This window comes from Artibeus jamaicensis, unplaced genomic scaffold, assembly GCF_021234435.1.
Source record: "Artibeus jamaicensis isolate MK-2021 breed Jamaican fruit bat unplaced genomic scaffold, CSHL_Jam_final scaffold_1964, whole genome shotgun sequence".
NCBI lineage: Eukaryota > Metazoa > Chordata > Mammalia > Chiroptera > Phyllostomidae > Artibeus > Artibeus jamaicensis.
Window position 1 is genome coordinate 22,805,236 of NW_026522030.1, and position 110,823 is coordinate 22,916,058.

At 45.4% G+C, this 110,823-nt stretch overlaps 2 protein-coding genes, 1 long non-coding RNA gene and 1 pseudogene across 6 annotated transcripts; 2 read left to right on the plus strand and 2 right to left on the minus strand.

Annotated features, from left to right (window-relative positions):
* Window positions 1-2,434: 2,434 nt before the first annotated feature.
* LOC119053840 (uncharacterized) lies at window positions 2,435-15,308 on the minus strand. Its single transcript, XR_008389927.1, has 5 exons — window positions 15,255-15,308; window positions 13,894-14,014; window positions 8,891-9,038; window positions 5,001-5,051; window positions 2,435-3,367 (listed from the first exon to the last, which is right to left on the minus strand). It is a non-coding gene; the product is annotated as an uncharacterized LOC119053840 (long non-coding RNA).
* AQP7 (aquaporin 7) lies at window positions 13,529-29,666 on the plus strand. Of its 3 annotated transcripts, XM_037151631.2 has the most exons (8): window positions 13,530-13,694; window positions 14,776-14,824; window positions 19,268-19,385; window positions 27,538-27,661; window positions 28,054-28,191; window positions 28,401-28,519; window positions 28,722-28,939; window positions 29,306-29,666. In XM_037151631.2, the coding sequence occupies exons 2-8, from the start codon at window positions 14,799-14,801 to the stop codon at window positions 29,610-29,612; spliced, it is 1,050 nt and encodes a 349-aa protein (XP_037007526.2). In that variant the 5' UTR covers window positions 13,530-13,694; window positions 14,776-14,798; the 3' UTR covers window positions 29,613-29,666. The 3 variants fall into 3 exon arrangements, with proteins under 3 accessions (XP_037007527.2, XP_037007526.2, XP_053512387.1); XM_037151632.2 differs by lacking the exons at window positions 14,776-14,824; window positions 19,268-19,385 and having other exon boundaries at window positions 13,529-13,694; XM_053656412.1 differs by lacking the exons at window positions 13,530-13,694; window positions 19,268-19,385 and having other exon boundaries at window positions 14,799-14,824.
* Window positions 29,667-38,895: 9,229 nt separating this feature from the next.
* Window positions 38,896-106,139, minus strand: NFX1 (nuclear transcription factor, X-box binding 1). 2 transcript variants are annotated; one of them, XM_037151606.2, is made up of 24 exons: window positions 106,030-106,139; window positions 100,321-101,316; window positions 93,530-93,688; window positions 92,128-92,205; window positions 87,761-87,866; window positions 84,506-84,577; window positions 82,678-82,817; window positions 73,426-73,525; window positions 73,123-73,340; window positions 67,820-67,917; window positions 64,542-64,572; window positions 62,817-62,896; window positions 61,839-61,947; window positions 59,347-59,466; window positions 54,964-55,043; window positions 51,651-51,878; window positions 50,827-50,900; window positions 49,722-49,823; window positions 49,130-49,171; window positions 43,515-43,613; window positions 42,874-42,940; window positions 41,583-41,728; window positions 40,798-40,902; window positions 38,896-39,634 (listed from the first exon to the last, which is right to left on the minus strand). In XM_037151606.2, exons 1-24 carry the CDS (start codon window positions 106,052-106,054, stop codon window positions 39,562-39,564), a joined length of 3,348 nt encoding a protein of 1,115 aa, XP_037007501.2. In that variant the 5' UTR covers window positions 106,055-106,139; the 3' UTR covers window positions 38,896-39,561. The 2 variants fall into 2 exon arrangements, with proteins under 2 accessions (XP_037007501.2, XP_037007499.2); XM_037151604.2 differs by lacking the exon at window positions 106,030-106,139 and adding an exon at window positions 102,275-102,372.
* Window positions 75,477-75,853, plus strand: LOC119053828 (protein LLP homolog; annotated as a pseudogene).
* Window positions 106,140-110,823: the final 4,684 nt, after the last annotated feature.

Consider the following 110,823-nt stretch of genomic DNA (forward strand, 5'->3'; position numbering starts at 1 on the left):
CCTCCATAAACCTTCCCTTATTTCCTTCCTGAAATATTTCTGGAGTGCCTTCCATCTGCCAGGTATTTTCTAAGGGAGGGGAAGGTGGAGATGGATTAGGGAGGATGCAGAGGTAAACAAGATTGTTGGCCCTTGTGTTTTCTCCCTGAGGGACAACAGGCAAGAAAATAAGTGTGGCAGCTTCACCTGTACTGGCTCTGAAAGAGACAAGCCCAAATAGCTGTGGACACAGAGAAGGTACCACGTCCAGCCCAGGGAAGGACAGGGCAGAGGTAGCATGGACCCTGAGTCTGTAAGGGCCAGTTGACCTGGGCCAGGAGGCCATGGGAGGTGGCGAAGGTTTTGGAGCCACCCACCAGGCTCACAAGAATTAATTAAGTTCTCAAAAATTTTGTAAACTGCTTCTTAAACACAGCCATTCTTGAAAATTAAATTATATAAATGTATCATTACATAAATTATTGTTTTAAATAATTTATTTATTGAATAATCAAACTCATCACTTCCTAATTGTTATTACATTTTACTGTTATCTGTGCTTTTGAAATTACTTACACCTACTGAATCTCTAAGGTGGAGACACTATTTAAGGGTGTGCTGTTACTCATTGTTTCCCAACTCCTTGTTCAGCGACATCACGTTGCTAGTTTGAAATTGGCCATGTGACAGTATTTACATCGTTGACGTGGACTAACACTACAAGTCAGGGCTCACTTCATTGTTTGGATTGATTGCACGGAACAGATGTTGACAAACTACATAGCCTGCAGGCCAAATCCAGCCTGTGAGTGAGAATGGTTTGTTTGTTTGTTTGTCTGTTTGTTTGTTTGAGGGAGAAAGAGGAAGGGAAGGAGGGAGAAAGAGGAAGAGAAGGAGAGAGAGAGAGAAACATAGAGAAACAGAGAAACATGGATTTGTTGTTCTACTTATTTATGCATTCGTTAGTTGATTCTTGTATGTGCCCTGACAGGGGATCAGACCTGCAACCTTGGTGTATTCGGATGATGCTCTAACCAGCTGAGCTACCCTGCCAGGGCTATATCAGTAAAATTTACAATGTATGTATTTATACAGATACATACATTTTTTCCCCAGAGACCTAGTTGTTAAGCATTTACCAGCACACCATGGGATGGACGGTTCCAGGCAGAGAGGGTTGAGGGGAGTCCAGATGTGGAAGGCAAAGCGGGAGGGGACGTGTTGAGGTTCGAGCCCTGGGACAGATGCGACAGCACTGTGAGCAGAGCGGGGAGGCCAGACGCCATCCTGAGGGCCGTGCGGAACCACAGAAGGATTCTGAGTGCTGGAGACACCCAGTCAGATTTATGTTTGGAAGATTATGTTGACAGCTGTGTGGAGATTGGATTGTTAGGGACAGATTGAATTGGTGGAGGAAAGAAGAGCAATAGCAAATTCTTAGGAGTGCTTACTACAGGCCAAGCCGGCTCCTAAACCCTCCATGAGTCTTATTAGCTCACTTTATTCACAGCAACTGAGTGCAGTAGATAGATATTCTTATCTCCTTTTTACAGATGAGGAAACTGAGGTACAAAAAAAATTAAATAATACATAAGCAGTGGAGCTGGGATTTGAACCCTAGAGTCTGGCACCAGAGGCCACACTCTTAACCACTATATGTTATGTTTTTAGACTAGAAGGATAGTGAGGTTTGGAGTGAAGTTTCTTAATGATAATGCATGTACAAAGTTGACCATGTACAGACAGTTATGACTCAAATATAGCAGAAGCTTGAGGGCGTTCTTCAGACCCAGCAGGTCTTGACTCGGTGATAATGGGGCCGGAGGGGCCAGGTAGGGGGGTCTTACTAGCTTCCCTCACCTGCTGGATAACACTGTCACCGGCCACTTTGGTCTCCCATTCCTCTGTCCATGTTTGTAGACTGTCTCTGTCTTCAGGGAGGGCCCAGTCTGGAGGACGAAATCCTGAGCAGGCATACACAGGCGGGAGAGGGCAAGAGGGGACAAAGCCTGTTTGGCCCTGAATGGGCCCTTGACTCAAGTGTGTGTAAGTTAAGAGGGCCGAGAGGTGTGGATTGTCATTGACAAGAGGGCTCGCACGGAGGAGGCGCAGATGGGAGGCTTGGGGTTTGGACAGGGATGAGGACAGGTGCATTCTGCTGCCATCCTGGTTTCCCCTAGGGCATCTGTACTAATAGCAAAAGTTGGATGGTGGCCCTCAAGGTACAGTGACAGGTGACAGCTCCACTGCAGATACCTGGGTAGGAATATAATCACACATATGAATTTGAAAGGAATAGAGGTGCCTTTTTTTTACTATACGGGGGCTTTAACCAACTAAGCTACAGCGCCTTTTTTCTTTTTAAAGATTTTATTCACTTTAGGGAGAGAGGAAGGGAGGGAGAAAGAGAGGGAGAGAAACGCCAATGTGTGGTTGGCTCTCACGTGGGCCTGCAACCCAGGCATGTGCTCTGACTGGGAATCGAACCGGCAACCCTTTGGCCCACAGCCTGTGCTCAGTCCACTGAGCCACACCAGCCAGGGCAGAGGTGCCTTTCTGTCATGAGTCCTGGCTGAGGGCATGGGCAGGAGGTAATAAGGTAAAAGTAGAGGGTTGGAGGTGCTGGAGGCTGGTGGCAGGGCGGGCTCCACTTGGGGTGTTGGTCCCCCGAGGCCATATTTGTCAGCTCGGGGCTTCCCATGCAGCTGGCTCAGCAGATCCCACGGTTTAGCAGGTGACTCACCCTTCACCCTCACATGGCCCTGGTTCAGGAAGGGGCAGGTGTGTGTATGCAATGGAGCACCTATGTGTTCATCTCCATGGGACACGTGCTATGTTACATGCCTGAGTTTGTGTGTGTGCCCATGTTTGACGGTGCATACAGGACAGAAAGTCCCCGTGCACATAGGCCGTGTGGGCCGTGCAAAGATGTGGGCCACAGGTGTGGAGGGTGCACGTGGCATGAGGTGGAGGGCTACAGTGGACACACGGCTCTTCCCAAAGCACTTGTGCGTGGGTGCTGGTGTCTCCCTGAAAGATCGATGCAGCTTTGGAGCCTGGCAAACAATCAGAAAAGGAGGCCCGGGTGGCGGGCGGGTGAGAAGTCTCCTGATGACAGCTTATCCTCTTCAAGGAGGGCTTGGCTGGGCCAGCTAGCAGAGCTGGGCGCTCTAAGCCCATGGTGACAGGAGCGGTTTCTCTAGGCTTATCCCTTAAGCCTCTGGCTGCAGGCCAGGGCGGCTCCCTCATCCTAACCCTGAGAGGGCATGCGCACTCCGCAGGCCACACAGGCAGGTCAGGAGTGTGGCAGACAGGCAGGTGTGGAGCCAGAGCTTTCTCTTACTTTCTCTCAGGCTGGAAGGACATAAGGGTCCAGGTGGTGCCTGGTCTACGGGAGATAGGAGAGAAGCATGTTAGCCTTAGGTTGCCTGCGCCCCTGCTCTGTGTGCATTCGGTGCACTGGTACCCCATGTGCTTACATACCCACATCTGGGTGTCCTGGCCCCTACCACGGCTCCAGCGCCCTGCTGCCGCCTTCCCATCATGCTCCATGATCTGAGAGAGGCTTGAAGTTGGGCAAAGAGCCTGGGCTAGGAGCCAGGAAACCTGGGTCCTACTCCAAGATGTTCCTTTACTTTTTCTGGGACTCAGTTTTCCCACTGTGAAATGTGGAGGGACAATAATCCCCATGGGGCCCCCTCGAAAGGCTGTTGGTGACAGATTTTCATGGAGGTTTTTGGAGAGCCAGGATGGCTTGGTCTTGGGGGCCTCGGGTGGGGAATGGCGGCATTCCCTGGGCTGTTCAGGGGAAGGATGAGGGGTTGAAAGCAGATAAGAATCTCTAAGAACTTGCCTTCTGGGCTCCAAAGGGTATCCAAATCTCTTAGAGAAGCGAGACATTTAGTGTTCTGGGGCTAAGCTTCAAAACAAATTAAAGTCACAGGCCAAGACAAGCCCGAGGTGAGGCTGGGAAAGTCTGTCCACCCCTCCCCGGCCCCCCCAACATTGCTGGCCTGCTGGGGGTGAGCGGCAGCATCCCCCAGACTGAGGTTGGGAACCGCCTCACAGCTCTCCCAGCCTCTCATCCCTCCCCACCCAGCAGGTCCCCACTCCGCACCCACACCCCCAGCTTGCTGTCTCTCAGGCTCACACTTCCCCCAGTTCAGAGTTTTCATCCTGGGGCCGTAGGCTTAGCCAAAGCAAACAGACAGCACCAAAGTCAACAAAACAAGACAGGAGGCAGCATAAGTGATGTGAAAAAGAAAACTTGGAAGCCGCAATGAAGGCATGTGGGCTGGGCTGGCGTCTCCCCTCAGAGCAGGACCCTGGGGCTAAGGGTGATCCTGCCATCATCCCTTATGGGGAGAAGGATGGGACTCATGGCCAAAGGAGTCAGGTTAGACCGCCAACAGGGGGCGCTAGTGCCCAGTCTTACGGGTGCCATTAAAAAGCGTGTGGTTGAAAGGGGGAGTATTTCGACCCCCCACCCCACTGAAGCCCTAGTCTAGGTTGCCTCAGCTGCTGCAGGAAACAAGTGAGAGTATAACTGGGGGTCAGGGCTGTGTGTGGGAGCAGTCAGGGCACGAGCAAACAGGCTGGAACAAGAGCAGGAGTGAGGAGCTCCCGGCTCTCTGCCCTGCCCAGGCTGTTCGCCCCAGGGCTCAGGGTCTCTGAGCCACGCATGCCAAAACCCCCACTCCATCGCACCCACAGGCATAGTCACTTGACCTGACAACCTAGCTCTCCCCCACTCAGGGCAGGGGGAGCTCGGTTTTCTCATCATACATTTATTGTGCATCTGCTATGCACAATATGCTCTACAGGCCAGGTCATCACCGGGAGGCTGCCCGCCAAAGACCTTGTCCTGCCTGAATCTCCCAGCCACTGGGTGAGGTTGTTGATTGAGCTGGTGATTGTAGGTCTGTGTTCGCCCCCAGATCCAGGAGGCACCAGGGAGTCAAGGTCAGTGAGCTGAGTGGCCAGTCTGGAATGGCAAAGCCTGGGAGACCAGATGCACCCACCTGGAGCAGCTGGAGATCTGGGTGGAAGTCCATGGGCTTTGATCTTGCTGCCTGTGGAATGAGCATAGGAATATTCCACCCGCAGCCCTTCTACCTGGCCCTGGGGTCAGGCACGGCAGGGGGTGTTAGGGCAGGGCCCCCTTCCTCAAACAGGCATCCTCTCTACCACAGAGTGTCAGTTCTCCAGCAGGCACTTGCCACACCTCTTATCAACTTGATCTACTCTCCCAACAACCCTGAGAGGTAAGGATTAGTATCTCTATTTTACAGATGAAGACACCCAGTTAAATACCTTGCTCAAAGTTACCCAAGCCAATTAAGAGGCTGAACTGTTTTCAAGCTCAGATTGCCTGGCTATAAAGCCTGAGCTATGAACCACAGCTCACCATCTGGGTGGGGGAGCCCCACCTTCCCACTCTTGATAGCCAAACTGTGAACCAGACCCAGACTCAGGTGCCTGGCCAGCAGGTCCCTGGGTTTCCCATTGCTCCTTCTGCCACCATTTCACTCTTTCAATATTCTTGCAAAGTCTCTCTGATCCTGACTCCCCTCTTTGCTCTGACTAATCGGGTACTAGAGACTCCACTATTATTAGACCTTTCTTTTCTGTGGGTTAAGAAATTGCTGTCCAGAGCTTCTTTAAAATGCTTTAGTGTGAAAGAATTTTGGAATTGATTAAGGCAAAAATCAAAGGATGAAACTGGGAGGTGAACAGCTGATGGGGAAACTTGACAGTGGGAGGGTCAGGCTCCCACCCCCTGAAGCCACTGACTGGCCTGCACCACCGAGCAGGGAGCTAGACATCCTGTGCCTCCGCGTGGGATGCAAGAGGAGGCGCGCAGCACTGTTCACAAGGGACTCCCCCTGCCCCCCAGTCTGAACCTAAATAAAATCACACCATTAGAGCTAACTTGCTGTATATTCTGAGAAATACAGGAGATGAAGAAAAAGTTAGATGACACCACAAGGAAGCAAACAGACCAATCTAGAAAATGGACTTTCTATAGAACCATATTTATTCCACAAGTCAGTGACATGAACAAATAATAGGATGAAAGGGGAACTGCTCATGTTTGAGAGAGCACTTAACCTGCCCTGGCTGGTGTGGCTCCATTGGTTGAAGTGTTGTCCTATAAACTGAAAGGTCATGGGTTGATTCTCGGTCAGGGCACATGCCTAGGTTTTGGGTTTGGTCCCGGTCAGGGTGCATAGAGGAGGCAACTGATCATCTTAAGGTTTCTCTCCCTCATTTTCTCCCTCCCTTATCTTCTCTTTAAAATCAACAAGCATGTCCTCAGGTGAAGATGAAAAAAAAAGAAAAAGAAGAGCACTTAACCCTAGTAATGTGTGATTTTGTTTGGATCCTGGCCCAAACTAACAAACTAATTAAAAAAGGCATTTTGAAACAGCCGTGGGTACTTGATAATTCCATGAATTATTCATTTTGTCAGGTATGGCATTGCGATTATGTAAGAAAACGTTCATTTTAGAGATGAATATTGAAGAATGCAGAAGTGAAATGACATAATGGCTGGGATTTGTTATAAAATGCTTCATAAAAACAGAAAAAACTAGAGCAAACAGTTTGGGAGCAGTTTAGATACGGCTGGGTTGGAGCAGGTGGAGGCAGACAGTCCGCTTAGACGTAAGGGAGAGAGGGCTGTGGGTCATTTGCCGCAGTGGGCTGAGGCCTGCGCTGGGGAGAGCACCCGGGGGATGGCGCTTTGGGGAGGCCGGAAGGGGCGGGGACGTGCAGGCCACGTTCTCCGGGCACGGTGCCTGCGAAGATGTTCTTTTTAAAAGCCCATAAAAATTGTCTTCTTTTAAATTAAGAAAAAAAAAATGAACTTGTAGGTTGAAAAAATCTTTCAATATGCAACATTAATATATTCATCTTTATCTCAGCACAGTTGTAAGATACCGTTCAAAGCAATGTTCATTTACTGATTTGAAAGAGAGAGAAACATCAGTGAGTTGCTCCGCTCATGCATTCACTGGTCGATACTTGTATGTGCTTTGACCAGGGGTAGAACCCACCTGCAACCTTGGCATATCAGGGTGACACTCTCACCAAGTGAGCTACCCGGCCAGGGTATAAAATATGTTCTTTATTTCATCTTTTTAAGGAGGAGGGTGCCCACAAGGCAAAAGTGGCAAGAGCTATGAAAGTCAGAAGTGGCCCTAGGGTGGAGAGGTGCCTGCTCAGAGATGGACCATGAGCATGCAGGAAGCCACTAAGCCTGCACTTTGGGGGACAGTCCCACAGGGGTCATGGTTCTCCCTTCATTCTGCATTCTATTCAACACAGATGCATTAGGGTATCCTCTCCCTGGGCCAGGAGCCAGGACATCTGGGTTTGACTCACTCTGCATCCTGGGCTGTGCCCAGAGCAGAAGAGACTGTACCTGCCTGCCTAGCCCAGTCTGGCCCAGCCTGCACCCCAGGGACCAGTGCGAGCGTGGGAGGATCCTCTACTGATGCTGGGAGGGGCCCAGAAACTGGCAAGGCTACACCCTCCTTGGGGTCCCAGTGTTCCACTGAGCCTTCCTGGCTGAGATGCAATGCCTGTAGGTGCCCTGCTCCCTGCCTGCACAGACCTCTCTGCACAGGCCCTTGGTGTAATCACTATGTTCTTGAAAAGCTGTAAATAAAATCCCACAGGATGGCATGCTTTCCTGCTGAAGAGAGATAACCTGTGATTGTTTCCTCTAGGTCTCTACTCCCTGTTTGTCCTCAGTGGAATGCCTGTGTTTGGAGAGGCCTTGGGATTTGGACAAGAATAGGGGAGTGAGGAGGTAATGAAGGGAGTCACTGGCCTGGCCCATTTGTAGGGAAGAAGGGAGGGTGCCCAACTTGGGGAGACCTCAGTGTAAGTGGGGAGGTAGGGCAGTCACATCGCATCAGGGCTGCCAGGCCACCGGGCCTGCCCACTTTCTCAGGCTGAGCAGGAGAGGGTAGAAAGAGTAGCTTACCCTGGGGTGGCTGAGATGGGCTTTGTGCCCACCTCAAGCCCCCTGTTCCAGGCCCATAGCTCCCGGCCAGATCAGATAGGGCACGTTCCTGCAGTGAGCTGCCCACTGACTGGGACTGTGCTGACGCAGGCAGGAAAATATTAACCCAGTGGAATAGGTTCACAGTCATGTGTGCAGGACTCTGTGAGTATGTGCGTGTGTGTGTGTATGAGAGAGAGACACACACACACACACAGAAACACAGAGACTCAGAGAAAGCAAATATAGAGCAATTTTCACATGTAAGACCAGAGATATGCACGTGCACACATACACCTGCCCATTCACACACTTGTTCACACATATACAAAGATGCAAATACTTTCTTTTTATATGTGCAAATTCCTTCAGTGTCATCTCCCAACTTTGTTGATGAGACCCCCTCCTCCAGGAAGCCTTCCATGAAATCTCCAGCTCATACTAGAATGTAACAGGCCTAAGCTCTCTGCCTGGTTTCCAATGCCAAATTAGGCAGTCTGACAGGAGCTGTAGAGTGCAGCAGGACTGGGTTTGAGTTCTGGGTCTTTGCCCTTGGCAAGTGACTGTGCCTTCTGGCTCTGCTCTAGTCTTTGTTCACTCTGTCCTGGAGGCCCAGGCACGACTCTGAGAAGGGAGGATAAGAACTGGGGCTGGGGGCCTGGTTATTGCAGAGGGTCAGGGTTAAAGGTCACCCTGGGTCCTGTCTGTGCTCTTCCCCCTCAGTCCTGCCCCAGACCAGCCCCTCAACCCCCGGTTCTGTCTGGGAGGACCCTGGCCTGCTGGGGCAGGGGCAGGGCCCTGACTGGATGTTCTGGCTCTGGGTGATCTTGGGCAAAGTTGCTATCTTGTACTGAATCTCATTTTCCTCCCTAAAAAATGAGTTTGAAAGGGGACACTCACCTGGGTGAGACTTAAGTGTCTTCTCTCTTTTTGAGCAGAATGAGAATCTCATGAACTTCAGGTGATTTCAGAGACCAGGGCTCCTTTCCTGCTGATTGAGACCATGGACTCCTCAGTTACACAATGGGTTCCTGGGGCTCAAGAGGCTCTGGAAAACCCCAAGTCTAAAGTAAGTTGATGGAAAGCAGTTTGCATGATGAGGAAGTTAGTCAAGTGGCAGGTTGGTTGAAACAAATTATTAACTAAAATGATTAGCTTTTTACATATCAGCCCTTTGAGGGGCATTTTGGGGAAGTTCAGAAAATTTTTAGCATCTTTGGGTATTTTCATCTAATTTTTGAAAATTTCTATTTGTGTGCACACTCCTTACCAGGTTTCAGTGAGCTGTGTCTGTCCCATGCTATTTATAGTAAAGGAAGAGGTGGGCACGTTAAAAATTCTGTGTGCACAGTCCCACGTGTGATGTGGACGTGGACCTTTTGACACCCAAAGTTCTTTTGAACAAATGTTTGAATGAAGAAAGTGCGGTACAAAAACCTGGTATAAATTTCATTCTACTTATTGTTGACAACGTGGGGAGGGGAGGTTTACACGTGTGCTCGTGAAAAAGGGTGAGAAGGACACTTGCCAAACCGTCAGCAGGAGTTTTCGTGGAGTTAGGAGTTGTCATGTCTTTTAAGGTTCTCTCGGTTTATTTATATTATAGGTAATAAAAGAATAAAAGGATCTGAGATTTAAAAATCTGTTTTCTATTTAAAAAAATTTTCCACTCCAAGGAGAGACAACTGTATCTGCTTGACTTGCTTGACTGTGTGGTCATAGGTATTCAAGTGTTCAGTTAGGTCAAGCACTGACAGTCCCCATTTGCCAGTTCGAGTGGTAAGATTTTTAGTGTCATGAATGAGAAATGGGAGATTGATGAGCATGGGGTTATTCTAACCTTTTGCTAGTAAAAGCAATGAATTGCAGGCAAAATTAGAATGAGAAAACTGAACAATTTCTGAAAGAGTACTAAATGCCTAAAGAAATACCAGAGTTTGCAAAATACCAATTCATTATCAACCAATTTAGTTTTTCAGTTGAATTCATTGGGGTGACACTGGTTAATAAAATTATATCGTTTTCAAGTACACAATTCTACAGCAGATCATCTGTTCACTGTATCGTGTGCTCACCACCCCAAGTCAAGTCTCCTTCCATCACCTTTTATCCCCCCTTTACCCTCTTCAACCAAATTAGTTTTTTAAAAAGATTTTATTTATTTTTAGAGAAAGGGGAAGGGAAGGAGAACGAGAGGGAAAGAAACATCAATGTGTGGTTGCTTCTCAAGTGCCCCCTACTGGGGACCTGGCCTGCATCCCAGGCGTGTGCCCTGATGAGGGCTCGAACCAGCAACCCTTTGGTTTGCAGACTGGCGCTCAATCCACTGAGCCACACCAGCCAGGGCCAACCAAATTAGTTTTGACTTAATGGTCTATTGCTGACTTCATAAACATTTTCCTGGGGCCCATCTGGATGCCAAAGTGGCTAGGTGGGAGAACCATGTATCTGCCAACCCCATTTCACAGATGAGAAAGCAGAGGCCCAGCGGCAGGGACTGAGCCAAAGTTGTGCAGTGAATTTAATGCCCAGTTAGGACTTAAACCCAGGTCAGTGTGCAAAGCATCTGGAAGGGACTTCACTGCAGCTCACAGCTAGGACACCCAGTTAAATTTGAGTTTCAGAGGAACAATGGATAGTGTTTTAGTATAAATAGGTCCCAAATATTGCAAATACTGTTTTTCTAAAATTTGAATTTCGCTGAACATCTTGCATTTTTCCTAAAGATTTCATTTGTTTATTTATTTTTAGAGCAAGGGGAAGGGAGGGAGAAAGAGAGGGAGAGAAACATTGATATGCAAGAGATACACACCCCCATCTGGGGACCTGGCCCACAATCCAGTCATGTGCCCTCACTGGGAATTGAACCAGTGACCTTTCAGTTTGCAGGCTGGCACTCAATCCACCGAGCCACATCAGCCAGGAAAAGTGTCTTGCATTTTATCTGGTGGCCCTACTCAGAGTCTACCCTGTGAAGGTAGGACCCCAGGTGTCTCCTCTCGGCCTCCCACACATACCCATTGGCCCCAGAGGTCACTCCAGGTTCTATACCCAACTGTGACCCAAATGCCCAAACTCCTGGCCCCTTTAGCCGCCTCTCTTCTCTCCACAATTGGACTTCCTGCCTCCTCAGCCATCACTTCTTCGGCGCTGTGGCCACCCTCTCTGTCCCCCCAGCTGATCAGGACGGCCCCCTGTCGCACCCAACTCTGCGGCCTCTGACCTCCCGAGCACCTGGTAGCCTGTTGGCAGCCCGGTGCGTGGGTTTCCGTCTCCTCCTTACCTGCTCCTTCTCAGTCACCCTCCTGTCCCCAGAATCCCGCCCCTGTCCCTTGCTCCACGACCTCACACCTTCGGGCAATCCCATCAACCCCCATAGTGAATGCCCAGGTGCTGATAACTTTTGTTCTCTTTTCTTTCTCCAGCTGGACCCTCTCGCAAGCTCGGGCCCAGCCGTGCCTCTGTATGCTGGATGTTCAAGGGCCTCAAGGGCCTCCGGTTGGCTCCTTTGCTCTTCTCTTTGCTTAGAACTCTTCAGTGGCTCCCCAGGCCCTTGGGATAAAGTCTGATCTCGTGTCCTTCAAGGTTTGCCCCTGCCCACTTCTCCATCCCTCCTTCTGCAAGCCACTCACCTCTTCCAGAAGACATTAAGTTTTCTCAGAATCCCACTGGGCTTCAAATGGCTTCAAATCATCACCCCATCTCACCCTCCCCATCGCCTGGGTGGACTCGGCTCCCATGTCATCTCTTCTGGAAGATTCTTGACCCCCTTCAGGTTGGCTGGCTTAGCTACTGCCTGTATTCTCTCCACCTTATCACAGTGTATCCTAAGTCATCTGCCATTTCTCTCTCTCTCTCTCCCAAGAGACAAATGGGACAGTGTTTTCTCCACCGCTGGTCCCCAGCACCCAGCCTAGTAAATGAGCTTAACCTCTGACTCCAGCATGGGTCTCAGTCCCCTCCCTCACCAACCTGACCCCAGCCCAATCCAACTTTGCCCGAACTCTAACCTCATTCTAGACCTCAGCTCCACTTTTATTTTTTCAAAGATTTTATTTATTTATTTTCAGAGAAAGAGGGAAAGGGAGGAGAAAGAGAGGGAAAGAAACATCATTGTGTGAGAGAAACGTCAGTTGGTTGCCTCTTGCACACCCACAAATTGGGACGCAGCCGGTACCCCAGACACGTGTCCTGACTGGTAATTGAACTACTGTAGAACCACACCAGCCGAGGCCTCAGCTCTATTTGTGACCCTTACCCTATCCTCATATCAATAGCACACACAAGAAAGGAATAAAGACATGTGTCCCCTGGGGTAGATCCTCCTGTCCTGAAGGACGGACTTCGCATTCTGAAGCCACTTGAGTCCGCAGAGGTGAAGGGTGTAGCCTCAGCATGAGGGCAGTGGGAGAGTTCATTCCTTAAGGATGAGTTCTGACTTGGAGAACTGAGGCTGACCCCTGCCTCTCCCTGAAGAGTGACCTGCAGGGCAAGTTGGGGTGGGGACCTGGGCAACCCGGGCTCCAGACCTGGCCCAGTCTACTGGCACCCTCTAGAGGACGGTTCTATTACCAGAGCTGGCTTTGAGCAACCAACTCTTACTCACACAGCCTTCCCACGGGAGAGGCTGCCCGGCCTCAGAAGCTCCCTGGACTATCCTGCGCACCAACAACCATTGTTCTGCTTTGCCACCGGTCACCCACTGAAATCCCACATTCCTCCTCCACGGAGGCCCCAACGTACCCCAGCTCCAGAAGTCCTCTCAGAAGGCAGCGGGTCCCTGGGCTTGCTCCTGACCCCGCCGTAGTCACTGAGCTCCTGTGCCCCAGGTCAGAGCCCCATACTCTGGTTGCCTTCGGTTCCTTCCCAGGGGCCTCGCTTGCCATTCCCAACGGAAGCATTTTCAAGGACAGAGCCTACATTTCCCCCTCCCCTGCTCAGGCGGGGGCTCCCAGAGAATGAGACCCAGGCTTCTCCTCCCATACCCCAGACTAGAGACCCCCAGGGGTCTAGGCTTGGCTTTCTACCTCCCCTCTCAGACGGGGGTTTCCCTGCAAAAATGGCTATGCGCCCTCCTTTCCCTCACACTGGGGAAGTCCAGGGCCTGAATCCCCCTTGCTCTTTCAGAATGGGGGCTCTCTGAGAACTGACCCAGGTTCTCCTCCCCTGCTCTTCCACCTTGCTGCTGATCTCTAGAACTTTCCAATCCACGTTCTGGGCCGCTCTCCCCACAGCCAGACACTCGGGAGCCTTTGGAGCCTCCCATGGGTCTGGGGCCTGGGAGGGCTTCCTCTGGCTTTGGGCTGGACCCTTGGCTTGGAGGATAGGCCCTTCCTCTGAGACCATGAGGCCGAGCGCCCACCCGGAACACCACCTCTGACCACACAAGCGTTGTCTCAGAACCCGGTTTCCGTGGCACCGCTGGCGGGAGAAGGGATGCTATTTTGGGCAGTTCATCTGGACTTGGCTCAAGTGACACGGGCCAAACCCCTGCCCCACTGACCTCTCCCCTGGAGGAGCAGAGCAGAGCAGCACTTGGAGCCGCTCCCGAGGAGGGCTGAGAGGCGGGTCCTAGACTGGGGACACAAGGACAGCAGAGCCCCAGCTCAGAGCCTGGGACGGTCATGGGGGAACAAGACCAAGACCGGCTGTAACTGAGAGGCCCCCAAGGTGGACACCGAGAAGCAGAAGGCACTTCAGCAGAGTGAGTCTGCTCTGGGCGTGGCTGGCAGCCTCCCTGGCGGCCCAGGCTTTGGGATGACACTCCCTGGGGACTATTTGGGGACACGACCATGGGACTGTCTGGGGAAGGAGCCTCAGCTGGGAGGTGAAAGCCTGGGTGTCTATTCTGGTGTAGTCCTGGGTTGCTGCAGGACACTCTCTCTGGGCTTTGGTTTCCTTACCTGTAAATTGAATGTCGGAGGATCAGCAGTGGAGCCAAGATTGGGAGGGTGTGTTCCACTGGGCTGTCAGCAGGGCATGGGGTGGGGGATGTGGACCAGGGGAGTGTGGAGACCAGCTAGACTGAAGCAGAAGGGATGCAGATCAGAAAGATGATTTGATTTCAGCTTCCAGGTCCCTCCCCTGGAGTCCTCCTTTGAGAGACTGGGGCTGGGGCTTAACGGTTTCTGCAGTCAGGGCTAGGGTCGTGACCGTATTGCAGCCGAAGGAAATTGGGCTGGAGAACAGCGGGGACAGACAGGATAGGGAAACCCAAGGATTTGCAAGGAAAATGGGAATACAAGGAATTTCCAGGAATAGTGAGAAAAAAACTTTGCTCTGAAGTAGGGGTATGGACTAAATGAATTTTTAAGACCGCATCCTTGTGTGTGTGTGTGTGTGTGTGTGTGTGTGTGTGTGTGCAAAGAAGAAGCCCTAGAAAGTCAAGTTTAAGTCAGCAGCAAGAGAGCTTGAGGTTAGACTAATTAGAGGCAATTATAGTGGCAGCTCTGAGGGAGGAGCCACTGAGGGGAGTCGGTGGGCATCTCCACTGTCAGAAGTGGACTTGTTGCAGATACGGGAAGGAGCTCTGAAGGGCCTGGTCCGGAGGTCAGGGGTCCTAAAGCCAGCGTGGGTAGAGGGGGTGGGACTCCAGGGCCTCATCCCATTGGCTGAAGCACATCCAACCCACCTCTACTCCCTGCCAGGTTGGCTGGGTTGAGGGGTTGGAACTGGCAGCGGCTGGCCCCGTGGCTTCTGCCCCTGGAACCTGAGGTCTGATGAGAATGCGGAGCCAGATTCTGTGCCCCCCCCCCAGCCCTAGTGACCGCTCTTTGGTTCCACAGCATCTAAAAATCTCTGACAGAATATGACTCAAGCAAACAGGAAGAAGCGGTAAGCACCCACTCCCCCCCTACACCAGCCTCCCGTCTCCCACCCAGCCCACCCAGTGCCCTCTCTGCTCCACCCTCAGCTTCTCCCTCATGTCAGTTGATGCCCTCAGTAGCTCAAGGGGCCCAGAAGGGCCTCTCCCACCGGCACCCATAGCCAAGCACAGGCTGGGCCCTGGGGTGAGGGGAGGCCCAGAAAGACCCGGTTATGGGTTACTGGGTTGTCAGTGAGTTCCAAGTCCCTGTATGGAGGTGATGCTCCACCGAACTGAACTCACTTCCTCTCATCCTCTCAGGTTCAGGTTTTTGGGGGTGAAATAAAAGCCAACATCCTTGCTATGGCCGAGCCCCTACCCACTTAGTTTCCTCTCTGACCTCCCCCTCCCCCAACCCCCACTCTCCCCACTCCGGTCACACTGACCCCCCTTCCTTACCTCCAAACATGCTGAGTCCCTCAGTGACCGTTCCTTCTTCCCGAAACACTCTTCCCGCAGTCAGTCACAGGCTCACTCCCTCACCTCCTTCATGTCCTTGCTCAAGCGCCACCTTCTCCATGAGGCTTACCTTGACCGCCCTATTTGAAGTCACACCCCACTCCTTTTCCTTGCTCTGTCTTTCCCTGTAGACATACTACTTTCTAACACACAAATGTACTTGCTTATTACATTTCACTGCTGCCTGTCAGCTGCCCATGAGCAGCGATGTTTGTGTGTGCACAGTCCTGGGTGGGGAGAACGGGCGCGTCCCCCTCTGTGCTCACGACACCGCTGCCTGCAGCCGAGGGCCCTCCCGGGGCTTTCAGACCCTGTTTCCAAAGACCCGCTGGCGTCCTGCCTGCAACTCAGCCCCAGTTGGAAACAGATTCCTCCGCTCCCGCCAGCCCGCTCCTCTCCTCCGGTCCCAACTCAGTCTAAGGTCCCCTTCTCCTTTGCTGCTCAAGCCAGAAACCAAGACTTTGTCTTTGACACTCTGTCTCCTCCAGGCCGCACGTCTAGTCACCGGTTTCCTAAAACACGTAAAACCTGCTCACCCTCACCATTCTTCCTACCACCACCCTATTCCCCCACAGCCACTTCAGGCCATCCTCTGCCTATTTGTAAAAAAAAATAAATTTATTGAGGCGACACTGGTTAATAAGATCATACAGGTTTCAAGTGTACATTTCTGTGATATATGATCTGTCTGGTGCGCTGTGTGCCTGCCACCCAAAGTCACCAGGTATTTGACCCTCTTTACCCTTCACTCCCCTATTCCCTCTCCCCTCTGGTAACCACCACGCTGTCGTGTGTGTCTCTGAGTTTTTGTTTGTTTTCCTTGTTTGCTCATTTGTTGTCTTTAGTTTTATATTCCACATATGATTGCGATCATATGGTTTTTTTCCTGTCTGACTTATCTCGCTTACCATGATAGTCTGAAGATTCATCCATGTTGTCGCAAATGGCGATGTGTCACCTTTTCCTGTGGCCGAGTAAGTGCTCCTTGTGTGTATGAACCCGGCCTTCTTCACCCAATCACGCCCATTCTTCAAAGGGCTCAGGCCACGCCTCCTGGCTGGGGCTTCTCACCTGCGACGGGGCTGCCATGGCCCACCTCGCTCACTGCACAGAGCGTTCCCAGGGTGGAGCCTGAGTTTTTACTTTGTATCTCTGCGGCCTGACTCACTAGTAGATGTTCAATAAACATTTGTTGAATGAATAACTGTTAGTTAGCAGGTTGGATGGTCGGCTTGGGGTGAGTTGGATAGTTTACTGTTGGTTGGTTGATTAGATAATTAAATGAATGAGTTAGCAGGAGAGTTGGTTGGTTGGTTACGTTGCCAGATTGATTAATCAGCCGAAGGACTGGTAGGTGAGTTGTCAGCTATTTAGTGCCTTGGTGAGCACGTACGACTTAGGTAATTATTTGGTTGGCTTTTCGTGTCTTTGTAGGTCAGTTTTCTTAGATGTCATTTTCTCATTCTCTGCCCTTGAGCTATTTCATAAATGTCCATGGGTCAAGTGACCTCCAAGTGTGTAGCTCTAAACGAGACCACGTGACCTGCTGCCTGTTTATAGGTCATCTTCACCTACATGCTTAGTGGGCTCCCCGAACTCTGTGCACCCAGAAGAGAACTTCCCATTCTCCTACCTAGGCCTGCTGCTTCTCTCCTGGGCCTCACCTGCCCTTCTGCTGCTCCGGACAGAGGCTGGGGCCGCCACTGCCTCATTCCTCTCCATTCTCCTCTCTGACCAACACCAAGGCCTGTCAGAATGACTGTCTCCTAGCCATCTTCATAACACCTTGGCGCAGGTTGCCATTGCCTCTCAGCCTGCCTGTGGCAGAAGCTTCCAGATGGCTCACCGTGGCCCCCCACCTGCTCCCTCACCCCAGCCTTCATAGAGGGGGCAGCCCCTCCTGTTTAAATCCTCCGCCGGGCCCCATGGCTCTCTGGGCCAGGTTCAGATTCCCTAACAGGGGCCATGAGGCCTTTTGCCATCCGGCCCTGTGTTCCTCTCTGCCCATCTCACGCTGTGTTCACTCCTCTCCCTAGCCAGCCCCTCCTTACAGAACTCCTCGACACCTCGCACCCTGTCTTAGCTGCGAGCCTTTGCCCATGCCACTCCAATGCCCAGGACTTGGCCAGCCTTCTATTCTTGACCTAAATTTTCCACCTTATGGGAAAGCCTCCTGCCCCCTCCTCTAGGTCTTTGGCTTCTTCCCTGCAATCTCAGGGCTCACACTTCACCTGTGGCAACACTCCTCACACTTCATAGTAGTTGCATAATCATTTGTTTTTCTTATTGAGAGCAGGGATCATGCCACACGTAGGAGGCATAGTAGGAATTGAACAAATCTTGGTTCGGTGGCTGGTTGGTGGTTATTTGCCACTTACTGTATCCTGCCTACTGTGTGGTGAGGAGGAAGGGGCCAGGATTCCAGACTGTCTCGTGTCCTTGACTTCCTGCTCTGTCCACCTCTCCTCTGCTTCTGTGGCACTGTCCCAGCACTGTTCTTGGGTTCCTGCCTGCCTCAGGCTGCTTGGAGGCTCTTCTTTGGGCTGAGGGGGTCAGCCATGAGGGCAAGGGGACCCTACATGGTGACGCACGGGAGCTGGATTTGAATGGGAGAGAAGGGATCACTCAGGCAACTCCACATCCTCCATATGCTCAGCCCGGGGTTTGTTTTCCCGGAATAAGGACAGAGCAAGGACTAGGGTGGGTAGCAAGGACTAGGGTGGGTAATCTACGAACATGGAGGCTCAGCCAGAAAAGTGAAAGGTGTTTTATCCATGGCTGGTTTGTATTTCTCACTCCCTCTGTTTACTCTTTGCTGCTGTGAGGCTGGGGAAATTAGGAAAGCTGAGGCAGGGTGAGGGGCGGGGTTGCTATCGGGAGGAGGTAGTGGGTGCCAGGTGTCAGCCTCAGGCTGTCAACAGGGAGGATCACCAGTCTTCACAAGCACGAAAGGCCACACTCAGAGTTACCGGCATCTCTCCCCTCCTTCTCCTCTTTAGCCTCCACACCCCATCTCCAAATTCAAGCTCTACCCCACCCCACCCCTTAACAGATGATGGCAACTATAACACCTTTTCCTCTATCCATCCAATCATGGGTTTATTAAATAAATACTTATCAAGCATCTACCTAAAGTGTAGAAGGTGCTGGGGATCTAGTGGAAAGGTAGATAGATGAACTCCCCAGTGTTCGTTCATACCACAGTGTGTACTGAATACCCGCTCTGTGTCTGGCACTGTGCTACACACTGAGAATACGCCAGAGAGTGAGATCCAGTCCCTCCTTTTCTCTCTCCTTCTCTCTCATTTGTTCATTCATTCATTTGTTAATTCACTCACACGCTCAATCGTAAACATGTTTGTGTTGACCTGGTTACAGAGCCTGATGCACTTGGCAGACAGTTCTCTTCATCTCTGGCAGAACTTGGTGCATATTTCAGGCCTCAGTGCTGTTTATAGAGGCTGGAAGCAGAATTTGCCCCACCCTCTGCTGTTTCCAGAGCCATTTGTGGCTGTCAGATCCTGCCTGATGTCTTGTCTGCATCCTCAGAGATCTGGTTCCTGCAGCTAGGCAGGCAGACAGATAGACAGCTGAGCTCCACCTTCCTGCCTGCTCAGTCCCATTTGCTTCTCCCCCAAGGCTCACTGACACCCCAGATGGCATTCATCAGATCCCCAAATGCCCGCTCTGCAAAGTGGTCTTGCTGACGTGCCCTTCCCAGCAGTCTAGTCCCCACCAGAAGGGAGAAGGGGCACGACCTGGCTGAGTCCCTCTCCATGTCCCTGTGACACTCGGTTGTCTCTGATCTCAGCTGTCCCAGTAGCCCTGGGCAACAGAAGGTGTGTGTAGACAGGCTGCTGGGTTACACATTAACAGCCGTGAGTGGAAGGGCTGATGGGTAGCAAGTGCACTTGAGTCTCACGGCTGCCCATGGGCCGCGGCTGCTGCTTCAGGTCCTCCCGCAGCCCCAAGATGATCTCGCCGCCCATGGTGATGAAGATGCAAAAAGTACTGCAGAAGGAGGTGGTGCGAGAGTTCCTGGCTGAGCTCATGAGCACATACGTCATGATGGTGAGTGGGTGGGCTCTGAGGAAGGGGCATGAGCCCCAGGACTTCAAAAAGGTGAGGCTCAGTAAGGTCAACCCACGACCCCCTCCCTCTGCGGGCCCCCTGGGTCCCATTGTCCATGCCTCAGTCTCTGAGCTGGGAAGCTGAGGGTAAAGCATAGGAAAGTAACAAAAGAGCTCTGTCTGTCTCACCAAGTCTTTCTGGCACATTAAGGGCTTATAATATTTGGGGGCAGAACAAAATTATGGGCTGGGGGGGTGTCAGGAGGTGTGGCTGGAAACCAAGGGAGATGGGAAACCGAGAGGAGAGTGGAGGGAGGGTTTAGTGCCAGGTGTTGAGAATCAATCCTGAGACACTGAAAGTTTACACGCAGTGGAAGGAGGTGGTCAGATTTGGCTTTTAGAAGAAAATTCTGGCTGTTGTGCAGAGTCTCAGCAGAATGGGCAAGGTCAGAGGCAGGGGAACAAGTTAAGAGACTTGCAAAAACCTAGGATAGAGAGAGGGTGGCGAATGGTCCGGAGATGGAGAAGAAACCACACATTCGAGGCAGGTATACAAGATGGAATGAAGATTTGATAAGCCATAAAGTACCAAGTAGGGTAGGTACCCTACTGAAAGTAGGGTAAGTACCAAGGGGGACATTCTGAGCCCAGGGTCCAGAGCAGGGTGAGAGGTGAGGTCAGTTTGGACGTGATCAGGTGCGGCGCCAGGGAAGAAATCCCAGAGGTGGTTCGATACGGCGGTCTCAAGCTCCCGAGAGTGGCTTGGGCTGGAAGTACAGAGTTTGCCAGGGTATGGATGGTGGTTATCAAAGCCGTTCAGTGAGAGTATATAGGGAAGGAGAGTCAGTTGAGAACAGAGCCCTGGAGAGGCACACAAAGTGGCCTGAGAAGTGTTGGCCAGAGATGTGGGTGGAGACCAGGCCACAGAAGGGGGGTGGGGATTCACAGGAGGAGGGAGTGGTCAGTGGCATGGGGGGCTTCAGCCAGCCAGAAAAGGTGAGAAGTGACAAAGGTCTGTAGGGGTTGATGAAATGGAAGACACTGGGGACTTGGCAAGGGTTCCTTTAGTGGACGATGGGAAAGAAGATCGCAAGCAGGAGGCAGTGTCTTAGGAACTCCCTCTCTTCAACTGCTTCAGCCCAGCCACCCTCGCCAGCCGGGCCCCTAAGCGGTGCCATGCTTGTTTGCACCTTATGGAGGATCCAGGTCGCTGAGAGAAAGGAGCAGCCTCTGGGAGGAGAAGTAAAGGCAGTCAGGAGCACGCCAGAGGAAGTGGGGAGAGAGGCAGTGTGTGTGGTTGTGTGTGTGTGTGTGTGTGTTGAGCCACAGGGTAGGAGATGATGGGACCCACCGAGCCCAAGGGACTCTGAATATGTGGGTTCTTATCCTGATCCTGCCACCGAGTCACCAGCTGGTGCTGGTCAGATCTCTCCGCGGCTCAGAGCCTATCTTCTCAGTTATAAAACGCGTTAAATGGGGCCTGTGTGGGCTTTGAAGCTGGGTTTGAATGCTGGCTCTGCTATCACGTACCTGTGTGATCTTCTGTAAGCATCTCAACTGTTCAGAAGTTTAGCTTTCTCACTAGTGAACATGGCACTAACATCGAGCTGGCAGGCTTGTGTGAAGAAGGCCAAGAGGCCGACACCCAGTTCACAAGCAGGGCACATGTGTTGGTCTCTGGTCACTATGACAAGGGCTCTCAGCTGCCCTCCCCTCCCTGCCTCCCACCCTTTCCTCAACCCCCACTACTCACCCTGCTGCTTGGCTCCCGAGCTATGAAGGAGCTATGACAACACTCGATTCTGCTGTGTCTTAATCCAGAGCAAAGTAATTCATTACATTCCTGCTCCATGAGGGCTGTTAAACCTTGGAACCGAGGAGGCAGGAGGGTGCCTCCTTGAAGAGCTCTTAGGGAAAACAGGCACCACCCGCGTCCATTGATGCCTGCCCGTGTCTGCGTTTCTCTTCATTTTATCAAGATTATTATTGAGCACCTACTGCATACCTGGTGCTGATGCTAAACCAAGCCCCTTACATGCAGCATCTTCCCAAACCCTCACAACAGTCCTGTGAATGTCTATTATTATTCCCATTTCTCGGATGGGGAAACTGAGTCTCCACGAGACTGTTAGTTGCCCAAGGTCATATGTTAAGTTACGATTAAATCCAGTGCAGTCTAATATCACAGTCTTGATTCTTAATCTCTATGCTGTGTCCCTTAGCCTAGCTCAGGCACAATTTCTAGCACCCTGGCTGTGAACTGTCTCCTGGCTGAGGTAATGCCCTCGCCATAGGTCATCCATGACCTCACCCTGGGCCTGGTTTTCCCACCTACAGAGTGGAGCACAAACATTTGCCATTCAGATTTGCTGTGAGAATTAAAAAGAAGTAACACATGGTACTGGCCAGGCAGCTCAGTGGGTTAGAGCTTTGTCCTGATACGCTGGGTGTGTAGGTTTGATCCCCGGTCAGGGCACATAGAAGGAGCAACTAAGGAGTGCATGGATGGGTGGAACAGCAAGTCAGCGTTTCTCTCTCTCTCTCCTCTTTCCTTTCTCTCTTAAAAAAAAAAAAGGTAACACATGTAAAAGAACTTTGGAAAGTTTAAGCTCATATAGGACATTGTATTGTTATTTTTAGTTGCTGGGCCTGTGCCAAGTTGATCAGGAAGGACACTCAGTGAGTCATCAGGGTGAAGGTTTTCCTAGAAAAGCAAGTGTGACCTTGGGCTCCCTTTACTGCAGCCAGGTCGAGGGAAATGGATTGTTCTACTCAATTCCACTCTGCAGCTCTGGGGGTATTGTCCCTGGGGCTGGCCTTGTGGCTGCTGGAGGGACTCAGCAGGCTGGGCCACATTCACTGGCCAGGGAGGGGAGGAGCTGGGCCATCAGGGCTCTGAAAAATCAGCTGTAGAAGGGAACCAAACCGTAGGGCAGGGGTTGCAAACTCGCAGGCGCCAGAGGCCAGAGCAGCAGTGCAGAGTGGTGAGGCCCGTGGTTAACACTGCGGGCCTGTGCGAGGACGCAGCCGCCCCAGTCCCAACTGTTGCCGTGCAGGCCAGCATGCAAGGCCAGCGTTACCTGGGCTTCTGATTTCTCAGGAGAAGCTGAAACTGATGATCAAAACCAAGTTATCCAGCTCTGACTATTGCGTCTCAGTGGGTTGAGCAACAGACTGTGAAACGAAAGGTCGTCGGTCTGATGCCCAGTCAGGGCGCATCCCTGGATGGCGGGCCAGGGCATGTGAGAGCAACTGATCGATGTCTCTCTCACACATTGATGTTTCTCTTCCTTCCTTTCTCCTCCTCTCTCGAAAAATAAATAAATAAATAAATAAATAAATAAATAAACACGCCCAAGTTATCCAAACAAAACATGTGTGCTGGATGAATTGGGCCTCTGAACTGCCGATTGGCAGCCATGGCCACAGGAGATCATGTGGGATTTATTCACTCATTCATTATTTTTAGCAAATGGTTCTGAGCTCCTACTTGGAAATAAGGACTCTCGTTCTTCAGATCCTCTATGCTGGCTCCACTCCCTGTACGCCCTGACACCCCCTCAACCTGTCAGCCTGTCCTGGCCTCACTCCCCGCTCTCACACCCCACCTGTTCTGTCCTCTCCTGCCTCATCCTACCCTTGACCCTAAGCTGGCCTGCCTCTGGGCCCCTCTGCACCTGTCCTGGGGCTCTTGGGGAACCCGGTGGGCCCCCTCCTCTCCTGGGCTGTTTCACGTTTCCTCAGACTCCCCCAGAGCTGCTCTGTTCTCTGCCTGCCCTTTAATCAGCAGGCGGCTTCCTTGCCAGCTTGACAGGGAAAACCATCAGGCGGGCTTCCTCTCTCTGGCCGTCTGGCTCCTCACCCACCAGGCCCCTTCACCACCAGACACACCTGCCTGTGCGTGCTCCAATCAGGGCAGGGCCCCTCCCTCGGTCCTGGAGGGTCCTGCACTCCCGGGCCCGTCCCACCCCGTACTCTACTGGGGTACTTTGCTCCGTCCTTTTCTCTCTCTCCAGCTTCTCCCTCTCTTAACTTTTTTCCTAACCCTCACCTAAGGATATGTTTATTTTATTTATTTATTTCAAATATTTTATTTATTTACTTTTAGAGAGAGGGGAAGGGAGGGAGAAAGAGAAGGAGAGAAACATTGATGTGAGAGACACATGCCCCCAACCAGTGACCTGGCCCATAACCCAGGCATGTGTCCTGACTGGGAATTGAACCAGTGACTTTTTGGTTTGCAGGATGGTGCTCACCCAGTACCAGTCAGTGATGTTTATTGATTTTAGAGAGAGAGAAAGAGAAAAAGAGTGAAAAACAAACATCAATTGGTTGCCTCCCAGATGCACCCAGACCAGGGATTGAACCCACAATCTAAGTATGTGCCCTGACTGGGGATCATGCAACCCTTTGGTGCATGGGACAATGCTCCAACCAGCTGAGCCACCTGGCCAGGACACTCTTACCCTTAACTTACCAGAGTCGCTCTGCTTAAAACAGCACAACGCAGAACAAAACATCCCTCCCTTCATCCCATGAGCCCCTTCGTTTTTCACAACCTCGCTCCCTCCCTTCTCAGGCAGGTTCATGAAGGGAGGTCTACAACGGAACCCTTCAACCCTTCCTCACTGCCTCCTCACTTCTCAGTCTCTCGAACCTGATTCTGTCCCCATGGCCTGATGACACAGTGCTCGCCACATTACTAGTGACGGCTGGATTGTCACATCCAAAGGGATGCTTTCTAGGCCTTCGTGCATTAAACCCAAAGGCTGCACATGACTGATGACACCGCCCTCGGGAAACTCCGTTCCTCCCTGGTGTCCAGGACGCTTTCTCTCTTTGTTCTCCCTCATTTCAACACCCACTCCAGCTGGGGCTTCTGACACCTGCCCCTGCGGGCAGAGGTGCTGCCTCGGTTTGGCTCTCAGCACCTTTCCACCCTGCGTCCTCCCACTGGCCTGCGTCCTCCGTGACAGCTTGAGAGGTGGCCCTCATGCCACAGTTCTCCAAGTTTTCTTCTTCAAAAACTTTAGATAAGAACTGCCCAAGGGGCCCTGGCTGGTGTAGCTCAGTGGATTGAGCATGGGCCTGTGAACCAAAGGATTGCAGTTCAATTCCCAGTCAGGGCACATGCCTGGGTTGCAGGCCAGTTCCCAGCAGGGGACGCACGAGAGGCAACCATACATTGATATTTCTCTCCCTCTCTCCTTCCCTTCCCCTCTAAAGGTAAATAAATACAAATCTAAAAAAAAAGAACTGTCCAAGGGGAAAACAATATGAGCTACATATATAATTTAAAATGCTCTAGTAGCCACATTAAAAAGGTAAAAAGTGATAGGTGAAGCTAATTTTAATAATTGTTATATTTAACCTACCTTGCCAAAATATTACCAGTTCAACATGCAGTAAATATATAATTATTAATAAGATTCTACATTCTCCTTTTCCTACTAAGTCTTTTTTTGGTAAAAATTGATTTGCTTTAAAAAGAGAGAAATATTGATTTGTTGTTCCATTTAGTTATGATTCATTAGTTGATTTTTTTATGTGCTCTGATTGGAGATTGAACCCACAACCTTGGCATATGGGGATGACACTCTAACCCACTGAGCTACCCGGCCCCACTAAGGTTTTGAAATCCGGTTTGAAGTCCTTACACTTCCAGCAGATCTTGCCCTGGCTGTGTGGCTCAGTTGCTTAGAGCACTGTCCTGTAAACCGAAAGGCTGTGGGTTTGATGCCTGGTCAGGGCACATGCCTAGTTTACAGGTTAGGTCTCCTGTCAGGGTGCATTCAAGAGGCAGCCAATAGATGTTTCTTTCCATTCCTTCTCCTTTCTCTAAAAACTCAGGGAGCATGTCCTCAGGGGAGGCTAAAGAAAAAGTGCAGATCTTACTCAGGACTAGCCACCTTCCAAGTGCATAGTGGCCACATGGGGCTAGTGGCCATCATATTGGATGATACGAATCTAGACTCTGGTTTCCAACAGTCTGGAGACCTAGAGGCCCCTCAGAGTCGATGTGTCCAAAACAAACAGACTTTTCAAAGGAGGTGCCATCTGAGCGTGGCCTTGGAGTATCACATTTCCGGGATCTAGGGTCAGGTACTCCAGACAGGCAAGACACAGGTGCGTGAAGAAACAGGGCACGCGGGGGCGGGGCGGTTGTTTGGCCCGAGGCTGTCTGGCAGGCCGACTGCCTGGGCTCAGATCCCCGCGCACCACGTGCGGCCGCGCCGCTCCACTGAACCGGCCACTCCGCTTCTCTAAGCCTCGGACTGCACACGTGTTAAGTGGGGAGATTACAAATACCTGATGCACATGTTGGTGCAGGGGTTAAAGGAAGTGACAGATGCAACTTTTACCAGTGCCTACCACACAGTAAGTTCTCCGTAAATTGTCGTTATTATTGAGAAGTAATACTATTGCTGAATATAGAGAACACTGGAGCAGATATCAAACTGAGAGGCAGAAATGACCCAGGGTCTTGAATGGTGGCCTCCTGAATTTGGACTTGATCCTAGAAATGAAGGGGAGCCAGTGAAGGTTGGAATGAGGGGTAGACATGGTCAGATCTCTGTGTTAGAAAAGGTCGCTCTTGCTACGAGGAGGAGGCTGAGCAAGATCTGGGCAGAATGTGAGCAGAACTGACTGGGTGTGAGGTGGAGGGACAGAAAGCTCTCATCTGTGACTTCCAGTGACTTCCAAGTTTTCGGTTTGGCCGATGGGAATGAGAACATAGGACAAGGATCACATTTTCTGAGATGGTGAGCTTTCAACATAGAGCCTGAGATGCCTGTGGAACACCCATACTTCCAGTGGGTTCTGGACACAGGGATCTGGCTCCCAGGTGCAGGTTTGGGGAATTTTAGCGCAGTAGACTTATCTGAAGCTGCAGGCCTGGTAAGAAGACCCAGGAAGAGTGTCTGCAGTGAGATGTGAAAGGGGCCAGGGATGGAGCCCTGGGATCATCCACATTTATGAGGCAGATGAGGGAAAAAGATGTGGGAAGGAGCTGTAGAGAGGGAGAGGCTACAGAGGTGAGAGGAAAACCAGGAGAGAGAGGTGCCGTGGAAGCCAAGAGGAGGGACTCTCCGGGAGCAGAGTGGTTAAGGGGGTCAAAGTCAGCAGAGTCAAGTAAGACGATGTGTGAAGGGACCTTTGGGAAATCAGAAGGGTGAACCCCCAGAGAGCTCTGTTGGTGAGATGTGGAAGAAGAAGCCAGGTCGAGGAGGGGGAGCAAGGGAAGGGATAAAGGAACCGATGGGTGGGTTCTTTCCTGGAGCCTGGCTGACACTGAGGGCGTGTCCCAGACTCCGCAGGTGGACTAGGAGGCTGGGCTGAGGTGGGAAGATTTACTTTTAGGAAGACAGAGACCTGAGTCTGTGGGAGCCAGTCAAGGGGAGCATGGAAGATACAGGCAAGAGGGAGGCCTCTGCAGAGGGAGGGAGAGGCTGGGTGCAGGCACAAGAGCCGAGGGACAGTCTGGTGTGGATTCAGGTGGGCAGCTGCAGGGGGCTGGGTGAGGGCCCAGCTTCAGGTCTATAACTGAGGGCCTCTAATCTCCCTGTGAAGGGTGTCACCTGAGGACATCCAAAAGTCAGGGATGGGCAAGGGCTAGAATGACACCCGAGGGCCATGGGAATATTGCTGAGGGCAAGAGCATTAGAATCTTCTGGCTTCCAGGGCTGATGAGTGTGGGGGCAGGGGCCTGTGGATGGGGGCCTTGGCGTGAAGTCTGGGGATGCCCCCGAGCAAACTTCCTTCAGGTTGGGCTGCAGTGTGAGGCGCTCTGAGGGGTTCCATCCACACCAGCCATACCCTCCTTGAAGCCCGGACCCCTCCCCTGAACTCCAGGTGGACTCGGGGTCCAGGACCCTGGATGTGTTTGTAAGAGCCCCCGACTCCACTGCCCCACATCGGCTCCTTTTGCGCCCCCCACCCAGCCCTTGCTGGTCAGGTCTTGGAGGACTTGACGGGCGAGGGGGAGGGTCACGAGGAGGAAGGCCTACGGAGGGAGACTGAATGGCAGAGGGTCTCCGAAGGCAGTCTGGGGAGGCCCAGGGTGCGAGGGTGAGGAGCTCGAGCCGAGCTCTGAGCCCTCTGCTGAGGCTGGGGCTCTGGGCAGGCAGTCCCTCAGCCACCCTCCCTCGCAGGTGTTTGGCCTTGGCTCCGTGGCCCATATGGTTCTAGGGGACAAACTTGGGAGCTACCTCGGTGTCAACTTGGGTTTTGGCTTCGGAGTCACCATGGGAGTGCACGTGGCAGGAAAGGTCTCTGGTGAGTGAGCCTGCGCCCTGCCTGCCCCGCATCCCCTGCAGGTCCCCCCTCCCGCCTCCAGCCAGCCCCTTCTCCCACTCCGCCTGTGCCCTGGCCGCCCAGAGGGAGGGCACCCGAAACCCCCTTCCTCTGTCTTGCCCAGACTCTTCAGGAGCCTCCTTCACCCACCGTTTTTTACGTGGGGTCAACTCAGGCTGTTTGACTTCTCTACTCCTCACTTCCCTTAATGGTCAAATGGAGACGGAGGTCCCTGCCTCGGTGGGTCCTTGTGAGAAATAAAGGAGGATGTGATGCATAAATGCTTGCTTCATTATTATTGTTGCTGCTGTCAGTGTTATTTGTCATTGTTGGTTTCTGCTCTCACTCTGGTGACATGCTCACCCTCCCCGCAGGGGCCCACATGAATGCGGCCGTGACCTTCGCCAGCTGTGCACTAGGCCGCATGGCCTGGAAGAAGTTTCCTGTGTATGTACTGGGTCAGTTCACAGGTTCCTTCCTGGCTGCTGCCACCATCCACTTCCTCTTCTACGGTGAGTGTCCTCCCTGGGTTGTCTGCTGCTGGCCTCAGCCTCCTCCTTAGAAGTGTGGGAAGATGCTGTCTCAGCGTCCCATCCGTGAAAACGCCTGGGAGAGCAGCGCCCTGGAGTTGCTGCCCGTCCCTTCTTCCTACGACCATATTTCTGGGACTCCAGTGGGGCTGAGGTAGGGGCAGGCTGACACTCCATCTGTGCCTCCCCAGGAGCCATTATGGACTACTCGGGCGGACATCTCACAGTGACTGGCCCGATTGCCACTGCTAACATTTTTGCCACGTATCTTCCTGACCACATGACATTATGGAGGGGCTTCCTGGATGAGGTCAGTGGTTCAGGGTGGTTGACCCTCCTCCTGCCCTCCCGATCTCAGGAAGGGACCAGCAGGCAGCCCCTCACCATAGAGAGGAAAAGTACTCTGGTGGGGACTGTACCGAGACACGTCTCTGCCTGTGGGTTTGGACTGGGGGCCCCGCCAAGGCTCTGCTAGGGGCCCTGGGTGGCTGCCATGGCATCTGCTCTCCCAGGTGATAGTTACAGGGATGCTCCAGCTGTGTCTCTTTGCCATCACGGACAATGGGAACAACCCAGCACTGCAAGGGACACAGGCCCTGGTGATCGGCGTCCTCATCGTCACCATTGGAGTGTCCCTGGGCATGAACTCCGGATACGCCATCAACCCGTCGCGGGACCTGCCTCCGCGTTTCTTCACCTTTCTTGCCGGCTGGGGCACACAGGTCTTCAGGTACCGCCCTGCCAAGCACGTTCCGTCAGGTTTTCTATGAGTTCCCGCATGTAGAGGGAGGGGTGATGGGAGGAGCACCACTGGAGAGTCCTGCGCAGCTGCCGGGTGGCCCGGAGTGGGTCCCGCCCTTCCCTGTGACCAGCGTGGATCCTGCTCCTGAGCTGAAGGATCCGCTCTGGCCCCAGATCCGCCCCTGTCCCTGAATCAGGATGAAGCTGACAGGGCCCCAGCCTCAGGGGGCGCTCCAGGGCCCGGGTGCAGCTCACTCACTAGTCTCAGGTCCTACTTCCTGTCTGGGCACGAGGCGGATGCAGGTTTCCTCCCGGACACCGGCCCCCTTACCAGGCCTCTGCCTTTTGCCTGCAGGGCCAGGGACTGGTGGTGGGTGCCAGTGGTGGCACCGCTGCTGGGTGCTTACCTAGGTGGCATCATCTACTTGGTCTTCATCGGCTGCCCCATTCCACGGGAGCCCCAGACACTGGAGAACCACACGGGGAGTGAAGAGCACAGAATACCTGTGTTGCCCAAGGCCATGCCTCACCAAACAGAGGTCTCGTCCCTCGCCTCTGGCTCTGTGTCTCCCCTCACCTCTGTCTCTGTGTCTCCCCACAGCAGACCTTCATTCCCGTCCATCCCCCCCTTAAGTGACTCCATTCGAATACAGCAATTCTAAGTAAGGTCTTTTGTGAATCCATCTCCACCCCAATAAAAAAAGCCTTGTCCCACAGTGGCACCCTCGCTTCCTGGGTGCCTCCTATGGGTGGGCTTCCCTCCTGGATTCTTCTAGGAGCGTTACAGCCCAGAGCTGGAGCATAAAGCCAAGAGGGCCTCCAACTGCCTCCTGTCCTGGGAGCTGGGGCGCCCCCTAGGGGAGCTGTGGAGAAGGGCCAACAGGAAGAACAGGAGATTAGAAAGATGCCAGGCACAGAACAGTGGACTTTCAGGCACATGGTAGGAAAGGAATGGTTTGGGGAAAGGACAACAGCGAGCTGGTGGGGGGTCAGCTCTGGGGACACCCGGAGCTGCCCTGAGATAGGACTCGAGACTCTCCCTCAGTTCTGGCCTTTGCACCAGAATGGACTACGGCCCAGGTCCAAGTGTGTAGATAGGAGGTTTTTTGTTTGTTTGTTTGTTTGTTTTTCATTATTGCCTCACCTGGAAGACTTTTAGATTTTTTAAAAATCGCATAATATTTTAATACCACAGATACACTGTATATTCATTTATATATTTTATGAGTATCTGTGCTTTATACAAAAATAGTAAGATCTTTTTCATTTTCCCCTTCCAAGAATCAATTTTCTCTCCCTTGGGAGCAATAATTGCCCCCACCCTTGACCATGTCAGATGTAGACAGACTGAAAGTATATAAGGGGTTAGACTCTTCTCCTTCCTCCTGGTGCCAGGGCGCTTCCACACTGAGAAATTCCAGGGTTAGAAAGAAAGGTGCAGAGGGAAATCCTTCTAAAAGGTGTAGAGCCAGGAATCAGCCTCATGGGGCTCAGGGGGACAGGCCCCGAGGCTGGGTGGGGGGCGGGCCGCCAGGAATCACCCTGCTTTCTGGGATTCGGAAGCCAGCATCACTTGTGGTAGCTGTCACTGCTTGTGCGTTTATCCTTTCAGCAGTTATCGAGCACCTCCTGTGTATCATAGGCCTTGTCTGGGCATAGGAGTTGCTGCAGTGGATGAGGCTGGGTCCCCACCTTCAAGGAGCACAGTTTAAAGAGACAGGAGGAAAACCTAAGTGGTGGAGAGGGGCCGCATGGAGGCTGTGGGGCTCATACCTTGAAGCCCAGGCCAAGAGGAGACACAGAAGAGTTGGGGCCGGGGTATACTTTCTGGGGCCGGGCGCTGCATTTTACAGTTAGAGCGGCTGAGGGGACCGGAGGCAGAGGAGGCCGGCACTCTTCTGGAGGTGAGAGGAGATTTAGAAAGTCCACCTGAGCTGCTGTGTGCAGGTTGGTGGAAAAGGAGGAGACCGGAGCCTGCACGGAGTGTGGTGGGAGGCAGTCATCCTGCAGGGGCAGCAGGGCACCTAATTAGTTGGTCCTGGTGGGTAGAACCCACAGGACCTGGGCTGGATTGAATGAAGGAGTCGGGGACGACATGGCAGGAGTCAGGCCCAGCTTCCAGTTTCTGGCTCGGGCCTGGGACACTGGAGGCGTCCCCACTGAGAGCAGAGCTTGGGAGAGGAACGGGTTTGGAAAGGGAGATCATACGTTGTAATGCGGGCATATTGAACTTGAGTTGCGTGTCGGACATGGAGGCCAAGAGGTGTGTAGTCTTGGGCAAGTTACTCAGCCTCTCTGGGCCTCCTTTTTCTCTTTTGTAAAATTTCCTACCATTTGTGTTGCTGTGAATATTCAATGAAATAAAACACATACATTGCTGAGAACAGTGCTTGGCACAGATAAGTGCTCATGAAACAAGTTGCCTGTAGAGTCTGTGGTGCAGGGAAGGGCCGGGGTGGAGACTGAAGAGCTGTGGCTCTGGGGCTGGGGCCACGGAACAGTGAAGGGGGGACAGTGCGGGGGTCAGCGAGCAGGGCCCTGGGTGCGCAGCTGGGAGGTGGCGCCGAGGGGTGGAGTAGGCACCCCAAGAGGTTTGGCGAAGGAGGGGGCGCTGGAACGACCCGTGTCCAGCCACGTGGGAATACAGTAAGGCACCGCAGCCACCCGCCACAGCACAGATAAAGCCTGGAGGCATAAAAAGCAACGCAGGAGACTGTATACAGTAAGACACTGGGTACGCTGTTGACAAACAAGCAGAGAGGTAACATATTCTTCAGGCAAACAGATGTGATAAAACTACGTAGAAATAAATAAAGAAGGGCACACTCCCCCCCCCCCCCGGAGCTGCGTCTTCCCCTTCCCCCCTCCCCCACAGTGATCCCGGGAGCCGATACTTGCAACCAGGGGAGCAGAGGGCAGCAGCAGCGCGTCCCGGGCTGACCCCCGAGCCTGTCCCCAAGGCCCCCTTTTCTCTGACTTCGCAGTGAGCTGACAGCAGCGCCGCCTCGGCCCACTGCTTTTCATGACGTTTCTAGGCAGCCAAGGCGGCCCTGCCTGACGTCTCTCCAGTTGCCACTCTGGGCCTCGGTCCTTCCTTGTTTCACTGTCCCCAGCTTTAATGAACGTACTCTCGAAAAAGTCCTTTTTTCTTTTGAAGAGGGCAAATTATATTTATTGTTTACTGAATCCTTGTGTGAAAGGGTATCAAATGTGTAAACTGCTACCACTGTATTTATGATTTATAAACCTCATTAGTATTTGTAGAAGTGAGAATATGAACATGACTACCTGTTTAAAGGAAGAAAAGAAGAGATGATTCTTCCAGGGATATGAGGTCACAGAAATGGGAGATGAGATGGGGAGGAGCATGGGCGTGGTGCAAGCTATTCATAATCTTCCAGTTTTGGAGTTGGGGGAAAATTTACGGGTTTGTTATATGATTGCGCTTTATAACATATAACTGTGATATATACTTGCATGTATCATATATTTTAAAAGGTGAAGAAGAAATAGCTGTAGCATGAGAACAGGGGTGGGAAGATGGAGGGTTGGAACCTGCTGAGATTACGGGGTCTGGGGAGAGGGGAGAGGGTTGAGCCTGAATTCTGTGCTGGGGGAGCTCGGCCAGGGAACCAGGCCCGGGAGTGACCAGGGAAGGGCCCACGGCTGGAGGTCCCAGCAGCTGCGTTTCTCTGTGACCCCGGACAAGCCCGTCTTGTCCTCTTTCTCAGCCTCGGTGGCTCTGTGAACACGAAGAGGGCGTCCTTTCTAATTCCTGGTGTTTCAGAACAGCACAGTCATAGGAGGACCGTGCTGTTCACAGTGCTCAGTCACAGGTGGGGGAGGCAGGTATGGGCTCCAGGGCTGCGCCCCTCTGTCCTCACTGACTACTTCGCCCTCTGCCATCCTCATGTCTCTGGAAGGTGGCCTTGGTGCCCTGGCAGCCAGCAGGTCACTCCAGAAGCCCTGCCTGCAGGCCACTGTGCCGTCACAGACCTGCACTAGGCCCGTTACCCATAACACCCTGCAGGCTACACGAGCCCTGACCCCGGTCACAGAGCATATCTACACGCAGAACACAGACCCCTTCCACTGTCTTCACAGACACTGGCTGAAAGCCGACAACACGCCAGACACCATCCCAGTGCCGAGGGTTCAGACACAGAGAAGACACACGAAAGGCCTTGTTCTCACGGAGCTGACATTCTGGGCGAAACATGTGGTGTGTTAGTGATACGTGCTAAGGAGGAAAAGCAGGGAAGAGGGATGGTAAGTGTGTGGGGTGTGAAGACAGAGGCCTCACTGAGAGGTGACTGTGAGTAAAGACCCGCAGGGGGTGAGGGAGTGAGTCATGTGGGTGCCTGGGGGGGAAGCACAGCAGGCTGAGGAAGCGGCCAGTGCTAAGGTCCTGAGTGGGAACACGGAGGAGCCGTCGCTGGAACAGAAGGACGGAGGGGACAGTGGGAGAAGGCGGGTTCGGACAGTGGAAGGGTAGGGCGAACTGAGACCAGGCATGCGGAGAGGTGAGATCAAGGCTTGGGGCAGAGGGTGAGGGGGTCTCTGCGGGGGGGAGGCAGGTCTCACTACAGGAAGGGGGGAGGGAGGGAGGCAAAAGGAAGGGGCTGGAGGCTCAGCGGTGGGGTCAGAGGCTGAGAGGAGACTCACAGCTCACAGCCAGGCCTACTCTGGCCCACAGATGATGCCAATAAACCTAGGGTTGCACGTTTGAGTCCTCCGGACACCCAACCACACCCCTGCTGACCCATAAGGAGGATTCCTCAGATGAAAGCTACAACAGGTCTCTAGGACAGCCCTGCCAAGGCCAGCAAAAATGTTTCTGCCCTCCCCTGGTCCCACATTCCCCTACCTGTGTCCTGGCTTCTGGTCCCAGGTTAAGGGGTATTAGAGAGAAAATTATCTGAGGGGGGCCCAATGGTAGGACTAGGGAGACCGGATAGGTGTGGACCCACCAGGAAACACCTTGGAGGTTGGACATGCTGAATCGTAGCTACTTGTGGGATACCCAGGGAAAGACATGGGCCTGGGCTAGAGAGATTTTAAGCCCAGGGTGGCATTCGAAGGAGCACCCATGTTTCAGGGATAGTTAAAGGGGAGGAGGCAGCCAAGTTCCATCATCTCCCCAGGCCCTAGAGTCTGAATATTCTGGGGCCTCAGGACGTTCAGATGGCTCAGGGCAGGTAAGAGAAGCCCACACTCTCCTAGGACACCTGGAGGAAAAATCCAGAGACCACCCCACGACTCCCTGCAGCTTCAGCCCCCAGCGCTGGCTTGGGAAGCTTGGACTCCTGGCCTGTGCTCAGCTCCCTGCCCTCCAGATGATAGAGAGCCCAGGATACAGTCCTTGGACCTTTTCTCTTCCACCACCTACAGCCCAACATGGTTTCACCAGCCACCAAATACCACTCTATTCCAACAGCTCCCCAAACTAGATTTCCATCCCAATTCTGTTTCTGGACTTTGGACTCCCGCGTACAACCACCTGGACAGATTTTCACCCCCCACCAAGCCTGCTCTTCCCACACTCCTGTCTCAGCGAATGGCCAATTCATCTTCCCATTGCTCAGGCCAAAAACTCTGTAGTCATCATCCCTGACTCCTCTCTCTCTCACACCCTACACTGCAGCTATCAGCAAATCCTATAGGTGTTAACCTGCAAAACGTACCTGGAACCCAACCACTTCCCACCACGCCGGGTTTGAGTCACTGTCGCCTCTCTCTTGGAGTGTAGCTGTGGTTTGCTGGCTGGTCTCCCAGCCTCTCCCCTCGCTCTGAATCAGCTCTACAGCTGCTGGAGCGATCCTTTCAGAAAGTGAGCCATCACCTAACATTCACTCCTCTGCCTTTCAGCCTTCCAGCAGCCTTGGGGCCCCTGCTACTCTCTCCCTTCCTTTCTCCTGCAGCCTGATGGCTGTTTCTCCTTCATGGTGTGCAGAATGTTTCCTCCATTGAGCCTTTGTCATGGCTGTGCCCTCTGCCTGGACGTTCTTCCTTCGGATACCTGCATGGTTCATGCTCCCCCCATCCCCCATGCTTACACTGTATATCAACTAGTAGAGAAAGTGTTTTAAAAAGTGAAAAGGTGATAGATACATTTAAAAGATAATGGTCATGAACACTTCTAAAAAGTTTTAAATTGAGAGTTTTCCTGCCCTGGCTGGCATAGCTCAATGGATTGAAGATGGGCCTGCGAACAAAACGATCGTGGTTCAATTCTCAGGGCACATGCCTGGGTTGTGGGCCAGTTCCCAGCAGGGGACACATGAGAGGCAACTGTACACTGATATTTCTCTCCCTCTCTCCTTCCCTTCCCCTCTAAAGATAAGTAAATTAAAATCTTTAAAAAAAAAGTTTTCCTGATGCAAAGTATACGCTCCCCGACCCCATCCCTAGGTTTCCTGTTTCAGGATACATACTGCCCCCTTGTGGCCACTCATCTTTGGGGGCTGCTGGTGTTCTCTGATTTGGTAGAGTATGAGCTTTCCTACTTATTTTGACCTCACGGGCCGTGCAATCCCAGGGACTCCAGCGTGAGCTCCGTGAGTCGCTGTTGCTCTGACCGCGTAGTGGAGAACACAGGTTTTGAGTGAGACCTAGTAGGAGTATCAGCTCCCCAATTGTTAACTGAATGATCTCGGGTCGGACCTAACCTCCAACCACCAGCTTCCCCACTAGTGAAGTGGGGCTACTAAGAATAACTGTTTCATGGGGCTTTGAGGAGAAGATGAGCACAGTGCATGGCACGCAGTAAGAGGTCAGGAGAGATACTTGGGAAAGAGTGGGCATGTGGAGACTTCTGACTCCCTCACCCACGTGGCAGGCTCAGGGTGGGTGAGGGTGGAGTATGGGGGTGGTGACTGAAAGCCCCAGCCCCTATCAGAGCAACTCCAGGACAGCTGTTCCTTCCCCCTAAGTGAGCTACCTCCCTCAGAGAGTTCTGGGACAGGCTCCAGAGGCCTGACTGTGCTACCCGCCCCCCCCCAATGGTTCGGGGCAATGCACGAGCAGACACTGTTACCCATTAACAGAGAGGAGAGCAATGGCCAGACACTGGAAGCAAACTGCACGGCCACAGAAAGAGCTGAGGCAGCACTGGGCATATCCTAGCAGCTCAGCTGGGTTCTCTGCACCCAGGACCCAGGAGGCTGTGTGTGCAGCATGAAGCCTGGGGTCAGAGCATCCTGGGCCTTGAGACGGACACCTAGGCAATTCTGTTTGGGGAAGACGGTGCACCTTATCCCGAGGATGCAGGCCTCTCCGGGCCTAGGGCAGCTCTGGGTTGGGAACCCAAGGCCTGGATGCCAGTCCTGGCTTGGCGCACAGGAGTGTGGCTCCTTGGAGCCTTGTTCCTTGTCTGGGCCTTGGTACACTGGGGTTGGATTGGCTTAAGGGAATGCTTTTGGGAATTGTGAGCTCAAAGACCCATGACAGGTATCTGTGCTGAGGCCAGAGGGGAGTTTGGGAGAATTTCCCCGATGCGTGTGACAGAAGGCAGGTCTGAGGTGAAGCTCTGGCCCAGTGTTGGAAGAGGTGGCACAGTGGTAGGTCCTCCCCACACCTAAATCTCAACACCTTCTGTCTGAGCACCTCCCGCCCCTGATACCTGTCCCAGGCCTGTCCAGGACACCATCCAGAGCCGCTTCACACAGACCTGCAATCTGGAGGGCTGCTTTCATTTTCAGCCCTGCACACAGCCCTGCTCCGCACACCAGGCTGGCACCAGTGTTGAGTCAGCCCTGCCTGAGGCAATTCCAGAGGTTAAGAACTTGGTCTCTGGAAAGCTCTGGCCCCACAAACTCCTGCTGAAAAGTGTGGGGCTGGAACACGGAGTGAAGATACCACCTAATACTTGGTGGGCCACAAACTGGAGTCCTGGTGCTCACCGCTCCCTCCGTGTGTGGGGTGGAGGGGGAGGGGTGTCTTTTCCTTTAGTCCACATTCACCCAGAGCTTTGCTCAGGCCACTGCTCGCTGGAGAATGAGACGCAGCTTCCTTTTGCTGAGGGGGGGGTCTGGGGTCCCCTTGGTGCTGAGGGGGTGGCTAGCTCTCTGCTGATCCCTGCACCCTAGCCTACCTCATGATTTCCTGAAATCTCTTCCCTCTTTGCACAACAACTCCCACTACTCTGATCTTCTCCTTTGGGTCTCTCCCAGATCTTGGCTGGGCCTCTTACCTGTTAGTCCCCCAGTCCCTGGGCAACCTAAGTTCACGGCCACATGCAGCCTGCTGTTGTTTTGTACAACCCACATGCTAAGAATAGTTTTCACATTTTTAAAAGGTTTGGCAAAATAAAAAGTTTTTTGTGATGTAAAAATTACATGAAATTCTGAATTCAGTATCTATAAAATTGTTATCAGAACAGAGTTGTGCTCATTCAATTGTGTGTTGTCTGCGGCTGCTTCTACACCACACTGGCAGCTGGCTGCTGCAAGATTCACAAAGCCTGAAATACTACCTGGCTCCTTACAGGAAGGTTTGCTGCCTCCTGCTCTAGATCGTACATCCAGGCCAGCCGCTCTCGGCTTAGGATCCTTCGGCGGCTCCCCATGGCTCTCAAGCTGACCTGTCTACCTCTCCAGCTTCATCCCTTGTCCTTCCAGTTGTCTGTTCATTCTGAAGGCCCCTTCCTTCCTCATACCCACCACAAGCCACACCCCCGGCTTGTCTCACGCCTTGTACCTCCACATGGCAGGCCTCTTGCCTCCCAATAGCAGCCTGCTGTCTCCAGACTCAGCTCAAATGCTTCCTCCTGTTGCCCTTCCCCAAGCACCAGCTAACCCAGTCCTTGTACGCTTGCCTCTTCAGCTTTTAACAGGACCAATGACCTCTTTGTGCTGGTAGGCAACCAGTTCCCTACTGGATCAGGTGTGTGGCCCGTACTGGATCAGTAACTAAAAAGCAGGCCACAACTGCTCCCCACTGCTCGGCCCTAGTACAAGGGTGGTGCTGAGCCTTCACCTGAAGAGGACGGTGTAGCATCCTAACCTTTTACTTGGCTAGTATTATGGAGGAACACGATGCCTGCATATTTTCCAGATATCAAGTATAATTTTTATAAACTTCAATACCTATGATAGATCAGGCACCCCTACGTGTTACCTCATTTAGTCCTTACCACCACCCTGGTGAGGTAGTTTGATAACCTCCATTCCACCAAGTGGCAGGTTGTCACATGGCAGAGCTGGAACCTGAAGTCAAGTTTCCTGCCTCCTGCTGATTCCGAGATGCTCTCAGCATACAGTTCACCCACTGGACCACTGATTGAGGGAAGTAACAGATGCGTGTGGGCCTCTTAACCATTGCCCCTGTGCTGAACGGGCCCAGACAAGGTGGCTTTGTAGTTCATCCGTTCCCTCCAGTTATTTATTCCACTGCCGTACCTGATGCCTTTCAAGGTGGATTGTCTGGGCCAGGACCAAAGGGTGGCCCTACTCTATGAAAATTAAGTGTGGGTTTTGTGAAACAATTTCTTGAATCTCCTGCTACTTCTGGGGCTTGGGGCTTGTTCTGGAGCAGAAGGAAGTTGCTGGAAGTTTGGCCCCCGTGCTAGAGGGCCAAACTAATGTAACTGGTGAGGCACCTGCCTTAAAGAAGCCCGAAGAATGCCTCCAGTGGGTTGCTGAGAGAAGCACCGGGCTGTCCACATACTTTTTTGACTATTCAAACAGAAGCCCAGCACTCGGAGATAGGGCGAGCCCGTGCGGCTGCTGCAGGCCTGGAGAAAGCAACACAGGGAAAGTCCGTTTACCTGAGACTCTCTCTCAACCAGAGAGAAGGTGCTGGGGCTACACTGGTCATACTTAGAGGCCACAGTGTAAACCTGGCACATGGAGCTTGCTCTATGTCCTCTCCCACCATGGCAATGGCTAAAGGTGACTGTCACCTGACAGGCTCCGTGATGTGGCACGAGCTGCTCCATGGACTCCAGAAAACGGAATTCTGTAAGGCCACCCAACCCCTCTGCTAGGTCTAGAACTAACGGTGCTGAGAACCACTGAAGTAAGTTCAGCCAGACAGGTCTATGCGAGTTTTTGGCAAAAGACTCAGGTAAGATAGCTGGGTTCAACGCAACACGTGGGATTCCAGATCTGGTGTACCAATTCGACGTTTGGTATTTCAGACCGAGAGGTTTGCTTGTGCCTTTCCAAAGACTGATCAGTCTGGATGAGGAGAGGGAGGTGTACCTGATGTGGCAGGCATTTTCAGGAGGATGGGTAACTGGGGCAACTGAAGCTATGACCAAGCGCCATAAAGCCAGTTTCGGGCTAAAATTCTGGTTTGTCCAAACCACGTCCAATGTCCCCCTGCAGCCCCAAGCAATCACAGGGAGAGTGTGAGGAGCCTATGCAAACACACGACTGAGTTACCAGTGACCGTGCAGTCAACACCTGGCCACACAGAGACGCGTCGTATAGAGAGGGACTAGAGGACGGGATTTCTGACACACTCATGCCTTGGACACATCGATATAAGTAAGACAGCATGTGAGGCTGTGAGTCCACCAGGAAGTTGGGAACAAGCATGATTTATCTGCTGGCAAACGAGTCTCCACCACACCCAATCATTCTGTCATCTAAGTGCATCCTGAGCTTCTCAGTCCTGGACGTCAAAGTAGTCAATTACAGGCTCCTTGGTTATTTTCTGTAAGTTATTGCTCCCAGGGTTCCTGAAAAGCAAAGAAAGAATGATCTATCTTTTCTTTTTGTGGTAAACAGATTCAGGTCTTTAGAAAGTTCAGGATTGGCTGACTCATCATTGATGAAGCTTTGATAAGGTAGTGGGGTCTGCATGAGCTGAAAACTGCTGAAATTTGGTGATGGGCACACAGGGGTTCATTATATTAACATTATTTTCTTTACTCCAAAAATTTTCCACAATACAGCTTCAAACAAAAATAAAGCAAGCAAAGGAGAAAAAAGACAGCATGGCATAAACAGGCTGATGACTACCCATGGTTATGTCCGGGTGGTTCTGGACACTCCACCCACTTCCCAGACCACTGTCCATGTAGACAGGCAACCTGCACTGACGGGAGTCCAGGCTGCCTGCTTCCCAGGGATGATCAGGGCCGACACCGGGGAGCTAAACGGCCTCGACGCTCCTGCCGGAGCTGTGTCCGGTGGACAACAATGCACTGCTCAATCTGGTCCCAGGGGTTTTGTGTAGGGGGAACTGTCAGGCCTTCCACGTGGAGGGCCACAACAGGAGCAGGGGCCCTGCCATTTCAAGCAGATTTCAGCAGTGCTGCTCCAACACAGTAGGGCAGCCAGCTTCCCTCCTGGCAAGGGAGAGGTGGGGAAGGACGAACGGTGTTCCTGCCCTGCCCCTGCCTGAGAAAACGCCTGGCAAGCGTGCTGCTGCTTGCCAGTGTGGTTTCTCTTCTCTTTAAACCATGAATACCTGTGTTTGTTGTGAAAATGACTCAAATCATATGGAAGTACAGCAAAACATGAAAGTCCCCCTCTTTACTGCCAAATTCGCTTCCAATCCCGCTTTCGCCCAGAATAACTATTGTGAACCACACGAGGCTCCTAAATCAGCTGGTGTGACCAGCTGAACCCACTCCCCAGGGACTCCATCTACACCACGGATACTATGTCCAGGGACTGCTCCCCCCAAGAGTGAGTGAGTGGGCATAACAAGCATCAAACTGGGACCCCACCGGCATGACAAATGTGTCTGACGCCCAGTCAAACCTTATATATTTGAGCACAGTCCCCTAAGGCTCACTGCGGAAGGCCATTAATGGCTGGTGCAGCCCAACAGTTCAGACCTGCCGGCTGTTCTGAACAGACAGGGCCCCTTGGACAGCAGCTGAAGAATCCTTACTTGTCTGACTGTTGTCTGTGATGAGGAATAGGTGGTGGAGGCCGTGACTGCATTTCCTTTTCAAGTACCCCTGTCAGCGTGGTAGGAGGACAAATGGACTTCCCCCTGATGGAAGTTAGAACACAAAACAAAAAAGAGAATTGTTGTGGACACAGGCAGATAGCTGGGTATCTGTCTGCGACTCCAGCGCTATGATGCTACTGAGCCTCACTCTCTTGACATGACCTGTCTCCACTTGGGCGTGGCCCCCTTCATTTAGCCCTCGTCCCTGTCACCCGGCTCTGCTGGGACTGTTACCTGCTTTTTCTCACACATGTGTTTTCTTCGATGAGAAGTTCTTGCTATTCTCTCAGGTTCTGATGGTGATCCTAAGTCCTCCCTGCCCCTCCTGTCTCTCAAGTTACTGTCCCAGTTTCCTCCGAAGGCAAACACTGTTCACAGGGAATGCCTTGACTCACAGTCCGGCATTCTTTCTGTTTCCATCATGCCAGCACGGAAGGGCAAAAGGGACAGGGTCGATGGGCAGGTACCCAACCCAGGCCCTCAGGGTCTGTTCCCTCAGCCCCAGGAATGCTGCCCCCGTGACTGATGTGAATCTGAGCAGAGAGAGGCTGTGCAGTCTGGTGTGGACCTTTCGATCGTCTCAGAATGGCTGCCCCAGAAGCTGACTTTCCAACTAGTTTTCTAGTGGAGGAAGTAGGGAAAGCGAATACTGACAGACTCTGCTACCCAGGTCCAGTGTGCACCACCACGCAGTCCCTCCTGTGATGGCGAGATCAACCCACCTGACTGCAGTGACCACAACGTTGCGCTTCGGTTCACTGTCGTAGCTCACGCTCTCTAGGCCGTACACTTGGGCCAGGTCGTGGATGATCCGGCGGTGGTCTCTGTTCATGGGAGGGAAGCAGTGGCTCTTCTTACTATTCTTTCCCTGGATTAAGGGAAAAGAGAATGATTGATAAAATCACCTTGAAAAGAGCATATGCTTACAAAGGTCCTTCCCCCAACCACAAAAGCCTGGGTCAGGAAGAGGTGACAGTGTTAGAGGCCTCCAGTGAACAGCACTTCACTGACTGACTGCCAAGCAAGCTTAGCGGTTTGGGAGGACGAGGGCTGCTGCACTTCTCCGGCTTGTGAGCCCTGCAGAGGCAGCTGGCCAGGGTTAGGGACAGAGGGTAAATGAACTAAGACTGACACTGACAGTGAGTGGTTCCTCCTGAGAGGGCTGTAAGTGAGAGTCCCAAGAAATGACTAAATTTAAGACTTACAAAACAAGAAAACCTCGCTTCCTATAAAAGCAGGTTCTGCACTAAAAATGAATGTGCAAAATACAGACACACAGGCAGAAAAACACCTTTGCTCAGGTGTCCTAGTTAGGAGAGAAACACTGATTCTGTTTGTTCCTTTGTGTTAGTGTCCTGCTGGGAAATGGGAATGAAGGGAGGAAGGGAAGGGGCAAGAGAGATGGTGGGAAGGAAACCCTTCATTACGTAGGAAGCTGAAGCAGCAGCTCAACCTCACTCGGAGTCCCCGCTGAATGAAGAGGGAGCCACCGTGCGGCTGGCTGCTTCTGACTACAAGGCTTTCTTTTTTGCTTAAAGCTACTCCTCAACAGCACCAGCTGCCTCCAGGGCAGAGGCCCCTCTCTCTTGTTGAGAACGCTGAAGGAGTCTGTGCCACTGCCCTTCAAGTCTAGTCACTGACCTTTTAAACTTTACCCAAGGGCAGTGTGTGCTGTGGTACAACAGCCCTTCAGAGATCTGAGGTCCCAGCATGTCTCCTAATTATTTCACACATTCATTCTGCTATCACTATTGAAACCCTTCACCTGAGTTTCTTCACCCATTCTCAGGCACTGAGCTAGGATTTTTATTTACATGTAATTTGACTATAGATAGCTTTCCCAAACCAGGACAGGGCTTCTGCAGATAGTATTAAGGCTGGGCTTTGGGGAAATATAAGGGTCCTCAAAAAGAACTTTTTCCTACAACTACTCTACACCACCAGTGTTCTGGGAATTGATTTTTTATTAAGCTGGCCTTAGAGACATGTCCAATTGGGTGTTTTGACTTCAACCTTGTTCACAGCTTCCACAAGGGCTTCCATTTCCTTCTCAACGTCACCGACAAACTTCAAGTCCTTCCTGAAATGAAAAATCACTAGTTACCTTCATGTGTTCCTGCTCTTTGAAAATCCCTCCTGCCCCCCACCCCCCGCCCCACCTGAGAAGTGCAGACAGTGGACAATGTGGGCAGAAAACTGAGAGGTCAGGGACTGTCAGGTAACAGAACACTGACCATCCCCAAACAAACAAAGAGAAAACAGTACGAGAAAGGACAAGATGGAAGGAGAAGTAGCCACTGGAGGGCCAGGAGACAGGTGGACGATCAGGGCCGTTACTGCCCAAATGAGGACCCCTGTCACTGAGACCTGGGTGGACAGAGGTGGGATTCGGCCAGAGAATTCAGGCTAGTCCAGCCCCAGGGAGACCCAAACTCCTACCATAGGGGCCCTTTCCCTCCTCCCCCAAGTTCAGTTCTTCATGGGAATAGTTCTGAGAAACTGAGAGAAGAGTTTTTTATTAAACATCATGTAATTTCTTGTAATAGATATATACACTTCAACTGGGTGAATTGTAGAGTACGTATTAGTTACGTCTTAAAAGACTAAACGTGCTTGTAAACTACAATTAGGAAACTAGGTAATAAGTTACATACCTGGCATCTTCTTTCAAACTGTCACTGTATTTTGATGCTGAAGAACGTACATTGAAAGGATCAGAATCATCGCTGATATGAAAGGCCTCTGCTAACCGCCTGAAAGTAAGAGAGAGGTATGTAAATAAAAGGAAACCTATCTTATAATAACAGAGGGCTCACCATGTCCTAAGTTCTCCTTCTTTTTAATCTCCACTCAAGGATATGTTTATTGATTAGAGAGAGAGAGAGAGAGAAAAACATTGATTGGTTGCTTCCCATTTGCACCCCAACTGGGGCTTTAAACTACAACCAAGGTATGTGCCCTGACCGGGAACTGAACCCATAACCTTTCGGTGTACAGGACGACACTCTGACCAACTGAAACACCCAGCCAGGGCATGTCCTAAGTTATTTATACTTAATGACCTCATTTCAGTAAACCTGATTTGGCACTCTAATTATTAAGGAAAGAATAACAACCTGAGACAAGATACGGTATTGTCTTTATGGAAGAAAATAAACAAGACAGGTCTGAGCAAGCCACAGGCTGACACTGGGGACTTGGAGTTTTCGGTGTAGGGCAGGCTGGGGGACTGAGAGCACTGGAAATGGTCAATGAGAAATGACATTCTCTGAGGTGTCTAAACATCAGATACATAAAGTATCTCTGAGGTACCTAAACATCAGATACTTAAAGTAACCCTATAAATATTGAAATTAGGATCACGCCTTGGCTGGGTGGCTCGGTTGGTTGGAGTGCCGTCCCGTACACCAAAAGGGCCGTGGGTTCCATTTCTGGTCAGGGTATACACCTTGGTTTCGGGTCTGACCCCTGGTCACGGTGCACGTGGGAGGCAACAGATCAATGTCTCTCTCTCAAATCAATAAATATGTCCCCAAGTGAGAATTAAAAATATAAGTAAATAAAAATTATACCACATATAGAAAGTCTGAAAAATAAAGAATTTCATGAGCAACATTAAGCAGTTCATTTTAGGACATTTCCTTTCAGATTTCCCCCCTATAAATACACTGTAATCAGAGTATATAAAACTTTCCATCTTCTCCTCCCCTATCATTATATGATTAGCATTTCTCACATTACTACTTGATTTTCACACATACTGTTTTAATAGCTGCATAATCCTCCAATTATGTATATGCCACAATTTACTTGAACATTCCTCATTTAGGTTTCTTTAACAGTTCTCCAGTTTCTCTCTATTATAAGTGACACAATTAATACCTTTGAGCAAAAAGCTTTTAGGATTATTTCTCTGGAAACTGTTTCCAGGTGTGGGATTACCTGGCTAAATGGCATGCAGCACAGACCCTCGGTCATCGCTGTCTAACTGGCCGCCACCGCTGCCCATCTGTGAGCTGACCCACAGTGGATGGATTTTACGGCACTGCACCAACACCCAGTTAATGTCTTACTTTCCTTTTTTAAAGATAGATAAAATTTGGCTTAGCACTTAGTGCAATTTTCATCTGCGCTGGGACAGGGGTCTCTTGCAAGGTTAATGCACTTAACAATCTGTTGACTATTGCTAGACTTTCCAATTTTCCAAGAAAAGCTTAATTTTCAAATTTTCAAGAGAATTCCCAGGGGGAGATTTTTTGATTAGTCAGCCACTAATTCAAATTTAAACACCAATAATATACATCTGCGGGAAAATCTGGCTTGCCAGTTTTTCATCTGCAGTGAAGTATATACTGCAACTTCAGATGGCATTTTTCTTTTAGATTTGCATTCCTTTCTTTCCTCTTAGGTCAGTGGGTATTTAAGAAGGAGTATATAGTGAGAGTCATTATGTCATTGCTCTAAGACTGAGGAGAAATTGAAAAGGCTTTCAGAAAGAGAGAGCCAGTTTTAATCAATAAGTGACAGGTACTGAGCACCTACTGTGTGCTAGGCTTGTGCCAAGAGCTTTCTGTTTCATCCTTAGTTTTAATACTTTAATTCTCACAACTCTGGGAAGTAGGTACTATTATTGTCACCATTTCTATAGTTTTGGGTTTTTTTTAATCTTGCGGGTAGAGGAGATAAGATGGGAAGGAGGGAGGGAGGGAAAGAAAAACACTGACTTGTTGTTCCACTTACTGATGCATTTATTGGTTGCTTCTTGTATGTGCCCTGACTGGGACTGAACCTGCAACTCTGGCATATTGGGACCATGCTCTAAACAACTGAGCTGCTTGGCCAGGCCTCACAACTTTTAAAGAAAATCAAAGCTTAGAGAGAATCTGTGACTTGCCTAAGCTCACAGAGCTACGTTGTGATTTGTGAAGCGAGGCTTCAAATCCAGGCACTCTGACTCTAGAGCTCTGAGGCTCTACCTACGATACAATACTGTCTCTCAAACTACTAAAGGTCATCTCCATGTTTTTGGAGGCCTTCTGTGTTTTCACTACAGCATTTCTGAATACTCAGGACTCTTAGTTCACATTTTGCAGCTGAGAAGACTGTGACTGGTGGTTCTAAAGGGCAAGAGTTTTGAACAGCAGTTATTACAAAGTTACTACAGGGGCCAAACCAAGGGAAATTTGGGCAATGCTATGAACCATCATATTACCTTCTACACACGTAGCCACTTAAAGAGATATTGTTAACAACTGTTGAAAGTTCAACTTCAATGTAAAACAAGATTATACTCTGTCTGCATTTGTTTCTGTTTAACTTTTCATCTTGAAAAATTTTCAAAGTTACAGGAATATTATAATAAACTCCTATATACCCTTCATCTAAATGCCCCAATTATTAACATTTTACAGGGCTATCCTTTTTAATCAATCTTTGTTGGAACCAGAAAGACTGCTAGTCACTGAATAAATGCTGCTTAATCTGATAAGAGGTATCTAGCAAACATATTTATTGGTATTTCATTGGTAGTAAACATATTTAAAGCTTTCCCTATGAGACTGGGGGTAAGTCAGGAATATCGATCATCATCACCTTCCATTCAATATTTTACTGGAGGCCCTAGCCAGTGCAATAAGGCAAGAAAAAAAGTTAAAAATTGGAAAGAAATAAAAGTATAACCATTGTAATAAACTAGTGTTATTAGAAGAGGACATGATTGTATACATGCAAAATCTAAAAGTTATAAACTATTAGAAATAAGTAAATCTATGGGCCTCCTGCACTGATCCCCAACCTTGGATGCTCCCCAGGGCTCCAGCTATACCACCCTAACCCTCCTCCAGTGACCCGGCAGCCTTGGGTTCAGTGGATGTGGGCCCTGTCAGGGAGCTGTGCTTCCACAATGCCACAGGCATGATGGGGCCCCCCATGTCTGAGGGAGAGGAAGCCCCACAACCAGCTCTGGATGTGAGTACCGTGCCTGAAACTGAGGTGCATGTGGAAGCCTGGCTGGGAGCTGATTTTCTGTTGTCCCTGGGCCCACACACTTACATCTCAGTGACTTACAAAGGCAAAGCAAAGGCAGAGCTCTGGGGACCCAGCCACCATGGTGGCATGTGCAGTCTCCAAGACTGGGCTCCCAACTGATGACACCAGCCTTAGTATCTAATGTAAGCTGTCCACCTCACAGGTGATATGTGAGCTGAATCAATGCATAAAGGCTGTCCTTCAATCATAATAAACCCAATTCAAAGTTCAAAAAAAGAACAAAAGAAAGAAGTAAATTTAGTAAGGTTGTGAGTCCAGGGCAACAAACATTAACTATACTTCAAAGTGATCTGTAAATTAAATACCATCTCAATCAAAATCCCAGCAGGTTTTTTGGGGGGTAGATATTAATGAGCTAATTCTAAAATTTAAGTGGAAATGCAAAAGGCCAAGAATAGCTAAGACAATCTTGAAGAAACATGTTTGAAGAGATATACTTAGCAGATATTAAGACTTGTTATATTTGGCCCTGGCTGGTGTGGCTCAGTGGATTGAGTGCCAGCCTGCAAACTGAAAGGTTGCCAGTTTGACTCCTAGTAAAGGCACAGGCCTGAGTTGCAGGCTAGGTGCCCAGTTGGGGGCGTGCAAGAAGCAATTGATGGCTGTAGCTCTCACACATTAATGTTTCCCTTCCTCTCTTCCTCCCTTCCCCTCTCTCTTAAAAAATAGTATTACAGAGCACTGAACAAAGAACATCTTGACAAATGGTACTGGTCAAATGAGGATTTATACGGAAAAACACAGAATCACAAACTGTTCTCATCCTGTGCTCAACAACAACAACAACAACAAAATCAGTCCAGGTCAACTGCAGATCTAAATGTGAAAGGTAAAATAACTGAGCTTCTAGACAATAATGCAGAATGACATCATGACCTCAGAGAGACAAATATTTCTTAAACAGGACATAAAAGGCACTACTCACTAAGGAAAAGATTGATAACCTGGACTACCTTAATATCAGAAATTTCTGTTTATCAAGACATCATGAAGAGAGTGAAAAGTTAAAGGCACAAAGTATGAGAAAATACAATATTTAAAACCAACAAAGGACTCACATCCAAAATATATAAAGAACTCCTACTAATTAGTATGAAAAGAAAAGACAACGCAATTTAAAAATATGCAAAAGATTAAATAGGCACGTCACCAGAGAGACACCCAAACGGCCATTACACATACAAAAAGGGGCTCGACTTCACTGGTCATCAGGTCAATATAAGTTAAAAGCTCACTGACATCTATGAGAATGGACTAAAATGAAAAAGACTGATGTTTCCAAGTGCTAACGAAAGGGCAGAGCAGTGAGAACGATGGCCCTGCTGGTGCGAGTGCAACTCGGTCCAACCATTTTGGACACGGTGTGCAGAACTGACGAAAGCTGAACACATGCATGTCCTACTAATAAGCAATTCTACTCCTAAGTTTATGGCCAATGGAAATGAATACATACGCAGCAAAGCAAATATAAGAATGTTCTTACAGAGCATTATTTGTAATAGCCCAGATTAATTAATGTCTATTAATCACAGAAAAGAGAAACAGATTATGATACATTAAAATACGTGGGAATAAAAATGAACAAGGTGCTGCTAACTTGCCACAACAGGAATGAGCGTCACAAAGGTAAGGAAAGCGGCCAGGCAAAACTAATACAAACTATATGATTTCATCACTTATAGAAAGTTCAAAAACGGGCAATACTAATCTAAAGTGTGAGAAGTCAGGATAGAGGTTATAGCTTTGTGAAGTACAACAGAGGGTTCTGGTAATTTTCCATTTCTTGACCTGGTGGGGCTTATAACAACACTGTATTTACTTTGTGATGACTCACTGATCGGTTTACTTCTGATGTATGTGTATGTCACACTTCAACATAAAAGCTCATTAAAAAATGTTAAGCCTCTTATCTCCAGTGGAATCAGGAAGTCTTAGTCATGAATAAGTATGCTGTGGCATGTGATGTTTAGGCCATGCCCAAACCACATAAGCTCGTGTTTCAGAAATATGTTGAATCATGTTAAGTGGTTTATCCTTAGACACTTCAATTCTTGATGATCACATTTCTCTTATTCTCCAATAGCAGCAAAAGACTCAGAGCAGATGCCGAGTCTGCTCTGCAGAAGACTGCTTTACAAGTGACTGCTTAAAGAGTGGCTCCCTTCCATTAACTTCACAGAGTTCAAGGACAGTTAGATAAACAGCAGCTGACACTACTTACTTTTTCCTTTCCAAGGCTGAACACTCCTCATCACACTCCAGCCTTGAGAAGCAAATGAAAATAAAGTCAGGTCATGGTTCTCACAGTTTCTATTCAGCAATAAGTCTTAGATAGTCAACCTGGAACACAGCAGCCTCTAGGCCAGAGGATGGCTGGATGAGGTCCCTCCCAAGGTGGGCAGGCCTTTGGCCTGTCAAAGTCTAGGAATCCTCAGAAGGGCCTCAGAGTACCCCCTGCCTGCACAGCCCCCCAAATGCTTGCAGTGTCCCTCTAACAGCCCCGCTTCCCCATGCTGACATAGCTACCACTCTGGTTGTTTCCCAGTGGGTCGGGCTGGACACATCTACACCTCTACTTCCTCTGGCTACCGGCTAGAATGAGGCCTGGGAAAGTCTCCTCTAGTTTCAGCTATACCCTGAGTAGGATTCATTGGACTGGATTGGGTGTGACTCAATATCAAATATCTGTTAAACACCTACTCTGTATACAAGGCTTTACAGTGGGAAATTGAAATAAATGAAATGTTCCTGCCCTTTGGAAATTAAGCCTAATAGGAGAAAAAAAAGGCATAATCGCACATTTAAAAAGTTACCTGGCTTGGTGAATTTCCTTCTTGGTAATTAACTTGCTGATCTCCACTGAATCTCCAAGATGCATGTCTGTTATTTTAGAGGCCATGGAAATAGCAGCTCTTCTAAAGTGTTTTTAAAAAAAGGAAGAAAAGGCATTGCAGTTGCTCAAGAACCTCTTCATACTAGGCACACAGAAGACTCCTCTCAAGGCGTATCTACCATTCAACAATTTGTGTGGCTCTGAAAGCCCATCTATTACTATTCACACATTAATGTCACATCCCCTCATTTAGATTCTAGGCAGCCAGCTCCACAGGAAAGGAGGAGGTAACTCACTCCTCAGTGTCTCCTTGCACATCCGGGCCAATGCCTGGCACGCTGGGGTACTCAAACACAGACACTCTAATGTCTGCATACTCCTGAAGTTGTATCTCCATGGCACATCTCACGTACAATCAGATATACACAACCATCCATCCCTAACACCTCCACCTCTGTACTCAGATTCCTGTACGAACACACAGGTCCCAAAATTTCAGGAGGCTGCAAAGCCAGTCGGAGGAGCACAGGACTTGGTCCTATCAGTGTAACCACCACAAGTGGTAAGGCATTAAAGCAATTCATGCAACTTCCGGACACCCTCTGTGTGATCTCATGGTATAATAAGACCAAAAGGGAAAGAGAGAGGAAAGAATAGAAGTAAAGAGGTTACTTTACATATTAAAGTTCAGAAAGGAAAGATACATAGAGCAGTATCATTGCTTTTAACCACTGCATTTAAAAACTAAATTCAGGAAAATTTATTTAAAAAACTTTCCACCCTGCTGGTGTGGCTAAGTGCATTGAGTGCCAGCCTGCAAACCAAAGAGTTACCAGTTTGATTCCCAGTCAGGACACAGGCCTGGGTTGTGGGCCAGGTCCCCAGTAGGGGGTGCACAAGAGGCAATCACACATTGATGTTTCTCTCCCTCTCTTTCTCTATCCCTCCCCCTCTCTCTAAAAATAAATAAATAAAAATCTTTAAAAACTTTCCAACTTTTTCCAAAAGTCGAAAGAATCCTACAATCAACATATATACACCCTTTGCCTAGATTCACCAGTTGTTAACATTTAGGTAGCACTAACCTTTGATAAGTACTGGATGCTTCAGAGCAAATCATGATTTCTTTTCTTCGTCCACATTCACACTGCAGCTCAATCTGAAATAAGATTGACATGGAGCGACTTTTAGCATGTGGAAACCATGTGAATAGACAGCTTTCATTTTAAAAGCGTCTTTCAAATCAACCCTTGGCAGAGAACAGAGAGAGTGGCTGCCCTCCAGGATGAAGTTAACCACATATGTACCCTGACTGCGTAATAGCTGACATGCCCCTTTCTGGGAACTAGTCCAGTCCTTAATCCCACCTGAGAGGACGGGCCTAGAATGGAGGTTTTGCCACGGAACCAGACGTACACATTTGACCCAGGACCAGCCAAGGCCTAACCGACTCTGCCTTATTCCGCTGCTTTCTCCTCCTCAGAGGGCCTTACTTAAGCCTGCAGGGGGCCAGGTTAGTCCCCTCCTCACATACTCTTGTAGCTCCCCCTACAAGGGTCTAATACTCCTTCATGACACCGCTGCCATAATGACCTGAGTAATTAATGAGTATCTGTCCCATCTAATTAAAGGGACCACGTGTCTCCTGTAAACTGGTGTAGCCCCAGCACCCAGCACAACATCTTGCACAAAACAGACCCTCATATATTTAAAAGGCCATCTCAAGCTGGGCTGACAGACCTATTCAATTTATTCCACCTTGCTCTTGTCAACATAACTTGCAGTTAGTTCCCTGCAACCAAAGACCTCTGATTAGGATGCATGCCCAGGCACTGCTGCAGGCAGTTCTGAACTCAGCAGCAGCCCCAGAATCACAGTCAACCTCCCACGTGGAGCCAGGAATACGCACGTTGGCTTTGCAAGCAGTCACAGGGCAGGGTGAGCTGAGGTGGCAGGGTGCCATACACGGGTGGCCACAGTCAGCTCTGGGAGTGGTGCAGGGCTGCTTGCAGGCCTCATCAAGACACTCTCCTTTGTGACAGAGCCTCTGGCACTTGTGCATCCCACACGGTAGTGCAGCATTGCAGGGTAATCCGCAGGAGATATCAACCAGGTGACATGGGATGTTGCTACGCAACTAGGAGAGACAGAGGCAATCAGATTCTCATCTCCATGTAGGACTTGGGGTGAGTGTTAACTTCCTAGCTAAACATTTTTAAACTTTCAAAAAGAACATTTTTTAAAAGTTATTTTTACCTGAAAAAAATTAAGCTGATTTTTAGTCTGAAAGATTAGTTTGAAAATAAATCGAATTTGAACCTTATTTAATGCTTGTTAGGACCCAAAACGATTTGTAGTAACAGCCAAGTGTGACTTGGGACTTAAACCTCCCAAGGTGAGTAACGAGCACATGAAACCACACAACTAATGAGCACCACATTTTTGGACTGTAAGATGCACCGGCCCCCCAATTTGGGAGAAACAATGGTGGCTAATGCTGCTGTTGTTTACATTTACATTGGTGAAATATTATGTTATTTATGTTATTAAATATTTTACCACATTTTTTGCTTCAAAAATTTCCTCCTCATTTTCCTCCTCTAAAACCTAGGTGAGTCTCGTGGCCCGAAATACACAATATTTAAAAATGCCAAGACCACCCTGGCTGGTGTGGCTCAGTGGATTGAGCACCAGCCTGAGAACCAGAAGGTCAGGGGTTAAAATCCCAGTCAGGGCATGTGCCTGGGTTGTGGGCCAGGTCTCCAGTTGGGGCACTGCAAGAGGCAACTGATGGCTGTTTCTCTCCCTTTCTTTATCCCTCCCTTTCCCTCTCTAAAAATAAATAAAGATAATCTGAAATCCTCAGACAATGTTTCCCATCCTTTGCAAACAGCTAGGGCAGAGTTGACAGACAACCCCCTAGAATGGGGGCACCGATGGCCCATGGTTTCAAAACTGCTTGCAGGACTCTTATGTAATTAAATACTCAACTTCCCTCATATCTCCTAGCTCACAGTCTCCACAGCTTTAGACAGTTCTGTTATATAAAACATTAAGAGTCAATAGGCCATGTAACTCCAAACTCATTTTTTTCTTAGAAATTGCCTCCTTCCAGGATTCCTCACTCCAGGAAAAAGATGCTGGAATTTTATTCCTGTGGAACCAAAGGTTACTTTTATATAATCACTCAAATTCTTTCAAGAACCCTCAAAACAGAGTCATATACTCTGACTCTAGTGACACATAACTTCTTTTTTTTTTTTAAAGATTTTATTCATTTATTTTTAGAGGGGAAGGGAAGGAGAGAAGGAGAGAAACATCAATGTATGGTTGCTTTTTTGGTGCATCCCCTGCTGGGAACTGGCCCCAGCTGGGAACTGGCCTGCAACCCAGGCATGTGCCCTGACGGGGAATCGAACTGCGATCGTCTACGTCGCAGGCCCGCGCTCAATCCACTGAGCTACACCAGCCAGGGCTCATAACTTCTACTTTTGCAGAGACCTCCAAAGTCTAGGATGTACATGCTCGTAATGCTTTGGAACCAGTATTTTAGTGGACTGTAGGTCCCAACCATTAAACACCTACTCTACCACCAGAGTGCTGGGGATAATTTTTGCATGTGCCCTCTGTTGTCCCCTCCCCACATGAGTTGGCTATATTCTCACTATCCTTTAGGCTGTTACTTTCTCTACAAATATCGTCATCCCTGGGAAGAGGCCCCTTGTATCCCCTTCAGTACTTTGTACTTACATTCCACAGGGCAGGGAACACAACTGTCTTGTTCATTTCTGAATCACCTGAACCTAATCTTTACCTAACCAATAGTAGGCATGCAATAAATATTTGTTGACTAAAGTGTGAATAAGCCATCAACACAAAGATAAGACATGAATGTCTTAAGAGTGGTCACTGTTAGAGGAAGTAAGATTTATAAAAGAAGCCGTGGCTGGTGTGACTCAGTGGATTGAGTGCCGGTCTGTGGACTGAAGGGTCGCTGGTTCAATTCCCAGTAGTCAGGGCACATGCTTGGGTTAGGGAACAGGTCCCTGGTTGGGGGCATGCAGGAGGCAACCAAATGATGTTTCTCTTGTGCATCAATGAGGATTTGTCCCCCTTCCCCTTCCCCCTTCTCTCTCTGAAAATAAATAAGTGAAATCTTATAAAAGGTTTATAAAAGAAGAATAAATACTAAGGACTATGACTTCATAACTACTCGCAGGAAATAAACGAAAAAAATATGTCTATCAAGATAAGAATACTGAAAGTATGTTGTCATAAATGTCAAACATCAAGAGTTTCAAGAAATGCTGGCCAAGGTGTTATGAAATAAGAAGAGCAGGTTACAAAACAGTGTAATCTTCAGAGTAGGAGAAAATGTGTATCACAAATGACTGGTAATCTACACACTGGAATGTCAAGACTATTTCCTTCTGAGTAGCAGAACTCTACCATGAATATGCCTGTTTAAAAATAAACTTGTAAAGTGTTCCAAGGGTCTATAGTCAACAGCTTCAAATAAAGTTTAGAGGCGAAGAACAAGGATGCCTGTCCTCCATGACAGTGGCAATGTGGAGGTGCAGTGAGGCTGGAGGAGGCGTTTGGGCCCAGCAGTCAGGAGGGAAGCTGCGTAGGGCGTACAGAGAAGAAACGGCGGCTGCTGGAGGGGAGCCCACCCCAACTCCTGGGATGCTCTCACTGTAACACTTTTTCCCAGGCTGGTAACCTCTCCCCTTGCTGGTTAACCTAGAAATTGTCTCGGAAAACAACCCGAGTTCTCAAGGCCAACTGGCTAAATTTTACTTTTTGTAATCAAAATGCTAATGACTGTATGATTTCATTTGTGTGACATTCTGGAAAAGGCAAAACTAATAGGGCAGACAACAGATCACTGGTTGTCAGGGACTAGAAGTGCAGGGGAGAATAACTGCAGAGGGGCACGAATGTTTTTTGGGGGGTGAATGAAGGGTTCTACATCTTGATTGTGGTGGTGGTTACACGGATGGATGAACAGTACTGTCAAAACTCAGACCTGTACACTAACAAGGTAAATTTTATTTTATGCAAACTATACCTTAATTAAAAAAGAACAAGAAAAAAAGTGCCAATAGCAAGCCTGTGCTTCTTGACAGTGTTAACTTTGAGAAACAGTAAGACTAACAACAAAATAATTCAATAAAAATAAATCCCTGGCTGGAATAGTAAACACAAGAGAGAAAACTCACCTCATGTTTGCCCATGCACCATTTCTGAGTTAGGAAAGTACAAGGGGGACACTTCTCTTCGCTATGACAAGAATGATATACTGTACAAAGAGAAAGGTAAAATTAGAAATAGTGTTTAAATAAAGCCACATTAACTAGTACACATGTCATAATGGCATATGACAGGGAACTTTTAAACTTAGAGCACTTTAAAAATGGTCATAGGAAAGTAAAAAGTGGCTGGCTTTATGTCAAGTGTTGAGGATAACCATGAGTGAGAGAAGAAACCCAACTGAGGCGGACAGACACACCAGGCCCAGAAGCAGAGAGGGAGGCAGCTTTCCTGCCCCACTTCCTGCGGCACAGCCCCACGGTCTGCCCACTCCACTCAGTCATTCTTCTGGCCCTGCCCCACACAGCAGCTGCTCACTTCTGCTCAGAGACTGTTGTTACTCATCCATCTGACATGCTTTCGCTGACTCCTTTCAGTTTCCTCGCTGCCAGTATGAGGTAGTTCATCCCAACTCCTGTTCTACAACAAAGCCTTCTTAGCCGACCACGCCCTGCCCTGAGCTCTCTCACACTGGCTGATGTCTCAGCTCTTACGCAGATGGTTGCTGCCCTGTTATCCAGCCCATCTTCATGCAATGGTTGGTTGTGTCAGGTGCACTTAATTACCATCCTTCTCCTCTCAAGGAGAACATATGAACCTCAAGATAATGGGCTCTTTTTTCATCTTTTCTAAACCTCCCTTCATGGTTGACACCATGCTGGGTATACAACAAATACTCAAGAAAAGTTAAATGAATGCTGAACAAAAAAGGCTAAAAAATAAAACTCACAAATGGTTTTAAGTTCATACTATGGACATTAACCAGCCGGATTTGGACTTCATTTGTAACATCTGCAAAAGGGTGCAAAGGAGGGAGTGGGTGAGTACTGGTTTGGGCGTTTAATTTATGCCAGTGTGAACGCCACAGCAGGGGCTTGCAGACTGAGCCGGGAGGGCCATCCTAAGGTCCCCACGGAAGGAACTTTTCACTTCATAAAGAATTTACTTCACTCTGGTTTGCTCTATTAACTTAAAAATTGGGAAGTAGTGGCCTAGTCAGTCTGAATCGGATGGCCAAACTTCTGTAAGTATCAAATCTGGTGACTTGGGTAATTTCAGGTTTGCCTCGGGGACTTGGTAAATGAACGATGGGCCGGATATGGTTCTAGGCAGGGGTGTCCAACCTTTTGGCGTCTCTGCGCCACACTGGAAGAGTTGTTTTGGGCCACATATTAAATACATTGTGACACATAACCACAAAAAACCTCATAATGTTTTAAGTAAATTTACAATTTTGGGTTGAGCAGCGTGCACGGCCATCCTGGGCTGCATGCGGCCCGCAGGTTGCAGGTTGAACACCCTCGTAAAGCCAGTGACTAGACTGGACAGATATGAAAAAATGGGTGATAATATGTAGCAGAGGCCTAAGTAGCAGACTATCGGAGAAAAACTGGAAACGACTTAAACATCCAGCAACATGAGACTGAATAAGGTATGGTCCATGTATGAACCAGAACACTCCACTGCCACTGAAAAATCTACTTATAATAAACATTCACTGATAAGGAGAGAGGCTTAAATTATAGGAAGAAAGAAAAATGCTAGTTGAAAAGAGTAAATTCAGTAGAATCCCACTTTTATTTTAGAAAGAAAAAAAGCAAAGGTATATTTTGCCCATGAACAAAGGTCCCCAAAATATAAACTAAGTTAAATCTCTAAAAGATGACGTAAATGATATTTCAATCCTTTGACTTATCTTTTATTTCTTTTTATAAAATAAACATATAAGTTCTGAATTGGAAAGCATTATGCTGAGTGAAATAAGCCAGGCGGTGAAAGACAAATACCATATGATCTCACCTTTAACAGGAACCTAAACAACAAAACAAACAAGCAAGAAGAATATAATCAAAGACACTGAAATAGAGAACAGGCTGACAGGGACCAGAGGGGAGAGGGGAGGGAATTTCAGGGGAAAAGGGAAGGATTTACAGGAACTAGTATAAAGGACACATGGACAACAACTAAGGGGGATGGAAATGGGAGGGAGGCGGGGAGCACTGGGGGGATGGGAATAAAAGACAGAAAACTGTACTTGGACAACAATTAAACAAACTTTTTTAAAAGGGGGAAAAAAAGACAGAAAACTGTACTTGAACAATAATCAAATAAATAAATAAAGAGAGAGGGGAAAAAAAAGTTCTGGCCAAAACAAGGTGTAGCTAGATGTACTTTGCCTCCTCACACCAACCAAGGGAAGGAAACCACCAATTAAAAAATAAATAACAACCAGAACTAACAGAAAATCGAACTGTATGGAAGTCTAACACCAAGGAGTTAAAGAAGAAACATTCATCCAGACCAGTAGGAGGGGCGGAGACAGGCAGCTGGGGCAGAGAGGACATGTGGCTGGCAGACTAGGCGGTCCCATATTTATGTGTGGATAAACTGGGAGGAACAAATGCAGAGTGAGGACTATGCAACCCAAGGCTCCAGTGTAGGCAAAATAAAGCCTCAGATCTTCTGGCTGTAAAAACCTGTGGGGTTGTGGTAGCAGGAGAAAGTGCCAGTATCTTGAAAGCAGGGCATGAGTTGGGCAAGTGGCATTGTTCCCTCTTTGACCCCTCCCCCCCAGACGGAGCCACAATGCAGTGAAGTGGGTTGCTCTGCCCTGGTGCATACTTAAGGCTCTGCTTCTTACAATATAACAGGTGTCCCGAGACATAGAAATATAGCCCAAATGAAAGAACAGATCAAAACTCAAAAGAAAAAAAGCACTAAGTAACAAGGAGATAGCCAACCTACTAGATGCAGAGTTCAAAACACTGGTAATTAGGATGCTCAGAGAAATGACTGAGTATGGACACAAAATAAAGGAATACGCAAAGGCTATATAAAGTGAAATAAAGAAAAATATACAGGAACCAACAGTGAAGAGAAGGAAACAGGGACTCAAATCAATGATTTGGAACAAAAGGAAGAAATAAACATCCAATTAGAAAAAGAAAGAAGAAACAAAAATTCAAAAAAATGAGGAAAGGCTTAGGAATTTCTGGGACAACACTAAAGGTTCTGACATCCAACATGAGGGTGCCAGACAGAGGAGGAAGAAATGAAAAACTTACTTGAAAAAATAATGAAAGAAAACTCCCCCAATCTGGCAAAGGAAACAGACTTCCAGGAAGTCCAGGAAGCTCAGAGAATCCCAAACAAGCTGGGCCCAAAGAGAAACACACCAAGACATATCATAATTAAAATTTGATTATGTCTTGACATAAGATTAAAGACAAGGACAGAATCTTAAAAGCAGCAAGAGAAAGGAAGAAATTTACCTACAAAGGAGTTCCCAAAGACTATCAGCTGATTTCTCAAAAGAAACCTTACAGGCAAGAAGGGGATATAAAGAAGTATCCAAAGTCATGAAAGGTAAGGACCTACATCCAAGATTGTCCTATCCAGCAAAGCTCTCATTTAGAATGGAAAAGCAGATAAAGTGCTTCCCAGATAAGGTCATGTTAAAGAAGTTGATCATCACCAGTCTTTATTGTAAGAAATGTTAAAGGGACTTATCTAAAAAAAAAAAGATAAAAACTGAACAGTAAAATGACAACAAACTCACAACTATCAACAACTGAACCTAAAAAAAACCCCAAAACAAACTAAGCAAACAACTAGAACAGGAACAGAATGGCAGAAATGGAGATCATATGGAGGGTTATCAGCAGGGAATGGGAAGCAGGGAGTGGGGGAGTATGGGGGAAAAGGTACAGGGAATAAGAAGCAAAATCAGTAGGTACAAAATAGTCAGAGGGAGGTTAAGGATAGTATAGGAAATGGAAAAGCCAAAGAACTTGTATGTGTGACCCATAGACACGAACTAAGGGGGAGGAGTGTTGGAGGGATGAGGGCGTTGGGTGGAGGGGGATAAAGGAGAGAAAAAAGAACAGGAAAACTGTAACAGTATAATCAATAAAATATACTTAAAAAAAAGAAAAAAGCCATATTGCTTCAACAACAAAACCCAAGTTACTTCAAATTTTGTAAAAAGATGCTCAACTTTAAAATATGCAACAAAAGTGGAGGCCACAAAGAAAGAAAGAACATCCCTAAAAGACAACACCAGCGAGGGCTTCTCCTAGCCTTTCAGGTGTGTTTGACGTCTATAGAGTGAAGCAACGGAGGGCACTGTGATTCCCAGCTGTGGCCACGGTCACGGAATCAGTCCCTGAGCGACTGTGGGAGCAAGGGGTGCCATCCAGGATGACCTCAGAGTAATGTAGAGCACTGTGAAACATTCTAAATGACATGGTGTGAGCAGGTGTAAGGTGTGGAGGCAAGGGGATGGGACCCACCTGGATGGTCACATTCATGGACTCTGGCGCAGGTTTGGGTACACTCAGGGGGCCTGGTACCACAGGGAACTGGAGGGTAGATCACTGATGCTCCACAGTGGCAGGTTAATTCATCGAAACCTGGCAGAGGAGCGGGTGAGACAAAATAACCCTTCATGAGTGTGCGATGAGGACACATAGTTTATACATTTACATTTTATTTTCTTTTGGCTTATATTTCTAGAGAATTTGCTAGTTTTTTTTTTTAAGTTTGTATTGTGTGCGAGTTAAGCTGATGACAAAGGAGCAGATAGTTATGAAGTGTTTCATTTCTACCTACAACAAACTCAAAGACCATGAACCCAGGACAGTTTTATATGTATTTTATAAACAAAAGACCTACAGGCCATCTCTTTTTGAGAGAACAAGGAGACTTCCACTAAAGGTACAGCTCTTTTTCAACTCTTTTGGTGAGGGAAATGGACAGAGATTATGAGAGCTACAGCTAATTAACAAACACACAAAAATATATATTTGAATATAAACCCCAGCGATCCATTGAAGCCATTCAAAAAAAATTCTTACAGGTCTATGGTGCTTGAAATATGCTGAAATGAAGCACAGAACTATACCTGAGTTCATTAGGCACTGTTCATAAACCAAATCAAAATGAGAGCTCACTTGCATCAGCTCTAACAAGCAGCCCATTTTGTCAAGAGCTCTCCTAAGCATCAGACCTTAAGGGCAGCCAGTTCTCCAGAAGGCCATGGTAGAGGCCAGGCCCTTAGCCATGGTTCTCAACTACAGCACCAGAGTTAGAAAACCCAGGGCCCTCTAGGACCCCCAGCCCCCTCTGCTCTTTTTCAGTCACCACTTTCCAGCAAACCCTTCAAAGGGTACACAGTGTGGTAAAAAAAGCACTGTAAACAGTCAGGAGACTTAGGCTTCTAGTCCTGGACCTACCACTTACTTGCTCAGGGACTGTGGGCAAGTCTCTCTGAGCTTTCTTTTCGTCAAATGGGGGTACCAAACTTTGACCTATCCACTCCACAAGCTTTTTATGAGGATAAGCTAATATATATGAAATAGCTAGGTAAGGGACTGTATATCTTTTTTAATCCTTACCCACGGAAACGTTCATTAATTTTTAGAGAGAGAGAGAAGAAGAAGGGGGAGGTGGGATGGGGAAAGGAATATCAATGTGAGAGAGCAACATCGATACTTGCCTCTCATATATGCCCCAACCAGGGATTGAACCTGCAACCTAGGTGTGTGCCCTGCTGGGAACTGAACCCACAACCTTTTGGTATATGAGATGGTCTTCAGCCAATTGCACCACCCAGCCAGGGTGCCATGCATGTTTTTCTACAGAACTCCAAAGCACTGACTTAACTCCTTTCTGAAAGGAGGCAAGCTTATTATTCTAGAGAAGACATTTTGGTAAACCCTGATTTAGGACAATCTTTTAATGGAGCAGTCCTCAAAGTGCACTCTGTTGATCCTAGGGGTGCCTGGAGCCTTTCAGGAAGTCCACAAGGTCAAAACTGTTTTCATAATCTTATTATTTACTTTTTCCACCACATTCACATTTGCACTACTGGTGCAAAAGCAAAACAACTGCAGGCCATGGCGCAAATCAAGGCAGCAGCATCCAACTGTAGTCATTGTATTTTTCAGTGCCAAGCACTTACAGTAAGTAAAAAATACCAGTTTCACTTAAGAAAGTCCTTGAGGGAACAGTTAAAAAAAAATCTTGAATGTTTAAAACATGCAACACCTAACTATTTACTCAGGGGCATCACTCTTTTTTCCCTGAGATTGTGAAATAAAAAAATAACAACACCCAACGTAACAGCTGCCGTCCAGTATGAATGGCCTGTCTTGAACCATAAATATGCAGGTCATGTAATAGAGTTGCATTTTACTGGTCATGCTGCAAAATAAATTCGCTTCTGATTGGTTAACTTTTGGTACCAGAAATTCTTATATACAAATATAAGCACCTGATTTTTAAAAAGCCACTTTGGAGCAAAAAGGGTAGGTAATTCCTATTATTATTTTTTTGTAAATCAAAATTATACCTATTTTTTTGTCAGATTGGCAAAAAATATATTTTTGATGTGCTACAGAATTTCAGTAATTAGCTTATGTGTGCCATGAGATGAAAAAGGTTGAACACAGCTGATGTAGAAAAAGAATTGCTGAGGACAGAACTTGGGTCTATAATATTTAAGAGGCAGGTAAAAGAAGTATTAATTAAGCAGCAGGTAAAAGAGGTGTTTACTAATGAACGAGGCTCCATCTTAGGATCACTGCCTATATCCCAAGTTTCCCACATTCACAAACAATATAGCACTAGGCATAACTTTAAAAAAAAAACTCAATATATCTGAAATACTAAGGCTTATTAGTAGAGTAATTCATACCAATCTAAGCTTATCTTTCTTTCAAAACACATCATGCCTAAATTTCTAGACTATTCTTACAATAAAGTGTACAGTAAAGACACTCACTGGCTTGCCAGCATGTCTGGCAGTTTCCACGATGACAAGGTTCTTCACATCTATGAAGGCCACAGCGGAGTTTCCTCCCGCAAATCAAAGGACACTTGTGCTCCTTATCCTAGGAAGAGATTTGTATTTGTTCATAAAGTCATTTCTATTTTGTTATCCATAAACAAGATGAATGACAAAGAAAAGCTCTCCACACTCATGGATGAAATGATGCCTGAGATTAGCTTCAAAACAATTGTGGGAGGTCGAGTCAGTGGAGATGTGGATGAGACATGTTAGTCATGAGCTGATCACTACTGAAGTTGGCCACTGGGCATCAGGGCCTTACAGTAGTCTCACCTGCTATTCTGTTAGAAACTTCCAATAACAACAGGAAGTCTTTAAGCCTTCAAACACTGGTTTATAAATAAGTTTGATATACTGTACAATTTCATCACTCTTCACCATGTCAATAAGTTTTAAAAGTAACAGTTATGTATTTTTTATATACACATATGTGCATGTGTATATATATGCACTATTTCACTATTGGTACTATGTTATTTACACACACACATACACACACGACAAGATACTGCAGTACTGACTGCCAGGAAGAGCTTCCTTCAGTTCCACAGAAGGGAATATTTCAGATGACTAAAACTTGCTCCTTTCGAAAATGCCACACTCATTTGCCTACTGACTTGACAAAAGGTATAAACAAAACCTAAAGCCCCAGATATTAAGGTCAGGGGCAATACACAGTCTCCTGTAGAGGACTGTATTTTCATGCAGTGGTCTTGACTCTGAGGTCTGAGGCCTCTGCCCTTCTTTCTCTTCCTCCATGTTGCCACTGGCTAGCTTTTTAACCAGACTGAGATCAGCTTGATCTGGGCAGCTGACTCCTGCTCAAGGGGCTCCTTCCAGTAACTTCTAAATCTGGGCTGCACTCCAAATGGCTGAGGCAATCTGACTGTGCCTAATGACAGGCCCACTTACCACACAGCATATCTCATTGCATTTATGTCGTCCACACAACCGTTTCTTGTTACACCGCTTGTCACACATGAATGTAGCATCTGTTGTGGCCAATTAAACAGGAAAACAAAGCAGAGGATATTAACATTCATTCAACAAATATCTGACTGACTACAGGCTTAAGAAATATAAATGTAATAATGTAAATAAGTGGTAAAAATGTTATGGTGAAAATATATGTTAAAATAACATACCACTTTTCTCTTGTCAGATTGTCAAACAGAAAAGAAAACAGCCCTGACTGGTGTGGCTCAGTGGGTTGGGTGTTGTCCCACAAACTGATGGGTTGCTGGATCATCAGGGCACATGCCTGGATTGCAGGCCAGGTCCCCAGTTGCAGGCGTGTATGAGGTAGCCAATTGATGTTTCTCTTGCATATCTATGTTTCTCTCCCTCTCTCCCTCCCTTCCCCTCTGTCTAAAAAGAAACACAATCTTTTAAAAAATAAATAACAGTAATGTTATAATTTTTTCAAATTATATTTTTAATAACCAAAATTTTGACTGAAGCTTTGAGACAGGTATTTCTCATCAGCTTCCAAACAGCCACTAACCACCTTCTTCAGGCTACAAATCCTTAGTTTGTTCAGAAACAGGGCACCCATGGGCTCAGTTCAAAAGATGTCTGGGATTGCCTGTCACGGTAGTGCTATTCCCCTTGTTAGTGAAGGGTTTAGGCAGAAGCATGTGTCACACAGTATACTGGGAGCCTTTTAGGATTCTTTCACGCTCTTAAGAAGGAACAGAAATTTAAGAATCTCCCTTTCTTTCCTCTCTATGTTGTCGGGCGAGAACTCAATGTGTGGTATTGCAGCTAACTTTACACCCATGAGGGGAAAACAAAAAAAGTCACAGAGAAGCTGACCTAGATCTTGGAATTACTAACCTTAGAATTAACTAACCTTGGACTTGTTCTGTCTCCATACTGTCTGTTATGTGAGACAGTAAGGTCCCTTATTGCTAAAGTCACTTCTCCTTGGGTTTTCCAATGCCTGCAGCCTAAGAAATATCCTAAGCAACTACCTTTCTTCCTGACCAGAACAAGATACATTTATCTTCTATCACTTTTCAAAAAAGGTTTCAAGGTGGCCTAAACAAAAGATTATGTGATGATTAGCAAAGCAGAAACAGAGCCGTAATAGAATGGGGCGTCAGGATCAAGGACAATGGCAGAAACAGTATTAAAGGTGACAAAGGCTGCTGGCTGAGCCCGTCCCAGGTATCCAACACCCTATCAAGGCTTACGGGAAACAAGCATCAGAGTCTGTGTGTAAGAAGTCTGCTTCATTAGATATTATTTACCTCACTTCCCCCCACCAATACTTGATTGTGAAAATTTTCAAACATATAAATAAAATAAAACAACTTTACAGTGAACACTCATATGTCCACTACCTAGATTCTACCATCAATTATTTTTTCACATATTATTTTCTACCCATCAATTTATCTTTTTTTTGATGCTTTTTAAAGTAAGCTGCAGGCATGAAATATGCTTCCCCTGAACTTTTCAGCACTTCATTAACTAGAATTCAATTCATGATTATTCTTCCTTTTAAGAGGTAAAAGTTATATACAATGAGATGCACAAATGTTGTGTTCCTTTGTTGAATTTGGACAAGTGCATAATCCCACAGAATGCCGCCTTTACCTCAGAAAGTTCCCGCAGGCCCCTTCCCAGTCATACCTTCACTTTTGAGATTGGTACATGGAAGCTCCTATGGAAAAAGAAAAAGAAACAGTACTTTAAGAATAAATGAAACGAAACAACTAGAGTATAATGCTAAATGCAGCATGCATATCCCAAACATGCTGCACTTCTCCGGCAGTCAATTTATTCACCAAGTTTTCCTGTCTAGAGCAAAGTTAGCCCAGTCTCTATATTGATATGCTTCGCTCACAGCAGGGACCCAGGTTTATTAACTGTTCATGTAAATATAAATGTAACAGTCTTTGTGGCCTGGCCTCCAAATGCATAATAGATTATTAGAAAACCTGAAAGGAAAAAAGGCTGCTAAAGGTAGGCAAAGCAAAGAGAAATAACTGCCTGCTAGGGATACATAGAGAGAAAAAAAAAGAGCAGATATAAAAACTGAAAATATGTAACAATCTGATGCTATTTAACGTAGGGGCAAATAGCTCTACACACTCAAGAGGACCCCTGACCACCTAGCTGGACTGCAGCGAGTGGAATGACAGTGTGCCACTGGCATTCGAAGTCTTGTTACTTTGGTTTCCACTATGTGTGAATAGCCCCAAAGGTCTATCACATGGAATTTTGCTGAGGCCTGATCCTGAACAACACACGTGGTGAGGCTGGTCCATGGGGAGCAAGTCAGTCCCTCTGGGTAGAGTGAGCCTGGCTGGCTGTCCAGCAACAACATCTGTTTTTGGCTTTGATGCCATTTACAGGTTGCATTGTACTCAGATATTAGCAAAGTGATAAAAATTTTTTTCTTTGTGAAAATGACCCTGAGGAAAAGGAGGCAGCTACTAGAGTTGATAACAAATGAAGAAGTCTAAGAAACTGAAGGTTTTCGTCTAAGATGCTTTAGATAAATTAATGTGTTGGCTGGGTTTGACAATATAAAAAAGTTCCCCATGTGCTCTGTAGAGCAAAGGTGACTCCTGAAACTGCCTGAGTGAGTTTTCCAGTTAATGCAAATGCTGGGTCATACAGAGGAAATGACATCCTGGAGTTGTGTCTACCACTGTAAGGAAAGGCAGAGTTCCTCTTAATTTCTATAATAACTATGAATTACCAATGAAAACTTAAATACAGTATTCTTTACAAAGAAGCAGTAAGATGTACCATACATTGCTCAAAGACTCCCACCAAGGTGATTAAAAGAAAACAGCCCTTGACGCTTTAAGAAATGTTTTATTTATCTAGGAAACTTGTTTCCATAGAAAAATCTATTCCATTACAAAAGATATTTCATGAAAAATCTATATTCATGAAAATCTGGCTAAACAATGAGGTGACAATTATCAGCGTTTCAAAGAGGTTTTTCACTTTGTTCAAGGGTTTAATAGAATTCATGTTGACAGTGAACTTGTATAGCAATTTTATAATAAGACTTTTATTTTCAAAAGTTCAATTTACACATAGGTTTTCAAGAATATACTCACTGCCATGGGGTCCACTATTAGAGGGAGTGAAGACAGAGGGTGAATGTGAAGCAAAAAAAGCTGAGTGATACAGGGCCTGCTGGGGGGGAAAGCACAGCGACAGCAGCCCTGTCTCGTTCACACGCCCCAGCACTGCTCGTGATTCTGTGTCATGAGGAGCAGCTCTGGACATTATTAGATGTGTGATTACTAAACCACAGCATCTCAGTCTTCAAGCTCCCGTGTACAAAGTATAAAGTGGCCGTGCACCTGACATTCACACACCTTGCTGCCCCATGTATTCTGTGGTTCCTTTCAAAAAACACAAAACAAAAAAACCCCATAATGTTCATATAAATTTTGCATGTAAACTGTTATTCTGAAGCTTAACTGTTAGTGTAGCTCCCAATTTATGGATTATATCCTTAGAATCATTTGTAAGTCAGGAGATACCAAGACCTTGGGCTGTATTTAAGAAATAAACCAACTGCTCAGAATTCTGTCTCCATTGGCTTTTGCTCTGCTGGGACAGGTGCTGATACACACGGAAATACAGCAGCAGGTCAGAGAGCAAGACACATCAACACTCCGTTTGCTCAAGCTGATTATCCAAAGACTTCCACAGGAAGGCTCCCTGCCTCTCCTGGTTACATACACGGGAACTGGCACCATGGCCTTATTCCAAAATGGTGAGACATCATTTTATAAACACAAAGTCCAATCCAAACTGTCCAGGGCAGAAAGTAGACAACCTGACTATACTTATCAACTTATAAAACAGTCATATAGTGAATAATCAACATTATACAAAGAGAGATCTGACTTTTGCCACTGGCTTTTGAGAGGTAATATCTAAGTCCTTGGAGCATCATGCCTGACAGGAGTGTCGTTGTATATACAGGGCCTTGGGTCATATAATCTAATAATATGATGTAAGGTATAGGCTGGCCACACTGGGCAGTCTTAAGGTAATGCTGACCATATCAGAAAGACCAATGATGTGATTCAGGGTGGGGGCTTTGGGTGACACAGTGTCAGCAGACTTCGGGAAGGACTGGAGACTGAGATCAGCTACCATAGCAGTCAATTATGTCTACGTGATGAAGACCCAATAAAAACTGGGTGAACATCCCTGGCTGGCAATACTCCATCGCACCGTCACACACTGATGCTGAAAAAGTAATGCTGTTCCAGCCCCATGGGAAGAGGACAACTGGAAGCTTCCCAATTTGGTGCTTTCTTGAACTCTGCCCTACGTGCTTTTTCCTTTGGCTGATTTTAATCTGTATCCTTTCCCTATAATATACTGTAACTGTGGGTGTAACAGATTTCACTGGATTCTATGAGTCCTTTTAGTGAATTATCAAACCTTGAGGGTTGTCTTGGGGACCACTGGACTTGTAGCTGGTACTGGAAGTGAGGTGGTCATGCGGACTGTTCTATCTAATTCAGTAGTTGTCCAGACTCTCGCAGTGGGTGTCAGAAGTGAGGGTAATGTTGCGGACTCTGTCCCCTGTAACTTCTTAGAGGGAAGTTCCCTCTAACTGCTGCGAAGTTAACTCTTTGCAGCAGCGCTATTGTTCTTCTCTTCCAGCATCTAGCATTGCCACACCTGCATTTGTTGGAGCCATCTGCATACTTGCCTTACACCCACGACTACACTCTGAGCCTTGAGTGCCGGACCCCTCCTCCTCCCTAGATACCTACCCTAGAACTGGTCCATAGTAGGTGTCAGTATACATTGGCATGACTGAATGACAGGAAGAAAACTGAGGTTATTTGATTCCTCCCCTTCTTTAATCACCAATTTAAAAGGCACTGGTGGCAACAACTGTAGCATTTTTAAGGATTTACCTTTGTTCTGAAAGAGCATCTGCAGGAAATAACTGATGTACGAGAGCATGGTCCACAGTCTCCTTCATGGCAGAGCTTTTCACAGGTATGAATGAAATCTTTAATAAAAATAAAGAGATCTAGGAATGAAAACTGCAACTACTCATTTCAGACCCCAAATTCACTAGCCACACTGGTTTTCCGCCTCTGTTCCCTGCAGCCCCAGAATCAGAGTTGAGGGAAGGGTATCATCAGTGCCTTTCCCCCACCATCTGCCCTTCTCCCAGCAGGCGGGTCTTCCCCAGCAAGGACAGGACCCAGAGTCAGTCACTGGAATATGCCTTGCACTGCAGGGTGCTTTGCCTACGTAAAAGAACAGGTCTGTCTGTTTCCTCACTCAGACCACAAGTCTCCAGGTTAGACTTAAATGTCCTTAAAATCGTAGCCATAAGTGACTTTACTAATATGCTCCTGACTGAAAATCACCTGGGGATCAAAAATCATCAGAAGCCATGATCTATAAACTCTCTGACTAAAGCTCTGTGATCTCTGTTGATAGGTGGCCGGCCAATCCTCCTGCTAAACTAGGTTTAGGACAAGTCCTGTTTCAAGGACCCCTCAGGGATCATCCAGTCTCTTTAGCCTAATTGGATCTTTTAACTCTAAAATCTATTTCCTGAAGATAACATATAGTTGGATCTATCTTGCTTTATATTTTCTAAATTTGGTATGACAATCTTTTTTTGTTTAATCCATTCATGTTGTTATAATTGATAAATGGATTTGTGTGCCATTTCACTTAGTTTTTTACACGTCTCCTGCCTTTACTAAATCTAATCTTCCTTTAGTGCTTTCTTCTGCATTAAGTGAATATTAAGTGTAATATTTTTTTTCTTTAATGGTATTTTTTACTACATTTTAAAAGTTATTTTCTTAATGGTTACTCTAGGGGCTTATCATATGCACCTTATCAGAACTGACTTCAGATTTAATTAACTAACCTAATCCCAGTGAGATACAAAAGCCTCACTCCAAATAGCTATACTCCCTTTTCTCTTTTGTGCCATTATTGTTATCCATATGACATATATATGTCTATGTTACAAACCTGATATTATAATAATTATTAATTTACTAAAGAAGCTGAGAAAAGAGAACAATATATACTTAGAGTTTGTTACATTTTCTTATTTACCATTTTTAGTTTCCTTCACTTGTTTCCGAGAACCTGAGTTACCTCTGGTGTCACTCCCTTACTCCAATACAATGCTGATCCCACTCACCTCCCTTCTGCCGTTCTTATCAGATATATTTCTATATATTATGGGCCAAACAATCTAATTATAAACATATTATTTTATACAAGTGCATTTTAAAGTTAGTTGAGAAAAGAATATGCATTTATACTACCTTTTATAATTACATAATATCTTTACTCTGTTTTTCTCTTGTGGATTTGAATTTACATGTGAGTTTACTTGCTTTCTGCCTAAAGAACTTCCTGTAGTATCATTCATTGTAAAGTAGCACCAAATTTTCCATTCTTATTTTCATTTTTGAAAGACAGTTTCACTGGATATAAGATTCTTGGTTGGCAGGTCTTTTTCAGCACTTTGAACAGGTCATCCCACCACTTTCTGGCTGTGATGCAGTATTATCCATCATTTCTGATGAGAAGTCTGCTGTTAATCTCATACAAGTTACCTTGGATCATTTTTCTCTTGCTGCTTTAAAGATTTTCTCCTAATCTTGGGCTTTCAACATTTTTACTATTTGTCTAGGTGTGGAGCTCTTTGAATTTACCCTTTTTGAGTTTGCTGGGCTTCTTGGACAGACAGGTTAATGTGTTTGTTTTTTTAATAAATTTTGACAGTTTTAAAGTCATTATCCTTTGAATATTTTTCTACTCTTTTCTCCTCTCCTGGTATTCCCATTACATATATGTTTATGTGCATAAAGGTGTCCCACATTTCTTTGAAACACTGTTCACTTTTCTTCATTCTATTCTCTCTCTGTTTTTTGGACTACATAATCTCTACCAATGTATCTTCGCGTTCATTCATCCTTTTTTCTGCCAGCTCAAATATACTGTTGAGCCCCTTTAATGAATTTTTCATCTTAATTATCGGACTTTTCAACTCCAGATTTTCCATTTGGCTTTTTTATAATTTCTATCTCTGTTGATATTATTGATTTGATGAGACAAGGTCTTTATACCTTCCTTTATCTCTTTAAGCATGGTTTCCTTTAGTTCTTTAAGTATGCTACCTTCAAGTTTTTGTTAAATCTGACATAATTCACTCTCACAGAAAACAGAAAATTTCTGTTGTCTGTGTTTTTCCCTGTTTCTTTGCATACTTCATATTTTTTTGCTGGAAAGCAGGCATTTTTGTTAACGCACTGTTTGTAGCAACTCTGGATACTGCTTTCTCTCGCTCTCCCCACAGCATTTTTGCTGTTGTTTACTTATTTATTTGTTTTGTGACTTATCTGGGCTACTTTAGTGAAGTCCATTTCCCTATGGTATGAAGCCTTTGGTGTCACCCTTTGGATGGCAGATCGTGAGGTACGTAGTCACCCAGGCATGACAATGGTTTTAGCAGAGCTCTCTCCAACTATCTCTTTTCCCCATCTCTCTGCTAAGCCGTCTGCCTCATTTGGTGTTACTCTCAATTCTGAGACTCTACAATAATTGCTGACTGGTTGCTTTTCTATTTTCAACGATGCCTTGAAGAATAAACTGCTCAGTTTGATCGAAGGAAATAGGAATGGGGTAGTCTTTGGGGTAAGTCTGTGAGGTTTGTTCTGACCCCAAGAAGGATCTTTAACGATCTCTTTCCCTGGTCCTTTCTGGTGAACTAGTTGGCCTGTAGTTTAGCTTATTGTTCTTAATTAAGAGATGTTATTGTTTTCTAAAGGGCCTCAATCCTAAACTTTCCCCTACACTCCATTTTAAATTAAAGTCAGTTCCTTTGGGGAATACTTTGGAGCATGTTTTCTTACGGACTGCCTCTTCCCCTGGGAAGTCTCAGCCATTATTCTGAGTTCTGGATTGGATAGTAGCCTCCGATTTCCTTGGCTTAATTTTCCTAGTGTGAAACCTCTGCCCTACAAGTGAGCCAGGGTGAGGGTGACAGGGGTCTCAGTATTCTCGCCTATTGTGATTGGGGTAGAGCCTCTGACTCATCAAGGAAGAGAGCCTTGGAACTCTCAGCTGTGCTTACCGGAAATTTAGCCTCTTTGACTTAGAGTTAGAGGGGATGACAAATGCTGGTAGTCTGCTCCAACTAGTGAAAAACCCTTGACTAGGAGCTGAGGGCAAAGGAAGCCCTGTCTTCTTGGGCACACCCATCCTTAATGGAGCTTCTGTTAAACTGAGCTGGGGTTGGAGGGAAAGGAAGAAGTGGGTCATAACTCAATGACAACAGACTCTCCTGAGTTTTGTAGATTTTCTTCAGTAAATATTTCTTAATTATGTATGTCTGTAGGGCAATTTCCAGAGACTTTAAGTGGCTGCTTTTTAAAAAAAATAGTTTCACCAGCTTTGCTTATTTTGCTGGGGAGTGGGTCCAAGTGAGTGCTCATGCTACCATCCTGAAAGCAGAATTCTACCTAGTCTGTTGTACTAAAGCAGAATGTCTAGAATGTAAATTTCCTACTAGTAGTGATATTAAAAGACCTAATCAAGCTTTATACAGATATGCCAGATCCAAATAAACTTGAGTCACTGTTACCACTAGCTATAGGCTTGCCTTTGAGCTTCTCAATCCAACTCAGCCCAGTTCCTTCAAAGTCTGCCACTATTAAAATCCATGACCTTATCTTATCTCACCCCCAAGTCAGTTCGCACTCAGTTACTATCTTTCTTTTGCTCCAGTCCCTTTGCATTACCCATTTCCTCTTTCTTTCATTGCCAGCAAAATATCTTAGCCTCAGGGTTGGATTTCCGGTGATTATATATGAAATTCTTACAAAACTGATTCATGTGCTTTCTGAAAAGGGAAGATTTTTACCACTCTTCTTGATTTAGAAGTCATTTGATCTCCATTTCACAGGGTTTATCTGAAGATACATTTTCACAGCAGAAAAGGAGAACCAATAGATGACTGATTTTCCTAATGTGTGTGGAACATGTATTAAAAGAAAAGAGAGCATTTCTCTTCTGCAAATGATTTTAAAGTCAGACTGAAAAACAGAATTAGGTAGGGTGCTCCTACTGGTTCCTGCTAGATAGTTGGAAGAAATGTGAACTCTCTATTTTCAATAAAAGTACAATCCCAACTTAGACGTTAGCTTTACCACAATTAGTTATAGGAACTCCTCTCTTATTCAGACTCCGTTGCCCACTTTCATTTTCATAAGCACATGGCCCTGGAACACTCACTTAGGATAGAAGTTGCCAGGGCATTACAAAACTACACACATATACTTCCCAAGGCCTGCCTCGGAAAGTCTCAGTCAGAAACTCAGACTACTGCTTTACAGCTGATCCCAACGAGCATTTTTCGGTTTCTACATCCAAGTAATCGGAAGCCACAAGTCAAAAGAAAGGGAGAGTCAATAAAGGTAGGACAAGCATTGACAAGAAAATAAACAACAAAAGCTTTGACAAGTAGATAAAATAATTCAAACTGCACACCGGTACAGGAAAACCACCTGAGAAATCTCAGCGGTCCCCAAGGCCATCACTGTATGTCTACTGTACTCAGCATAATACAGTAACTGAGATTCAGAAAAATGATGACTCTGGGTTCATAATGGGAAAGAAATGATCTTCAGTCACGTCTGCTTAAAAAAGATTTTTAGAAAAACGTCTACATAAAATTATGCTCACAAGTTGTTATCCTCAGCTAGACGGGACATGTAGGTATAAAACAATGACATTTCTTGAGTGGTCCAAGTGGCTAAAGTTTTAGTGTACTAAAACTTTAGTACACTAAGTCTAGGGGACTTAGACTTTTAGTTAAGATGTTCCTACTATATGAAAATGCTTTTAAGCACTTAACTGGCTCCTGGATCAGTAAAAAGGGTGTACAGCACTCATACTAGTGTAGGCTGCTAAGAGAAATGATAACTCCCCCCACCATCTGCCATGGAACAGTATCTCACAAACGGATCTGAGTTAGTGATAAAACACCCAAACTAGAAATTACTTGGGCAAATGTGAGTTTTCATAAGTATATTCTCAGAAAGAAAGAAAATGTGCCCATAAAAAATTTGATCCTAATATTTAGAAAACCTCTGGTATTATAATAGAAACTAAAACTACTTTGCTTATGTAATCATTGCTGCTACACATTTATATTCATGCGCCTACTAGTTACCTAAGGAACCACAAGGCAGAGGCTTGCCGCACACTTTCCCACATGCAGGAATAGGGTCCATGCACGTTTTCCGACCACCACTTCCAAGGTCTAGCAGTTGGCTGAGAGGAGTTTGCCCACAAGGGCAATAGCGCACCAGGTGGGGAAGCCGTGGGCATGGCTGGCAGGGCTGAGGGTGGCACACTTGAGAACATACATGGTTTCCACATTTCAAAACCCTGTTTAAAAAAAGAACAAGAGACTATTAAGCAATTGTTGCATAAAATACAGCTTTATTCTAACTGAGAAGAACATAAACCTTACTTGCCACATAGCTTCAAACAGCCGAAATCCCCAAATCCATCAGACTTTCCTACGTCTGTTCCACATAACACGTCTCGGGAGGTGCGGCCACAGTAGCATACTGAAGGACACAATTACAAAAACAAGAGATCAGTAAGCTGTATCGGGCCTTAAAATACTCCCAACAATCTCCAGGAAAACACAAAATACTATTCATTAGTGCTGATCAGACCTGAGGCAGAAATGCATATGGCTTATATAGTAGCTCTAAGTCCCACGTAAGAGCTTCATCATAGAAAGAAAAAAAAAGTCCTTGTTAAACTCTGTCCATGGTGCCTCTGAAGCATATCCTGAAACAGCACTAACATGAAGCAACTCTCTAAATTAAGAGACTGATATCTGCTCTATGAGATCATGATTGAAAACCAAGATTGTGAGTTCAATTTGAAGTAGTCGTGTTCAAATATTCACACTGAGTAAAAAGTTTCAAATAGTTTGACACTTTTATTTGCTAGATTGAGAAGGAGTCTAACACGGACTTCCCTGTGGGTTCAAGAAACAATGTATTCCTTTATTTCTTGGGGTCAGCAATAAATGTGTTATGTTTAAGGAGCTATGTTTCTGATGTATAATTATGTAGCAAAGTCTGATATGAATTTTCACCAACTTAATGTTTCTGTCACTTAACTACTTTTCAATTTAAAATGAAAATTTATCTCACTAAAATCAGTCGATGCAAATATACCAAGCCCTACGTAAATGCAGACCAGACGAGTAGAAACCACATTGACATTCTGAAGACCTAGTGGCACTTTCCTGCTCCCTCAGTAGATACTCAGGTATCCACGTGCACAGAAAACCAACATCAGAACAGATCACGCCGAATTATATAATCACACCAAATCTCAAAACCACAGACTTGGTCAAAAATAAATAGAATGCTTCTAACAGAACATTAGAAACACTGATTATAAATATTGTATATTTTAAATTGAATTTATTGGTATGACACTGATATAAAATATTGTACTGAACAGACCAAAAACTTGTACTGAGACATGGAAAGAGGAAAGCCGCAAATCAATAAAGACATGCTAAGACTTTAAGTTTTAAAAAGTACATTCCATTGCTATTTTCAAAAAGATAACAAGTGTTGGAAAGGACTGGCGAAAAGGGAACCTACATACACTGTTGGTGGGACTGTAAATCGGTGCAGCCAGCGGAGAAAATGGTGTAGGTTCCTCAAAAGTTTAAGAATAGAACAACCATGTGATACAACTATCCACTGCTGGTTATTTATCTGAACAATATAAAAACACTAATTTAAAAAAATAAACGCACCCCCTATGTTCACTACAGCATTACTGATAAGAACAAGGACATGGAAACAATCGACAGGTAAATGGATCATGAAGATATGGTGTGTATATACAATGGAGTATTACTCAGCCATAAAAAAAAAAATGAGCCCTGACAGGTGTGGCTCAGCTGGTTGGAGTCATCGGTTCTATCACCCATCAGGGCACATACCTGGGTTGTGGGTTTGATCCCCAGGTGGGGTGCGTGTGAGGGGCAAGCAACTGATATTTTTCCCACACACTGATGTTTTCTTCTTTTTCTCCCTCCCAACTCCTCTAAGAATAAATACATAAAATCTTAAAAAAAAAGAAATTTCCCAATTGTAACAACATGGATGGACCTTGGGGACATTATGCTAAGTGAAGTAAGTCACATGGAAAAGGCTGAAACCTCTGATTTCACTCATGTGAAATATAAAACAAAAAACAAAACAAAGACAGACACAGACAATAGACTGGTGTTTATCAGAGGGGGAGGGGAGCGAGGAGAGGACAAAATGGGTCAAGGGGGTCAAAACGTATGATGAGGGACAGAACTAGACTCCTGGTGGTAAGCGCACTATAGCATATACAGATATCAAATTATAATGGTGTACACCTGAACTTACAGAAGTTCTATTAACCAATATTATGTCAATCAAAACAATATATAAGGGGACTTCTGGTTGTTGGGAGTGTGTAGACTGTGAGTTTCTTAACCTTCCCAGAGCAAACATGGCTAAAAGCTTCTGTAGTAAGTGAAAAAGAAAGATATGTGCTGAAAAGAGAAAAAAGAGTGCCCCAAAGGACCTTAGCAGACTTAAAAGCATTCTTAAAGTAGACACTGATGTTTTAATGAAAGATGTTCAAGAGATAGCAACTGCTGTGCTCCACAAACATTCTGACGAGAAAACCCAGTATGTGGTAAGAGATGAAAAAGATGACATGAAAATGGGATGGATTTTAAGACAGTCTTCTAGACCAGCATGAACAGTACCCTATACAAACAAACCAGAGGCAAAGAAAAAGCCTGAAGGCAAAGCAAAAGGGAAGGGAAAATCAGAGCAAAAGGAGTGAAAGTGGGTGAGGATTTAGCTTGGCAAACTTGGTAAAAGCTGAGAAGAGTGTATGTGACAGATCTCGGATTTCAGCTTTCACCAAATGAAAACTTTGTTTCTGTATTTTAACTGGGTTTTTTCCTTCCATTCAAAACCAACATAACTCCTCAAACTTGTTTTGGGAATTGAGAAAAATATCTTCTTTGATATTTTAACTGGATGCTGTCCGATACGCAGGGTTTTCAGACATCAAAATCTATCAAGTATTAATGTGGATTTTTTGGTCTTAGTAAAGAAAAATGATATTATACTAACTCAGACTTAAAAAAACTAGTTATATAGTGTTATTTTAAAATATAATGTCAGTTGATCTTATAAGCAGTACATGTTTGGAGTTTTGATTTTGTGTAAGTCATAATAAAAGGCATTTTATAGGGGGGTAAATGGTGATGGAAGGAGACTTGAGTTCATCACTTGGGGGTGGTGAACACACAATACAATATACAGATGATGTATTATAGAATTGCACACCTGAAACCTACATAATTTTATTAACCAATGTCACCTCAATAAATTCAATAAAAAATAGTAAGAGGTACTTTGTGTTTTTTTAAAAAAGTGTATATTTCATCTTCAGCAATTACATGTTTGGCTTCATTCCCTGTTCTAAAACTCATTCATTCATTCATCTATCCATTTACTCATTCATTCAATATTATTAGATTAATTATACAGATGATGAAAAAATTCAATCGGCATTTTTGGAATCAATGGATTGATAAAGAAAACCTAGCAAATGGGAGCTTCTGTAAGCAGGCTTTTCCTTGCTCAGTTTCTGCTCAAATAGAACGGAGGCTATTTTCAGAGGTATGAGTAGATAGCTGTGAATGAAAGAATCAAGGGCCAGAAAATAGTGACAATAGAAACAAAACGGAGTCCCTAACCAACCAGAAAATAATCTGTGTGCAATACAAAAAAGCTCTGCTATACTTAGGCAGAAGAGAAAGAAATATGAGCTGGTGACAGAAGGACTGAGTGGAACTGGTTAAAGAATATTAATGAACCAAAAACAGTCTGGAAGAAGCTTTCTACTGCTAGCCTTAACCAGTTCAGCATTTTTATCAACCCAGGAATGAAGACTTAGAAGGAGACTTCCAGTCAAGGTGGAGGAGTAAGCAAACACAGCTTGCCTCCTTGCACAACCACAGCAAAAATTATAACTAGACAACAAAAGTATACCCAGAACCATCAGAAAATCGAGTTATATGGAAGTCCAACAACCTAGGAATTAAAGATGTCACATATAGCCAGATGGGTAGGAAGGGCAGAGACGCAGAACAGGCAGCCCCCACACCCATGTGTGGTGAATAAAAATCAAGAGGGATACCTTGGGAGTGAGAGATCCCAGCCCCACATCAGACCACCCAGCCCAGAGTTCCAGCACCAGGAAGGTAAGTCCCCATGACATGTGGCTATAAAAACCATTGTGGGTTGGAGCAGTGGAAGAAACTGCCTATTTCTCAGGAGTCTCCTTTTAAAAGAACCACCACTGGCTTAGGACTTATGCAGACTGACTCCCTCTGGGCTTTAGCACTAGGGTAACAGCTGGAAGGGCACTAGTGGCATATGGGGAGAAATTTAAGTGACCGGCATCAGAGTGAATGCTGAGACAGAGGTTCCTCCTGAACAAAACTCCAGAGGCCAGTCAGCAGTACTGTCCCTTCTCTGAACCCTCCCCCACACAGAGCCAGAGAGTGCCAAGAGGGGTTGCCATGCCCTGGTGATTACCTAAGGCTCTAGGCACACTACTAAGATGAAGTCAAAAGAGCTCTACCTAATACACAGAAACAAACACAGGGAGGCCACCAAATTGAGGAGACAAAGAAATATGGCTGAAATGAAAGAACAGAACTCCAGATAAAGAACTAAACAAAATGGAAATAAGCAACTTATCAGATGCATAGTTCAACACACTGGTTACTAGGATGGATGCTCGAGGAACTCACTAGGTAGTTCAAAAGCATAAAAAAGATGCAGGTAGAAATGAAGGTTACACTAAGTAAAATATATTTTAAGGGAGTTAACAGTGCAGGGGATGAAGCTGAGAATCAAATCAATGATTCAAAACATAAAAAAGAACAAAGCATTCAATCAGAACAACAAGAAGAAAACAGAATCCAAAAAAAGAGGACAGGCTAAGAAGCCTCTGGGACATCTTCGAACGTACCAACCATCTGAATCAGGGGTGCCAGAGGAGAAAGAGCAAGAAATTGAAAACTCATTTGATAAAATGATGAAAGAAAACTTCCCTAATTTAGTGAAAGAAACAGACACACAAATCTAGGAAGCACAGAGCCCCAAACAAGATGGACTCAGACAGGACCTGACCAAGACACAACATAATTAAAATGTCAAAAGTTAAAGATAAGGAGAGAATCTTAAAAGCAGCAAGAGAAAGGCAGAGAGTTACCTACAAAGGAATTCTCATAAGACTGTCAGCTGATATCTGAAAAGGAATTTTGCAGGCAAGAAGGAGCTGGAAAGAAGTATTCCAAGTGATGAAAAGCAAGGACCTACAACCTAGATTACCCAGCAAAGCTATCATTTAGAATGGAAAGGAAGATAAAGTGCTTCTAGGACCTGGTAAAGGTGAAGTTCATCACTTACTTAAGAAAAAGGAGATCAAAACTATGAACATTAAAATGGCAACAAATTCAAAACTATCAATAACTGAATTTAAAAAGAAACTCAGTGCCCTGACTGGTGTGGCTCAGTGGACTGAGTGCTGACCCGTGGACCGGGGTGAGGGGGGTGGGTTGCCAGTTCAGTTTCCGGTCAGAGCACATGCCTGGGTTGCACTCCAGATTCTCAGTTGAGTGCATGTGAGAAACAACCAATTGATGTATCTCTCACACACTGATGTTTTTCTCCCTCTCTTTCTCCCTCCCTTCCCCTCTCTAAAAGTAAATAAATAAAATTTTTTTTAAAACAAGGAAAAAAAATAAAAAACAAACTAAGCAAACAAACAGAACAGAAACAGAATTATAGATAAGGAAATCATTTGGAGGGTTATCAGTTGGAAAGGGGGTAGGAAATAAGGGAAAAGGTGCAGGGATTAAGAAATACAAATCAGTAGGTACAAAATAGAAAGGGCAATGTTAAAAACAGTATAGGAAATGGAGTAGCCAAAGAACCTATATGCACGACCCATGACCATGAACTACGGGAGGGATTGCTGGAGGGAATGGAGGATACCAGATGGAGTGGCAAAGGGAAAAACTGGGACAACTGTAATAGCATAATCAATAAAATATATTTTAAAAAAGACTTAGAAAGAATGCTTATTAAAAGTCTAGATAAAGCTAAAGGGATCCTAGAAGAGTTATAATTTGAAAAGATAAACTATACTCATGGCCAAAATACTCTGCTAGATAGTTAATGCAGACAAATGAAAAGTCTTTTCAAACTGAGTTTGAGAAATCAACTACACAAAAACAGAAAAGAGACTGGGAACCATACCAATTTGTACAAAAAGACTTTGATTTACCTGAGTAAAAGCCCCACATGACTCAAGTGCTAAAAATGGTACAGAGATCAAAGGGACTCTCCAACATCACAGTCTATTCTGCTAAGACCAAACTACCAATGCATACTTTATTCCTGCCTTATCTCAAAATGATATGAGGACGCATGTAAGGATATATGAAAGGTAACAAGAAAACAGATAAAAAATGTGAAAAGAGAAAGAAAAATAATGCTATGGATACAGAATAAATCACAGCTAAAAAAAACCCCCATATACTATTACCCTGGCTGGTGTGGCTCAGTGGATTTAGTGCCAGCCTGAGAACCAAAGGGTCACCAGTTCAATTCCCAGCCAGGGCACATGCCTGGGTTGCTGGCCAGGTCCCCAGTAGGGGGCATGGGAGAGGCAACTACACACTGATGTTTCTCTCCCTCTCTTTCTTCCTCCCTTCCCCTTTCTAAAAATAAAAAAATAAAAAAAAAACACTATAACGACAAACATTAGGTCAGTTATACAGGGTTCTTAAGATAAAAAGTGGTTACAGCCTCTAAGGAAAAATATTTTTAGAACTAATACCAGATAGGAGTTTTTCCCAAGAGAGCCCATAAAGAGAACATTGAGTAATATAAGGAAGGCATGGTTCCTTATATAAAATCCTTATTGCCCTTATAGAACACACCACAAAACATTTCATAGGGCTATTTCTTATTGTAAATGCCATTGTAAACCTTGCCCTGGCTGGTATAACTTAGTGGGTTGAGCACCTGCCTGTGAACCAAAAGGTCACTGGTTCAATACCCAGTCAGGGCACATGGCTGAGTTTTGGGCCAGGTCCTTGGTTGGGAGTGTGTGAGAGGCAACCAATAGATGTTTCTCTCCCTTTTTTGTCAAATGGAAAAAAAAATCAACAGCATTACACCAAGGTAAAACTTAATACAATAAAACAGTATAGCCCTGAATGGTATGGCTAAGAATTGGACGTTGTTCTGCCAAGTAAAAGGTCACCAGTTTGACCCCCAGCCAGAGCACATGCCTGGACTGCAGGTCTGGTCCCCAGTCAGGGTGAGTACAAGAGGTACTCTTGTACTCTCTGACTGATGTTTCTCTCCCTCCCTTCCCCTCTCTCAAAAATTAAATAAGTAACATCTTAAAAAAATAAACCCAAACACTATAGGGCACCTATACATTATAGCTCAAAAAACTTGCAGATCAGAGGCAGTCATAAAAACAAAGGAATCACCTAAGTGGTCCTCTGTGATTCACTTCTTTCACTTAGCATAATGTTTTGGAGGTTCATCTATTTCATAGCATGTATCAATATTTTATTGCTTTTCTTGGCTGAATGATACAAACAGTCCTGACTTACAATGACTCAACTTACAAATTTTGACTTTATGGTGTTAAATCAATACACACAATAAACTACATGAGATATTCATGCTGTTATAAAATAGGATTTGTGTTAGATGATTTTGCCCAACTATAGGTAATGTTAAGTGTTTTGAGCATGTTTAAGGTAGGCCAAGCTAAGATGTCATTGGGATGTAACCTCATCATAAGTTGAGGAGCATCTGTATTCCATTTTCTAGACATACCGATTTGGTTTGTCCATTCAACCAGTGATAGACAATTGGATTGTTTCCACATTTTCACTATTACAAATAATGCTGCTTTAAACATCCATTCACATTTTGTGTGGACATAAACATAATCTCATTGCTTTTGTATATATGCTTAGGCATGAAATTGCTGGGTTCCACAGTAATTCTATGTTTAACCTTTTGGGCAATCAAAGACTGTTTTCTAAAATGGTTATACTATTATACTCATTGTGGTTTTAAATTACCTTTTCCTAGTGTTTAAAAGTGTTAAGCACCTTTCATGTGTTTATTAGCCATGTACATATATATATATATATATATATATATATATATATATATAAAATTGATCTTAGAAAAATAGAGTGAGAGAGAGGGAGAAACATTGATTTATTGTTCCACTTATTTATGCATTCACTGGTTGTTTCTTTTATGTGCCCTGACTGGGGATTGAACCTGCAACCTTAGTGTATCAGGATGATGCTCCAACCAACGGAGCTACCCAGCCAAGGTCATTTATAGATATTTCTTTATAAAGCATCTGTTCAAGTTTTTTGCTCACTGTTTAACTTGTTGATCTTTTTTTGTTGATTTGTAGGAGTACTTCAAATACAATCGGTGACTTATCTATTTCCTTAATTGTGCCTTTTGATGAGTAGGGATGTTTAGGTTTGATAAAATACAATTAATTTTTTTCTTTTATGATTAGTATCTTTGTTGCTTCATCCAAAATATCTTTGTCTAAACTCAAAGTCATGAAAATATTCTTATAGTTTCTTCTGGAAGCTTTAGGTTTCTGGATTTTACATTTAAGTCCATGATCCATGTATTGATAAAATTAATTTTTGTGTATGGAGTGAGATAAGGGTTCAGGTTCATTGTTCTAACAACATTTGTAAAAAGATTCTCCTTTTCCATGGAATCATCTTAACACCCTGGTTGAAAAACTGCAGTCATAATTATTGTATCTTTGTTAGTCTTAAAATTAGGTAGTTTAAAAAAATATTTTATTTATTTTTTAGAGAGAGGAAGAGAGGAAGACAGAGAGGGGGAGAAACATCAATGTGTGGTTGCCTCTCACGTGCCCCACACTGGGGACCTGGCCTGCAACCCAGACATGTGCCCTGACTGGGAATCGAACCAGCAACCCTTTGATTCACAGGTCAGCACTCAACCACTGAGCCACACCAGCCAGGATGAAATCAGGCAGTTTAACTGTTAATTTTGCACTACTTTTCAAGATTATTTTGAACTTTATAGATCCTTTTCAAGTAGTTACTTTTTAAAAGTTGTCCAAGAAGTTCTTCTTAAATGACATTTTAAAACCTACTGTCCAGCCCTGGCCAAATAGCGCAGTTGTTTAGAGCCTTGTCCCAATATGCCAAGGTACAGGTTCGATCCCTGGTCAGGGCACACACACATAACAAGCATCAAACAATAAATGCTTAAGTAAGTAGAACAACCAATTAATGTTTTTCTCTCTCTTCCTCCCTCTCCCCCAGCCCCACACTTTCTCTTTCAAATAAATAAATAAAATATATTGCCCAAATTATATAAAACAATGACCTACACTGGTATGATGCAAATAAAATAATGAAAACCATCTAAATGTTCATTTACCTCCAGTTCTCTCTACCCAAGGCACAAAAGCTAATAGTCTTTATGACTACAGGTTTGAGATGTCACCAGGACAACCATAAATAAGGTTCCGGAAAAGTACACTAGTTTTACTGGATGGTGTGTTCACCACTTACCTTGGTTCAATATGAGCCGGCAAGGCTGGCACGGACCCCCATGGCACAGCTCAGCACAGTGGTGCTGCCCGCAGTTTAGAACGTTCTCACACGGGTTAGAGCAGTGGACCGAGACAGCCTGACCACAGCGAACCGTGTGCCTGTGAAGGCAGCAGGTGTGAAGACGGCATTAGTCTAGTGTCGGACATGAAGTTCCTGTTTGACAGCTAAACTGGTACTAGAGCTCAAGCGCTCCCCCAAAACCTACTAAACATTTCTCTTGGTCCCATTCCCCCCACTTTTTCTTTGTTTTCCTCTCTAATCCTTATTTCCTCCATTATTCTCCCCTTCTCCACTTTCTTCTTTTTCCTTCTTTCCTTTCCTTAATTCTCGCTCTGCCTTTCTCTATCACCTACCTTCTAGCCAGTGAGGAACTAAAGGCTATTCCTAAGTTTCTGATACGTGCAATTTCTTCTCTGAGCTCCTATGAGCAGCATGCAGAAGACGACGGGGCTTGGAGCTCCCACGGTAACTTACAGATGTCAACAGGAAAGTTGGGGAGGTGTAGTTATAATGCAGATTCTCAGAATGAACACAACGGCATTCTCCAGGGACCTGGCACTCTGGCATTTTATGCAGCTTTAATACTTAAGAACATACTGTCTATGACTTTGATTCAGGATGGGGAAATCATTCTGGCTTTGTTCTAATAAACATCCTGATTCTGCTCAGTTATCAGCTAGAGAAGGAAAAGAGGCCAGGGCTTTCAGACATTTGTCTTCTGGTCTCTTTCCAGGTTAATGGTTTAGAGCTTGGAGCCTACTCTCCTGCGTGAAGAGTTTTATTCTATCCCCTACTCCTACATCAACTACGTATTTTGTTTTAAAAAGCCACTGTTACGTGCCCTGGTCAGATAGCTCAGTTGGTTAGAGCATCACCACCATACACCAAGGTTGCAGGTTCAATCCCTGGTCAGGACACATACAGGAAAAAAAACAATAAATGCATAAATAAGTAGAACAACACATCAATGTTTCTCTCCCTCTCTAAAAAATAAAACAATCAATTTTTTAAAAAGTCACTGTTATGTACTTAAGATGATCAGTGCTCAGTTTCCAGTGCTCAGCATCATGACTAACATCAACCACTTGAGGAAAACACTATCACTTTTACTTTATGATAAGAGAACAAGGCTCAATGAGACCAAGCAAGGTGCCAAGGTCAACACCTAGTTAGTGGCAGGGCCCAGATACGATCTGGCCTTTCTGACCCGGAACCATTGCATGTGACTCTCGGGCCACACTGTTACCCTCAGAAGTTCAGTAAACATTAAACAAATGCATATTACTGAAAACCTGCATGATCCCAAGTCATCTTGTGGTCTCACTGGGCCTCAGAGACACTTTGCAGTTATCAGTGATCCTTGCACTGATGATGCAGGAGAACTTGTCGTATAACGAAAAGAGGGCAGACTCTGGGGTCACTTATTGTTTCATTCAACAACACCCATTGATAACCTCCTAGATGCCAGATACTGTGCCAGCCACAAGTAAATGGTTCTTGTCTTCCGGTCCTATAAAGGCCTGGACTCAATTCCTGGTTCTTTCACCCAGGAGAGGGTTAAGAAAAAAAATCCCTGTCACCTTGGCTTTTCAGTAAGTAATCTCACTGTGTGTGTAACTTCTTAATTACTTAGAAGATTGAAAAACTGGACTGAGACAGAGTAAGAAACTACTACTTACAGAAAAATACTATTTACACTTACCCACTAATCTTTTATTTTAGAAATTCACACATAAACCATCAATGTGGAAAATGAGTCTTCTTTAGAGTATAATTTTAACTTTACCTGGTCCGTCCACATTCACATGTTTTAGTCATAAAAGCGGGACAGGGTGGGCAAGGTCCGGGATGGCAGAGGCTAAAAAAGAAAAACTTGGATGAATAAATCATATCTGTAAATGACAAAGCTGCCCCAACTGACCCCCACTGTAGTATGGCAACACATGAACTGACTTTGGAATGCTTTAGTGTTTGTCTGAAGTTGATTAAACTATTTAAACAAAGATAACAATGTTTTTATATAGAAAGAATTGGCAGCATTATCATCTTAGACTATTTAGCCAGAAAAGCAAAGCCCAAGTCAAAATACTGGTTTTATTTGGGTCTGATAGTAGAGATGCCATCTCCGAGTGTGGGCGTGGCCCACTCAGTGCAGTGCACAGGCATAAACGCTGCTTGCCATTCGGGTGACTGGTAGGATGGCCAATGGAGTCCTTTAGAACCTGAGCAAAATAACAGAGCCCCAATCTACTGTGTCCATGAGAAGTATAGACACTTTCTCATTAGTTAGTGAAATAATAACCCAACAATGGGCTCATGATGGGAACAGGGAAAAGAAGGTTGACATGAGGGGAGGCATACTGGTAAAACAGGGAGAGAATAAAGGGGAAAGGGACTCATGGAAAGATTGGGCTTAGCAACATGCTACAGTCAGAATTAGGTCTCTGAATAGAAAGGAGAAAATTACAAAATGGAGTTACATATGCAAATAAATACTGCCCTCTTCAAAGCAGACACCCTGGTAAATTACATACCTGTTCAGAAATACCACTACTTAAAACACTGTGGGAACTTATATGGTAGCTTTTTGTTTTTTATTTTTGAGATTGGGGACTTCCTGAAAAATGGCAAATCACAGTCCTTTGGGAATTAAAAGTCAGTCAAGCCAAGTCTAACTGATTAAGTAGATTAATTGAAGTTGGTATAAAACCAGGTGTGCCTGCCCTGGCTAGATGGCTCAGTTGGAACACTGTCCCACACACCAAAAAGTTGTGGGTTCAATCCCCGGTTGGGGCACATACAGGAGGCAACCGATTGAGGTTTCTCACACTGATGCTTCCTTCCCTCTCTCTCAAATCAATAAACACATCCTTGGGTGAGGACTCAAAAATATAGAACCAGGTGTGCATTTAAATTCTGCTTGGATTTTTTAATGTGACTTCTCATTTAGTTCTGATAATTCTTAAATGAGCTTTAAACACTGAAGACAACCAAGAAACAAGTGCCTAGTCTTCTAATGTGATCGACCCATTCTGACAGAACCCACAGAAAACACATGTTAAAGCATGTGTGCATGTACAGATGAGTATCATTATTCAGTAACTACATTTCACATGATATGCCTTAACCCTTTCAGGTGAAACTGTTTTCATGGCTGCATATTTAAATAACTTTAGACTGATAAACTGTTGATCAGGAGTGGATATTTGAAATATCCACTTTCAAATAACAGGAGTTATTTGAAATAACTCTAGGTTATTTCAAATACCCATGAAGCATGCACTTAATTTAGGTTTTTATAACCTTTAGCGCAGTGGTTCACAACACTGGCTACATTTTAGAATCACCTGGACAGCTTTAAAAACTACAGATGCTCAGACTCACCCCCAGAAATTCTGATTCAATAGAATCTAAAGAACTTGTGACACATGGACATGAACTAAAGGGGGGGATGGTGGGGGAGGGGTGTGCAGGGTGGAGGGAAATAAAGGGGGGGAAATAGGACAACTGTAATGGCATAATCAATAAAATATATTAAAAAAAGAAATTCTGATTCACCTGCTGTGAGGTAGAGACTGGGCAGAGGTGTTTTAAAATGCTCCCTAAATGATTCTAATGGCTAGCCAGGGTCGAGAACAACTGCTGTAGAGAATTGTACGATCTAGGAGAACCACCCAAAATAGAGAGATGAAGGGGCCAAGTGTGGCTTCAGCAGGAATAAGTATAAATCGGAGAAACGCAAAGCTTTCTTTCAAAAGGAAGGTGCTGCTGGGGTGCGGCAATCTCTATGGTCCTGACAGGAGTCAAAAAAGGTCAGTTCCCAAAACCAAGAGTAGAATTTCCAGAGCACAAAAAAGAATTTTTATGGCTTCTTTTCCCTTCAGACATGGTGTTGATCACCTGATCTACATCCCATTTGATGTTCTCTGATGGTCCAACGGGGCCCACTTCTACTGAAGGCTTCGGAGAAACAGTTTGTGCAAAGGATTATTTTCTTATTACTGAGTGTACCTAAAATGCCATCTAAGGGAAGTAATAGTTTAAATAGATGAGTCCCTGGGTTCGGAGGAAGGACCCAAGGAAGCAGTCAAAGGAAGGGGAGGGGCCGACTGCCCAGGTGGCAGGCCACGCTGTCTGGCCCAGTGCGTAGCCCAATGACAACTCCCCAGCACCACCCCACACCTTGATCATAAGACCTTTGGGCCAACATTTACTCCTGCTCTACGCAGAAGTATCTTTAATACAAGATAACACTCTGATGTGTTTTACTCTTCAATTTGGGTATTAAAAGCAAAAATTACCATCTTTTTGACCACTTACCATGTGCCAGGCTATGTACCAAGCTTCTTAGGAATAGCAATTCATTTAATAATTGGAACTGTAAGTCACTCATACCATAATTATATTACAGGCTCAGAGAAATTAAGTAACTTGTCCAACATCACATAACTGTTATGTGACTCCAACCCAGGAAGTAAACCTTTTCTACAAACCAAAGTTTGTAGAAATTTATATGTAACTGGTCGACTGTTTATTATTGTGCATTTATCTTATTATTTAGAAGCTGATTGGATACATTCTAAAGCTCACTACTTATTGCAGGGAAGGGATTCACATCCTAAAAAACTGCCCAACAGGACCGACCCTACACAGTTGCCTTTCCCCAAACAGAAGTCCTGCACACTCTGTTGGATCTGGGTTTAAGTGCGAGATACTGTGTTTTCGAAGCCAGCAGTGTAATACAGTGAGAGGAGCACTGACTTTGAAAATCCCAGCTCCAGCATGTCCTAGCACCGTGACCTCAGGCAAGACATTTGGCCTTTCTGAGCCCCATATGTAAAACGGAGATGACAACTATCTATACATCACTGGGCTGTTTTAAGGATCCGGTGAGTTAATTCCTACAGAGTAAGGGCTCAGTAAATGATACCATATTGCCTTTTATCCTGTCCTGTTACATGCTAACCAGATATGTGGACTCAAAGCCCTAAGTAAAGTGTGTCCACTGGGCATCCCGCAGGGATCCAGCACTCCAACTTACAGGTTACAGGAATGTGGGCAGTCCTGTCCAGGCTGTTTCTTTCTACAAACCTCACCGCAACTATGTGGAATTTCATTTCTGCTCCATTCAGGATTCTTTACCTTGCCTAAAACATAAGAGACCAAACAGTCAATGATAGATACAAACTTCAAATGCAACCCACACATTAATGCAATAATACAATATAGCTAGACACCATGGAACATCAGTGTGGTTTTCAATAGTTCACCAAACACATTATCCCACATCCTAAAATAAAAAGTTGAATGTAATGCTACTCATCAAAAGCTTCACTAAGTATGATAAATCTTAAATTATGAATTACCTGGAAAAGATATAGATAAAAAGGCATTTTTACTTATAAAAATACCATTTTGACTAATGAACACATTTAATCCAACAAAAAATCCTACAAAATAAGCCTATAAATGGGCCTGTGAATTGGTGTGGGACTGTGTGCTGTAAGGATCAGAAAGAGGGAAAAAGGGAAGGGAGGAATGGGGGGAAAGAAGCAGTAAGTGATGGAAAGGACATAAGCCCCCTGCATAGTAAAAACTCATCTCTTCTAAAGCTGTAAAGAAAGCATGAACGGGCTCTATTTTTACAATCGATGTCACTCTGCACATCTTTAGTAAGCGCCTTCCATCAACTTAGCATAGAGGAAGGAAGAGTAAAACTCAGGCACAGGACTCTTCCCTGCCCTAGAGGAATTCATTTTTACTTGGACAATTTATACTCTAAATGACAGTCTGTCCCCAGTCCTGGGGCTCTGCTTTTCCCTTTAGTCCGTCTCTTTCAAAACTCTTATTCATGCCCTGACTGGGTGGCTCAGTGGGTTGGGAGTCATCCTCCAAAGCGAAAGGTTGCTTGTTTGATTCCCAGTCAGGGTGCATGTCTGGGTTGCAGGCCTGGTCCCTGGCTGGGGGTGTGCGAGAGGCATCTGATTGATGTTTCTCTCACAGGTCATGATTTCTCTTTCTCCCTCCCTCCCTTTGCCTCTCTCTAAAAATAAGTAAATAAAATCTTTTTTAAAAAACCCATCTTTTTCATGCTTTGACATTTAATACACCTAAAGGCCCATTTTCTGTATTGCCCTGAATCCTGTTTCAGTCCTACTTGTTCGACTATCTGCTGAACATCTGTGCTCGGGGTTTCAGTCACCGCAAACTGCCTACCTCTGCGGCCAAAGTCAGCATCTTCCCTCACAGCCCCCACTCCTCAGTGCTCCCTATTTCTGTCAACAATGCCACCACTCTCAGAGTCACACGACAACTAGTCATCCTCCCCTTTCCTCTCCATATTCTACTTCATCACCAAATCTTGTTCACTGCCCCACCTGTGGTATCTCTCTTCATCTCCTCTGCTCCTGCTCTAGCCTCTCTCCTGGCTGGAACCTAATCTCCAGACTACCGGGAAAGCTTCCTTGTCTGTGCTTTCTCGCTCTGATACAGTGACCTGATCTGATCCAGCCATCTTTCAGTGGCGCCTCCTCTTTTTTGTGACTCTAAATGATGTTTTGGTTTTCTTTCTTCCCAGGGTTCTGCAGGAGACCTTTTTTCACTCCTTCCCCACTCAGGTCTCATCTACTACTCTCAACCTTGACGACTATCAACGCTAAGTCCCGATCGCTCTTCCAATACTCGAAACTGCTTGTTGAGCATCTCTGAGAGTCTTACACTCCAACTCAATATCTCTAAACTGAACTCACCATCCCCACCAAACCTGGTTCCCCTGATCTGCCCTTTTTTGTTCTTGGTATCACCATTTCCAAAAGCATGAAACTTTGGAACCACATTGGATTCCTCCCTTTGTCACTGCTATTAATTCCTGTTTACCTTTGAGATCTTGTACTCCCCGCTTTCTCTCCCACTCTAACACCCATCGTAGACTTTTATTAGTCTTCACCTGGGTTACTGCAAGACCCCAAACTGTTTAGGTCCCCAAAATACTCCACTCATTGCCATGAGATTAAGCTTAATAAAGAATCACACGGACATCCCCCCGTGGCTTCCCACGGCCAGCCCAGTGAGGTCCCAACACGTAAGCCTGGCACCAAGAAGTCAGCCCCACCTTTCCAGTCATCTCCCGCTCCTCCACCTTCACAGATCCTGGCTCCATAATGAGATGACTACCACTTCTCCCAATAGATTTGGAGCCTTCTTGGTTTTTAGCTTCTGCCTGTGTTATTCTCTTCAACAAATCTTCCGTCTCACCAAGATTTTACCTAGTTTAGAAGTCATAACTCACCCCAAAGATATCCCGTAACTTTTTACTTGTAGTAGAATATCAAGTTAATTGTGCCTTAACTCTTAGACTGTAAGCTTGGACAAGTCAATAGCCTTAATTCCTTTGTTTCTTCATAGTGCCTGGTACATCTGTAAGTTCTCAATAAAGTTCACTGAATTAATGGCCTTCTGGAAGAAGAGCGGGGCTAAGTCATCAGGTACAATAAGGGCACTATTTGCATTTCCATAGCATTTTACCTTATTCAGGTCATCTTGACCTTCACCCCACTTTCTTCTACCTTCATAGGTCTCATGTCTAATTTTATTAGTGAAGGCTTTAACAAGAACTTTAATTTCATTGTGGTACTTTACGTTTAAAAGTCCTTTAAGCCCTGGCTGGTGTGGCTCAGTTGGTTGGAGTGTCATACTGTAACCAAAGGGTTGTGGGTTCGGTTCCTGGTTAGGGCACATAATTAGGTTGTGGGTTCGATCCCCAGTCTCGGTGTGTACGATCCCTGGTACGGGTTCATGTGGGAGGTGGCTAACTGATGTTCTGCTCTCACATCAATGTTTCTTTCCTTAAGAGCAATGAAAGGCTGTCTTCGGGTGAGGATTAAAGAAAAGTGCTTTAAAATAAGGTAATCCAGACTTGGTATTGTCCTATTTGTCCAATTTTCCATTGCTCTTTTATTTCCAGTTTAATGCTGCCTTTCTAGTAGTACATTCTAGAATATTCATTCCTTTAATCAATACTAGTTTAGTATCTAACAGAGCTCAGATTTTGGCAATAAAACATGTAAGACCAGCAGATTCTGAGTAAAAGAGTAACCAGAGTGGGAGAGAATGAGAAAAGGAAGCTTTCGTCTTGGCCGGGTAGCTCGGTTGGTTAGAGCACTGCCCAGCATGCCAAGGTTGCGGCTGCAATGCCTGGTCAGGGACATACAAGGATCAACCAATGAATGAATACGTAAGTGGAACAAATGGATGTTTCTTTCTCTCCCAACCTCCTGACCTCACTCTCTGTCTCTAAAAATCAATAAATAAAAAGATTTTTAAAAAGGAAGCTTCCTTCGGAAGAGAACATTTGGGGTCAGATCTTGAATCACACAATGGATGAGGACTTAAACAAAAGAAGGAGAAGAGCACTCTAGATAGCTAATAAATTCACCAAGAGACTGACTCTAGAAGTTAAAGAGTTGATGGCCAATGACTGCCTTAGTAAAAGCTGTTACATAATAGGAAAGAAAAATATGAACCAGTTAGTTAGAAAAATAAGGAGAGTTTGCAGAGAGAAACAGGAAGAGCTTGTCATTTCAAGAACACATAGATAATGAAAAGTGTCAAGGGCTGTTGTGCTGCCAGAAAGATTAAGAACTTAGAAATCAGCCCTGGATTTGGTCAGCAAAGGGTCATTGATGACTTCTGAATACAGTTTCAGTGAGGTAACAAGGACAGAAGCAAAAACGCAATAGTTCAAGAAGGGAGACATGCTTAAGAAACAAAATTTGAAAAATCAATAACCACAAGGTAAAGGTTAGTTGTTAAAAGATAGGCAAGAAAGTGGTAGGTGGAGGATATGTAAAAAATAGGCTACCAGCAAGAATGAGCATCTGGATCACAGAAGTTTTTTTCTAACACACAGGGGAACTGAGATATTTAAAAACAAGAAGTATTCCATAAAGAGGGAATGTACAGGAGAGTCAGAAACACTGGTCTACAGAAAACCTCTACTATGAGCATCAGTGACGGACTCCTTCGGTTAAAATAAAATATACTTTAATACTACTCTTTCCTCACGCTGCTGAAATCTCGAATATCAAAGCTGTTACAGCTAGAAGTGAGAAGCCCAAATCTACACTAGCCTTTGCCATCCGATGAGCTCTGGTCAAAAAGCGAAGACCAAGGAGACCAGCACCACAGCTGGGAAGTAGCATAAGCCTGGAGGGCTCTTCTCCAGAACAGCTGCTCTGGAGACTCTGGCTGTGTGATGGACCACATGCATATGATGTCCTATAGACCCCTGAAGTTTTGAAGTCTTATCAGTAACTTCTAAAACATGCCCAGCAGACTACTCCTCCTGAACTGGGCACTGAAGTACAATGTATGAAGTAGAAAAACTCCAACGTATGCAAAAAAACTTACCACAGAAACAAGTGTAGGTATTAGGAACATGTGCAGAAACGTTCTGACAGGCAGGACACCTCCAACCACTCTGACCATCTGCAAAAAAAAAGGAGAAAACCAAAATAATTCATTTTGAAAAACACACGTAATTAAAAAAAAAAATCAAACCTATAGAAAGCCATAACATTGACACAGTGGTAGTGATTTCCATGTTAAGGATATAGACATTAAAGAAACAAATTCACACTACAGATCCTGGCTGATGTAGCTCAGCGGATCGAGTGTGGGCCTGAGAAGCAAAGAGTTGCTGGTTCGATTCCCGGTCAGGGCACATGCCTGGGCTGTGAGCCAGGTCCTCAGTAGGAAGCACACAAGAGGCAACCACACAGTGATGTTTCTCTCCCTCTCTTTCTACTTCCCTTTCCCTCTCTCTAAAAATAAATAAATAAAATCTTTTTAAAAATTCACAATACTTAAAATTCTCTTTGCTTAAATACTACATTTAGGTTACACTGATAACTTTACATACAATGATTCAAGTGGGTATCTATTTTGTTCTTTTCAAAACAGATATAAACGACATACAACATCATGCGAGTTTAAGGTGTACGACATGTTGCTTTGATACACTTACATAATGCAGTATGATCACAATAGTGTTAGCTAACACTTCCATCCCAGCCCATAATCATCATTTCACTTTGTAGTGGTAATATTCTATTACAGTATTTTTAATTTTTTTAAATCGATTTTTGAGAGAAACATTGATTTGTTACTCCACTCATTTATACATTCACTGGTTGCTTCTTGTATGTGACTGGAGATCGACCCTGCGACCCTGCTGTACTGGGATGACGCTCCAGCCAAAAGCCCTATCTGGCCAGGGCCTACGTAGTACTTCTAATGTCAAGGTAAACATTATCTGAATTTTGGCTTGGGGAAAAAACAAAAGGATAAAATATTTGAGTACATGAAGGAAAACTCAGATATCTTAAATCAGAAGAGACATAGTTCAGAAAGTACATTATTATTATTAATGTTTGCATTATTGATAAATACTAGTATCCTTTGAGAAAGACCACAAAATACTACGGAGAAGATGTGTTAAAGGCAAAACAACTTCTAACTTCTCAAGTAACTTTCTAAAAATGTTCAAAAGCAAACAAGACATGTTTTCTATAGTTGCTACTTAGATAAAAGCTACCATTTTCAGTACACATGACTGGTTTTATTTTACCTTATTTAATATTGTTATGTTTAGCTGGTTTGAGATCTATAGCTTAATACTGGCCATCTGAAATATGTAATTGAGACAACATATCTTCCCTGCAGATAAAATATTCAAGAATTAAATAGCATTTAACAAGCTGAACATATCAAATGCGTGAGAATAACCACTAAGAAGAGAGAAATGACTGACCTGCTTGAGATGCCGGAGACCTTGCCCACTTCTTTATGCAGTTCAAGTGAAACACGTGGTAGCAGCTCTGACAACTCCAGACTGGGGCTGTGACGCGAACCAGTTCACAGCACACCATGCACTCATATTTTTCTGTAGTTAGTTGTTCAACTAGAGAACCTGTTTTAAAAACAAACCGGATAAACTCAAACACAGAAAACCAATCCATACTGTAGTCAGTCAACCAAGGACAAGCAAGACATTTGAAAGAATCCAAACAGAGGTTTTAAAGGATGTCTGATTCTAGGTAAGGTGTTTGTTCAGAGATCGAGGCCAAGAAGAGGCAGGAATATGCTGAGGTAGAGGACTTAAAAAGGAGACATTCAGGTGAAAATTACCACAACTGAGGAAACATTCCTAAGAAGCTACCCAGGAACAGACCAAAATAGTCAAATGCTTCTCATCATACAGCATGAGCGTCCACAGGAGCAGAGCGTTGTAGGGCCTGGCCTTGCCCTCCTTAATCTGGGAAGGTCTGGATCTACCAGATCCATGGATTCAGGCTAGGCAAGGGCTTGTGAATTGGTCAGCTACAAGAAAACTAAAGCCTGGACAGGTTCTAACAACCCAGATGGTGAGATGGTTCTAGTAGTTTCCCTGAAAGTCTTTAGTTGATTCACTCAATAAAGATATGCTCAGCCCTGGCTGGTGTGGCTCGGTGGATTGAGCGCCAGCCTGGAAACCAGGGGGTCACTGATTCAATTCCTGGTCAGGGAGTGTGCCTGGGTTGTGGGATGGGTCTTCAGTGGGGGGCACTCGAGAGGCAGCCACACATTAATGTGTCTCTCCTTTTCTTTCTCTCTTCCTTCCCCTCTCTCTAAAAATAAATAAAATCTAAAAAAAAAAAAAGATATGTTAGTGCCCCCCACAAGCCCACAGTAGGATTACTAGACTGAAGGAGGAACAGTCCCTGGCTCCATAAACTCACCACTTGGTGAGAGAAAACGGTGTACAGCATCTTAAGAATCCTCCCGGATTTAGCCCTGGCTGGTATGGCTCAGTGGAATGAGCATCAGCCCATGAACCAAAAGGCTGCTGGGTTCCATCCCCAGCCTAGGCTGCAGGCCCGTCCCCATCTGGAGGCAAAAGGCAACCGATCAACGTTGCTCTCTCACATCAGGGCTTCTCTCCCCCTTTCTCCCTCCTTTTCCCTCTGTAAAAATACATAAAATCTTTTTAAAAAAGATTCCTCTCAGATTTATTCCTCGATTATCTTTACCCACTTCTGGACTTCTTCCTCAAATGTGATCTCAGCAAAGTCTTCCTGTCCCCAGTCAGGTGTTCTCAAAGCTGAGTGTATATATATATATATTTTTTTATATTGAGTCCATACTTTAAGCATTTATTTCCCAATTTTATTTTACTTGTTTTCAGGTCCAAATAGGTTGTAAGTATAAAAAATTAACCTTAAATATACACAGCCCAGTGCTGTGTTAAAGCACTTTACACATATTACGTAATTCTCTTCACAAGGCTGTAATATGCGCACCATTTTATAGATGAAGACACCAAAACTCACTTATTCAAGGTCACAAAGCTACTAGAAATTAAAGAGTCAAAATTCAAATTCACTGCCACACGACTCAAATGCTTACATTTTAACCCTTTGGTCGTATTAGCTTCCTGAGGTTACTTTGTCCAATTTCATGACACAAAAATTCGCACCCCCCAAGGCTGTATGCTCTGTGAAGCAGGGCATGCTTCACTGTAGTATTCTCTGCCATGCTCACTGTAGTATTTCCCATTCCTGCCATATACCAGGTGCTCAATAAATATTTGTCAAATGAGTGGATAAAGAAATAAATGAGTCAAGGACATTACATTTTAAAAAATACTCCAGCTCTGTCTCCAACTCAAAGGGCAGTCCAGGATAATTAAGGACTGAAATACATCTTCCCACTGGATGTGGCAAACAGGAAGCCACTCGTGGCCTTACCAGCAGCTCTCTGAGTCAGATGGTAATGATGGCAGAGGACTAAGAAGTGAATCAAAATAGGGAAAAACAGTGAACAACTCTCGATTTGACTGGAATAAAAAGAAAGGAAACGCTACTGGGAGGTCATGTAACAGGATGAGTTTTTCTTACAGAGGGTAGGATAGCCCTGGGAAGATGTTCAGCCTGAGAACTTGGCAGAGTAAATGTGGAAAGACTGATGGAAAGAAAAACAGATTTCAGAATGAAAGAAAAGGAAGAATGGGCACAGGTGTCTCTGAGTTTGAATAAAGGGAGCAAAAAGTTGGGAAAATTGTATCTGATGATCCTCCCTTTCTCAGTGAGATAGGAGGCATGAAGTCTGCTGAGGCTGAGGAAAGTGAATGTTAAAAAGGTTTAAGAGTGGCCCTGGCTGGTGTGGCTCAGTGGACTGAGTGAGTGCCAGCCTGTGAACCAAAAGGTTGCCAGTTTGATTCCCAGTCAGGGCATATGTCTGGGTTGCTGGCCAGGTCCCCAGCTGGGGATGTGTGAGAGAAAACTGAGCAATATATCTCTTGCACTGATGTTTTTCTCTCTCTCTTTCTCCTTTCCTTCCCCTCTCTTTAAAAGTAACAAGTAAAATCTTTTAAAAAAAAAAGAAAGGTTTAAGAGAGAAGAAAGCTTGTAGTCTTAGATGAAAATGGAGGGACAGCTGACCAAGGTCATGTAAGAGAAAACAGGCAGCGCTGAACGCTAAACGGGGGTGGAGACCACTATTCAAAAATACTAAAAACTTACTATGTGTCAGGCACTCTTTAGACACTAAAGATACACAGCGAACAAAACAGGTAAAAATTTTCTGCGCTATGAAGCTTAGTGTCTAGTGGGGGAAGGTAAACAATAAATTATGAATACACGTAGCATCATCAAATAGTGGTAAGTGCTATGGAGAAAAATAAACCAGGAAAGGAGGACAGGGAGTGCTAACAGTGAGGGGATAGTTTTACACAAGGTGGTCAGGAAGGCTTCCGTGAGAAGGCAAATGACCTGCAGCAGCACCAAACCTGTACTATTACGTGACTGCCCGGAACAGCCTTCTGTCGCCCAGATCGGGAGGAGAAAAGGCAGACTGCACCAGGGACGGGATTCTGCCAAGTGGGTTGGCAGTAGGGTAATACTTCAAGTGACCTACAATAAGGCCTGCCTAGACAGGAAACGAAGATGGGTAGGAGGCTGGCAAAACCAGTAGTGGGTGGAAGAAACTGAAAGAGCCCAAAGGACAGGAATTTACGGTCAGAAAGTGGACTTTGAGATTCCAGGGAAGGGGCATCCCCAGGGTTATTTCCCTGGGAGTGGGTATGGAGATGGAAGAAGGTGAAGCCCTGTGGCTAATACGATCAAAGAACTTGAACATGTCACAATGCATATACTCAGTAAAGTCACCCACAATAACAGCAGGATTTACGGTAAATCAGTTATCAAATATGAGCACGCCTTAGAGTCACCTGGAGGCTTGTTAAAAGATAAGATAGCTGGGCCCCACTCCCAGCATTTGTTTAATAAATCTGAGGTGAGGCCCAAGAACATGCTTTTCTAACAAGTTCCCAAGTGTTACCGACAGCTGCTCGTCTGGAATTAACACTGTGAGAATGACTGTGGTAGAGAAAAGTTAGAGGCTACATGCATTAATGAGGGCTGGGAGGCCTTCCATTTGGAGGCTAATAAATGATAAGAAAATATGGCAGGTGATGTAGCTAAAAGGTGATGTGGCATTAGGTTCAATGAAGGAAGGATTCTGAAACAAAGATAGAAGAATGATTTAGAAAAGGTTTCTTACCTCTTCCACCTACTCTAGTCCAGGTCTTTATCATCAACTACCTGAATTATTGCAACAGCTCCTAACTTCGACCCCTTGCTTCCTTACAGCCTATTCTCCACACAGCAGGCTGAGTGTTCATTTTAGAATATAAGATCATGCCACCCCTTTTCCCCAAAACCTTCCAATTGCTTCTCATTTTCTTACTCAGATCCAAATCTAAGAGCCTCCCATAACCCAGCCCATAAGACTTCTCTGACCTCCTCTCCTACCCACCTCCCCACTCACTGCTCACAATCTACCTTCCCACCCAGCCTAAACCGGTTTCCCCCTCTGCCTAGAATGCTCTTCTCCAGAGAGCCACAGGGTACACTCCTGCACTTCCTTCCGGTCTCTCTTCAAAGAGACCAACCAACCTATACAAACTAGTGCCCTTTTTATTCTGTCCTCTTAACCTGCTCTATATTTTTTAGCTTATCAACCACTTGACATATTAAAAATGTTAAGTATTTTCTGCCTATTTTCCCTACCAGAATATAAACTCCACCAGGGCTATATTTCTAGTTCCTAAACCAGTGCTTGATACATAGTATTTACTTAATAAATATGAGTAAAGTGTTCTCAAGAATATGTGGGGACGTGAGACCAAGAGAGAGTTGAACTCTGAAATGGTCTCCCAGATTCCCACCACAGGGTATGCCGTCCTGTGCAATCTCCTCCCCTTGAGTATGGTGGGCTGGTCTGATCAGGTAAGCCCTTTTAAAAAGGAGTCTAGAGATCAGAGACAGAAGTCAGAGAGGTTTGAAGAATCTATGACAGGTGCTTTCCTATAGGCCAGGGGTATCAAACTCTTCACTGGGGGCCACGTCAGCCTCATGGTTGCCTTCAAAGGGCCAAATGTAACTTTAGGACTGTATAAATGCAACTACTCCTTAACAGTTAACAAGAGCTTGGCGCAGCCACCAGGTAGAAACAAGGTGCTGAGCCACATTCGGCCCAAGGGCTTTGTGTTTACCATCTGTGCTATAGGCTATAAAGAAGCAAACTACCAAATTGTGAAGAGGGCCCATGTGGCAGGGAACTGCAGGTGGCCTCTAGGAGCTGAGAGTGACCCCCAAGCAATAGCCAGCAAGAAAATGAGGTACTCAGTCCTATACGTATAAGGATCTACATTCTACCAACAACCAGTGAGCATGAATGAGGGTCCTACACCTCAGATGAGATTGCGTCTTTGGCCAACTTTCAGTTTTGTGAGATCGTGAGCGGAGAACTCAGCTGAACTATATCCAGAATCCTAATCCATAGCAACTGTGACATGATAAATTTGTGTTGCCTTAAGCCACTACATTTGTGGAGCAACAGGAAGCATTACCCAGCCTTAAGATTTCAGAAACAACTCTGGGATAACATTGCCTGGATTCACACTCAAGATGAGCTTCCAAGAAGTACTGCCTGGTGAAGTAAATAAGAATGAGAAGAACTACAGGGCAGTGTAAAAACAGGTGTGGGCAGGTGGTAGCTTCATGTATCAGCTTATATGTCACATTGAACTGGAGGGAGACGAGAATATGCAGGTCCATGAGGAAGAGTTCACAGAATGAATTTATTTAGCCTAGATGAAATATATCCTCAGGGCAAAATGAGAAGTACCTTCAAATATTGTAAGAAGCTGATTTGCAATGAGGGGGAGAGAAAATATGAGAAGAGAGACTAGAGTAGCTCCAGAGGCCACAACAAACCAGAGGGTGGAAAGTATTTATAGGAAGGAAGTTTTCAGTTCAATGTAGGGAAGAACTTTTAACAGTCAGAACTAAGTACCTATTATATTTTAAGAGCTGTGTTAGGTAATAGGGATATAAAAACGAGAACCAAGATACAGTCTCTGGTTCAAGGAACTTATAGATTAGTGGAGGGCACTGACACATAAACAAATGATAGCTTCCAGGGTAACTGCTGTAACAGAAGCATGTCAGAGTATATGTAAGGTAAAGACACATTACGGGGCTGGAAAAGATTAATCCTATCTGTAGAGGTGAGGACAGGTTTCCTGGCAATGTGACTAAACTAGCTTTTGAAAAATGAGTAGGAATTCACCAGGGAGCTGAGTGGTAGACATTCTAGACAGAGGGAGCCACATATGCAACAGCACGGAAAGACAAAATGGTACAGAGTCCAGGGAATAAAATGGGATGGAGACCGATGCAGAAGATGGGGCTGTTGGGTAGGGCAGAGCCCAAATCTATAGGTGATGAGAAAAAGTGGACAAAATTAAGCAGGGGTGGCAGTGTGGGATGACACAGTTCAATGTTTTTTAGAAAGGCTGCTCTCCGGTACCGGTGTAAGAGATGAACTGAGAGAAACTGGAAGCAGGGAGATTAGTCAGAAACCCTTGCAGATGAGCAGACAAAGGATGATGCAGGCTGGAACCAGGAGAGGGAGTGGAGATGTTGCCATCCCCTACTTGTGCTTTCACAATTCAAAAAAAATCTTGCTACCAAACGTCACAATAAAAAAAAAAATCTTGCTACCCATATATGCATTTTAAAAGACCTTACAAAATTCCTTATCTGTTGAGAAAAAAAAGCCCTTATTTGTATTTGCTTATGATCTGAAAACTAAGTAAATGGTTACCTACTCTGGGAGGGGAGAAGGTGGTGGCAGAAGCCATGCAGCTGATGAACAAGGACAGAAAGAGACTTTCCACTGTGTATCTTTTTATACTTTCTGGCTTCTGAGTTGTGTGAACACATTACTGATTCAAAAACTTAAAATCAGAAAAACAAAACAGCCTGGCTGGTGTAATTCAGTGGATTGAGCACAGGCCTGCAAACCAAAGGATTGTGGTCCGATTCCCAGTCAGGGCACATGCCTGGGTTGCAGGCCAGTTCCCAACAGGGGACGCATGAGAGGCGACCATACATTCATGTTTCTCTCCCTCTCTCCTTCCCTTCCCCTATAAAGATAAACAAAATTTTACCCTCCCCGCAAACAAAACAATTTTTTTCACCCATCTGGGTAGGTTACCTGTGTGTGTTTCCACATTCTTTAGCACAGGGTTCTGTTTGCCTCGGTGGAAAGATGCTACTTGAGAATCCTGCCTCCTTACAGCACTTTTCTCCGGGTTAACCCTTCTGGAAGACTTGTTGATGACTGCCAAGTTCCCATCATCACAAGCAGATTTTGCTGGTCTTTCATTTAGATTATCCTTTGGAATAGGGGCCATGCTGTTTCTGGGTCCTAAGTTTACATGCCGCTGGCTCTCCTGTTTTGGTGGATTCCTGCCTGGACGTGGCCTGGCCCCCTCCACTTCCCAGGGAGGCCTTTTCTGTGGATGCCTTCTCTGCTCGTTGCGCCTGGCCCCAGACACATCCAGTGCTCCTTTTCTAAAGGCTGCATCAGAAGGGTCAGGTTGGATAACCCCCAAAGGCTTGGAATTTTCAGGTCCAGCATCCTCCGGTTTGGGAGTCATTCTGTTACCCCACTCGCATTTGAGTTTCCCCTTGACTTTTGGTCCTCTACCATAGTTGTATACAAATTGGGTTGCTTTTTTGGGTTTTGCTCCCCTTGGGTCTGCACCAACAATTTCCTTCTCACTTTCAGCAGGACTGTACTCTCTGGGCTTTGTTCCACTCTCTGATCTGGTCACGTTTTCTAAGCCAGGTCCATCTGGGGTCTGGTCAGTTAGACTTTGTACTCTCTTGACTCGGATATGCTGCTTTTCACTCCTCAATTTCTGTCCAGGTTGATTCTGAAGGCTCTTGAGTGATTTATTAGAAGCAGAGGATTGGAAAGAAGTCTGTTGACTCTTAGGCTTGCTTCCTGAAGAATAACTGTGCTGATGAACAGCAGAAATGTCATCATAAGGGACTTGCCTGGAAAGGTGACATGGAGGTGGTGAACTGTAATTTCTTCTACCAATCCTATTAGAATCTAGTCTTCTTTGACTCCCACAACTTAGACCAGAATTTTTTCTCTCCTGAGGAATGAACTCAGAAGCATCTGTACTGAATTTAAAAGTACCTAGGACAAAAGAAACAGACATGCAAATTAAGAAATTAATTGGTTAACCATGAAGCCCATGACTATAAGCCGTATCTAAAAGTTATTTTCCTAAGGACTTTGTATGAAACAGGCTCTCAGTAAGTCCTACGTTTCCCATGAAAGTGATGGGTTCAAGGTGCTTGTGGAACACGATCATCCCACGTGCAGGTGCCTCACCAACAGCCACCACTGAGAGTTGCCAAATAAAACTGCTCACCTGGGCCATCAGGCATTACTCATACATGCATTAATTTTATCAAAAAATTTAAGGTCAGCAAATAGTTCAGAGCTGAGATATCACAGGTTCCATGGGGTCTTTCAAAATTCTAATGTAGCACTGTGTATTATCAAGTGAACAAGCTTAGAAATCAGCCAAAATCATTTTAAAGTCTGGCCCTCCAACTTATGCTATGAGTTAGGAATATCACTTGATTGCTTTTAGTTTAGTGTCCTTATCCAAGACAAAAGATGATAATAGTATAGGTAGTACTTAATATAATGAGTACATTAGTTCCCATCTCTTCCCCCCAGGTATATATTAGGTTGGCCAAAAAGTTCATTAAGTTTTTTAAATAAAATAAAAGACACATTTTTAAAAATAAAGATTTTATTCATTTATTTTTTTTAGAGAGAGGGAAAGGGAAAGAGGGAGGGAGAGAAACATTAATGTGTGGCTGCCTCTCTCAGGCCTCCTACTGGAGACTTGGCCCACAATCCAGGCATGCGTCCTAGACTGGGAATTGAACCGGTGACCCTTTGGTTTGCAGGCCTGCACTCAATCCACTGAGTTACACCAGCCAGGGCTAAAAGACACATTTTCCATTTTCCCCAATAACTATTGATATGGATATTTTGAGTCTGTTGGCTATCTCTAGTGTAGTACAACACTGATTGTTCTCAAATAATGTCTCAATTTGATTGCTATCAACTAACCTACCTGACTGTGAAGCATCATCCAGTGAGTCCAGCATGAAACTTCACAAACCACTTTTCACACATTTGATCAGTCATAGCACCTTCTCCATAAACTGCACAAATCTTTTTTTGCACTTCAGTTGTGTGTTTTACCTTTCTTGAAATAATTAAGCATAATATGCCAAAAATGTTGCGTATTTTCTTCCATCCTAAATATTATAATGGCTACACAAAAATTCACCAATTCGGTTAAGTTTATTTTTAATGCATGTGCATATAACAGCTATTACAATGCAATCTAACAAAATTGTTTTGAATGAAGTTAAAGACAACTAAGCACTACTAGAGCCATCTTATGGAAAAAAACAAACTTTTTGGCCAACCCAATATTTTAGGTTTTCCATACATAACCTCTATAATACAATCCAGAATCCCAGAGTCTCAAAAATTAAGCATATGCCCCTTCAACCCAATCATTTATTCCAATTAGCAAGATGCTTCTTTGTATAATCAATTCAGTTCCTAAACTAAATGATTTGCCTAAAAATACAAATCTAGTTAATGACAAAGTCAGAACTATACTCATAAGTAGTATATAGACTATACTATGAATTGATATAGGCATGAAAAGACATAGGTTTAGACCCTGCCTATTACTTATTGTGTCCTTATGGAAGTTACTTAACTCTGTTTTTCTTATATGTAATGGAGATAGTAATAATTCCCGCATCAGAGTTGCTATTAAGAGTAAAGCAAGTAGCCCACCCGACCGTCTCCCCCTCCAAAAAAAGAGTAAAGCAAGTTAGTAACATGCATAAGGTGGTTAAAATGATGCTTTATTACTGCTGTTAGGATTACAGACTATCTAAAACATACAGACCCAACCACTGATAAATGGGTGCAGTTCAGAGCCTGGGGGTTTCAGGTTTAATAATAAGCCTGTTTGGTACTTTATTAGGTACTTAACATGTGCTAGGCACTATTTTAAGCACTTTTCACATATTAACTCATTTAATCCTTACATTTCATTTCTGTTGAAAAAATGAGACATAGAGTGAGCAATGCGCTCAAGGCCACAGGGGTATTTTAAGCAGATTCAGAATTTTATCCCAGGCTATGTGGTTCTAGAGACCATGCTCTTATTTTACCACTATGCTACATTGTCAGAGGTTGGGTAGCTGGTACCATAGAAACATACACTAAAGAACTGAATAGGCTCTGAATGTGTGGCTCAGTTGGCTGGAGCATTGTCTGGTAAATTGAAAGGTCATGGGTTTGATTCCTGGTCACAGCACATTCATTCCTAGGTTGCAGGTTCAGTGCCTGGTTGGGGCACATATAGAAGCAACCAATCAATGTTTTTCTCATATCGATGTTTCTCTCTCTTTCTCTCCGGCATTAATAAATATATCCTCCAGTGAGGATTTAAAAAAATAACTGACTTTCTAATATTAAAAAAATAAAAGAAGTGAACACGATCATAAAGGTCATAAGGTAACCTCTCCCTCAATCCAGGATTTCTCCTGAATGCTTTCACACAGGCAGAACTCTGGGGATGGGGTGGAGGGCCTTACAAAATAGCAAGATTGGACAAATTCAGAAAGTAGCAGAGGTGTTCTGGAAACCTAACAGATAAATTAAAGGCGGGAATGGATGGATTAGACCAAATGAGTATTGGGTAGCTCTTCCCTGCTTGAGAAGCAAGGTTGGAGAGAGGGGCAAGAAAAGAGTCAGTAGATAGCCTGGTTAAGGATAAGGAAAGGGTATTTCATGTTAGGCAGTAAGGAATTGATAGAACTAGAGATTCTACACAGGGCAGCACTATTCATACATAGCATATGTTCCACTAGACGAAGGACCCTCAAGAGACATGAGGAAGGGGAAAAGGGCACACGAATCAAGAAACTGGACCTGAGACACACAAAGATCTGAACCTCTCCCCCCATTTAAATGGCTGGAAGTTACTCAGTAAATGGGATGCCTCATACCAAGTGGTACCCTAGATCCAAGATTACATGGCAGCCTGGCAAGTGTCCAACAGGTGTGTGGAGCCGAGTAAATTGTAGATTATAAAGTCCAGAAACAAACATTAGAGTCTGTCCATGGGTACAAAGATAGTCCCTGGGACTGAGCTACTGTTTGAGGACAGAGGCAGGCAAGAAAACTAAACTTTGAGTGTGGATGGAGGTGTAGCTTAGAGTTCATGATGAAATAAGAACATGGAATAGAAATTAAGGCAAAAGCAAACTCAGACAAATGAGAGTAGTAGGCTGATCTTTGGAGTAGTGGACTTTGTCTCAATAGATGGGGAGGTAGAGGTTGTAACCTGGGACACAACACTGTTGGCCGAAACTATGACTCATAACTAGTCCCATCCAATTCTTCTTCAAACACAGAAGCATGTAGAAATAGGCCAGAAGTGAGCCTGAGGATAGCACAACAAATGGATCCACTTTATTTTTTTTAAGTTTTTTTTATTTATTGATTTTAGAGAGAGAGTGGAGGGAGAAAGAAACATCAGTTTGTTCCATTTATGCATTCATAGGTTGTTTCTTGTATGTGCCCTGACTGCGGGTCGAACCTACAACCTCTGTGTGCTGGGACAACGCTCTAACCAACTGAGCTACCCCTCCAGGAATCCAATTTAGTAGAGATAGAAAAAGAATGGGTGGGAAAATAACAGAACACCAGCCCAACAAGGTTCCCACCTGCCAAATGACTTAATACTTAAATCAGGACTGGGGTACACCAATGCTGTGTGTTTTCCAACTTTCTAACAGAGATCCACAGTAATAAATACTTTTCCTGACACCCAGGACATATGTACTGTTCTTAGTACCATAACGGCATTGGTAACTTCTGGTAGGTGACAGAAGACTCAAACCAATGACTATTAGCAAATCTTATGCTGCAAATTGCCGCGTTTTTTCAAATAGAGTGGATCCTGAAATCAAATCAGTGTAGTGGATTGTGTCAAGTATTTTTTCAAAAGAAATAGTGTATTGAGATAGTAAGGAAAACCATTGCTTTCTGAAACGTTTTAATATTTACATTTACATATGCGTGCACTGAAGTCTAGAAGTAAAACTTTCCTTTTCGGTCGCTATCCAAAAGTACGCAAAACAAAGATCTAAGGTACACTCTGAAGAAAAGGGAAATGGATGTTATATTAACAACTAAAAATGAGGCTGTCTCTATACATAGTGGAAAACGATGGGAGAGCTAGTGAGCTAACAATTATGGAACAGGTAGAGTACGGGAGGTGGGGGCGAACTTTCACGGGAATTAATCATCCCCAATTGACAGATGAAGAAAATGACTGGGTCACACTGCAAGTTCATGGTAGGCTGGGATTGGAAACCACAGGTGTTCATTGGCGGTAGCGCCACTGCACTAGGACGCACGAATACACCTTAAGCACAGCGCACATCGCGCACGGCCACTACACATCAAGAGCCTGCTAGTCATCGACGCCCGCTTGTGGGAGATCAGTGAGGCAGCTGCCCTGCCTGGGAGGGCCGGGACACCCACACTGACTCGCTGGGCACCAGGATAAACCCATTCTCCTTGGAAACGCAGCTACTGGGCTTCGCGACCTAGCGAAAGACAGTCTAGGTCTCCGTAAGCAAGACGCGTGTGGCTTGGCCCTTCCGAGCCACTATCCCAACCCTAGTACGCGCCACTCTCGCGATATTAATGGCTGAAGCCCTAGACTCGTCACTGACCAACCTTCCGCAATTCGAAAGGAGCTCACTCCCACGCGGGCCAGAACAGTACCTGAGACAGGAGGCGCCTCCGCCATCCCGTGAGTGCAGCAACACCTAAAGCGAGCCCTGCAGCCCCACGAGCGCTGTCACCCGGTCACGTGCCCTGTACTTCCGGCGCCGCAGGAATACTCTCATCGTCCTGGGGGCGGTGGTAGATGGCCACAGAGTTTGCGCCGCCTGAGTCAACTGTGCTGCGCTCTCTAGACGTCAGAATGTTGCGCCAGGCGCTGTGCGGAAGGAGGATCCAAGTAGCCCTCGTTCGCTGGGAACGCAGGCGTTGAGCGGGCAGGCAGGGGCTTGCGTAATCATTTTTTTTCATTTTTTAAGATTCACTGTGCTTACATTCCCCTAGTTCCTTTTGGACTGCCACCTAACCAGTTTCACTTGGTCTTCTGCAGTCAACTGACAGAACACTTTCCTAGAGTAGTTTAAGCTTGCGTTAAAAAAAGAAAAGTCAAAAGCAACCTTAGCAAAAACTATCTGCAAAACAAAGGGTAATATACAAAGAGCTCTTACGAATCAGAAAAAGATAAAGCACATATTAAAAATGGTAAAGAACCTGAACGGGCAGATGAGAAAACAGATAAAACATGAGAGGAAGTCTGGAGGCACTGATAATTTTTAAAGTATAAAATTCTAAATGTGTGGAGTGTTTGTTTTGGTATTGCATTACTAAATAGAATACAACATTTAAGTGTGAAGCGTCTACATTTGTAAAGTAATTCACTGGTCCAGGCTTCGGCAAGAACACAAAATAGATTTATTCACACATTTTCATGCATACTCTGTCTCAGGCATTTAAGTGCTGGTGGAAAATAGTGAAAAAAAATAAACTGAGCCCTGCCTTCAGAAAGTGCATTACCTAGTGGGGGGATAAAAAAGAAATAATTTAGCCCTGGCTGGTGTGGCTCAGTGGATTGAGCATACCCCCTGTGAACCAAGTTTGCTGATTTGATTCCTGGTCAAGGTATATGCCTGGGTTGTGGGCCAGGTCTCTGGTTGGGGGCCTCTCTTTAAAAATTAAGTCTTTAAAAAAAAAAACCAACTAATTTATATTTACAAATTAATAATTTCAAATTATGGTGGTGGTATGAAAAAATTGAGAGCTTGAAATATTCATTAAAATATTTGCTGGAGAATAGTGAGCAAGGCGAGTGGTGCAGTATGAAGTGGGTAAGGAGATCACACAGGTCACCTACAGATTGTGATAATGTATTTTATTCTGAGACCAACAGGAAATTGTTGAAAGGTTCTAAGCAAAGAAGTGGAATGTGACTTACATTTAAAGATTTCTGTTGCTTCTAGGGGAAAAGTGAATTATGGGGGAGCAAAAATAGAACTGGGCAGAAGAGTTACATTTTTATTATGTTAATGCAGAATATGATGGTAGCCCTGTGGCAAATGTGGGGAGAAAAGGAAAGATCTAAGGTATATTTAAGATATAACCACTATATAGCTTCCAGACTTTTCCCAAAACAATAGATGTAATGTGCTGTCATTGTTATTTTGTATTTCTGATTACCAATGAGTCTGACATTTCTTAGTGACCTTTTGAGTTTCCTCTTTTTATATTGCTTGTTCATATACATTGCCCATTTGCTTATTGGGCTTGCACAATTTTTCTTGTTGGTGGTTTCTTATATATTATAGATAGCAATACCTTGTCAGTTTTAGACATTTCAATTCTCCTTTCATTGTCTTATTAATTTTTTCCTTTTTAAAAAAAACATAAATCCTTAATTTTAACAGACCAGTTCATCAAACTAACATTGTCATCTTCAGAAATTACCAGATCTATAAGTCTGGGTCCATTCAGGAGTGAGGAACTACACAGTAATATGTACAGGGAAGGTTTTATTTATTTAAAGACTTACTGGAGAAAAGAGACTTCTAGCTAAGATGAAGGCATAGGTACATATACTCTGCCTCTGTGCACAACCAAAAGAAGGACAACAAATTTAAAAACAAAAAACCAGAACTGCCAGAAAATTGAACTGTATGGAAGTCCAACAACCAAGGAGTTAAAGAAGAAACATTTATCCAGACTGGTAGGAGGGGTGGAGATGGGCAGCTGGGGCAGAGAGGATGTGTAGCAAGGCCATGGCTGGCATTCCCACATCTACATGTGAATAAACTGGGAGGAACAACTGTGGAGCAAGACAGCCCACACAACCCAGGGTTCCAGCACAGGAAAAGAAAACCTCAAAACTTCTGGCTGTAAAAAACCTGGGCGGGGGGGAGTTGTGGTGGCAGGAGAAACTCCCAGCCTCACAGGTGAATTCGTTGGAGAGACCCACAGGATCCTAGAATGTATACAAAACCACCAACCTAGCAATGAGCACCAGAAGGGCCCTGTTGGCTTGTGGGTAGTGGGAGAAGTGACTGAAAGCTGGCAGCAAGCTGAGCAAGCAGCACTGTTTCCTCTGACCCCTCCCCCACATACACCACAACACAGTGATGTTGTGATACACCACTCTGGCCAATACCTAAGGCTCTACCCCTTACAACGTCAAGTGTGCTGAGACAAAGAAATATGGCCCAAATGAAAGAAGACATCAAAGCTCCAAAAATAGAACTAAGCAATGATGATACACAACCTATCTGATGCAGAGTACAAAACACTGGTAGTCAGGATGCTCACAGAAATGGTTGAATATGGTTGTAAAATAGAGGAAAAAGTGAAGGCTATGCAAAGTGAAATAAGGAAAAATATATAGGGAGCCAACAGTGAAAGGAAGGAAATTGGGACTCAATGATTTGGAGCAGAAAGAGGAAATAAACATTTAATCAGAACAGAAAGAAAAAACAAGAATTCAAAAAAATGAGGAGAGGCTTAGGAACCTCTAGGACAACTTTAAACATTCCAACATCTGAATCATATGGGGTGCCAGAAGGAGAAGAGGAAGAGCACAAAATTGAAAACTTAGTTGAAAAAATAACAAAGGAGAACTTTCCCAATTTGCCGTAGGAAATAGACTTCCAGGAAGTCCAGGAAGCTCAGAGTCCCAAAGAAGTTGGATCTAAGGAAGCACACACCAAGGCACATCATAATTATATTACCCAAGATTAAGATAAGGAGATAATTCTAAAAGCAGCAAAAGAAAAGGAAACAGTTACCTACAAAGGATTGGCCATAACACTATCAACCGATTTCTCAAAAGAAACCTTGTTGGCAAGAAGGGGCTGGAGACTCCCAGCCAAGATGGAGGTGTAGGTGGAAATACTCTGCCTCCTCACAAAACCAAAATGAAGGACAACAAATATTTAGAAACAAAATCACAACCAGAACAAACAGAAAACTGAACTGTATGGAAGTCCGACAACAATTCAACCATACCAGTAAGAGGGGTGGAGTCGGCGGCTGGTGGAGAGGGATCACAGCAGGAAAAGGTGGTGGCTGCCAGACGTGGCAGCGCAGGCGGCGAGGGGCTAGCAGACCCTGAGAGTGGGAGGAAACAAGCAGAGCATGCAAGGCGGTTGGCTGACTGTAGTCAGCCACATTCGCACACTGATAAACTAGGCAAAAATGGGCAGCGAGATAGACCACGCAACCCAGGGCCCCAGGGACAGGAAATAAAACCTAAAAGCACTGATTGAAAAGGTGCTGGGAGAGACTCCCAGCCTCACAAGAGAGTTCGTTAGAGAGACCCACAGGGTTCTAGAACATACACAAACCCACCCACCTGGGAACCAGCACCAGAAGGGCCCAATTTGCTTGTGGGAAGCGACAGGGGACTGAAATCTGAGAGTGTGGAACAAGCACCATTGTTCCCTCTCTGACCCCGCCCCCCACATACAGCATCACAACCCAGCAACTTGGGTTGCCTCACCCTGGTGAACACCCAAGGCTCTGCCTCTCCCTACGGAACAGGTGCGACCTGACCAAAAATTATGTCTCAGATAGAAGAACAAATCAAAGCCCCAGAGTCAATACTTTTAAGCTACCAAGAGATAGCCAACCTATCAGATGCATAGTTCAAAACACTGGTAATCAGGATGCTCACAGAAATGGTTTATTTTAGTCGCAAATTAGATTAAAAAAAATGAAGGCTACACTAAGTGAAATGAAGGCAAATGCACAGGAAACCAATAGTGATGGAAAGGAAACTGGGACTCAAATCGATGGAGTGGACCAGAAGGAAGAAACAACAAAACAGAAAAGAATGAAGAAACAATTAAAAAAAAATAAGGGGAGGCTTAGGAACCTCCAGAACATCTTTAGACATTCCAACATCTGAATTATAGGAGTACCAGAGGAGAAAGAGGAAGGGCAACAAGTGGAAAACTTATTTGAATAAATAATAAAGGAGAATTTCTCCAATCTGGCAAAGGAAATAGACTTCCAGGAAGTCCAGGAAGCTGAGTCCCAAAGGTGGACCCAAGAAGGAACACACCAAGGCCCATCATCATTACATTAGCCAAGATTAAAATGAAGGAGAGAATTCTACAAAGGAGTTCCCATCAGACTTGTCAGCTGATTTCTTAGAAGAGATCTTGCAGGAAGGAAGGGGCTGGAAAGAAGTATTCCAAGTCCTGAAATCCAAGGACCTACATCCAAGATTGCTCTATCCAGCAAAGCTTTCATTTAGAATGGAAGGGCAGATAAAGTGCTGCTCAGATAAGGTCAAGTTCAAGGAGTTCATCATTACCAAGCCCTTATTATAGGAAATGTTAAAGGGACTTATCTAAGAAAAAGAAGACAAAAAATATGAACAGTGAAAGGACAGCAAACTCACAGTTATTAACAACCACACCTAAAACAAAAGCAAACTAAGTAGACACCTAAAACAGGAGTGGAGCCACA

Coding starts and splice junctions, on each gene's coding strand:
- AQP7 (XM_037151631.2), top strand. CDS start 14,799: ATGACTCAAGCAAACAGGAAGAAGCG. Junction 14,825..19,267: donor CAAGCAAACAGGAAGAAGCG/GTAAGCACCCAC, acceptor CTGCTGCTTCAG/GTCCTCCCGCAGCCCCAAGA. Junction 28,940..29,305: donor TGGGGCACACAGGTCTTCAG/GTACCGCCCTGC, acceptor TTTTGCCTGCAG/GGCCAGGGACTGGTGGTGGG.
- NFX1 (XM_037151604.2), bottom strand. CDS start 102,308: ATGCTGGACTCACTGGATGATGCTTCACAGTCAG. Junction 101,317..102,274: donor GGATGATGCTTCACAGTCAG/GTAGGTTAGTTG, acceptor CTTTTGTCCTAG/GTACTTTTAAATTCAGTACA. Junction 92,206..93,529: donor GTCTCCGGCATCTCAAGCAG/GTCAGTCATTTC, acceptor TTTTTTTTGCAG/ATGGTCAGAGTGGTTGGAGG.